The sequence below is a fragment of the Cherax quadricarinatus genome, chromosome 83 (genome assembly GCF_038502225.1).
Source record: "Cherax quadricarinatus isolate ZL_2023a chromosome 83, ASM3850222v1, whole genome shotgun sequence".
Lineage (NCBI taxonomy): Eukaryota > Metazoa > Arthropoda > Malacostraca > Decapoda > Parastacidae > Cherax > Cherax quadricarinatus.
This window is the reverse complement of record NC_091374.1, coordinates 1,256,875-1,401,053: the sequence shown is the minus strand read 5'-3', so window position 1 is coordinate 1,401,053 and position 144,179 is coordinate 1,256,875. Positions and strand designations below refer to the sequence as shown.

The following is a 144,179-nucleotide window of genomic DNA, read 5'->3' as shown; positions in this document are numbered from 1 at the left end:
TTAGGTGCCTGTCCAGCACCTTCTTGAAGACAGCCAGGGGCCTATTGCCAATCCCCCTTATGTATGCTGGGAGGCAGTTGAACAGTCTTGGGCCCCTGACACATATTGTATTGTTTCTTAGTATACTCATGGTGCCCCTGCTTTTCTTCGAGGGAATGTTGCACCACCTGCCGAGTCTTTCCCTTTTTTAAGGAGCATTTTCTGTGTGCAGATTTGGACTAGTCCCTCTAGCATTTTCCTAGTACATATATTATCATGTATTTTTTTGCCTGCATTTCAAGGAGTACAGATCAAGGGACTACAACCATTCCCAATAATTTAGGTTCTTTATTGTATTTATATGTGCAGTGAAAGTTCTATGTATATTCTCAAGGTCTGCACTTTCACCTGCCTTGAAAGGGGCCATTAGTGTACAGATATACAGTGGACCCCCGGTTAACGATTTTAATCCGTGCAAGAGGGGTAATTGTTATGTGAAATAATCGTTATGTGAATGAATTTTCCCCATAAGAAATAATGGAAATAAAATTAATCCGTGCAAGACACCCAAAAGTATGAAAAAAAAATTTTTTTACCACATGAAATGTTAATTTTAATACACACAAACTGAAAAAGGCATGCACAATTACATGACACTTACTTTTATTGAAGATCTGGTGATGATTGATGGGATGGGAGGAGGGGAGAGAGAGTGTTAGTGTTTAGAAGGGGAATCCCCTTCCATTAGGACTTGAGGTAGCAAGTCCTTTTCTGGGGTTACTTCCCTTCTTCTTTTAATGCCACTAGGGCCAGCTTCAGAGTCACTGGACTTCTTTCACACAAGATATCTGTCCATAGTGGCCTGTACCTCTCGTTCCTTTATGACTTGCCTAAAGTGTTTCACAACATTGTCAGTGTAATAATCACCAGCACGGCTTGCAATAGCTGTGTGAGGGTGATTTTCATCCATGAAGGTTTGCACTTCAAGCCACTTTGCACAGATTTCCTTTATCTTTGTAGTAGGCAACTTCTTCAATTTCTCTCTCCCCTCCTCTGAACCAGTTTCCCCAGGTCTGGCCTCTTGCTCTTGAAGTTGATCTATCAGCTCATCAGTGGTTAGTTCTTCATTGTCCTCCTCCACCAACTCTTCCACATCCTCCCCACTAACCTCCAACCCCAAGGACTTTCCCAATGCCACAATGGATTCCTCAACTGGCACAGGATTCTCAGGGTTAGCCTCAAACCCTTCAAAATCCCTTTTGTCTACACATTCTGGCCACAGTTTCTTCAAAGCAGAGTTCAAGGTCTTCTTAGTCACTCCCTCCCAAGCCTTACCTATAAGGTTTACACAATTGAGGATATTAAAGTGCTCTCTCCAAAACTCTCTTAGAGTCAGTTGAGTTTCTGAGGTCACTACAAAGCACCTTTCAAACAGAGCTTTTGTGTACAGTTTTTTGAAGTTTGCAATAACCTGCTGGTCCATGGGCTGCAGGAGAGGAGTGGTATTAGGAGGCAAAAACTTCACCTTAATGAAGCTCATGTCCCCATAAAGTCGCTCTGCCACGTCTGTAGGATGACCAGGGGCATTGTCTAACACCAGGAGGCACTTAAGGTCTAATTTCTTTTCAGTTAGGTAATCTTTCACATTGGGGGCAAATGCATGGTGTAACCAGTTATAGAAAAAGTCCCTAGTGACCCATGCCTTACTGTTTGCCCTCCACAGCACACACAAATTATCCTTGAGGACATTCTTTTGCCTGAACGCTCTGGGAGTTTCAGAGTGATACACTAATAAAGGCTTAACTTTGCAATCACCACTAGCATTGGCACACATCAACAAAGTAAGCCTGTCTTTCATAGGCTTATGTCCTGGGAGTGCCTTTTCCTCCTGAGTAATGTAGGTCCTGCTTGGCATTTTCTTCCAGAACAGGCCTGTTTCATCACAATTAAACACTTGTTCAGGTTTCAGTCCTTCACTGTCTATGTACTCCTTGAATTCCTGCACATATTTTTCAGCCGCTTTGTGGTCCGAACTGGCAGCCTCACCATGCCTTATCACACTATGGATGCCACTACGCTTCTTAAATCTCTCAAACCAACCTTTGCTGGCCTTAAATTCACTCACATCATCACTAGTTGCAGGCATTTTTTTAATTAAATCCTCATGCAACTTCCTAGCCTTTTCACATATGATTGCTTGAGAGACGCTATCTCCTGCTAGCTGTTTTTCATTTATCCACACCAATAAGAGTCTCTCAACATCTTCCATCACTTGCGATCTTTGTTTCGAAAACACAGTTAAACCTTTGGCAAGAACAGCTTCCTTGATTGTCTTTCTGGTGCCCACAATAGTAGCGATGGTTGATTGGGGTTTCTTGTACAACTTGACTAGGTCGGCGATACGCACTCCACTTTCATACTTATCAATGATCTCTTTCTTCATTTCAATGGGAATTCTCACCCTTATTGGTGTACGGTTGGCACTAGAAGCTTTCTTGGGGCCCATGGTCACTTATTTTCCAGAAACAGCACCGAAAACACTGTAATAATACGAAATATTCCGAGTGTATGCTTGGATGTTACCGCGGAGGCTGGCTGGTAAACAATGGCACGGGCGGCACATGTGAGGCTGGCTGAGGGTGCATTGGACGCGTCTCGGACGAAAATCGGTGAGCGGGTTTTTAATCGGTATGCGTGGCAAAATTTTTGCGATTAAAGTAAGCGGTATGCGGATTAATCGCTATGTGATGCCATCGTTATGCGGGGGTCCACTGTATTTCAGCCTAGAGATGAAACGTTTTCCCAATAAAATGCCATAAACTGCATATTATGTATTATTAACAGTGGAATTCTTATTGCACCTATCCTTATTTTTCTGTAATTGCTGTCGTGAACCATTATGAGCTCAGCATGTTTTGGTATCAATATGATTGGTATGCATTTAGTGAACTCATTTTTTCCCCAATCGGTAGTGAACTTTTTGTCATACTGCATTACTGTTCGGTCAAAATACAGTATTTTATTTCTTGTATTTATGGATTTTAATGTTTTATTTTTAACATTATCATTTTGTTTACCATGTAATTACTGGAAAATGAAAATAGCTTTCTTGATGTACAGTACTCAGAATTTTCTTGGCCTATTGTTTCTAGATGCCACACTGGTGTTTGACGTTGAACTGATCTCCATTGGTGATGCTCCACCTGTGGTCAATGTCTTCAAACAGATTGATGGAGATGCAGATGAACATCTCTCCAAGGAAGAGGTGAGAATTGCTGGTTTTGGGTGACATGTATAGAACCCCAGTGGAAATAAGTCACTCTTGTCTGACTTTTTTGGGTTATCCTAGGTTCTCAACATGTATGCTGCTATGTAACTGTATTTGTGTATACCTGAATAAACATACTTACATTCTTATTTTTGCACTTTTTATTTTATGTTTTAGCTTAAAATAATGAAAATAAACAGTATCATATACGTAATGTACTACAGTACTGTATATGGTTAATGTACACACATTATAACTGCTTCAATTTAAGATGTTCCAACTTATTGTGTTCTACACTTATGATATTTTCACTTGGAAATCAATTAATGACTCATGAACGCTGATATGCAGTCATTGCAAATATTCAAGAAAATTTTTTCAGTAACTAGTTTTTCTCAGCTAATTTTTCAGCAAATGACAACATATTTTGTGCATGTTCGTTTTATGCATGTGTGAAATAGAATGCATTACATTTATACAGCTGTGCATAGATCCCTACTGTAAAGCTAGAGTCAGTTATGTGCAGTCTTATAGCCCTGCTAATTTTCAAAACTGAATAACATAAGAAAGAAGGAAGACTGCAGCAAGCAGTACGCTAACACTTAGGAAGTCAAAAACATAGCAACCATTTATTAAAAATGGCATTTTGCTCATTAAGATCTTAAGCAATTTGTTTAAGTTCTCACTGAGAGAAACATCGCTTTTAATAAAGGCTTACTCTGTTTGCGGTTTTTAAAATTAACTTGTAGGATGAATTCACAGCAGTGCAGTATTGTACTATCATGAAATACTATTTATAATGCTTGCTTAATTTCTATCCCTTTATCTTTAATTAATTTACATTATACAGTATTTCACTATACGTATGTGCTTCTGATAATAATCTACATTTTTCAGACAATACCAATTAATCACACCAGCTGTCACGACAATCAACTATTGTTCACATTGCTTTTAGTATTCACAGTAGCAATTCATTATAAAATAATGATGCCTTAGAGTTTAGCTGCTGATGAGGGTAATACCTGTACCATCAATTTTAACAATACTGTAGTGTACTAGCTCAGAATTTTGTTAATCTATACATCAGGTGTACATAAATATGGATTTTTTTTTTTTAGCATGGTTTAAAGTTCCATCTATGGTAAGTTCAGGAATCACCCAAGACATTGTGACAATTACAATAAAACTGCTACATCCGTCTCTATAGAAAGAACCTCCCGTAACCGAATTACACCATTTTTGGAAATAATGGTTCAAAGCTTCAGCCGTCATAAGGGTAGATATGCAGCACTTGTTTTCATTTAGTATCATTTATAATTAATAACATTTTGCTAAATATTTTTTTATATTTCAAGAAGAAATACGTTTTATAACAGTTTTCTGCAACTTTACACATTTATAATACGTATAATTCTTAGTACAAATGCACTGTGCTGGACACCAACCATTGCTGGCAACAGTACAAACAGTGTTTAATACAGTATAACCACCTTCACCTAACATCCTCACTGTCATTTACAATGCTAATGATACTTTTTTTTTTTTTTTTTTTATTATCACACCGGCCGATTCCCACCAAGGCAGGGTGGCCCGAAAAAGAAAAACTTTCACCATCATTCACTCCATCACTGTCTTGCCAGAAGGGTGCTTTACACTACAGTTTTTAAACTGCAACATTAACACCCCTCCTTCAGAGTGCAGGCACTGTACTTCCCATCTCCAGGACTCAAGTCCGGCCTGCCGGTTTCCCTGAATCCCTTCATAAATGTTACTTTGCTCACACTCCAACAGCACGTCAAGTATTAAAAACCATTTGTCTCCATTCACTCCTATCAAACACGCTCACGCATGCCTGCTGGAAGTCCAAGCCCCTCGCACACAAAACCTCCTTTACCCCCTCCCTCCAACCCTTCCTAGGCCGACCCCTACCCCGCCTTCCTTCCACTACAGACTGATACACTCTTGAAGTCATTCTGTTTCGCTCCATTCTCTCTACATGTCCGAACCACCTCAACAACCCTTCCTCAGCCCTCTGGACAACAGTTTTGGTAATCCCGCACCTCCTCCTAACTTCCAAACTACGAATTCTCTGCATTATATTCACACCACACATTGCCCTCAGACATGACATCTCCACTGCCTCCAGCCTTCTCCTCGCTGCAACATTCATCACCCACGCTTCACACCCATATAAGAGCGTTGGTAAAACTATACTCTCATACATTCCCCTCTTTGCCTCCAAGGACAAAGTTCTTTGTCTCCACAGACTCCTAAGTGCACCACTCACTCTTTTTCCCTCATCAATTCTATGATTCACCTCATCTTTCATAGACCCATCCGCTGACACGTCCACTCCCAAATATCTGAATACGTTCACCTCCTCCATACTCTCTCCCTCCAATCTGATATTCAATCTTTCATCACCTAATCTTTTTGTTATCCTCATAACCTTACTCTTTCCTGTATTCACCTTTAATTTTCTTCTTTTGCACACCCTACCAAATTCATCCACCAATCTCTGCAACTTCTCTTCAGAATCTCCCAAGAGCACAGTGTCATCAGCAAAGAGCAGCTGTGACAACTCCCACTTTGTGTGTGATTCTTTATCTTTTAACTCCACGCCTCTTGCCAAGACCCTCGCATTTACTTCTCTTACAACCCCATCTATAAATATATTAAACAACCACGGTGACATCACACATCCTTGTCTAAGGCCTACTTTTACTGGGAAAAAATTCCCCTCTTTCCTACATACTCTAACTTGAGCCTCACTATCCTCGTAAAAACTCTTCACTGCTTTCAGTAACCTACCTCCTACACCATACACTTGCAACATCTGCCACATTGCCCCCCTATCCACCCTGTCATACGCCTTTTCCAAATCCATAAATGCCACAAAGACCTCTTTAGCCTTATCTAAATACTGTTCACTTATATGTTTCACTGTAAACACCTGGTCCACACACCCCCTACCTTTCCTAAAGCCTCCTTGTTCATCTGCTATCCTATTCTCCGTCTTACTCTTAATTCTTTCAATTATAACTCTACCATACACTTTACCAGGTACACTCAACAGACTTATCCCCCTATAATTTTTGCACTCTCTTTTATCCCCTTTGCCTTTATACAAAGGAACTATGCATGCTCTCTGCCAATCCCTAGGTACCTTACCCTCTTCCATACATTTATTAAATAATTGCACCAACCACTCCAAAACTATATCCCCACCTGCTTTTAACATTTCTATCTTTATCCCATCAATCCCGGCTGCCTTACCCCCTTTCATTTTACCTACTGCCTCACGAACTTCCCCCACACTCACAACTGACTCTTCCTCACTCCTACAAGATGTTATTCCTCCTTGCCCTATACACGAAATCACAGCTTCCCTATCTTCATCAACATTTAACAATTCCTCAAAATATTCCTTCCATCTTCCCAATACCTCTAACTCTCCATTTAATAACTCTCCTCTCCTATTTTTAACTGACAAATCCATTTGTTCTCTAGGCTTTCTTAACTTGTTAATCTCACTCCAAAACTTTTTCTTATTTTCAACAAAATTTGTTGATAACATCTCACCCACTCTCTCATTTGCTCTCTTTTTACATTGCTTCACCACTCTCTTAACTTCTCTCTTTTTCTCCATATACTCTTCCCTCCTTGCATCACTTCTACTTTGTAAAAACTTCTCATATGCTAACTTTTTCTCCCTTACTACTCTCTTTACATCATCATTCCACCAATCGCTCCTCTTCCCTCCTGCACCCACTTTCCTGTAACCACAAACTTCTGCTGAACACTCTAACACTACATTTTTAAACCTACCCCATACCTCTTCGACCCCATTGCCTATGCTCTCATTAGCCCATCTATCCTCCAATAGCTGTTTATATCTTACCCTAACTGCCTCCTCTTTTAGTTTATAAACCTTTACCTCTCTCTTCCCTGATGCTTCTATTCTCCTTGTATCCCATCTACCTTTTACTCTCAGTGTAGCTACAACTAGAAAGTGATCTGATATATCTGTGGCCCCTCTATAAACATGTACATCCTGAAGTCTACTCAACAGTCTTTTATCTACCAATACATAATCCAACAAACTACTGTCATTTCGCCCTACATCATATCGTGTATACTTATTTATCCTCTTTTTCTTAAAATATGTATTACCTATAACTAAACCCCTTTCTATACAAAGTTCAATCAAAGGGCTCCCATTATCATTTACACCTGGCACCCCAAACTTACCTACCACACCCTCTCTAAAAGTTTCTCCTACTTTAGCATTCAAGTCCCCTACCACAATTACTCTCTCACTTGGTTCAAAGGCTCCTATACATTCACTTAACATCTCCCAAAATCTCTCTCTCTCCTCTGCATTCCTCTCTTCTCCAGGTGCATACACGCTTATTATGACCCACTTCTCGCATCCAACCTTTACTTTAATCCACATAATTCTTGAATTTACACATTCATATTCTCTTTTCTCCTTCCATAACTGATCATTTAACATTACTGCTACCCCTTCCTTTGCTCTAACTCTCTCAGATACTCCAGATTTAATCCCATTTATTTCCCCCCACTGAAACTCTCCTACCCCCTTCAGCTAATGATACTATGATAAGAATTTCAGGAAGCAGTAGATGGAAGACAATAAGTATTGAGCAGAAAACAACACTTATTAAACCTAAAAGAATAAGTAAGAAGATTATCTTGAGCAAGAACTGTTGGATTATATCATATAATATTTTATTAAATGACTTTTCATTGAACAAATAAGCTTAAAGATTAATACATGAACATTAACTTAGAAAATTCTTTCATTCATTATTTGAACAGAGTTCAGTAATTGTATGGATTTATAATTACTATACCAGCATAATAAATTTTCACTATTTTTCTTATAGTATTTACACTTATGCACCCACAAAATTTTTTAAACAAACACTTGTAAACCTATCATATCCTCATCTAACTTCCTTTTTCACATTAACATTTCCTAGCTTTGTTATCCTACAATATTTTGTAGCTATTGGTCTTAGATCACTTTGACCACACTAGCAGCGTACTGTATCATACTGCGACACATTCTTTTTTTTCTCCATGTGCAAAATCCAACGAAAAGTGCCAAATTTTTTATGCTTTGCTGGTATACAATATACTCGGGTAAAAATTACCATGGCAGATGTACAGAGAACAGTTTTATATAATATCAACCACTGTTTAAACAATTACAGATAATTCAAGATATGTATGTATAATTTAAATAAAATTCCATGTAGAGTACAAATGTCTACAGTAGTACAAAGCCTATCCACTAGGACATCAGTTACAATATGCAGTACTGTGGAGTATTTCAAGATAACAGTTTTTACTGTAGCTGTAACATATGTTTTATGACCAGTATGTGATCTTACGTACATGTAACTAGAGGGGGTCACCATTACCTAGCTAGATAGCACTTGTCAAACATTAGCCAGCATGATGTTAATAGCCAACATTCTTAAATCAGCTGCTTGTACAAGTAGAATGAAACATTAATGGTCTGTATAACTGCACATACTGCTAGATCGTTTCAAGCCATAGTATAAATAAATGCTCTATAAAAATTTCCTCCATGCTTTGAATTTTTATGAACCATATACTATAACAAAATGACAGGTTCATACTGCATGCCACACCACATTCTACCACTGTTGCTAATCAGGCATCTAGTCTGACATTAGTATGTGTTGTGATGTAGATTTTCCCCTCATCCTCTGATTTTATAGTTTTCTAAAAGAAAATCATTGGCATTGGCAGACATATATTTATACTAATTGGTAAAGCACTTTAGTAGACAGTTTCTTAAGGCTGCAACTTTCTTATAAACACTGGACTTTTAGTTTGAATACTGGTAGCAAGTATGGTGGCAAATACTGGTAGCAAGTATGGTGGCAAATACTGGTAGCAAGTATGGTGGAGACATTTATGCAGACAAGCCTTTATGAAGATCAATGGTATAAAATACCAACACAATGGAAAAATAGACACAAATGCAGTATAATGCGATTGTTTATTGACTGTTTCGCCTACACAGTGGGCTTTATGAAGTCACAAACAGATTGTTTGTGACTTGATAAAGGCCACTGTGTGGGCAAAACATGGTCGATAAAGACTGTATTATACCGCATCTGTGTCTATTTTTCCAAGTCTTTATTAAAACAACATTTTGCGCAGTGGCAAATCTCAACACTTAGTGAAATGTTATGAAAATAAATACTTGCTCTGCAAACTGTTGTGTTGTCACTAAGTTATACTGACTTTTCTGTTTTTTTACATTCAAGTTGCCAACAACTTAACACATTATAGAAATCAACTGCCAGACATGCAGGAATATTTATTTGTTGGTACAATGATTGTTATTACTGAGGCTCCTCACTGAAGGAATTAAATTTAAGTTTTAGACCAAATAGATCATAGTCTAGTGAATGTACTGGAGATTATTCTTTCTTGTGAAGCTAAATGTAAGATATAGGGTAGTATTGTATCAGACATTCAAACTACATTAGAGGGTGTTCAAAATTAGCCATTTTTCTGGCATTCGAAATTTGATCCCCATTTTTTACTCCTGAAATCTCTACAGATGATTCGAATTTCTTGCACTTCATTCTACCTGCTCTTTGTTTATTAAAAATGTCTACTTTTCACATTGCAGTGTAATGGCTTATAAGAAGTATTATGTCAAGAAGCAATTAAAAACCTCAAGGCTTATGTCTTCCTCATTCTTCACAAAACTAGATTTCATACTCTCAGTCCATTCTTAACTGCTCCTCATATATTTTTGAATGAAGTCAAGGAAATATATGATCATATTTCAATAATTGTAGAGTACTGTGAACAGAGAATATGTTAAGTATTCATAAGTAATAAATAAAGTAGATCACAAAAAGAGTACAGTCCTATATATTTCGGTCTGCTTAAGAAGGCCTCAGTTGTAGACCAAAATTCATAGAACTTTTTTCTTTATCTTCTGTTTTATTTTCCCTATGTAGGTTAATGTTAGCAAATGATTAGTGTCTATTTATTGTACTTTTGTGTTTGTATATGTACAAAATATAAAGATGAATGTATTTGATACCAATAAGTTGTGGAAAAAGATATGAAATGCAATAACTTAGGACATGTTTATTGGAAACATTTTGGTCCTGGGACCAAATGTACTTAAAAGTGAGAAAATACGAGCATATATAATTAGGACGGCACCTTAGAAGTGAGGTTTGGTGACATGTCATCTGACTGCAGCATCTTGAGGTGAGAGAGAGATCATATGTGCCAGGGTTTTGGCATTATTACAAGTTCCTGTTCTTTGTATAACTGTGTTTGTTGTTAAAATAAGGCAAGCTTCTAAACAGTAGCATTTGTGGAGATTAAGTTCAGTGACATTCATTTGTGCTTTGATGAAGTCCACCAAATGTCTCTCTATGTTCCTGTGAAGCATGTAAGAATAGTTGAGATCCTCCCCTTTACAAACATTTTTGTGTTCATTAATGAAAGATGTAGGAAAAACAGGCAGGAATTTATCTACTAAAATCAATAAACACAAAAATGCTTGCAACAAGGACAATCTCAACAATGCTTCAGTGCTTCACAGGAGCACAGAGGGACACATAACAGACTTCGCCCACACACAAATGATCTTCACTGAACCTAATATCCACAGATGCCATTGTTTGAAAGCCTGTCTTATTTGCAACAATAAACACAGCCATACGTGCCTAAAATTTTAGATTTGTCGAGACCCTGGCACATACCATACGATTATCAAACGAGCTCACCCCTGCACACCACTAGATACTGCAGTCAGAAAACATGCCACTGAACCACACTTCCCAGGTGCTTCCCTGATTATATAAGCCCACATTTTCCAACTCTTATGTACATCTGGAATAGCCAAGGTTCCAATACTGAAATATTTCCAATAAACATCTTCTCAGTTATTGAATTTTATCTTTCTTCCACTAACATAATGATGAAACTATATTGTAAGTGTTTTTGTAAGTAAAAGTGTAGCTGGAGAAAGTTTCCCACTTAGTAACTACCATAAATTACTGTGTAAAATTAAAATATACTGGCATTTAAAATGTGTTAAAGACAAATTATTTCACTTTTGTACAATTTCAACTTAAGCTGAACAGTGTACATGCCAGTCAATTCATCTCCTGAAGATAGAAGTGAAATGACGATAACAGCATTAAGAGTATGAGGGGGGTCAGGTAATGCAAATTGTGATAATCCAGGCATTTTCACCCACAGTACAGTACTTGATAAAGACCCACTTTGGGCAAAACATTGTAAATTAAAGGTTTTTCCTGCTTAAAGTACAGACATTTCTAAATTACCACTTGTCAGCTTATGCCATTGTCTACCTACAGAAATCATGTACTGTATTTGACTTTGTATGAAAGTCACATGAATCTAAAATCAATATAGTACTGATTTTTTTTTTTTTTTTTTAAGTTTGTGATGATCATTAATCTTGAAGTTGTGTAGTTAACTGTAAGGCAAACCAATTCTGTAAAAACTTCTTGCTCAGTGTTTGAATGTTTGACTCACAACCACAAGACCTGGGTTTGATCCCTGAACAACTGAGACGTATGGAAAAACCTTCATACAGCTGTTTCCCATGCTCACTTAGCAGTAAACCGGTACCTAAGTGTTTATTGAGGTATTAATAGGATTAAATACAGAAGCTTAAAACAAGCCAAACATATATTAATGAACTCTTATATAAGCCATCTGCTTAACATGAAGCACTTTATTAATAAGAAATTGTCAATGGCAAGTAGTTAGTGTCATATATATGGTCAGTTACTTCCGGTATAACTATCTGTATTCATATACAGTGGACCCCCGGTTAACGAACTTTTTTCATTCCAGTAGTATGTTCAGGTGCCAGTACTGACCGAATTTTTTCCCATAAGGAATATTGTGAAGTAGATTAGTCCATTTCAGACCCCCAAACATACACGTACAAACGCACTTACATAAATACACTTACATAATTGGTCGTATTTGGAGGTGATCGTTAAGCGGGGGTCCACTGTACTCACCTACTTGTGTTCATGGGAATAATTATTATTAAGCGTTACAGAAATTCAAGTATAGCACTAAAATTAGTAGGGATCGAGCTCATTATTGGGTCCTGCCTCGTAATCATTAATTGACTAATGTATGACTGTAATGTATGAGTGTAACTTAATGCTTTGATTCATGTAATAATAGTGAGTGCATCAGTGTTTGCTTTGCAAAAAATAATCAATATTTATAACTAACTAACAATTCCATTATTCATGTTTTCTGTGAAAAACACTTCATAGCACACAATTTATTATCTTTGCTATCATTTCTTAAATTAATAATATTGACAGAATTATAAATATTTTTAGTATTTAGCTATGTTAAAATTAATTATTACAGTACAGACAACTATGTTACTGATAATGAGTTTGAAAAAGATAGAAAATTATTTAGGGAGCCGTTAATTTGCAAACTCACATTTTTACAGCATGTTGGCAATTACAGATGCTTTAGTTTTGTAAAGTTAAAATTTACTGGCTCCAGCATTATTCTGTTTCTGAACACATCAATATAGGCATATATAATGATTAAAGTAAACTATTTTTAACAGTATTCAACAGTACTATAGCATGTATTTGGGCATAGGTTTTATGGATTCTTAATTTTCACCTGATAAACGAAGTTTCCAGCATTATAAATGGGTTTATGAAATGTCATCCAAAATGCAGTTTCAGCCAAGGTCATCCTAAGTGTGAAATACTAGAAATGCTTTCCAAAAAAAATGAGACAATGAGAATATTTTTCCTCCTGTAACTACAAATAGGTAAACTCGTGTCTCCCTCTGTAACTACCATACAAGCAGAATCTCTAGTCTCTCGCTCTCCTCAGAGTGCATGCAGAAGTAATGTCTTTACTGAATGGCTCCTATGATATGCAGACATATGCTTCATGGCCATAAACATTTCCCACCATTTCTCAGCAATACAGTACTACACATACCTGGAGTTTACCTGGAGAGAGTTCCGGGGGTCAACGCCCCCGCGGCCCAGTTTGTATAGTACAATATTTACTAGTAATAACGTAATGAGCATTCAAATACACTTTGAATCTCAGCTCGTATTAATTTTGTCATTTAAATCTTACCCTCTAGTCACTTGAATAAACACTGTTACCACTGCATTAATTAGTAAAGTATTAATTATAAATATAGCCAATAATTTTAAGTTACAATTTTTTATAACTGGCCATTTCCCTTAAAGTTCTCGCATATATAAGCACATAGAGAACATCAATGCTAGTGCAAAAATGCAACAAAACACTTGTATATTGGTAACTATTGCTATATTTCCATTCTATACCATTTCATTCAATGAAAGAATTTTTTTCCCTTCTTCATGTTAGAGCTGCTAGTGTGCAAACATAGTGAGTGTACCTCTGATGTGATATATATCAGCGCTTAGCAGAAATTTTTTGTAGTAAAATTTTATTAAATGTACAAATGTCGTTTCATTGAATGACCCCAAGCATGCATAATATCTCTGAGAGACAGGTAGAGTACCTGATTACTACAGTAACAGTGCAGTATGCCAGTCTCTTGTTACTCATCTTCCAATAATAGATATGTAAACAGATATCATAATTTCCCACCTATGGTATCACTGGGTTTGTAGATACAGTATTTTATTAGTTTTTGACTGATGAAAAGTAATGTATTTTCAAAATATCCAAAATACAAGGCATGATATGGTTAGAACCCATTTGTTGTTCAAACCTTGGACTTTGTAATAAGAAAAATTAAAAACTACCCTTTCATGCAGGATTCACCACTTGATTACATTTTAAAATTATTCTAACTCTTACTGTGTGATACGCATGAATTCCATAACACTGAACTCATGTACGGCTCATTTTTCAATATAAATTTCTGCATTCTTAATTATTCATGAATACTTTCAAAGTAAGTAGAATGTTTTTGTTAAACATGTGTTATATTCATCTTAATGTTTTCCATTACTGAGGAGGGTGGCCTGCACATGCTTTCTACCACACATTAAGGCCTCTATAGAAAGGCACACATTTTTATTTCGGCTTAAATTTCACATATTTCTACACTTGATCATTTACTTGCCAGCTGACCTTAAGTGAGCACATTTACTTCCCTCATCTTGTGTCTTTTAATACCCCCAATTCAAAATGTCAGTCCCACTCCATAATATTCCACTTTTTTTTGTCTTAGTTCAGTTTTCAATAATTTGGTTCGTCTTTTTTTTTTCTTCTTTCTGTATTTTTGGCTTTGTGTCTCTAATTTTCTTACAAGCACATGCTGAATTAACATTTAATATAACCTACTTATCTATGATTACCCTTTGTTCACTTGATTCAATTATATCTTAATGTTTACTAATTTTTCTTTTTTTTTTCAGTTCCAAATATAAAAAATATTAAGTAGCTTTAAATATGGTGCTGTATATTTGTTTCAGCAGCCATCTGTTTACTAATTCTTAACCTTTTAGCTTCCTTCCAGAGCAGTGCCTTGATTCTGACGAGTTCCTGATTCAGGAATAGGCGCTCCTCTCTATCTTTTTTTCAAACTTGATTGCCTTCTGTTTCCCTGCCATTGTATGACCCTTATGGGTTCATCATTGCACCACGAATATAAAAATTAACTTTAAATAGACTTCAATATTTGCATTCGTGACATAACTAAGCCATATTCTTTATAATATTTTGAAGATCTTTTAATACTTAACCTACTATTACATCATACTTTTCTCAGGAATACTATTTTTATATTATCCATGGGGAAGCACTGAATACATAGTCATTACGGTACCTAGGAAATCCAAGAAACTTTTCAATTTATTAATATCCTTTGACTCCCTTCACTTTTTGTTCATATTTGTCTAACCATACTGCCACACTCAGCCACTAGAATGCTTTGTTTCTCTATCATCAGCCTTGCTCCAATCTGCCACACTGATATTGCTAATACCTGGTTGCTCAAGCTTTCTCTTACTATTATTGAATGTGATGTCTTTTGCAGAGACTTAATTAATTTTTTCTTCACCCTATTTAAGTTTTCCTATTTATTGTGTTTGTAAACCGTTTTTACATTCTCAATATAATTTAATATTGTATTTGATTTACTATGCTGAGCTTTTCCTTTTATTTTATATCTTCACGTTGTCTTCTCGCTGTTTTCCCTCAGGTACTAGAGTATATCAAGGCACAACTCCCTGCTGAAGAAGTTGAAAAAGGACAAGATCCTCATAAGATCACTGAAGAGATATTCCACCATGAAGACAAAGATAGGGATGGCTTCATCTCCCATGAAGAGTTCTCAGGACCTAAACATGATGAGCTCTGAGTACCTACATTTCATCTTTGACCACATCCATCAACCCAAACAGAAGGATTTAATGTGGGATTGTTAACTCTTTATTTTTTAAGGTTTTCCATATAGGGGTGCTAATAATTATACTTTTTTGTGGATTCACCAAAGTAATATATTTTTTTAATTCACTTAATAGAGGTTAAAACAAGACTGCTTCAAGACTCCTCCTAACGACCCTTAAGCCCAAATTATACGTAAAATTTCTTGGGTTTCCCCATTTGTCCTTTACAACATTTATTGCCTTGAATGTGGTGTCTTATCAGAAAGCAATGATTCCCTAAAACCTTCCCTTCATTCATAAACAGAGTCAGTTCGGCTTGCATAGTGCATTTCCAGTCCGTTAATACCTATACAGTAAATATATTTCCACTAGTCTACAAGCATGACGGTGGACTCAAATCATTGTGATATAACGGTGTTTGCCCGAGCCGCCTTAACTGTAATTTTTATGAGGTGCAATCAGTTAGTTGTATATAGTTACATTATCCAGTTTAGCTTTGCATACGAGTGAAACTGATGTGAAACTTACCTCGTCCACAATATTTTTATTCACAACTTTTTAAATTTTTTGCATAAATTAATATAATAATTTAAAAATATAATTTTATAAAGATAATTCTATGAGCTGTTATTATGTATATTTTTGGCTACAAAAAAGTTATCTAATGTCTCCAACTTTCATTTACACAAATTTCGTATCATTTACTCCTTGTTTTGTTGCTACTCTAGTGTTAAAATTGGGTAAAAAAATTCATTCAGTATCAGAAGTGAATAGTCTTCTACCTCTAGTGAAATTTCATACTTTTAGCATCGCGTTTTGGGAGGTGTTAGATCTAATCTGTATAACTTATACTTTTAGATACATTGTACTGTATATAAGCTTTATCCATTGCAACAAAACCAGAGAATATTCACAGATATACTCTATGATCTCTCTTAATAAGTCTCAAAGTATTATAAACATTTTATTAATGTTAGAAACAGCCTGTGCAGTAAACTGATTTTTTTAAGTTCAGTTGACATATTTATGAACCTTAATTACTGTAATTTGTTTTGGTAATATCAACAAATTATCTCTACCTTCAGGATGAGATCGTGTTTTTCCATGTAGTTGTACATTTTTAAATGCAGTATCGAATTTAGTTTAGTTCGAAGAAACTAATCCTTGAATCTTTAAATACAATCAAGTTAAAATAATTAATGAAACTATTCTACAAATGTCCTATGGTATTCATTTTTATAACCATATAATAATAAAATGGCTTCCAAGATATACTATACAGTACACATGAAAGACATTGAGAGGTATTTGTGGTGTGATTGTTATCTATTTCTAGTACAATACCCAATACAATTTGCATGGACAACTAAAGCAAACAGCGGCTTTAGTTTAAATGTCGAAATGTCATCATCCAACATGCAGTACTTGCCTTTGTTATTACCTTACATAAAAAATATGCTGAAAACTGTGATAGACTGAACAGAGACCGGACCACAATTAGTGGCTGGAGGACTGAGCCTCCACAACTCCATGTGCTGAATGATCCCTACACTTCTTGAAACATTATAATATCAGACTTATGAATGAAAGCTGGTCTATGAATGTTGTGCAATATTTTATGCTATTATTAAATTGTTATGGTGAAACTGTATGCTACACAGGGATTGGCTGTCAGAATTTGAAAGACTGTGTTGCTCTAGTTTAATTGTTTGTTCTATATTTTCCCTAAATTTGCCATGTCTGTTAAATATATGTTATTACTCACCTAGCAAATTTATAAAAATTCTGACTGGCATTTCCTGACAAAACATGACTGGTGTGCTGTGTGAGCGGTACCTAGCACATAGACATTCCTAGTGCATTAATCTAGCTCTTACTGAAGAGCTGATATTGTATCATAGAAATTTTGACATATAGATTTGTATTTATATTTTCTTGTTGGATTTTATTACTAACTTTGTACTCTGATCGATCAGTAAATTTTATGAAATGTATATTGGTGGTTTTATTGTAACTGATTAAAAAGGGCACCTACTTGTCACAGCCAACAGAGAAATTTCACTTCATTAAAAGTACGGTGGACCCCCGACTTACAAACAACTCCCAACTCGAACAATTATGTAAGTGTATTTTTGTAAGTGCTTCTGTAAGTGTATTTTTGGGGGTCTGAAACGGAATAATCTAATTTACAATATTCCTTATGGGAGCAAATTCATTCGGTAACGGCACCCTAACAGCCTTCTGGAACGAATTAATATCATAAGTCGGGGGTCCACTGTATACATAAACTTTTGGGTTTGAACATTTTTTTTTTTAAATTCAATATGTTCATGGTTCCTGCTTCTGGACATTCATCCATTGTGATTCCTTATGTGCAACTTTGTTGAAATTTTTTTTACCCATCAACCATACAGAGTATGTACAGTATTTGACATTATAAATTTACAGATATAAGGCCATAAGATTTTCTCAAGATTACAAAACTTAAGAGGCTTACTAACCCAGGTGAACCCAAGAAAGCCAAGGAGTGCGACTTATTTTCATTAGGGTTCTTTATGTCCTCTTCGCTAGCATGAAGCCTACTACACCTAGGTATACCAGAGGTAGCAAAAGTTCTGAAGCCAACATGCTCTACCTCACCTAGAAATGAACTTGGCATCCTTTCAGTTGTGAGATAAATGCTCTACTACTGAACTTGTTCTTTCATAATAGCATGTTTGAAAACTATCATATATTCAGAATAATGCACATTTTTTAACACACCTGCCAATTCCAACCAAGGTAAGATGGTCCCTCAAAAAAGAAAAAGGAAACATTCACCATCTTTCACTCAACAGCAGTCTTGCCAAAATTATGCACACATCATAAATCAAATAATTCTCTAAACTGTAGCATCCCCACCCCTCCAACAGAGTGCAGGCACTGTACTTCCCCACCTCCAGGACTCATGTCTAGCTAACTGGTTTCCCTGAATCCCTTCATTATACCATGCTCACACTATTTATTTTGTTACTCTTATGTACATATTTGTTATTAGTGAATATTAACATTAAAGATATTCTTAACATTAACAGTTTTGTAAAATAAAGTAGAGCACTCTTATCTTCAATATGAATGTCTACTGAAGCCTTGTTAGCAATATGCTAACAGGACAAAAGAAACTACTACCATTGCTACTGATACAACTATGTACTAACATTACTACTTTTACTATTATTACTACTACTACTACCACTACTGTTAATACAAATACCAGTATTACTACTACTACTATCACCATTATTTCTGGTGCATGCACTGTTGCTACTCAACAACGATTGCATACATCTTAAATATTTCAACTGCATGATATTTAGTTCTGACACTGATGAAGCGAACCCTTGATGCTCGTAAAGAATTCTTGATCCGAGGAACTGGACCTGTCCTCCCTATCCTGTGTTCAAATCTGATTGCTTCCTGGGTGCTGTATTACTCCTACAGGTTTAAAACTCCCACTCCCATAAATACAATGTAAAATGGTGCTAGTGCTTATCTCTATGGTATACGGATTGAGTGCTTATTTTGTAATACAGTATAATAATAGAGTTGAGCCGACCCCTCACGCAATTGAAAATCCATGCATAACTTTTGACCCCTTGAAAACCTAACTATTAATGGCCTACTGTTGACCAGAAGCCTTACCAATAGCATACACAGATGATTAACAAATGTTTTGTTAGGTAAGACACATATGCAACAGTTAGGTATCTTTATTTCGAAACGTTTTGCCTACACAGTAGGCTTCTTCAGTCGAGTACAGAAAAGTATATGTATTATATACATTATTCTTACAGTAAAGTAAGCTAGAGAAAAGAAAATACATTTGAAGATGAAGTCAAATTTCTAATTTTGGAATCATGAAATGAACCAAATACAGTAATGCAGGTGAACAAATTGACCTCAAAAAATAAGCTTTTAATTCAGTGCATAAAATGCAAATATAAATTGAGCAATTAGGAAAGTTTTTGGTAAAATAAATGGAACTGGGCTTTTCATTAGCACTCTTTGTCACACTCCCTAGAATGCCATCTTGCACCCCCAGGTTAGAGTAGGTAAGGTTCATCGGTAAACAGTACAAGTGATTCCTGACATGGGGCTTTAGTCATATAATGACCTGCAGTTGGGAATCTATCTTATCTGATACAAAACACTGTAGACATTATATGTATTACTAACTCTAGACAAAAAATGAAAAAATAATGTGAAATAGAAATTCATTTTTATTTATAGTTTAATACATATTGCACTGCACCTTTATGTATGTTTACATTTCTCTTGACTGTGAATGGAACATGAACGATCTGTAATAATAAATTATTATTATTATATTATATTACTGCATCTTTATGTTTCTTTACATTTCTCTCAACTGTGAATGGAACATGTACAATCTGTAATATTATCATTATATTGACCCTTGTGGGTTTAGTACTTAGTTATGATTATAACAATAATATTATACAGTGGTACCTGGAGGTTACCTGGAGGTTATTCCGGGGATCAACGCCCCCGCGGCCCGGTCCATGACCAGGCCTCCCGATGGATCAGGGCCTGATCAACTAGGCTGTTACTGCTGGCCACACGCAGTCCGACGTACGAGCCACAGCCCGGCTGATCCGGCACTGACTTTAGGTATCTGTCCAGCTCTCTCTTGAAGGCAGCCAGGGGTTTATTGGCAATTCCCCTAATGCTTGATGGGAGGCTGTTGAACAGTTTTGGGCCCCGGACACTTATGGTGTTTTCTCTTAGTGTACCAATGGCGCCCCTACTTTTTATTGGCGGATACGAATTTATTTTGTTCCAGAAGGCTGTTCGAGTGCCGATACTGAACGAATTTGTTCCCATAAGGAATAATCTAAATTAGATTAATCCATTTCAGAACTTCAAAAATACACTTACAAAAGCACTTACGTAAATACACTTACAGTGGATCCTCAAAATTCGAACGTATCACATATCGAACGTTTAAAAAACAGAGCCCTTTTTTCGAACCAACTTTGTCCCTATTTTCGGACCGCCGGGTACCGGACCTGTCCACCAGCCCACTCTGTCTGCGTCCCCGCACAGGCGCTGTGAGCCAGTCTGGCTTTGTTTACTGCTTGAGTGAACACTAACCTGCGCTCTCGTTCAAACATTTTATGATTATTTCATTGTGTTTAGTGCTTGTGGGACTGTGAAATAAGCTACCATGGGCCCAAAGATACTTGCTAGTGGTACCCCTGTGGTAAAGAAATTGAGAAACACCATGGATGTGAAGAAGGAAATAACACAGAAGTGGAATGATGTCCAAATGTTTGTGGAGAAGTACCACCCTGAGCAAGCTGAAACAAGCCATCTTTGCAACAAGTTCAGTGACAGAACCATGTCCCATTTTAGGGAAATCTTAAAGAGGCACCAGAAACAGAGGACTGTGGACAGTTATTTTGTGAGACAGGAGTTCAGTGACTCAAGCTGGTCCTAGTGGCATTAAAAGACAGAGAAGGGAAGTAACCCCAGAGAGGGCTTTACCTGAAGTCCTCATGGAGGGGGATTCTCCTTCCAAACACTAACCCCAACTCCCTCTCTCCTCCTCCCTATCTTCCAGATGCCATCACCAATCTTCAATAAAGGTAAGTAAAAATGTTATTTTATATTTATATACATAATTGAACACTATACTATTTGTTGTGTGTATGTAAAACTGTAATTAATCTCTATAAAATGTATTTTTTTGTGAATATTTTTGGGTTTCTGGAATGGATTAATTGTATTTCCATTATTTCTTATGGGAAATATTGCTTCGATTTTCAGACTTTTCAAATTTAAAACTGGCTCCTGGAACAGATTAAGTTCGAAATTTGAGGTTCCACTGTACATATAATTATTCAAGTTTTGAGCTGTTTGTATCCCGAGGTACCACTGTATTATTATTATATTATTGCACCTTCACCTTTGTCAACATTTCTCTTGAATGAGAATGGAACATAATCGATCTATAATTGTTTGTGTGCATTAAGTTTTGATAAATTTTAACTTTTCACAATAGATTTGTGTATATTTTATGGTAGTAAATTATAAAATAGACTTGTATCTACATATATTTTATACATTCATGACATACCTAACTTTTTCTTAAATTTTTTGGTCACAAATCTCCGAATAAAATTTTCAATATTATTGAAAAAATCGACGTATATGTGGACCCTAGCATGAGCCAGTGAACTTGCCTTGTGTGAGCCAGTGGACCTGCTTTGCGTGAACCAGTGGACCTGCCTAATGTGAACCAGTGGACCTGCCTAGCATGAGCCAGAGGACCTGCCTAGCATGAGCCAGTGGACCTGCCTAGTGAACCAGGTGACCTGCCTAGCATGAGCCAGAGGACCTGCCTAGCATGAGCCAGTGGACCTGCCTAGTGTGAACCAGTGGACCTAGCATGAGCCAGTGGACCTGCCTAGCATGAGCCAGTGGACCTGCCTAGTGTGAGCCAGAGAACCTGCCTAGCATGAGCCAGTGGACCTGCCTAGCATGAGCCAGAGAACCTGCCTAGCATGAACCAGAGGACCTGGCTAGCATGAGCCAGTGGACCTGCCTAGCATGAGCCAGTTGACCTGCCTAGCGTGAGCCAGTGGATCTGCCTAGTGTGAACCAGTGGACCTGCCTAGTGTGAGTCAGAGGACCTGCCTAGCATGAACCAGTGGACCTGTCTAGCTTGAACCAGTGGACCTGCCTAGTGTGAGCCAAAGGACTTGCTTAGCATGAGCCAGTGGACCTGCCTAGCATGAACCAGTGGACCTGCCTAGCATGAACCAGTGGACCTGCCTAGTGTGAACCAGTGGACCTGTCTAGCATGAACCAGTGGACCTGCCTAGCATGAGCCATGGACCTGCCTAGCGTGAACCAGTGGACCTGCCTAGTTTGAACCAGTGGACCTGCCTAGCGTGAGCTTTTGACCTGCCTATCGTGAATCAGCCTAGCGTGAGCCAGTGGACTTATTAGGGATGATCCGCTATTCTCATGAGACACATGGTGTTCTCGTAGCCAGGCTCGTGGTCACTAATTAATGAACCTCTCCCAGGTGGGACACAGGAAGAACTCTAGCAAAGGTCATCTGGTCGATAGAGAACAACCCACAATACCGTCGTTGCAGCTATCCCCAATCTACAAGTTATATAAGAAACTCCAGACAACGTTTCGGTCCTTCCTGGATCATTATCACTCGCGACTTGATAATGGTCCATGGCGAAACGACATATCTAAATTTTCCTCTCTAAATTGTGGGTTAGTTGATCCCAGGTTCCATTCACTCAAATGTCACACGGCATAGGTACTCCTCAGGAGGGGTACTTTGATGCCGGTGAAGAGCTTTTGATCCGAGGAACTGGAGTTACCTCTCCTTTGGTCAAACCAAGTAACCTTCCATACCATAGTATCCTTGGAAACGTAACCAAAAGACCCCCAAAGGAGATACGCCACGCTGCCTGGCTTTTTTGGATTATTCTGGGTTACTATCCCCTCAAGGAAGGTTCCTTGATGTTGGTGAGGGGCTCTTGATTTAGGGAATTAGATCTGTGCTCCAGTTCCCAGAATTAAGCCTGAATGCCTTCCACATCCCCCCCCCCAGGCGCTGTATAATCCTCCGGGTTTAGCGCTTCCCCCTTGATTATAATAATAATAATAATCTGGGTTACTATTCATCCGGGACAAATAATTCGCATTATTATTATTATTATTATTATTATTATTATTATTATTATTATTACATTCATGGGTAAGCGCTGAGACCGTAAGGGTCATATAGATACTGGGGAATGGTAGGTAGGTCAGGTTCTATTCACGAGGAATGCAGCTCCAGTTCCTTTAATCAAGAGCCCTTAAAAGGTAATAATCCGTAGAAAGTCCTCACCTTCGTCGAAGTGCTGGAGGTGGCAAGAGTGACCTATAGAACTGACGAAGGTAAAAGAGGTGGGTGGCACATCCAGGCGTCTGTGGAGACAGAATTTTATCAGCGGTGGCAAAAAAAAAGAAAAAGAAAAAAAAGTTGGGGAGGGGGTGAGAATGTACCAAACTAAAATGATATCAACCCACCTGTATGTGTTGTAGCGAGAGGAGGCTGCAGACAGTAGAGATGTGTCTGAGGCCAGTGTGTGCCGTGAATATTACGGTGAAAATTCGAAGTTTGGAGATTTGGAAGTGTAGAGTTGGTAAAAATTTTATTCAGAGAGATGAGGAGGAATTGTTGAAATGGTTTGGGCGCTTAGAGGATGGAGAAAAAATGAAATTAGTAGGGCGTATAAATCTGTGATAAAGGACGGAGGGTTAGGGGTTGTCCTAGGAAATGTTGAGGAAGGGGATAATGGAGGTGTTTCAGTGCTAGGCTTGGAATACACCAGAAGTGTGTAAGTGATGGATAGGAATGAGTGGAGGCAAGATTTGAAGTGTGATGAGAGTGTGAGCAAGGTAACATTGATAAAGGGATTCAGGAAACCCCGTTAGTCGGACTTGAGTCCTTGAAGTGTGAAGTAGAGTGCCTGCACTCTGAAGGAGTCAGCTCTTCTGGCAAGATAGTGATCGAGTGAAGATGTTTTTTTCGTCGAGTCACCCTACCTCAGTGACAGACGGCCGGTGTTATTAATTAAAAATTTATTTATTATTATCTTTAGTAGTAGTAGTATTTAATTATCATCAGTTATTCCATTTCTATTGTTTTTGTTATATTCCTTTACAGATGAAGGTTGACGCCCAGTGGTTGGGTCACCATCCTTTGCGGATGATACTAGGATCTGCATGAGGCTGTCATCTGCTGAGGACGCGGTTAACCTCCAAGAAGATATAAACAAAGTTTTCCAGTGGGCAACTGTAAACAATATGATGTTCAATGAGGACAAATTCCAACTACTCCGTTATGGAAAACTGGAGGAGATAATAACTAGAACAGAGTATACTACAGACTCTGGCCATACAATAGAGCGGAAAAATAATGTAAGGGACCTGGGAGTAGTAATGTCTGAGGATCTCACCTTCAAGGATCACAACAGTGCCACGATCGCACGTGCAAAGAAAATGATAGGATGGATAATGAGAACTTTCAAAACGAGAGATACACAAATAACCCGCACATAAAAGAGGTGCCAAGCCTATGATGATCCTTTTCAAATCACTTGTTCTCCCTAGGCTGGAATACTGCTGTACATTAACATCTCCATTCAAAGCAGGTGAAATCGCAGATCTAGAGAGTGTACAGAGATCCTTTACTGCACGTATAAGTTCTGTCAAGCACCTTAACTACTGGGAACGCTTGGAAGCACTTGACTTGTACTCGTTGGAACGCAGGAGGGAGAGATATATCATAATCTACACTTGGAAAATCTTGGAAGGAATGGTCCCAAATCTGCACACAGAAATCACTCCCTACGAAAGTAAAAGACTGGGCAGGCGATGCAAAATGCCCCCAATAAAAAGTAGGGGCGCCATTGGTACACTAAGGGAAAACACCATAAGTGTCCGGGGCCCAAGACTGTTCAACAGCCTCCCATCAAGCATTAGGGGAATTGCCAATAAACCCCTGGCTGCCTTCAAGAGAGACCTGGACAGATACCTGAAGTCAGTGCCGGATCAGCCGGGCTGTGGCTCGTACGTTGGACTGCGTGCGGCCAGCAGTAACAGCCTAGCTGATCAGGCCCTGATCCATCGGGAGGCCTGGTCATGGACCGGGCCGCGGGGGCGTTGATCCCCGGAATAACCTCCAGGTAACCTCCAGGTAGGTACACAAGACCGGCCAGTTATATAAGAGTCGTGGGAGCACTTGGTTTGGGGGATCAACTGTCACCAGGCAATACAACCCTTCATCTGAGGGCGCCTCCCCATCCTATCCTCACACTAAATCTAATTTCTCCCATAGAAATAGGGTGTTCGACTTTTAACCGAAAGGACTAGAGATCAATCCCAGACTGGGTGAGACATTTGGGCTGACCCGTACTGCATGGTTTTCCTAGGCTATTAACCCTCATGTGATTAATAATCCAAATAAAGTCCTCTTCTTTATATTCATTCACATGTTTCAGTGTCAAATTGTATGATGTGATTTTTAATTTTAAACATAGCGAGTCAGTAAGCTAGTGGAAGGCCTTGGTAATATGACCAAAAGTCCTGTTTCCCGACTAACAAAATACTACCACCATCTCAAATCGTAAATTCAAACAAGTAAATACGTTATTGCATATTACAGCAGATATTAGCCAGTGCTAACGGCGAGCACATGGCAACCAGCAGCGTTATAGTGAAACGTCGCTTATATACCTACATCATTTCTTCCCTCACACTGTAAACACCTTAACAGTAATATATAACCACTTAACACTTTTTCCAGTGCTCAAGAAAGCTGGAACATGAAACTGGAAGTTGCAATAGGTCGATGTAATAGAATGATGATGAGGGAAGCGGTTATTATGGGACCTTGACGGCCCAAGCCAGGTATCCAGGGAGGTGCGACTAGTTCTTATGTTCACGGATTTATATTCACACACGTGTTTGCGGGGGTTTAACCTCAGCTCCTGGCCCAATTCTAAACCATCCTTACGTCGCCATTACTGGTTTTAATCACAAAAAAGAATGCTTCAACGGTTCAACCCAGGGACTCGGATCGAATCCCGAGCAGAGACTGGGCAGGTTGTGTAATACTTGTTACTGTTTACCTAGAAGTAAATATATACCCAGGAGATAATTATCTGCTGTGGGTGACATCTTAGAGTAAGGATCTAATGTTCACAATTGAAACAAGCCACGCTGCTTGACTTTCTCGAGTTATCCAGGGTCATTGACCCTCCGGAATGCAGTTTAGTTAGTTTAATATGTTTATTATGCACCCCATACCCATCCTGTGGGCGGTAGTCAAAAGATTACAGAGGTACATAATTGGTCCAGGGACTGGACTCCAAAGTTTTGATAGCTGAGCAAGTTACAGAGGTAATGAACTCACAATTTACAAAGGTAATGAATTCACAATTTACAAAGGTAATGAACTCCAGGTAGGTCTGGTCACAATCATGACAAGTTACAAAGGTATTTACAGATTACAGAGGTACGTAATAGGTCCAAGGACTGGGCCCCCAAAGTTTTGATAGCTGAACTAGGTACAAAGGTAATGAGCTCACAAGTTACAAAGGTAATGAATTCTGTAAGAATGGTTACTTACGTTTATACATGGCTACAATCATGAACAAATTATAGTGTAATGAGCAATTCACACTTCCACACCCGGTCACAACTGTAATGAGTTATTGGTGCAAATATTGATTGTTGAGACACATACACACACACACACACACTCACTGACACTGACACTGACACTGACACTCACACACACTCACACACACACACACACACACACACACACACACACACACACACACACACACACACACACACACACACACACACACACACACACACACACCTAGAAAGGAACGATCTCATCAACAGCAGCCAACATGGTTTCAGGGACGGGAAATCCTGTGTCACAAACCTACTAGAGTTCTATGACATGGTGACAGCAGTAAGACAAGAGAGAGAGGGGTGGGTGGATTGCATTTTCTTGGACTGCAAGAAGGCGTTTGACACAGTTCCACACAAGAGATTGGTGCAAAAACTGGAGGACCAAGCAGGGATAACAGGGAAGGCACTACAATGGATCAGGGAATACTTGACAGGAAGACAGCAGCGAGTCATGGTACGTGGCGAGGTGTCAGAGTGGGCACCTGTGACCAGCGGGGTCCCACAGGGGTCAGTCCTAGGACCAGTGCTGTTTCTGGTATTTGTGAACGACATGACGGAAGGAATAGACTCTGAGGTGTCCCTGTTTGCAGATGACGTGAAGTTGATGAGAAGAATTCACTCGATCGAAGACCAGGCAGAACTACAAAGGGATCTGGACAGGCTGCAGACCTGGTCCAGCAATTGGCTCCTGGAGTTCAATCCCACCAAGTGCAAAGTCATGAAGATTGGGGAAGGGCAAAGAAGACCGCAGACGGAGTACAGTCTAGGGGGCCAGAGACTACAAACCTCACTCAAGGAAAAAGATCTTGGGGTGAGTATAACACCAGGCACATCTCCTGAAGCGCACATCAACCAAATAACTGCTGCAGCATATGGGCGCCTAGCAAACCTCAGAACAGCATTCCGACATCTTAATAAGGAATCATTCAGGACCCTGTACACCGTGTACGTTAGGCCCATATTGGAGTATGCGGCACCAGTTTGGAACCCACACCTAGCCAAGCACGTAAAGAAACTAGAGAAAGTGCAAAGGTTTGCAACAAGACTAGTCCCAGAGCTAAGAGGTATGTCCTACGAGGAGAGGTTAAGGGAAATCAACCTGACGACACTGGAGGACAGGAGAGATAGGGGGGACATGATAAAAACATACAAAATACTGAGAGGAATTGACAAGGTGGACAAAGACAGGATGTTCCAGAGATTGGACACAGTAACAAAGGGACACAGTTGGAAGCTGAAGACACAGATGAATCACAGGGATGTTAGGAAGTATTTCTTCAGCCACAGAGTAGTCAGTAAGTGGAATAGTTTGGGAAGTGATGTAGTGGAGGCAGGATCCATACATAGCTTTAAGCAGAGGTATGATAAAGCTCACGGCTCAGGGAGAGTGACCTAGTAGCGATCAGTGAAGAGGCGGGGCCAGGAGCTCGGACTCGACCCCCGCAACCTCAACTAGGTGAGTACACACACACACACACACACACACACACACACACACACACACACACACACACACACACACACACACACACACACACACACACACACTCACGCACACACACACACACGCAACCACAAATAGGTGAGTACACACACACACACACACACACACAGAGTTTAGTTTAATATCTTTATTATGCACCCCATACCCATCCTGTGGGCGGTAGTCAAAAGATTACAAAGGTACATAATGGGTCCAGTGACTGGACCCCAAAGTTATGATAGCTGAACTAGTTACAAAGGTAATGAACTCCAGGTAGATCTGGTCACAATCATGGCAAATTACAGAGGTAATGAATCAGCCTCACTCCTATACATGGTTACAGTCATGAACAAATTACAAAGTAATGAACCACTGATACGTCCACACCTGGTCACAATTGTAATGAGTTATAAATACAAATATTAAGGCATCATGTTTGGCTTCAAGACGAAGCTTTGGTTGTGATTTAAGAAGAGTTTTGGGGGGAAATGGAGGAATGGTAGTTTGGAATGGGGTAATATCCCATGGAGCAGGGAAATGTCTCTGTTGTCTAACTTGATATAGATCATGTAGCTGGTTTATGCGGAGGTCGGTTCCAGTTTTTTCGATCCATCTGGAAGGATGTTCACCAGTGCTGAGGAAAGTTTGGAGGGCTTCTGTGCAGGGGTTTGAATGGGCTAGCCTAAGCATATTGACCCCAATAAGGATATTTCTTTCAGTAACACGATCTCTAATGCTTGGAATATTAAGTTCTTTCCGCATATTTAAAATTTTGGCAGTACGAGGGCATCTTAGGATGATCCTCATTGCTTCGTTTTGCAGTTTTTCCAGCCCTGCAAGCTTCCAGTCAGACACGAGTGCAAGTAGTGGCGCCGCATAATCAACCAATGATCTTATATAAGCAAGATACATCATTTTCACAATTTTAACATTAGCACCATACCTGGGGTGAAACCCAGCCACAACTCTAAGTGCTCTCAGCCTTTCTTTGTATTGGCGACAGTCTCGTTACAACAGGTCCAAGTAGTGTAACCTCAAAGCCTAGATACCTGTATCTGCTTACATATTCTAGAAGAGACCCATCATGCAACTGGATCTGACGAACTGTGCCTCTCTGCCGAGGAGGACGTCTGTTGAGTATCTTTGTTTTATCCCCTGAGATTATTAACCCCAGGTCCTGACACGAGGCTAGTACATGATTAAGAATGTTTTGGCTGTTGGTAAGGAGAAGAAGAAAAGAAATGTAAAAATATTACCATCACACAGGTATTTAGCATTTCCTTAGATAATAATAATAATAATGTTTTTGGAATTCCAAATTAACTATATTTCTGGTATTTGTGATAAAAATATTACCTCATCAGTATCACTCAGTAATATTGTTATCTCTCTAACATTTAATACTTCCATATAAGTATATTAATAATAATACTCTTTGAGAGATATTTTGTTTGGAATTCCAAATTAACTATATTTCTGGCGTTTGTGATATAATCACCACTTTATTAGCTTTGATATTATAATATATTGTAGATTAACAGTTCTTGTAAAGCAAGTACTTAAGTCTAGTAATATTTATAAGAAATAGAAAAATACACTTCAAAAATGTACAAGGGCTTTGAGGATTTAGTTTTCACGTATGATGAAATGTTCATCTTGTGTGAACTAGAATGCAGATCCCGGCTGGGTTCTGGTGTTAGCGGGACCGTGTATAAAGTTGCTTTTGACGGTGAGTACGCCTGCTTGAAACTGGGCAGGTGCCTAGAGGATGCACGAGCCTATGAAGAGGAGGCGAAGATTCTGAGTGTTTTGAAAGGAGCTGGCGGAGCTCCTCTATTAGAATGCTTCTGTAGCAACTTCCCCGCAATGGTAATTTCCTTCAGGGGAGGCACTACCCTACACGACTTTCTAAAACACAGTCAAAATCTTTCCCTACATGTGTTAATTTTGATATTTATCCAAGTGGCCAAAGATCTCCAGGAGATCCATGCACATGGATACATCCATAATGATTTAAAGGGTGATAACATACTCATCAATGAGCCTGAAGAGGGCCTCCTCCAGGTAAATATCATAGATTTGGGTCACGCCAAAAGGAAAGGATGTCGCATGGGATGGGTTCACACTGAGGACGACCATGCCAGGTTTCCACACTATGCTCCAGAAGTTTTTTTTGGTGACCCTTGCACACCACAAGGTGATGTTTATTCCTTGGGCCATCTCATGGCTAAACAAATTGGACATTACCTGTGCAAGAAGAAAATAGACTGGCCTCCAGTCTTACTAAACCTGATAGATAAAATGATGCACTCTCAGTGGTTCAGAAGGCCAACTATACAGGAGGTTATTGAATGGTTAGAATTTGTTATAAATCCTTTCAAATCAATGAAAAGCCAACCAGTTGCTGACAGCCTCAACCAGACTTCAGGAAGGACCTGTGACAATGTTTCTGTGTATGACTCTCCAGAAACAGACGCCAAGACCCCACCTTCCACTCCCTCTCTTCCTTCCCCTCCATATCTTCCTTCCCCTCCCTCAATTCCTTCCCCTCCCTCTCTTCTTTCCCCTCCCTCTCTTCCTTCCCCTCCCTCTCTTCCTTCCCCTCCCTCTATTCCTTCCCCTCCATCTCTTCCTTCCTCTCCCTCTATTCCTTCCCCACCCTCTCTTACTTTCCCTCCCTCTCTTACTTTCCCTCCCTCTCTTTCTTCCCCTCCCTCTATTCCTTCCCCTCCCTCTCTTCCTTTCCCTCCCTCTCTTCCTTCCCCTCCCTCTCTTTCTTCCCCTCCCTCTCTTCCTTTCCCTCCCTCTCTTCCTTCCCCTCCCTCTATTCCTTCCCCTCCATCTATTCCTTCCTCTTCCTCTATTCCTTCCCATCCCTCTTTTCCTTTCTCTCATTCTCTTCCTTCCCCTCCCTCTCTTCCTCCCCCCTCTTCTCTTCCTTCGCCTCCTTCTCTTCCTTCCTTCATTCCTTCAAATACAGCACAGGCCGAAACCTCACCACAGACCAAGACTCCACCACAGGTCACGACCCCGTCACAGGCCAAGACCGCAACATTGACCAACGCTGCAACAGTGACCGACGCCGCAACAGTGACCGACGCCGCAACAATGACCGACGCTGCAACAGTGACCGACGCCGCAATAATGACCGACGCCGCAACAGTGACTGACGCCGCAACAATGACCGACGCTGCAACAGTGACCGACGCCGCAACAATGACCGACGCCGCAACAGTGACTGACGCCGCAACAATGACCGACGCTGCAACAATGACCGACGCCGCAACAGTGACTGACGCCGCAACAGTGACCGACGCTGCAACAGTGACCGACGCCGCAACAGTGACCGACGCCGCAACAATGACCGACGCTGCAACAGTGACCGACGCTGCAACAGTGACTGACGCCGCAACAGTGACCGACGCCGCAACAGTGACCGACGCCGCAACAGTGACTGACGCCGCAACAGTGACTGACGCCGCAACAGTGACTGACGCCGCAACAGTGACCGACGCCGCAACAGTGACTGACGCCGCAAAAGTGACCGACGCCGCAACAGTGACTGACGCCGCAACAGTGACCGATGTCCCACAACGGGGTGACGCATTAGCTGGGTCTTGTTCGAGATATTTATTCTTGTACTACGCCTTGTACACCGCACTGGCTTGTACATATGGTAACATAAATGAACCAGAACCTAACATAATGGAGTGAGACCTTGGCTCACTTTCTCACCAAAGGAAACTACAAGTTCTTTTTATGAGTTTTATTTTAATTTAAGCATAAGAACATCTATTTTGTAATTAAAAAATCTTATTTTCTTTTATTTGAAAACAAGGAACTTTATTTATTTATTATATATATATATATATATATATATATATATATATATATATATTAAATAAATGGAGCTCGTCGAGCAGCCCCCTCCACGTGGTGAGTTCTGGGTATTTTGTGACATAAAAACCTCTTACAAAATAGCTGAGAGCTGCTCATAATCTTCTGTGTATATATGTTGAAACTATACATATATACACATACAGGGAAATTGTTGAGAATTTTGGCCTTACCAGCTATGTGTAATAAAGTGGGAGCAGGATTTTCCTTAATTGTCCTGCTAAGTAAGAGATGTACTGTCTCTTATAAAAATACACTTTGCAACACCGCTGCAAGGAGCAGAGGTCACTTGACTACGTGGCATAGCATCTGTGATCAATTACTCACTCTAGCAGTAAACAAGACGCTCGCCCCTTCTGAGGGCTTGGCCACTCAGGGAGAAGGCTGGGTAAGAAGTTATGACGATATCGATCCTGCAACTATAAATAGGTGAGTACATACATGACTCACTTTTACACAGGGTTTGGACAAGGTTACGGATCCCTAGCTTTATTGACAAACTATTTACAGGTTAAGGATTCCTAACTTTATTGACAAGCTAAGAGCTGTTACCTACATCAGCTCATTTGAAAGCATTTTTATTGTTGAGACATACAAGTATTTTTATTGTTATGAAACATACAAATATTTTTATTGTTATGAAACATACAAGTATTTGTATTGTTATGAGACATACAAGTAAGGAACAGGATGAAGTTGGAGCCATCTGTGGGTCAGCATTTCCATCTGGTCAACTGACTTTATCTCGTTGACATCATTATGCTGTACGAATGTGTTCCATACTCGAGTCATCCTGGGTATATATGATCTCAGATGGAGTGATGTTCTGGAGAAGGGTACAGCCAGAGTGAAGTTGCTGCTGGCTGCCCGTCTTGTGGCATAAAAGCTTGTTTCACGCTGTCCTCGAAGTGGATCCAAGTGTGGTACTTTGCCAATGTACATAACAGTAAGGCCACCCACATCCCTCCTGTGTTGAAGGCTTTGCTGAAATGACAGATCTATCCAGGATGGGTCCAAACGAGAGATGTGACGTCTTGCTCTGTTCTCTACTCTGTCAAGCAGTCGCAGATGAGAGGGCGGGCAGGCAAACCAAGAAAGTGGAGCATACTCTCTCTCTCTCTCTCTCTCTCTCTATATATATATATATATATATATATATATATATATATATATATATATATATATATATATATATATATATATATATATATATATATATATATATATATATATATATATATATATGTAGGTAGTAGGTTGGTAGACAGCAACCACCCAGGGAAGTACTACCGTCCTGCCAGATGACTGTGAAACAGAAACCTGTAACTGTTTTGCATGATGGTAGGATTGCTGGTTTCTTTTTCTGTCTCATAAACACGCTAGATAACGTGGATATCTTGCTACTCCTACTTACACTTTGGTCACACTTCACAGACACGCACATGCATATATATATACATACATCTAGGTTTTTCTCCTTTTTCTAAATAGCTCTTGTTCTTCTTTATTTCTTCTATTGTCCATGGGGAAGTGGAAAAGAATCTTTCCTCCGTAAGCCATGCGTGTCGTATGAGGCGACTAAAATGCCGGGAGCAATGGGCTAGTAACCCCTTCTCCTGTAAACACTTACTAAAAAAGAGAAGAAGAAAAACTTTATAAAACTGGGATGCTTAAATGTGCGTGGATGTAGTGCGGATGACAAGAAACAGATGATTGCTGATGTTATGAATGAAAAGAAGTTGGATGTCCTGGCCCTAAGCGAAACAAAGCTGAAGGGGGTAGGAGAGTTTCAGTGGGGGGAAATAAATGGGATTAAATCTGGAGTATCTGAGAGAGTTAGACCAAAGGAAGGGGTAGCAGTAATTTTAAATGATCAGTTATGGAAGGAGAAAAGAGAATATGAATGTGTAAATTCAAGAATTATGTGGATTAAAGTAAAGGTTGGATGCGAGAAGTGGGTCATAATAAGCGTGTATGCACCTGGAGAAGAGAGGAATGCAGAGGAGAGAGAGAGATTTTGGGAGATGTTAAGTGAATGTATAGGAGCCTTTGAACCAAGTGAGAGAGTAATTGTGGTAGGGGACCTGAATGCTAAAGTAGGAGAAACTTTTAGAGAGGGTGTGGTAGGTAAGTTTGGGGTGCCAGGTGTAAATGATAATGGGAGCCCTTTGATTGAACTTTGTATAGAAAGGGGTTTAGTTATAGGTAATACATATTTTAAGAAAAAGAGGATAAATAAGTATACAATATATGATGTAGGGCGAAATGACAGTAGTTTGTTGGATTATGTATTGGTAGATAAAAGACTGTTGAGTAGACTTCAGGATGTATATGTTTATAGAGGGGCCACAGATATATCAGATCACTTTCTAGTTGTAGCTACACTGAGAGTAAAAGGTAGATGGGATACAAGGAGAATAGAAGCATCAGGGAAGAGAGAGGTGAAGGTTTATAAACTAAAAGAGGAGGCAGTTAGGGTAAGATATAAACAGCTATTGGAGGATAGATGGGCTAATGAGAGCATAGGCAATGGGGTCGAAGAGGTATGGGGTAGGTTTAAAAATGTAGTGTTAGAGTGTTCAGCAGAAGTTTGTGGTTACAGGAAAGTGGGTGCGGGAGGGAAGAGGAGCGATTGGTGGAATGATGATGTAAAGAGAGTAGTAAGGGAGAAAAAGTTAGCATATGAGAAGTTTTTACAAAGTAGAAGTGATGCAAGGAGGGAAGAGTATATGGAGAAAAAGAGAGAGGTTAAGAGAGTGGTGAAGCAATGTAAAAAGAGAGCAAATGAGAGAGTGGGTGAGATGTTATCAACAAATTTTGTTGAAAATAAGAAAAAGTTTTGGAGTGAGATTAACAAGTTAAGAAAGCCTAGAGAACAAATGGATTTGTCAGTTAAAAATAGGAGAGGAGAGTTATTAAATGGAGAGTTAGAGGTATTGGGAAGATGGAGGGAATATTTTGAGGAATTGTTAAATGTTGATGAAGATAGGGAAGCTGTGATTTCGTGTATAGGGCAAGGAGGAATAACATCTTGTAGGAGTGAGGAAGAGCCAGTTGTGAGTGTGGGGGAAGTTCGTGAGGCAGTAGGTAAAATGAAAGGGGGTAAGGCAGCCGGGATTGATGGGATAAAGATAGAAATGTTAAAAGCAGGTGGGGATATAGTTTTGGAGTGGTTGGTGCAATTATTTAATAAATGTATGGAAGAGGGTAAGGTACCTAGGGATTGGCAGAGAGCATGCATAGTTCCTTTGTATAAAGGCAAAGGGGATAAAAGAGAGTGCAAAAATTATAGGGGGATAAGTCTGCTGAGTATACCTGGTAAAGTGTATGGTAGAGTTATTATTGAAAGAATTAAGAGTAAGACGGAGAATAGGATAGCAGATGAACAAGGAGGCTTTAGGAAAGGTAGGGGGTGTGTGGACCAGGTGTTTACAGTGAAATATATAAGTGAACAGTATTTAGATAAGGCTAAAGAGGTCTTTGTGGCATTTATGGATTTGGAAAAGGCGTATGACAGGGTGGATAGGGGGGCAATGTGGCAGATGTTGCAAGTATATGGTGTAGGAGGTAGGTTACTGAAAGCAGTGAAGAGTTTTTACGAGGATAGTGAGGCTCAAGTTAGAGTATGTAGGAAAGAGGGAAATTTTTTCCCAGTAAAAGTAGGCCTTAGCCAAGGATGTGTGATGTCACCGTGGTTGTTTAATATATTTATAGATGGGGTTGTAAGAGAAGTAAATGCGAGGGTCTTGGCAAGAGGCGTGGAGTTAAAAGATAAAGAATCACACACAAAGTGGGAGTTGTCACAGCTGCTCTTTGCTGATGACACTGTGCTCTTGGGAGATTCTGAAGAGAAGCTGCAGAGATTGGTGGATGAATTTGGTAGGGTGTGCAAAAGAAGAAAATTAAAGGTGAATACAGGAAAGAGTAAGGTTATGAGGATAACAAAAAGATTAGGTGATGAAAGATTGAATATCAGATTGGAGGGAGAGAGTATGGAGGAGGTGAATGTATTCAGATATTTGGGAGTGGACGTGTCAGCGGATGGGTCTATGAAAGATGAGGTGAATCATATAATTGATGAGGGAAAAAGAGTGAGTGGTGCACTTAGGAGTCTGTGGAGACAAAGAACTTTGTCCTTGGAGGCAAAGAGGGGAATGTATGAGAGTATAGTTTTACCAACGCTCTTATATGGGTGTGAAGCGTGGGTGATGAATGTTGCAGCGAGGAGAAGGCTGGAGGCAGTGGAGATGTCATGTCTGAGGGCAATGTGTGGTGTGAATATAATGCAGAGAATTCGTAGTTTGGAAGTTAGGAGGAGGTGCGGGATTACCAAAACTGTTGTCCAGAGGGCTGAGGAAGGGTTGTTGAGGTGGTTCGGACATGTAGAGAGAATGGAGCGAAACAGAATGACTTCAAGAGTGTATCAGTCTGTAGTGGAAGGAAGGCGGGGTAGGGGTCGGCCTAGGAAGGGTTGGAGGGAAGGGGTAAAGGAGGTTTTGTGTGCGAGGGGCTTGGACTTCCAGCAGGCATGCGTGAGCGTGTTTGATAGGAGTGAATGGAGACAAATGGTTTTTAATACTTGACGTGCTGTTGGAGTGTGAGCAAAGTAACATTTATGAAGGGATTCAGGGAAACCGGCAGGCCGGACTTGAGTCCTGGAGATGGGAAGTACAGTGCCTGCACTCTGAAGGAGGGGTGTTAATGTTGCAGTTTAAAAACTGTAGTGTAAAGCACCCTTCTGGCAAGACAGTGATGGAGTGAATGATGGTGAAAGTTTTTCTTTTTCGGGCCACCCTGCCTTGGTGGGAATCGGCCAGTGTGATAATAATAAAAATAATAAATATATATATATATATATATATAATGTAGAATTGCGGATGAACGAGGAGGTTTTAGAGTGGATAGTGGATGTGTAGATCAAGTGTTTACATTGAAGCATATATGTGAACAGTATTAAGATGGACTTCTGCACTAACCTTCGTCGGGTGTGGACGTCTCTCTCGCCTGAGTATTAGTGACAAATTTCCACCGTTCTCACTGGGACGTTTGTCCTCATCTATTTAGCCCGCCGGGCACTCAACAGGAGGGACACCTGGCACTACAGGAGGGGCACCTGGCACTACAGGAGGGGCACCTGTTCATCGGCTTACTTTAGCCAGCTCCATAAGCATATTGACCCCAATAAGGATATTTCTTTCAGTAACACGATCTCTAATGCTTGGAATATTAAGTTCTTTCCGCATATTTAAAATTTTGGCAGTACGAGGGCATCTTAGGATGATCCTCATTGCTTCGTTTTGCAGTTTTTCCAGCCCTCCAAGCTTCCAGTCAGACACGAGTGCAAGTAGTGGCGCCGCATAATCAACCAATGATCTTATATAAGCAAGATACATCATTTTCACAATTTTAACATTAGCACCATACCTGGGGTGAAACCCAGCCACAACTCTAAGTGCTCTCAGCCTTTCTTTGTATTGGCGACAGTCTCGTTACAACAGGTCCAAGTAGTGGAACCTCAAAGCCTAGATACCTGTATCTGCTTACATATTCTAGAAGAGACCCATCATGCAACTGGATCTGACGAACTGTGCCTCTCTGCCGAGGAGGACGTCTGTTGAGTATCTTTGTTTTATCCCCTGAGATTATTAACCCCAGGTCCTGACACGAGGCTAGTACATGATTAAGAATGTTTTGGCTGTTGGTAAGGAGAAGAAGAAAAGAAATGTAAAAATATTACCATCACACAGGTATTTAGCATTTCCTTAGATAATAATAATAATAATGTTTTTGGAATTCCAAATTAACTATATTTCTGGTATTTGTGATAAAAATATTACCTCATCAGTATCACTCAGTAATATTGTTATCTCTAACATTTAATACTTCCATATAAGTATATTAATAATAATACTCTTTGAGAGATATTTTGTTTGGAATTCCAAATTAACTATATTTCTGGCGTTTGTGATATAATCACCACTTTATTAGCTTTGATATTATAATATATTGTAGATTAACAGTTCTTGTAAAGCAAGTACTTAAGTCTAGTAATATTTATAAGAAATAGAAAAATACACTTCAAAAATGTACAAGGGCTTTGAGGATTTAGTTTTCACGTATGATGAAATGTTCATCTTGTGTGAACTAGAATGCAGATCCCGGCTGGGTTCTGGTGTTAGCGGGACCGTGTATAAAGTTGCTTTTGACGGTGAGTACGCCTGCTTGAAACTGGGCAGGTGCCTAGAGGATGCACGAGCCTATGAAGAGGAGGCGAAGATTCTGAGTGTTTTGAAAGGAGCTGGCGGAGCTCCTCTATTAGAATGCTTCTGCAGCAACTTCCCCGCAATGGTAATTTCCTTCAGGGGAGGCACTACCCTACACGACTTTCTAAAACACAGTCAAAATCTTTCCCTACATGTGTTAATTTTGATATTTATCCAAGTGGCCAAAGATCTCCAGGAGATCCATGCACATGGATACATCCATAATGATTTAAAGGGTGATAACATACTCATCAATGAGCCTGAAGAGGGCCTCCTCCAGGTAAATATCATAGATTTGGGTCACGCCAAAAGGAAAGGATGTCGCATGGGATGGGTTCACACTGAGGACGACCATGCCAGGTTTCCACACTATGCTCCAGAAGTTTTTTTTGGTGACCCTTGCACACCACAAGGTGATGTTTATTCCTTGGGCCATCTCATGGCTAAACAAATTGGACATTACCTGTGCAAGAAGAAAATAGACTGGCCTCCAGTCTTACTAAACCTGATAGATAAAATGATGCACTCTCAGTGGTTCAGAAGGCCAACTATACAGGAGGTTATTGAATGGTTAGAATTTGTTATAAATCCTTTCAAATCAATGAAAAGCCAACCAGTTGCTGACAGCCTCAACCAGACTTCAGGAAGGACCTGTGACAATGTTTCTGTGTATGACTCTCCAGAAACAGACGCCAAGACCCCACCTTCCACTCCCTCTCTTCCTTCCCCTCCATATCTTCCTTCCCCTCCCTCAATTCCTTCCCCTCCCTCTCTTCTTTCCCCTCCCTCTCTTCCTTCCCCTCCCTCTCTTCCTTCCCCTCCCTCTATTCCTTCCCCTCCATCTCTTCCTTCCTCTCCCTCTATTCCTTCCCCTCCCTCTCTTACTTTCCCTCCCTCTCTTTCTTCCCCTCCCTCTATTCCTTCCCCTCCCTCTCTTCCTTTCCCTCCCTCTCTTCCTTCCCCTCCCTCTCTTCCTTCCCCTCCCTCTCTTTCTTCCCCTCCCTCTCTTCCTTTCCCTCCCTCTCTTCCTTCCCCTCCATCTATTCCTTCCTCTTCCTCTATTCCTTCCCATCCCTCTTTTCCTTTCTCTCATTCTCTTCCTTCCCCTCCCTCTCTTCCTCCCCCCTCTTCTCTTCCTTCGCCTCCTTCTCTTCCTTCCTTCATTCCTTCAAATACAGCACAGGCCGAAACCTCACCACAGACCAAGACTCCACCACAGGTCACGACCCCGTCACAGGCCAAGACCGCAACATTGACCAACGCTGCAACAGTGACCGACGCCGCAACAGTGACCGACGCCGCAACAATGACCGACGCTGCAACAGTGACCGACGCCGCAATAATGACCGACGCCGCAACAGTGACTGACGCCGCAACAATGACCGACGCTGCAACAGTGACCGACGCCGCAACAATGACCGACGCCGCAACAGTGACTGACGCCGCAACAATGACCGACGCTGCAACAATGACCGACGCCGCAACAGTGACTGACGCCGCAACAGTGACCGACGCTGCAACAGTGACCGACGCCGCAACAGTGACCGACGCCGCAACAATGACCGACGCTGCAACAGTGACCGACGCTGCAACAGTGACTGACGCCGCAACAGTGACCGACGCCGCAACAGTGACCGACGCCGCAACAGTGACTGACGCCGCAACAGTGACTGACGCCGCAACAGTGACTGACGCCGCAACAGTGACCGACGCCGCAACAGTGACTGACGCCGCAAAAGTGACCGACGCCGCAACAGTGACTGACGCCGCAACAGTGACCGATGTCCCACAACGGGGTGACGCATTAGCTGGGTCTTGTTCGAGATATTTATTCTTGTACTACGCCTTGTACACCGCACTGGCTTGTACATATGGTAACATAAATGAACCAGAACCTAACATAATGGAGTGAGACCTTGGCTCACTTTCTCACCAAAGGAAACTACAAGTTCTTTTTATGAGTTTTATTTTAATTTAAGCATAAGAACATCTATTTTGTAATTAAAAAATCTTATTTTCTTTTATTTGAAAACAAGGAACTTTATTTATTTATTATATATATATATATATATATATATATATATATATATATATATATATATATATATATATATATATATATATATATATATATATTAAAAAAATATATATATTAAAAAAAAGGAGCTCGACGAGCAGCCACCTCCACGTGGTGAGTTCTGGGTATTTTGTGACATAAAAACCTCTTACAAAATAGCTGAGAGCTGCTCATAATCTTCTGTGTATATATGTTGAAACTATACATATATACACATACAGGGAAATTGTTGAGAATTTTGGCCTTACCAGCTATGTGTAATAAAGTGGGAGCAGGATTTTCCTTAATTGTCCTGCTAAGTAAGAGATGTACTGTCTCTTATAAAAGTACACTTTGCAACACCGCTGCAAGGAGCAGAGGTCACTTGACTACGTGGCATAGCATCTGTGATCAATTACTCACTCTAGCAGTAAACAAGACGCTCGCCCCTTCTGAGGGCTTGGCCACTCAGGGCTGAAAGGGGCTGAAGGGGCTGAAAGGGCTGAAGGGGGCTGATACCCCCCTCCTGGAGAAAATTTCTCCACAGAAATAGTGGACCTAGTAGTGACCAGGGAGAAGGCTGGGTAAGAAGTTATGACGATATCGATCCTGCAACTATAAATAGGTGAGTACATACATGACTCACTTTTACACAGGGTTTGACAAGGTTATGGATCCCTAGCTTTATTGACAAACTATTTACAGGTTAAGGATTCCTAACTTTATTGACAAGCTAAGAGCTGTTACCTACATCAGCTCATTTGAAAGCATTTTTATTGTTATGAGACATACAAGTATTTTTATTGTTATGAAACATACAAATATTTTTATTGTTATGAAACATACAAGTATTTGTATTGTTATGAGACATACAAGTAAGGAACAGGATGAAGTTGGAGCCATCTGTGGGTCAGCATTTCCATCTGGTCAACTGACTTTATCTCGTTGACATCATTATGCTGTACGAATGTGTTCCATACTCGAGTCATCCTGGGTATATATGATCTCAGATGGAGTGATGTTCTGGAGAAGGGTACAGCCAGAGTGAAGTTGCTGCTGGCTGCCCGTCTTGTGGCATAAAAGCTTGTTTCACGCCGTCCTCGAAGTGGATCCAAGTGTGGTACTTTGCCAATGTACATAACAGTAAGGCCACCCACATCCCTCCTGTGTTGAAGGCTTTGCTGAAATGACAGATCTATCCAGGATGGGTCCAGGCGAGAGATGTGACGTCTTGCTCTGTTCTCTACTCTGTCAAGCAGTCGCAGATGAGAGGGCGGGCAGGCAAACCAAGAAAGTGGAGCATACTCTCTCTCTCTCTCTCTCTCTCTCTCTCTATATCTCTATATATATATATATATATATATATATATATATATATATATATATATATATATATATATATATATATATATATATATTATATATATATATATATATATATATATATATATATATATATATATATATATATATATATATATATATATATATATATATATATAGTAGTCACGAAAGCGCTTGGAATTTCTCTATTCTTTCAGAGTGGTTGTTTTGCATATATATATATATATATATATATATATATATATATATATATATATATATATATATATATATATTTATATATATATATATATATATATATATATATATATATATATATATATATATATATATATATATATATATATATATATATATATATATATATATATATATATATATATATATATATATATATATACAAAGTTTACTGAGTATACTAGGAAAAGTGTACGGTAGGGTTATTATTGAAAGAATTAGAGGCAAGACAGAATGTAGAATTGCGGATGAACGAGGAGGTTTTAGAGTGGATAGTGGATGTGTAGATCAAGTGTTTACATTGAAGCATATATGTGAACAGTATTAAGATGGACTTCTGCACTAACCTTCGTCGGGTGTGGACGTCTCTCTCGCCTGAGTATTAGTGACAAATTTCCACCGTTCTCACTGGGACGTTTGTCCTCATCTATTTAGCCCGCCGGGCACTCTACAGGAGGGACACCTGGCACTACAGGAGGGGCACCTGGCACTACAGGAGGGGCACCTGTTCATCGGCTTACTTTAGCCAGCTCCATTTTTTCCGCTCTGCGGATAATTCTTGATCGGTCTTTGGTGTGAAGTTAGTTACTGAACTCAGGTGTGAGTGTGGGCGTCCCTCTGTGCTGGGGCTTGACAAGGGCGTCCACCGGATGAGTGTGGGCGTCCCTCTGTGCTGGGGCTTGACAAGGGCGTCCACCGGATGAGTGTGGGCGTCCTTCTGTGCTGGGGCTTGACAAGGGCGTCCACCGGATGAGTGTGGGCGTCCCTCTGTGCTGGGGCTTGACAAGGACGTCCACCGGATGAGTGTGGGCGTCCCTCTGTGCTGGGGCTTGACAAGGGCGTCCACCGGATGAGTGTGGGCGTCCCTCTGTGCTGGGGCTTGACAAGGGCGTCCACCGGATGAGTGTGGGCGTCCTTCTGTGCTGGGGCTTGACAAGGGCGTCCACCGGATGAGTGTGGGCGTCCCTCTCTGCTGGGGCTTGACAAGGGCGTCTGAGTGTGGGCATGTGCTGAGGCTTGACTTGATGAGTGTGGGCGTCCCTCTCTGCTGGGGCTTGACAAGGGCGTCCACCGGATGAGTGTGGGCATCCCTCTGTGCTGAGGCTTGACAAGGACGTCCACCGGATGAGTGTGGGCGTCCCTCTCTGCTGGGGCTTGACAAGGACGTCCACCGGATGAGTGTGGGCATCCCTCTGTGCTGAGGCTTGACAAGGGCGTCCACCGGATGAGTGTGGGCGTCCCTCTGTGCCAGGGCTTGACAAGGGCGTCCACCGGATGAGTGTGGGCATCCCACTGTGCTGAGGCTTGACAAGGGCGTCCACCGGATGAGTGTGGGCGTCCCTCTGTGCTGGGGCTTGACAAGGGCATCCACCGGATGAGTGTGGGCATCCCTCTGTGCTGAGGCTTGACAAGAACGTCCACCGGATGAGTGTAGGCGTCCCTCTGTGCCAGGGCTTGACAAGGGCGTCCACCGGATGAGAGTGGGCGTCCCTCTGTGCTGGGGCTTGACAAGGACGTCCACCGGATGAGAGTGGGCGTCCCTCTGTGCCGGGGCTTGACAAGGACGTCCACCGGATCTAATTGGAAACTAAAAGTTTCTATATTTACAAAGGAACTTTTGTTCCTTTTCTGTCATCGCTCAGCCTTCGGCAACAATTTTTCCTCGTACCATCGAGAAGCCCATACGGCTTATGCTGTCAGTGGCTCTCATAAACCTAACAAAGCAAAGAAGAAAACAGTATTTAGATAAAGGTAGGGAAGTTTTTATTGCATTTATGGATTTAGAAAAGGCATATGATAGAGTGGATAGAGGAGCAATGTGGCAGATGTTGCAAGTATATGGAATAGGTGGTAAGTTACTAAATGCTGTTAAGAGTTTTTATGAGGATAGTGAGGCTCAGGTTAGGGTTTGTAGAAGAGAGGGAGAATACTTCCCGGTAAAAGTAGGTCTTAGACAGGGATGTGTAATGTCACCATGGTTGTTTAATATATTTATAGATGGGGTTGTAAAAGAAGTAAATGCTAGGGTGTTCGGGAGAGGGGTGGGATTAAATTATATGAAATTAAATACAAAATGGGAAGTGACAGTTACTTTTTGCTAATGATACTGTGCTTATGGGAGATTCTAAAGTTGCAAAGGTTGGTGGACGAATTTGGGAATGTGTGTAAAGGTAGAAAGTTGAAAGTGAACATAAAAAAGAATAAGGTGATGAGGGTAGCTCCAGTTCCTTGGACTGCGAGTTTTTCACCAGAAAGAATTCCCCTTCCCCTGCCGTCCATTGAAGGAGAGGTTCTGGGTTTATCAGCTGCCTGAGACACTACTGTAACTGCAAGTGAAGGTTGCACAACTAATTGGCGTAGATTAAACACGTAACCTGTCAGCAAAATTATTCTTGCACCCTCCGCCAAGTTGTTCCAAGTTTCTCAAATGTATATTCGTGCGACCAGCAGTAAGAACCTGGTTGATCAGGCCCTGATCCACCACGAGGCCTGGTCATGGACCGGGCCGCAGGGGCGTTGACCCCCGGAACACCCTCCAGGTGCACTCCCAACAGCATATAAAATTTCTCAAGATTTCTAAGTTCCCTCACAAAGGTTCAGATATTTTCATATATTTCATCCATAATGACTTATTAAAAATCTAAAATTCCGAAGCATGTTATAAATGACTACGACCCAGAGGCTGGGACAGTAGCCAGTAACCTAGTACATTAATAACTGTGGTACATTAATTAATAACCTATATGCTACATTGTAAATGTTCCAACTTTTGATTGAATAATGCTGAAATTGTTAGCATTCCACTCTGAATTATGTGACTAATTACTCTGATAGACAGTTCATAAGTAATTTAACTTTGTAAGTCGACAGCACATCAGGAGTCCAATCCTAATATTATACCAGTTTAATTTTTTCACCACTACTCACATAATTGGTAATGGAGTTCATAATAGAACTGCTAACCTAAGCAAGTCCTTTTTGAGCCCGGGGAGAATTGTATATTTTAATTTAAAAATCGACTAAAAAAGTATCCGAAGCAAACTATATTTAGATTTATTTTATTCTAATTTTAGCATCATTCGATCTATTTTATCAAGCGCTAAACCTGTGTGGGTTATTCAACGCAAGACGTGGCTGATTTATTATATTTATGGGAAATGATAAACCATTTTATTAAGGGTCGTTAAGCGCCTGGGGAATGAAAGATAGGTTTGATCCAATTAAATGAAAGATAGCTTAATTCCGTGAATTAAGAACCCTCCATTGAAGGGAAGGACTGGAGAATCAATTCTCCTTCCACTATTCACCAGGCAGACACGCTACTGTTAGGCTTCCAGTTAGGTTAGGTAAGGTTCGCCAGGAAATAGGACAAGTGTTTCCTGACGTGGGTCTTAGTCATTTGATTACCTGCCTTTTGAGCTTTTGGTCATCTGACCGAGGCCTTCCGCTGGCTTACAGGCCCACCCTTTAAAAATTATGGTCAGTTATAACCATTTATTTTTTAGGCTTCCAGCGTTGGGTCTCGCATATATATGGACCACGGTTCGAGCTCCACCGAGTATTTTGTTTATTCATTTATATTCGTTCATTACGACTTATCCTGGGTTAATGGATTATCTGGTTTTAAAGGATATGAGAGCAGATGTACCATGACAGCTTCTGGGGCTGTGGAATGAGACACTATGGTCACAGTTGGTGTCCTTTATAGTTTTGACAACAGTTGCAGATGAGTGAAACAAAATGAAGCAAATACTTCGGAAAGCTATAAAAACAGGTTGAACAGATACGTAGTGGAACTGGTGTAGCGTAAGTAGGACCTGTCTTGCAAGGACCAGTAGTGGGCCTGCTATCCTTTCATTGTCCAGAAACCTATATTATTATTATTATTATTATTATTATTATTATTATTATTATTATTATTATTATTATTATTATGGGGAAGCGCTAAACCCGTAGGATTATACAGCACCTGTGGGGGGATGGAAGATATTCATGCTTAATTCTGGGAACTGGAGCACAGATCCAATTCCCTAGATCAAAAGCCCCTCACCACGTCAAGGAACCTCCCTTGAGGGGTGCAGAAAGCTATATTATTATTACTATTATTATTATTATTATTATATTTAAGCGCTAGGCTTGTGAAGATCATACGTTGCCTGGGAAATGGGAGGTAATCAGATTTGATACTAGGAAGGGGTAAGGTAGTTCCAGTTCCTTGAATCAGGAGCCTTTCACCAGGATGCACACGAAAGAAAGGGTGGGAAGGAGGCAAGAAGATACCTACCTTTGTTACAATCCAACGGGCACTACCAAACAAGGGTTATAAAAAATGCATTAACAATGGTATATATAATAATGGTTCCAGAGATCATTGTCCGGTCTCAGACCAACATTCCTAAACTAGAAAGGGCCATACAACACCCTCCTGGAGTAATACAATAATGACCTCGTTCTTACCCTGGGTACACACCATCCACATTATTTCTTGACTTACCTGTAGTAGTCAACCACATTCCTGTATCTGGTTGGATTCAGTGTCCTACTACAACTACTACCTGAAGCCATAGTATCTTAAGAAGTAAAATTTGATATTTTTGCTGTTTTATATTTGAAATTAAGCTTACAAATCACAAGTTTCACAATAAAACCACTCAAACGTATAATTTCAAGCTTCTGTTTATGCATCAGCATAATCCTCCTCTTCATTGCTACCTACATATACTTAGACTAGATCCACACATCTGTTTTATCAGAAATAAATTAAATTTAAAAGAGAAAATGTATAGAGACCTTTAGTGGAGGTGACGACGCTTGACTCTTAACACTTAAGAGTAACAACTGAACTTCATCTCTCTTCCCTAACAATACTTTTAAAATGACGAAAAATGTAATTAGTTTTTAATTATTAGTAGTTTGTTGCTATTTATTGAAGTATAGACGCTTTATTTGGTCAATTTCGATTCTTTTTATATTTACGATTCACGTACTTGGGAAAGGGAAATGATGTGAAGGTGAGGGTGAAGGTGAAGGTGAAGGTGAGGTGAACATCACTTCACTATTGGTGATCACAAAAATAACTTCACACTTGTAGGACTTTACCCGTGCGGGTAATCCTGTAGTGCTTTACATTATTATCCAGTAAATCTGCCTCCCTCCAACCTCTGAGGCTTCACTTCCCTTATTTGTTTACTATTTCCTGTAGTAACATTACCAAACATGTAACAGTTTTTGAGTATCAAGTTATTTTCAATATCCATTAATGTACAAATTCACAATGAACACCTCCATTAAAAAAAATGTGCTGATAGGCTAAGAATTAATATGATCAAGCAGTAACGAAGATTAAACAGGCTACTTATTACTAATTAAAATCCATTGTTAAGTACAATATCATTAGATTATTTGTTATTGCCTAAATGTAAATTGTATGTTAGCCTATATAATGTCCATGGATTATTGAGACTGGATTTCAGATGTGAATTTACATCAAGAATAATCCCTCAGAGATGAAAATAAACACTCACTGTATATTCATTTACAAATATACACCTCAAATCAAAAAAAAATATAAATAAAAATCTTTATTTTACAAAGAGGGCCACTAGCATGCCTGGGTATTTCGGGCAGAAATGCCTAAGCATTTCTGCCCTGTTCACGGGTATACATATGAAAAGAAATCACAAAAAATACGTGACCAGTGAAAATATTACAAGAAAATGGCCTGAGTACTTTCGTGCATTTACACACGTCTTCGGAGGAAGTAACTATAAGTTAAATATCTTGAATATTTCTTGGGAAGGAGGGAGAGGGGTGCTGGCGAAGGGTTCATGATTCGAGGAATTGGAATCTCTCCTTCCCTTCCCCAGATCAAACCTGATTGTCTCTCATTCCCTAAGCGTTACATAACTCTTCCTGGTTTAGCGCTTCCCCATGAATATAATATTTAACTTACCGGGCAGGTCGAGATATATGGGCCAATCTCCTCATACCCACTGTCCCCATTAACCCTCAGTAAAAAGGTACCTGAGAGTTAGTCGATCGCTGTGGGTCGCATCCTGGGGAATGGTGGTCCTACAAACTACTGAACAATTCGAATATTCCCCAAATGACATAATGATGCACTATTTATGCCCAAAGTACATGACAAACTAATTATGAGAGCCGGAATCTTTGTAATCTTAAAAATCTCATCAGTACTAGTATTACGACATCAGTACTAGTATTATGACATCAGTACTAGTATTATGACATCTTGAAGGTCAAGAGAGACCTGAGCTTGCTACCATCTGCAGCTCATAAGACTGCCATCCCCACGAGCCCCTTTGAGGGGGGGTAGATGGCAGACCAGAGGCCTAGCTTCTCTCTACGAGCCCCGTGAGGGCGGGGAATGTGGCTAGGTCTGGGGACACTTGGTCCCAAAGATGAGGAGGTACTATACCTCCTCCCATGGGAGACTTAAGTCCCGAGACACTCCTCAGATAGGGAGCCAAGGCCGGGTCACCACTACTTGGAAAAGACCCGGGCCGGGAGAATACCGGGAATAACCTTCCAGGGATGTGCTCAAATGGCAGTAAAAGGCCCTCCATCCACAGAATTGGAGTTACCCTCCTCTAGGATCACATTTGATAGCCTCATTTCCAAGGCTGTGTAAAATTCTTAATGAACGAGTTTCCTGGGAATATAATAATAATTGACTATCAAATCATTGCTGCCCTAAAACCTTTTTTAAATCCAAATTATGGGATAGCGTAAATCCATTCTTGAGAGTTCTAATATATGAGCAGTGTATTTATATCCTCTTAATTAATTCCAGAACATGAGAGGAAATTTGAAAAGCTGGTAGTGGCCGTGGTGTAAAATCTCCTAAACTCATAAGTAATTCAATTATAAATTTATTACCTGTGATGGTTTGGATGTTGTCACGAAGATGGTATACATAACTATAGATGTACCTTAAAAAGTATGGTGTATGTGGTACTGGTGTAGGAGATAGTATAAAAAATGTGTATATCTCAGTGTACATACATTTTGATTTCCATTTCAAGGTATTAAATTATTTATAACCTTGATATTAGTGTCTAGTTGAAATGCGGCCTTCTCGACCTTTCTAAGAGTTTTTTTTTTAAATATTAAAAAAGAACTTAGTTAAACGTTTGTTAGTCTGTTTAATCATTCCAGGGAATCACTATGTGCTTAGGAGGCAGTAGTACTTACCTAAGTACAGCCCGGAGAATATCCCACCAAGTAAAAGTGATCCATCTTCGAGGAGTGAGCACAGCTTAAGCTGGTGTTAGTCTTCGTCTCCAGTAGTAAGAAAGTAGGCTAAGCTTACCTGACGGCGATCGTAATTGGTGGCCTTTTTGGGGGGGCAAGGAAGCCTCTGACTTGTGAAGGGTACGTTTAGCATTTTTTGTTTCGCATATATAATAGTTACTCCCTCTTCTGTATCGTCTGATGAAATCGGAAAAATAATGTAAGGGACCTGGGAGTAGTAATGTCTGAGGATCTCACTTTCAAGGATCACAACAGTGCCACGATCGCACGTGCAAAGAAAATGATAGGATGGATAATGAGAACTTTCAAAACGAGAGATGCCAAGCCCATGATGATCCTTTTCAAATCACTTGTTCTCTCTAGGCTGGAATACTGCTGTACATTAACATCTCCATACAAAGCAGGTGAAATCGCAGATCTAGAGAGTGTACAGAGATCCTTTACTGCACGTATAAGTTCTGTCAAGCACCTTAACTACTGGGAACGCTTGAAAGCACTTGACTTGTACTCGTTGGAACGCAGGAGGGAGAGATATATCATAATCTACACTTGGAAAATCTTGGAAGGAATGGTCCCAAATCTGCACACAGAAATCACTCCCTACGAAAGTAAAAGACTGGGCAGGCGATGCAAAATGCCGCCAATAAAAAGTAGGGGCGCCATTGGTACACTAAGAGAAAACACCATAAGTGTCCGGGGCCCAAAACTGTTCAACAGCCTCCCATCAAGCATTAGGGGAATTGCCAATAAACCCCTGGCTGCCTTCAAGAGAGAGCTGGACAGATACCTAAAGTCAGTGCCGGATCAGCCGGGCTGTGGCTCGTACGTCGGACTGCGTGCGGCCAGCAGTAACAGCCTAGTTGATCAGGCCCTGATCCATCGGGAGTCCTGGTCGTGGACCGGGCCGCGGGGGCGTTGATCCCCGGAATAACCTCCAGGTAACCTCCAGGGCCGGAGGTATAACAACGTAACTCACGAAATCGCAGACACAATTGCAAACAAACCATACCACGGGTGGGAATAGAACCCAAGGTCAGAGAGTCTCAAAGCTCCAGACCGTCGCGTTAGCCACTGGGCCAGCTAGCTGGTCATTTATCTATATAAATTATAATAAAAAGGTGAATTTTTTCATACAGAATAACAAATATTGTTAATTTTATTTGGTAATAATTATATATTTTTTAAGTAAAACAGTGTCAGGAGACCAAGACTAACCAACAACCTCCCATCGTAAATAAGGGGAATTACCAATAAACTCAAGAGGTTACTAGTAGGTTCCTAAAGTCAGTTCCTGACCAGCCGGGCTGTATTTCATAGTTTGGACAGCGTACGGCCAGCAGTAACAGCCTAGTTGATCAGGTCCTGATCCACCGGGAGGCCTGGTCATGGACTGGGCCGCGGGGGAATTGACCCTGGAACACCCTCCAGGTAGAATCTGATGCTATAAAATTTGATATTGTCATTAAAGTTTCAGAAACACTAATGAGAAACAACACAGAATAATACAGACAGGAGTCCTCCGAAAACTAGGGAGGCCAAGCCCATGATGACACTCTTCAGGTCACTTGTTCTATCTAGGCTGGAATATTGCTGCACACTAACAGCACCTTTCAAGGCAGGTGAAATTGCTGACCTAGAAAATGCACAGAGAACCTTCACGGCGCGCATAACGGAGATAAAACACCTCAATTACTGGGAGCGCTTGAGGTTCCTAAAACTGTATTCCCTGGAACGCAGGCGGGAGAGATACATTATATACACCTGGAAAATCCTAGAGGGACTAGTACCGAACTTGCACACGAAAATCACTCACTACGAAAGCAAAAGACTTGGCAGACGATGCAACATCCCCCCAATGAAAAGCAGGGGTGTCACTAGCACGTTAAGAGACCATACAATAAGTGTCAGGGGCCCGAGACTGTTCAACTGCCTCCCAGCATACATAAGGGGGATTACCAACAGACCCCTGGCAGTCTTCAAGCTGGCACTGGACAAGCACCTGAAGTCGGTTCCTGACCAGCCGGGCTGTGGCTCGTACGTTGGTTTGCGTTCAGCCAGCAGCAACAGCCTGGTTGATCAGGCTCTGATCCACCAGGAGGCCTGGTCACAGACCGGGCCACGGGGGCGTTGACCCCCGGAACTCTCTCCAGGTAAACTCCAGGTTCCTGGGAACCCAGACCCTTGTGGGTTTAGCGCTTAGTTATGATTATAATAATCCTGGGAGCCCTGGGTCCTCTGGGTTTGTGGAGACTCCTGTGAGCCCGGGGGTTCCTGGGTCCTCTTCAGTTTGTGAGGGCTCCTGGGAACCCGGGAGTCCCTGGATCCCTTTGGTTTGTGGGGGCTCCTGGGAGACCAGGGGTTCCTAGGAGACCAGGGGTTCCTGGGAGTACAGGGGTTCCTGGGAGCACAGGGGTTCCTGGGAGCACAGGGGTTCCTGGGAGCACAGGGGTTCCTGGGAGCTCATGGGTTCCTGGGTCCTCTGGGTATGTGAGGGCTCCTGGGAGCTTGGGGGCCCCTGGGTCTTCTAAATTTGTGGGGGTTTCTGGGGGCCAGGGGGATCCTGGGTCCTCTGGGTATGTGAGGGCTGCTGGGAGCCCGGCGGGGGTCCGCAACCGGTTATATCCTGTTACACCAGGAATGATATGTATAAATTCGCGTAATGTCTCCGAGAAAGTTACAGCTCACTCTTGATAATCACTTTCACTTAGACACAAATCTCTGAGGGTTACGTAAATAATGTTTAACAGCACTGAGTTAAACATTTAGTACAAAAGGCATTCTGCCAATGCAAATAAGGTGATGTGTGGGAGGCGGCTGGACGTTGTAAGTTAAGATCCTGTGAATTATGGATAAATTTGATAGTAAGAGTGACGGAGTCTAATGTTAGCTGGATGTATATTAAGTAATGTTTAAGCACTAGGATTAGTCTGCCCGAAATGCTTCCCTATGCTAGTGGCTTTCTTTTGTACCTAACAATATATTATTACACGCAAACTACATTACCTATATACCGCAGAATAGAAATAAACTTATTAATAATATATTAGTCAGGAGAGGCGGCGTCTTTGCTACAATACTCCAGCTCCAAGTGTCCCCACCTCTGCCACATCAGTAATCCTGCCACTGAATATTTCCGCACTATCTATCCTCCACTTAATTTCACGGGTTAAAACAATGAGAGTATTATAAAGGGTGATAGTATGAGAGGTAAAGATGGGTTTACATCGTGGTATGAGGATATAAGAGAGAAAATTGTGGAAGTGTGTCATGTGTGAGGCTGGATTTGGTGGTGGTGATGGAGGAGGGTCAGTACGACGCTAGACGCCACACACACAACATGCCAACCACACGCAGCAGTGGACGCAGGAAGGCGCCTGAACCAAAGGAAGCTGTGCCTGTTAAGAAGGGAAGAAAGGCTGCCAAGGCTAGAGCACAAGGTATATTGTAGCACATTACCTCCCGAGGATGTTGTTATAATGTTGGGGTGTATTTTAAGATAAAATATGGCGGGCTTGTGGCAGTGTGTTGGTCGTGGCATCGCAAACAACGCACCGTGACTTACCGGTAGCCACATTACCTCGTATTTGTTTAATGCTAAGTTTTTATGAGAATAACTTTAATGGCGGGAGTTCGTTGTACTTCGTCCCGCCGTCTGGTCGTGATTAAATTTTAAAATTAGTGACGGAGGATAACTCGCATCCACATTCTGGCGCCACTCCACACTGCTTCTATTTTAAGCCATATTTTTGAGATATTTCTAATTATAACTTAAGTATGAATAAGAAAACATTTGATATCAAGTCTAACGCCTTATAACAATTTTTATAAGACAAATTTCAGAGTATTTAAAGGATATATCCAAGATGGCTACCTTTGTGAAGGATGATTCCCACCGTCAGGAAGAATTGTTCTCAATGATTAGTTATAACTTACAACAAGTCTTAAAAATAACTTCAACATTGGTTTTTGGAGTCAAGTGTGCAGTAGTGGAGGTGGTATGAGTGTAGAGGCGTGTGCTGGAGCAGTGATAATGGAGGTGCTGAGGTAGAAGGTAGTGCGCAGGATCATCTACAATGTCTACTTTATTTTTTTGAATTTATTCTGAAAGTAAGTTATGACAGGTATTGATATCGAATTGTATGCACGTACCAGTGTTACTATATTTTATAAATTGTGTTGTTTTAATGAAGATTATGTTTGTAAATGCAATATTTTGACTTAAATGGTGGTAAGTGGAGGAGATGGTCCACGTGGGGGGGGATGCTGGCGGCGGCTGTTCCCTCCACCAGTCTCCGCCTCGCTACCTATCTCCACATTTAATACTTAATTCTTATTATATATGCAGAACTATTTAATAGTTTTAGAAGTTATTTGAACGTATGACAAAATTTGGAGATACTTGATGCTGTAAATACATTGCGGAAGGGGAGGAGAGGAACATCGGAGAACTTGCGTTTGGATGGATGAGCTGAAGAGAAATGTTATCCACAGGGTTTAGCTCCGTACCATACTAGGGAAAATATTTAAGAGGAATGTCGAGTTTAGGTTCTGGTCTAAAGTTTATTAAAATTACCAATATCAGGTTGATTTTTTTTTATGGAAGGCGCGTAACCAAACTTCAGGAAATCCATTATTACGCCAGCTGTAGATATGGGATTGACGCGTTTCTCTTACCGCTGTAATATAGTGTTTCAAAAAGATGGACCCGATTTGAAATAGCCGTATCTCTGCAACCACGAACCGCCCATGAATGAAAGTTATACCACTTAAAAGGGCGAGGCATAGAGTTTGAATTGAGCACCACCAGATGCCTCTCCCAGCGCACCATCAGCCTCCTGCACCAGTTAGTCACAAGATGGCTACCCCACAGCACAAGGCATTTTGCGTTCTGCAGTACGGCAGGACTGAATCCGTAATCGCGGTGCAGCGAGCATTTCTACGGCGTTTTGGCATTGATCCGCCGATGCCAAAGAGCATTCGTCGTTGGTACAGACAATTTGAGGAAACAGGCTGTTTATGTAAGGGGAAGAGCACAGGGCGACCACGCACCTCTGAGGAAAATGTGAGAAGAATTCAAGAGAGTTTTCTGCGTAACCCGAACAAGTCCACTCGTCATGCCAGCCGAGAACTTGCTATCCCTCATACGACTGTCTGGCGTTTGTTAAAACGACGGGATTACCGACAAGGTGTAATTGATAAAGGCAAACAGTAATTCAACCTTCAAATGTCAATTGTATACTGTTCTCCATAAAATTTGTTTAGTTTACGTCCACTACTTGCCCAATTTCGGCCATTATAGTTTTAATTGTAAATTAAGTGGTTATTTCAATGGACGCAAATGGTAAAAAACGCAACCAAGTGAAACCATTTAACAAAATAACCAAATTTAATGTAATAACCTTAAAAATTCCTACACAATGATCAGTCTAGTTCAGAAGTAGTAGTCTGTAAGCATTAAAATTAGTCTTCCCGGAAGTGCGCTGCACGCTAGTTTTTTTTTTTTTTTAAGTGCTTAATACATTATTACATTGTAAACCGCTGTATAGCCCTTGTGGCTTAGCTCTTCTTTTTGATTATAATAATAATAATACATTGTAAACCAAATTTTGTATACTGCCAAAAAGAAATAAAGTTGTATAACCTCCGCCATGGACTTGGCGCGTCTTTGTTTGCATTCTGGTGCCACGTGCCACGTGCAAGGCCTCGCACGTGCCACTTATGAAAACAGTTTACTGTTTATCTAACCTGTGGTTAATGGCCCAGCGTATGTAATGTAATTATTGGTGTTGGAATACTTACATTTTTAACCCTTAGGAACGAACATGACAGCTAAAGGAAATTAGGCATACATTTGGCGGGAACATTTTATAGGGTAGAGCTTTCAAAAATGGACCTGTAAGTCAGCATTGTACTAGGTTGAGTTATGCAACGCACAAGAGGCATTAAGACATAGATTAAAAACGAGTCAGGGGAAGTGAACGTTTCTGCAGCCATTTTCCTAATTTTTTTTAAGTAGTTCGAAGTTTTATCGTTTTCCAGCTCCCTTGTAGATTTAGCTCTTCTTTTTTATTATAATATCCTTTTCCAGTTCTTGTGTAAACTTTACTGTGACTGCAGTGGTGTAATGTATAGATGTAGTATAACCTTTGGATTTATACTTGTATAAGTTGTATCATGTACTTGTAGAAATAATTATCATTATTATTATTGATGCGAAGCAAACACAGTAGTAAGTTAGTTTGCAAGAACTTCTAAAATCTTGCTTAGGTTTTACATTTCTGCAAACCAGAAATTGATATTCATTTGGATAGTTATATTATTTAGGTCATGGGTCATGTGGTTAGCTTCCCAGACTTGACTTGCATTTGTACACATTAAACTGCATATGCTACTTTTGTAACTACAGTGTATTTATGGCAGCCTCTCCCAATCCTGAAACTGACGTCCTGATCCTTATCCATTTTTCAGTAAGTGTTGCCTGGTTTATTCCTTCATCTGTCTTATATGTAAATTGCAAATATTTTTGCAAGTATTTGAGTATTTTTTAAATTAGGAGGAAAAAACTAGGCAGAATTGACTAAAGTTTTTCACATTCAGTTATTAATGTGTGGAAATGCTTAATTTCAATGACATCGTGATCATTTTTCATCAGATGTCTGCATAACGTTTCCCTAAGTAGTTTGTCTCACAAGTTTGCTTCATGATCCTTAGTCAAGGCACACAAGCATATGGAACACAGTGTTAAGATAAGATAAGATTTCGTTCGGATTTTTAACCCCGGAGGGTTAGCCACCCAGGATAACCCAAGAAAGTCAGTGCGTCATCGAGGACTGTCTAACTTATTTCCATTGGGGTCCTTAATCTTGTCCCCCAGGATGCGACCCACACCAGTCGACTAACACTCAGGTACCTATTTGCTGCTAGGTGAACAGGACAATAGGTATAAGGAAACGTGTCGGAATTTCCACCCGCCGGGAATCGAACCCGGGCCCTCCGTGTGTGGAGCGGGAGTTTTAGCCACCAGACCACCGGGCCACCAATTAATCTTGGATTGTTTTTCAGAAGCTGAAGGAAAAGAGGAGGAGGTTGCCCCAATAAAGGACAAAGAGACTGCAACAAAAGATTCTGGTAATTATTAGTTACTTTTTATTAATTTTAGCAAATGATTTATCATAGTGCAGAACGTTTTATGGTGCTGGAGATGCTAGTTTTAACACTTAAATTTTGTAGAATAAAATGGTTGAAAATATAGTTTTGGTGTTCTTAGTTTTAATGGGATCATTTTTATTTAGGAAAGAGTGAAAAATGTAGTGATAACAGCAGTGCACTCTAGGAAAGAGGCTGCATTATAGTACATAAGATATAAGACCTAATTTTATTTATAGTTAGTTTATTATGCATTATGAACTAATGCCATCAGATGGTTTAGACAGATAATGGTATGTTTAAATGTGGAAGCATTGGGGGAAATGTCATTAAGAGGGAAGATCGGCCACAATTAGTTGAAAATTTTTGAAAAGTTAAGTGTGAATGGAATAATAGAAGTTAGATGGAGAGTTAGTGGTTGTGTAACTATACCTGCATGTATGTTTCAGGTGATGGTAATACCGGAAATAACACTATTGTTGTCCATGAGTCTGGGTATCTTCTTAAATTTTACAATTGAATAATTTTAATGAATTGACAGCTTGCGTACTGTGAATACTGGTACAGTAGGAACTATTTGACAAACATCCTTTCACTATAAATGGTATGGATATGGATATTTACCCTTGCATCAAAATTACTGTGACTAACAAATTTTTAATATGGCTGTACAATGCAAATAATACTTAGTTTCTGTTACTTTATAAACCTTTCTATAAATGTTAGTTTGTCAAAATAGCAGATATGTAGTAGTAACAGTTTAAGAAATCTGCAACTTAATGTCTACAACAGTAACTTCTAAACTGATTGCGATGTAATTTAAGTGTGCAGTGTCTCAACTTAAATTCATGAACTCACAACAGACTCTTAAGCCCCAAAGGATGTAATTTCTTGGTAGAACATCTCTGCTCTTATGTTACGTGCAAAATTTGTCAAAAAAAATAATGTGCTCTGTATTCAGGAAGTCAAGATGAGGATGCATCATGCCACTAGTATTCCAGATAGCAGTTAAAACATCAGTGGTGCTATAAATAAATGAGTTAAGTTTAGTGGAGAAAGCTGAAATGACTAAATGTGTATTGTGGAGACTGCCAGGAATGGTGTTTTTTTTTTTTTTTTCCCCTTTGTTGAAAAAGGGGCTGGTATTAAATATGGTATTTTGCAATGCTAGGAGTTTACAGGACGTGTGGGATAGCTCTTGATTGTATAAGTACAGAACATTATCTAGTTTAACTTTCTTTGAACAGTGAAACATCAAGTTATAAGCAGATTTTTGTTTTAAATCTCATTGGCCATCTCCCACCAAGATTGAGTGACCCTAAAAAGGAAACTTGTCCACCATCATCAGACAAATATACAAATTAAAACCTAACAAATCCCCAGGTCCTGATGAACTGTTTGTAGGGGTTTTAAAGGAATGCAAGGAGAAACTTAGCAAACCTTTGGCTAGTCTGTTCAGCATATCACTACAAATGTGCATAGTGTCTGATAGGTGGAAAATATCAGATGTGATACCTATCAAAGCAGGAGACAGGTCCTTAGCTTCGAACTATACACCAATAAGCCTAACCTCCATTGTGGGAAAATTAATGGAATCAATAATTGCCAAGACTATTCGAAGTCACCTTGAGAAACAAATTGATTAATGAATCTCAGCTTGGTTTTACCAAGGGATGTTCCTTCCTTACAAATTTACTAACTTTTTTCACTAAGGTATTTGAAGGGGTAGATTATGGTAATGAATATGATAGGATTTCAGCAAGACTTGTGAGTTCCACATTGGAGATTCTCAAGGAAAGTAGGGCCACATGGAATAAGATATTTTTTCCCGGATAGAGGCATGGGTAACAGATGGGCAACAGAGTTTGCATAAACAGAGAGGAATCATTGTGGGGATGTGTCACAAGTGGTGTTCCACAGGGGTCAGTGTTGGGCCCATTGTACACAATTTACGTTAACGACATAGATGAGAGAAGAAATAGTAACATAAGCAAGTTTGCCAATGGCACCTAAATAGGTCATTGAATTAATTCTTGACAAGAACATTCGAGTGCTTCAGGAAGATCTGAATAGACTGATGCAATGGTCAGAGAAGTGGCAGGTGCAGTTTAATATAGACAAATGCAGAGTTCTTAGCGTTGGAAAGAAAAATAACCATGACACTCATAAACTAAATAATGTAGTTCTTAATTTTACTGATCACGAGAAAGATTTAGGAGTTCTGGTTAGAAGTAATCTAAAACCAAGACAGCAGTGCATAAGTGTTCATAATAAAGTGAATAGAACTCTTGGATTCATATCAAGAAGTATGAATCAAATAGAATTCTTGGCTTCATATCAAGAAGCATGAATAACAGGAGTCCTCAGGTTATTTTTCAACTCTGTCATTGGTTAGGCCTCATTTAGATCATACTGCACAGTTCTGGTCACAGTATTACAGAATGGATAGTGGACCCTTGGTTTTTGTCGATCTTGGTTATCGCCAATTTTGGTTTTGGCTGACTTTTTTCGTGACTTTTTGGCTTTAGTTTTCGTTGATTACCTCCGTTGTCGTCAATCGTATGAAACCTGTCCAGTCCCCAGTCACAAGGGAAATTTTCCTGGAATGGTTTAACCCGTAAACAGTCCAAATGTATATATAAGTTCTTACTGCTAGCGCCCCAAACGTATATACGTTTCATTTTTCCTGCCTCCAAATTTGGCACAATTGGCCTGAGATGCCTGGTCAGCATAGAATGGGTCTTAACCCTTTCAGGGTCCAAGGCCAAAATCTGAAGTGGTGCCCCAGTGTCCAAGAATTTAAAAAAAAAATTGTTATTTTTTCTTATGAAATGATAGAGAATCTTTTTGTGAATGTAATAAAACAAAAAGTACAAAATTTGAAGGAAAATTGACGAAATTATGCTCTCGTGAATTTTGATGTGTCAGCGATATTTACGAATCGGCGATTTTGCCGACTTTGACTCCCATTTTAGGTCAATTACATTATTCCAGTCGACCAAGTTCTTAGCTATTTCACTAGTATTACTTCTATTCTATCGATTGAGCACAAGAAATCGCCAAGTCAACTGTTTCAACTACAAAATAAAGTGACCGGAAATTGGTGATTTGGCCAATTTAACACAAAGTTCAAAATATTCCAATTTCAAAATAGGGTCCAGAATAAACAATGTAGGTATTCCTGGCACTAAACTACCATTTCCTCTGTTCATTAGTTATGTTTTGAAGCTTTACAAATGAATTCCATTTTGATTTTTTATTCACATAATGAATTTTTATTCACACCAAAAAATAGAAGATTTATTGTTATGCAATATTGTAATAATTGTATAAATATCATCACCACATTTGTGAATGTATATTAGACCCACCAGCTGGTGTGTATTAGACGTGTGAGGTCGTTTGTTTACTCCTGAACATTGGCAAAAATTTAACATTTCCGCCACTTTGAGCTCAGTTTCAAGCCATTTCCAGTGCTAAAACCAATCAAAATTATCTCTATTTCTGTAATATTTCTTCCATTCTATCAAATGAGACCAAGAAATCACAAATACAACTATAAAAAACATACGAAAAAACACTACAAAGTCGCTGTTTTAATCGAAAATCACGGTCTCAGTTTTTTTTCTCTCATTATACACAGTGTGCTGCAGGATTTGTTTTATGTGGTGCACACATACCACATAGTTGTATTCTCTCATATCTAGGCCCAAATTTACCACTCACAGTTTATCAGAGTGAGCTGAGCTCATGACGTAGATCTACGGTTTGGACACTGAACGTAAAGCCATAGATCTACGGGACGGACCCTGAAAGGGTTAACACTCAGTGTGCACCATATTAAAAAAAAAAATCTGGGACCCCTTAATACCTTGTGGGAGTGCCAGCTAGAGCAAACAGTGTGGCAAACACCAAGGATTCACTGATGTAATGTCATATTAACACTCCCCTTTTAAGAGGAAAGTGATGTTAACCCCAAGTTTAGGGTCTGTCTATCTGTCTCTATCTCTTTTTGTCTGTCTCACAGGTATACACAAATACAATTATACATAGTGTAAATTACCTAGGATAACCTATAAAATCCTAAATGCTATACTGTGCTTGTAAATATAATGCATAAGAATACCAGTTGGTTCACAGTGGCTTTCTCTTAGACAGACAGAGAGACGGAAAGAGACAAGCAGACAGAGATAATCAGAGATACAAGCTCATCAAATGTCACTCCTTATCTCTGCACCCTCGCTGGTGCCCATCAAATGTCATAGCTTATCTTGTCTTATCTCTGCACTATCTCATCTTATCTCTGCACCCTTACTGGCACCCATCAAATGTCATTGCTTATCTCATCTTATCACTGCCATGGATGCTTGTCAAGGACATTTGTCTTACACATTGCTTCAAGGGAACTTCTTCCTTCTTCTATACTCCCTGTAGCCAAAACATTGCTGGGACCTATAAATACTTTGTATACATGTATATTCCTAGACAATAGTAAATGATAAAGGCAGGTGTAAATGTCCAACTGTCAATGTGTTTGTGACAATTTGAGTACAATTTCAGTACCTAATATTAGTGTCAGAACAAAGTTTTTTTTATGAAATGACAAGAACTACAATAAATTGTAATTATCAGAACATAAAAATTATATAAAATAATATAAAAATGAGAAAAAATGGTATATTGGCAACACTTCTACAAGCGGCAGGACTTGATGTTGCTGTCAGGTGAGCATTAAGTGCCAACTTTGTAGCCTCGTATCTCAGTAAGTACTAACCTTTTTTTTTTTTTTCAATCCTATAACACTTAGAAACATGTCCTTTATTTTCATAAAAAAAAAAATAATTTTTTTATTTTTTCAAAATATTTGGGGCACTGGGGTAGTGAACTTATATATATACGTTTGTACGTTTAGGGGTTAATGAAGTGTTTGGCCCCAGTGTGAAAAAAATACCTCCTGGATAAGAAATAGCCATTCCAGTGCCTCCTGTTAATGGACAATGCTCCTGCTCATCCTCCAGACTTGGAAGACCAGTTGTCTAAGGAATTCAGTTTTGTAACAGTGAAGTTTTTGCCTCCTAACACCACTCCTCTCCTCTAGCCCATGGACCAGCAGATCATTGCAAATTTCAAAAAACTGTACACCAAAGTAATGTTTCAAAGGTGCTTTGACATAACCTTGGACTCTGAATTGACCCTAAGAGTGTTCTGGAAGAAACACTTCAGTATCTTCCACTACATATGCCTTATAATTAAGGCTTGGCAGGGAGTAACTTCCAGGACGATGAACTCTGCTTGGAGAAAAATTGTGGCCAGATTGTATCCAAAAGAAGGATTTTGAAGGGTTTGAGGCTGACCCTGTCGACCCTACACCTGTTGTGCAATCAGTTGTGGCATTGGGGAATTCCATGGGGTTGGATGTGAGTTTGGAGGATGTGGAAGAGTTAGTGGAGGACCACAATGAAGAGGTAACCACTGATGAGCTGCAAGAGCTTCATCTGCAACAGCAACAGATCACAGCTGAGGAAATTGCTTCAGAGAAGGAGGAGAGATGGAAGAAGGTGCCATCTTCAAAGATTAAGCAGATTTGTGCAATGTGGACTAAAGTGCATTCATATGTGGAGGAACATCACCCTGAGAAAGCTGTTGCAATCCGTGCTGGTGACTTTTACAAAGACAATGCTATGTCCCATTTTAGGCAAATCTTAGAGATGCCAAAAACAGACCTTTCCGGATAGATATATTGTGCGACGGGTCCTGTGACTCTCAAGCTGGTCCTAGTGATAGTTAAATACAAAGGAGGGAAGTGACCCCAGATAAGGACTTGGTACCTAGAGTCCTTATGGAGGGATATTCTCCTTCCAAACAATAACCTATCTTCCCTCTCCCTTCCTCCCTTCCAGCAACAACAGCCTTCAATAAAGGTAAGTGTCATGTTTAATGTTCATTCTTTTGTGCATGTAAATGTATATTTAAGGTAAAAAAAATTTTTTTTGTTGATACTTCTGGGTATCTGGAACGGATTAATTCCATTTACATTATTTCTTATGGGGAAATTGGTTTCGGTTTTGGCCGATTTTTGGTTTTGGCTGATGGCTCTGGAACGGATTAAACACGAAAACCAAGGGTCCACTGTATTGTAAATGCACTGGAAAATGTACAGTGAAGGATGACAAAGTTGGTCCCTTATTGATACTACAAGGATAGACTGAGTGCCCTGAATCTGCACTCTTGAGGAAGCTGTAGAATTAGGGGGGATATGATTAAGGTGTATAAATGGAAAACAGGAATAAATAAAGGGGATGTAAATAACATGCTGAAACTATCTAACCAAGACAGAACTTGCAGCAATGGGTTCAGTTGGAAAAATTTAGATTTAGAAAGGATATAGGAAAGAAGTGGTTTGGTAGTTGAATTATGGATGAGTAGAACAGATTCTCATGTAATATCATTAAAAATAAGTTAGATGAATACATATCTGAGTGGTGTGAGTTGAACCTGACTGGCTTGGGCTCAGTGGGCAACTAGGACCTGCTTAGCATGGGCCAATAGGCCTACTGCAGTGCTCCTACATTATGTTTTTATCACTCCTTTAATTGCTGTTTTGCCTAAATTTTGTCACATCACATTTAAGATGACTGAACTGCAGCATCCTCATCCCCATCCAGAGTGAAGTTGGTGCCATTCCCACCCTAAGGACCACTGATTTCCTTAAATCTCCTAATAAATATTACCTTGCTCACACTCCAACAGCATGTCCATTAAAAAACTCCTTGTCCTTACTCTGATCTGACACACACACACACACACACACACACACACACACAAGCCTGCTGAATGTGAGGCTTTTGGTTCAGAGAATTGGAGCTCCCTTTCCTTCCGTGGATCGGACGTGATTGCTTCCTATTTTCAAGGCATAATACAACACTTGGGGATAAACACTTCCCAATGCATATAATAATAATGAAAAGTAAACTAAGTTCATCACAAATTAGTTATTTTTAATATTAATATGCTGACTGGTAAATAAAATTGATTTTCAGTCAGGAAATTTCTGTATATCGAATGTATTAAGGTATTATGAGTCACAGATTTTTCCTTAAAAAAAAATAGATGGGCTGATTGTATTTATCTAGGTTTTAAGAAAGTTCCTGATTGTTCCCATGAGAGATAAATCCGGAAACTTAAAAATATGGGGGGAATTAAATATAAACTGTTAGAATAGATGAGAGACTTCTGGGAGAAAATGCAGTTATAAAAGGAAAAATATAATATGGTGTTTCAAGGATTTGTACATGCCACAATAATGCTTTTAATATATATATATGAGTGACTTTCCAGAAGTCATAAATAACCGAATGTTTGCAGATGCAAAATATTTAATGTGCGTTTAGACTACATGGAATATTTTATAATACAATTCACTGGTGGAAGATTTAAACTGTATAGCATGTTATCAATAAATTTTAAAATTTATGAAGTGATATTCATATGAATGGTGCAGTTTCTTATTCTGTTATATGGTAAGTATGGTATGGTACCATCAGCTGGGTTCTGAAAATTAAAAAAATGTTTACTAAAAAATAAATTTCAGACAAACTTAATATTAAGTTTTCCTTGATAATCTTAATTTTTATTTTTAGCAGAGTTAATTGGTAATATTGTTTTATAGTTCACAAAGCAGTGAACAGCCTCCTCAAAAGAAAAAATTAAATGGAAGAGTAAGACCACTGAAGGTATTGGCCTCGCCTGAAGATATTCTAGCCTTAAGATGAGGGGTACACTGTGTCCATATTTTTTGTTTAAATATGGTTAGGTTTATGTTATCATTACTGTGGTTATGTATTGGTGGTTACTTTTAAGTTTTACACTGATTTACTTTTGGTTAAATTCACAAGTCTTACATCAGTTTATTAATTTCTTGTAAATTTAGTTATGTTAAAACAACATGCCAAGATCCCTGGATGAAACATTCTCAGGAAAAGGTTCTAACACTATACCCTGGCTTTCAGTAATCAGCCAGTTAAAGCAGGGTCTTGATGGAGGCTTCACACAAAAGTCCTGAGATCCAAGCTTTAAATCTGAATAGGACATGCCGAAATGCCCAGCTGAAATTGTACACATTTTTAGAAGACAAAGCAGGGACTTGGGGCCCCTAAAGAGAAGACAAAGCAGGGACTTGGAGCCCCTAAAGAGATTTCATACCCAGATCTCAAGCAATAACAAGTACAGCAGCTGCCTTGAAATCTGCAGTGTGAAAAATGCCAAGAATTAATACTGGATGTGAAGAATTATGAGCTTTCCAAGGCCCAAGAGCAAAATTACCTAGTAAGCAGGATCCTAGAATACACCAAGCAATAAGTCCCCTCAAGTATCTAGTCACAGATACAGCAAGACCTCGACAAAACTAGCAAATTTGTGATGACCATTTGTACCTCAGCATAGACCAGCAATAGAAGTGAAGAAGTCTTCAGGAAAGAAAGAGGGCAAAGATACCAGCCATCAGTAATGGTTACCCACAGATTTGATTGGACCAAAAAGAAAAAGTTTTTTACCCCCATTTATCCTGGAAGAGTGTGGTGAACCATCACTATTAACATGGTTTGCCTATTTAGTGCATTTTGTAAAGTGCCATATAACCTCTGAGTTCAGTGCTCGATCATGAATATAATCACATTTTGCAAGCAGAACAGAAGGATATAATGTTCCCATGATGTGTGAAACAGTGAGGGGTCAATTAGGCTGTATGTAAGGCAGAAGAGAACTTTATGTACATGTAATGTAATCATTGAGTGCCAGTATGCTCACTACCATTATTTATTAACATATTGGTACATATTTTGCTTAAATGCATTAATTGGGGTAAATATGTAAGTAAATTTTTTCAATGAAATAACCTGCAATGGAGAACTGACCTTTCAATCCATAAACTGGGAATGGTAGATAGTAGTGACATATTTGCTGTGGGCATTTTTCATAGGATTATGGAGCATGGAAACTGATAATCATGTAACAAGTTATTGAAGTGTAGTGTTGGTGCCCTGTATTAAGCTTTAAGCAAAGGAAATGTTTCATTATTGTAGTCTAAAGCAAATTGAAAGAAAAAATAAGATTGTTGTTGGCAATCTCACAAAAATCTAGTCAATTTAAAACATAATTTTTTATTTCACAGAGTTGTATAAAGCCCAAATAGTGTTAGCCACAAGGAATACTTTTAAATGCAAATCTGTGCCTGAAAAGTCTATTCCTGTGATTACCAAAATGTTACTTAAAGCAGTTGCACCAAGAACTTTTTTTTAGACACTACATAGGAGCACAGATTTTCTACTATAGGCATTATCATAGCTTTAATATGAAAGTGGTATAATTTGTGCATATATATCATGTACAGTTACCTGTGTGAAAGTATATGTTGCCAGTTTGATGCTTAATGCTAGCAATGTGCATAATGTAAATATATTGAAAGGAATATTTTAAGAGAGACCTTTTTTGAGGTATCTATGGATAAGTCGGTAAAGCCATGGACTGAAAAGCTGCCAGCTTGGTTCCCTAACCTCGTCAAGGATCCATTCGTGACCCGATACACAGCACGTGAGGCCCATCTTGGAATACACTGCACCAGTATAGAACCCACATGTAAAGAAGCTAGGAAAAATGCAAAGGTTTATGAGACTAGTTCCAGAACTGAGGGGTATGAGCTATGAGGAGGTGCTAGAGGAGCTAAATCTAACAACATTATAGGACAGAAGGATCCAGGGTAACATGATTCCAATGTATGAGATACTGAGAAGAATTAATAGGGTGGACAGGGTGGCCGTGTTTGAAAGACAGGTCTCAGGTACACGAAGGCAGAGCTGGAAATTAAAAATACCAATGAGACCGAGTCGCAAGGATTTTAGTAATCACTTTTTTTTTAGTTTTAAGAATGGTCAGGAAGTGGAATGACCTTGCAGTGAAATGGTGAAGGCAGGATCCATATACGTACAGTGGTCCCTAAATAATCGTCCGGCCTGAAAGTCGTCCATTTCGGAAATAGTCCTGTTTTTTCGTCAAAATATTGGCTCGCAAATGGTCTGGTAACTCCCTAATAGTCCTTCGTCCCGGACGCGTACTCACGCTCTGAGCCGCCTCGGCCTTTCCTTCCCAGCCAGTGTGCCATTGTTTACCAGTGAGTGACGGTCCCCTCACATGCTCCTACGAAATATTTCATAATATTCCATTGATTTTAGTGCTTGCAAGTGCTAAATAAGCTACCATGGCTCCAAATAAAGCTTCTAGTGCCAGCCCTTTGGTAAAGAATGTGAGAAACACATAGTTTATGAAAAAGTTTGTAGAAAAATACAAAGATGGTGGTGGTAGAGTGGAAGCAGTTGTGATAGTGGTTGATGAACATAAGAAAGGAGGATCACTGCAGCAGGCCTGTTGGCCCATGCTCGGCAGGTCCTTTACAATTCATCCCATTAACGAAACATTTTCCCAACCCAGTCCTCAATGCTACCCAAGAAATAAGCTCTGATAACTCTATCCACTCATTTGCAAGTCCCAGATGAGTAGATAGAGTTATCAGAGCTTATTTCTTGGGTAGCATTGAGGTCTGAGTTGGGAAATGTGTCGTTAGTGGGATGAATTGTAAAGGACCTGGCGAGCATGGGCCAACAGACCTGCTGCAGTGATCCTCCTTTCTTATGTTCTTATGTTCATCAAGACCTGGGAGTGATCATGTCGGAGGATCTCACCTTCAAGGACCATAACACTGTATCAATCGCATCTGCTAGAAAAATGACAGGATGGATAATGAGAACCTTCAAAACTAGGGAGGCCAAGCCCATGATGACACTCTTCAGGTCACTTGTTCTATCTAGGCTGGAATATTGCTGCACACTAACAGCACCTTTCAAGGCAGGTGAAATTGCCGACCTAGAAAATGTACAGAGAACTTTCACGGCGCGCATAACGGAGATAAAACACCTCAATTATTGGGAGCGCTTGAGGTTCCTAAACCTGTATTCCCTGGAACGCAGGAGGGAGAGATACATGATTATATACACCTGGAAAATCCTAGAGGGACTAGTACCGAACTTGCACACGAAAATCACCCACTACGAAAGCAAAAGACTTGGCAGACGATGCACCATCCCCCCAATGAAAAGCAGGGGTGTCACTAGCACGTTAAGAGACCATACAATAAGTGTCAGGGGCCCGAGACTGTTCAACTGCCTCCCAGCACACAAAAGGGGGATTACCAACAGACCCCTGGCAGTCTTCAAGCTGGCACTGGACAAGCACCTAAAGTCAGTTCCGGATCAGCCGGGCTGTGGCTCGTATGTTGGTTTGCGTGCAGCCAGCAGCAACAGCCTGGTTGATCAGGCTCTGATCCACCAGGAGGCCTGGTCTCAGACCGGGCCGCGGGGGCGTTGACCCCCGGAACTCTCTCCAGGTAAACTCCAGGTAACTGCTTCCACTCTACCACCACCATCTTTGTATTTTTCTACAAACTTTTTCATAAATTATGTGTTTCTCACATTCTTTACCAAAGGGCTGGCACTAGAAGCTCTCTTTGGTGGTAGTGATGGTGGTAGAAAGTAGTAGTGATGGTGGTAGAAGGTAGTAGTGATGGTGGTAGAACGTAGTAGTGATGGTGGTAGAGGGTTCCTTCTTTAGTGATTCAGCGATTCTACCAACTCCTCCAATGTTGTTGGAGTTATATAGGGCTACAAAAACCACCACCGCCTCAGCTGCTGTTTCACCACCATTATGGACGGCTTTCACTCAGTGGCCCTTATATACCCAACAACACAACACAACACCTCTCATGACATACGTAATGACTTATTTTATTCATTCTAGAGTATATTCCATGTTTCTATGTTATTAATATTGTTTATTATGTCATATTAGTTGAATTGTGATAGATAAATAAGCCATAGAGTTGATATTATTGTTATATTCTCCAACAATAAACTTGCCATCCCTCCTTCACACAAACAAATAGCCAATAAGAACATAACAATGGAAGAACACTGCAGGTCTACTGGCCCATACAAGGCAGGTCCTTATCAAAATGACCTCCACCCAAAGCTACCCGATAATTTACTCCCGTACCCAATGACACAAATCAAACTCAGCTCCTCCAACTCGTATATTTGTCCAATCTCTTCTTAAAGCTACCCAAGGTCCTAGCCTCGATCACCCTACTGGTAAGTGTGATGTTAAATAAGAACTTAAGAAAGTAGGAACACTGGAACAGGCCTGCTGGCCCATACTAGGCCAGTCCTTCACAAATCCAACCCACTAACAGAACAAATGCTACCCAAGCAATAAGCTCAGGTGCAAGTCCGACTCAAATCCAACCCCTCTCACTCGTGTATTTATCCAACCTAAATTTGAAACTACCCATTGTTTTAGCTTCGATCACCCTACTAGGCAGACCGTTCCACTCATCAACTACCCCTATTACCAATGTTCATTTATACATTTTATTAGTGCCCTAGAGTCCTTATGGAGGGGGATTCCCCTTCCAAATAACCTCTCTTCCCTCTCTCCTCCCTGTCTTCCATTCATCAACAACAGCCTTCAATAAAGGTAACTGTCGTGTTGAATGTTCATTCTTTTGTGCATGTAAATCTATCTTTTAGGTAAAAAAAAAATTGTTGTTGATACTTCTGGGTGTCTGGAACTAATTAATTGGGTTTACATTATTTCTTATGGGGAAAATTGATTCGAAAATCGTCCATTTCAATAATAGTCCCACTTCCAGGAACGGATTATGGATGATTATTGAGGGACCACTGTATAGTTTCAAGAATAGGTATGATAAGCACATGCAGCCAGAAGTGTGAACCCAGTGGAAGAAAGTAGAAGTGGGGCCAGGAGCTGAGACTCAACCCCTGCCACCACAGTTAGGCGAATACAGTTTGAATCTCACAGTACAGTGAAATTATGTTTAAAGATTTTATAACAAAAAAAAAAAAACAATTGCTTCCCAAAGTTAAAAAGTATGAACTATTAAAAAGTATGATCCTGTGGACAAGTTTCAGATCCCTGATCTGAAACTCGTCCACAGGATCCAAGAATTTATTTTTCTTATGAAATACTAGTCTTTTTCTAAAAGCAATAAAACAAAAATTAGAAATCTAACAGTAAATTCATGAAATTACGCTATATCAGCGATATTTACATGACTCACGAAATCGTAATGACACGATTGCAAACAAACCATACCCCGGCTGGGATTGAACCCGCGGTCAGAGAGTCTCAAAACTCCAGATCGTCGCGTTAGCCACTAGACTGGTCTAGTGGCTAACGCGACGGTCTGGAGTTTTGAGACTGACCGCGGGTTCAATCCTGGCCGGGGTATGGGATATTTACATATCTGTGATTTTGTCCACTTGACACCTATTTTAGGCCAATTACATTGTTCCAGTTGGCCAATTTCTTAGCTATTTCGCTAGTATGCCTTCTATTTTATCAATTAAGCACAAGAAACTTTCCCAATCAAGTTTTTCAACTATCCATAAAATGGTCAGAAATTGGTAATAAGGGCAATTTTACACAAATTTCAAAATAAGAGTCCAGAATAAACAGTGCAGGCATTCCTGGCACTAAAATAACATTTCCTCTGTTCATTAGATACGTTTCCAGGCTTTACATAGGGTGGACAGAAAAAGAAAAACTTTCATCATTCATTCAGTTGTATACGTAAATAATATTAGCGCATTCATGAATGCATATTAGACCCACCAGTTGACATGTATTGGAACATCAGCAAAAAATCAAACATTTTTGTAATATATCTTTATTCTATCAAATAAGACCAAGAAACAGTGAATACAACATATATAGATATACAAATGCAGTCTCTCCTCACTTAACAATGGAGTTTCGTTCCTAAGAGTAGGTCGGTAAACAAATTGGTTGTTGCAAGGAGCATACTATACTGGTAGTGGGTTTGTGTCAACAATCTTTAGATATTGTTTTAATGTCACATTTGCACCATTTATAACATTTTTAGTATATTTTATGTGTATACAGTAGTGGACTGTATATTGTAATGAACAGAATAGAGGAAAGCAGCTCTAATGTATATGTATTACTTAGGTATGCATTCTGGTCAGAGAGCTGGTCTTAAGTCCGAGCTGTCGTTAAATGAGTACATCGTTAAGTGAGGAGAGACTGTATACATACATATGCATCCAAATTTCTTTAATGAGTTATTATATTTGCTCTGCAGTCTCTTCTGAAAAGTGTCTGGAGTTTGTAAAATTTATCTTTTGGGGCAAAGTTTTTCATGCGCATATGATACACCAGTGTTAAAACATCATGCTAGGCACTCGTCTCTGTGGTCTCTTTCCTGCTTAATAACAGCAGCTCCGTTTCTTACCAATCATTGTGTTATCTTTTTAAGTGATTGGTATAATTTGGTAAATGGCTCAAAAGATGCAATATCTAAATGGCCAACACCGCAAAACAAAAAATGTCTTCTAATTGCCAATGTCATCTTGAAGTCTACATACATGTAACATAGCTATAGTCACTTTCTGAGAGTTGTTCTACTTACAACATAGCCACAGGCTAGATTTCCTTGTTTACTGGTGGTCAACTAGGTTTTTAACTGACTGTGCTATACTTCAGATATTTGCTGGCAACAAATGAGGCTTCCTGGACCATGGATGTTTGAGTACTCACCTAGTTGAGGTTGCAGGGGTCGAGTCCAAGCTCCTGGCCCCGCCTCTTCACTGGTTGCTACTAGGTCACTCTTCCTGAACCGTGAGCTTTATCATACCTCTGCTTAAAGCTATGTATGGATCCTGCCTCCACTACATCGCTTCCCAAACTATTCCACTTCCTGACTACTCTGTGGCTGAAGAAATACTTCCTAACATCCCTGTGATTCATCTGTGTCTTCAATTTCCAACTGTGTCCCCTTGTTGCTGTGTCCCATTTCTGGAACATCCTGTCTTTGTTCACCATATCAATTCCTCAGTATTTTGTATGTCGTTATCATGTCCTCCAGTGTCATCAGGTTGATTTCCCTTAACTTCTCCTCGTAGGACATACCTTTTAGCTCTGGAACTAGTCTTGTTGCAAACCTTTGCACTTTCTCTAGTTTCTTTACGTGCTTGGCTAGGTGTGGATTCCAAACTGGTGCCGCATACTCCAATATGGGCCTTACGTTCACGGTGTACAGGGTCCTGAACGATTCCTTATTAAGATGTTGGAATGCTGTTCTGAGGTTTGCTAGGCGCTCATATGCTGCAGCAGTTTTTTGGTTGATGTGCGCTTCAGGAGATGTGCCTGGTGTTATACTCGCCCCAAGATATTTTTCCTTGAGAGAGGTTTGTAGTCTCTGGCCCCCTAGACTGTACTCCGTCTGCGGTCTTCTTTGCCCTTCCCCAATCTTCATGACTTTGCACTTGGTGGGGTTGAACTCCAGGAGCCAATAGCTGGACCAGGTCTGCAGCCTGTCCAGATCCCTTTGTAGCTCTGCCTGGTCTTCGATCGAATGAATTCTTCTCATCAACTTCACGTCATCTGTAAACAGGGACACTTCGGAGTCTATTCCTTCCGTCATGTCATTCACAAATACCAGAAACAGCACTGGTCCTAGGACTGACCCCTGTGAGACCCTGCTGGTCACAGGTGCCCACTCTGACACCTCGCCACGTACCATGACTCGCTGCTGTCTTCCTGACAAGTATTCCCTGATCCATTGTAGTGCCTTCCCTGTTATCCCTGCTTGGTCCTCCAGTCTTTGCACTAATCTCTTGTGTGGAACAGTGTCAAATACCTTCTTGCAGTCCAAGAAAATGCAATCCACCCACACCCCTCTCTCTCTTGTCTTACTGCTGTCACCATGTCATAGAACTCCAGTAGGCTTGTGACACAGGATTTCCCACCCCTGAAACAATGTTGGCTGCTGTTGATGAGATCATTCCTTTCTAGGTGCTCCACCACTTTTCTCCTGATAATCTTCTCCATGACTTTGCATACTATACATGTCAGTGACACTGGTCTGTAGTTTAGTGCTTCATGTCTGTCTCCTTTTTTAAAGATTGAGACTACATTTGCTGTCTTCCATGCCTCAGGCAATCTCCCTGTTTCGATAGATATATTGTTGTTAGGGGTACACATAGCACCTCTGCTCCCTCTCTCAGGACCCATGGAGAGATGTTATCCAGCCCCATTGCCTTTGAGGTATCTAGCTCACTCAGAAGCCTCGTCACTTCTTCCTCGGTTGTGTGTACTGTGTCCAGCACTTGGTGGTGTGCCCCACCTCTCCGTCTTTCTGGAGCCCCTTCTGTCTCCTCTGTGAACACTTCTTTAAATCTCTTGTTGAGTACCTCACTTACTTCATGCTCATTTCTTGTTGTCTCTCCTCCTTCCTTCCTTCCTTAGCCTGATTACTTGGTCCTTGACTGTTGTTTTCCTCCTGATGTGGCTGTATAACAGCTTCGGGTCAGATTTGGCTTTCACTGCTATGTCATTTTCATATTGTCATTGGGCCTCCCTTCTTATCTGTGCATATTCATTTCTGGCTCTACGACTGCTCTCCTTATTCTCCTGGGTCCTTTGCCTTCTATATTTCTTCCATTCCCTAGCACACTTGGTTTTTGCCTCCCTGCACCTTTGGGTGAACCATGGGCTCATCCTGGCTATTTCATTAATCCTGTTACCCTTGGGTACAAACCTCTCCTCAGCCTCCTTGCACATTGTTGCTACATATTCCATCATCTCATTAACTGGCTTCCCTGCCAGTTCTCTGTCCCACTGAACCCCGTTCAGAAAGTTCCTCATTCCCGTGTAGTCCCCTTTCTTGTAGTTTGGCTTAATTCATCCTGGCCTGCTGTTCTGTGGTGGGTTATACATCACTGCAATTACCACCTTGGGACCTCCAGAGTGAAGTGTTCCCGCAATGTAATCGCTTGCTTCTCCACTGTCGCCTCTCTCCAGCTCATCAAAATTCCATCGGTTTTTGATCAATAGTGCCAGTCCCAATTATGCCTATGGCATCCCTGCTTTTCACTGGATTTACTTTGCACTTCCTGCAGTTTGGGAATTTGCCTCTTGAGTATTTTCTATGTACGTTTATTAGGCATCTGTTCCAGAGGGGAATTTTGAAACATTTTTATAATCTTGGCATCTTGTAAATCTAGAGTTTGGACACTTGGGATCCTGCTTTAATGCAATATCTTTAATGACAACAAATTGGTAATAGTACGTATACTAATAGGAGACATTAGCACCTCTTTTGTCATAAGCTCTGGATGCTGGTATAGATGATTTGAATATGTCATCTTTTCCATGAAGGTGACTCACGGGGGCATCTTACTCACATCGTCATTTTAGGTGTGTTTGAACACTCCTTGGATGCGCTAGTGTATGACAGTTCTGTCACGTGCACTAATGGAGTGTCACTACTGGTAGACTGCTGTGCACTTTTTTAGACTTTCGTACACTCGTAGACGTAGTTCAGTGTCGCCCGACTTGTCACCGTCACTCTTTTGTGAAGAGTCACTTGTAAACAGTTATTTAGTAATGTTTATGGTTAACTAATGTACCACAGTAGAGGTAAATATTATCATTATTCACTATGTGTGGTCAGAGTCACAGTGCTAACATCTCCTCGCAGCATGACCACTATCTCAGTACTCTCCAGTCACTATCTTCAGGTGGTTATTTTTTTACCATTAATCTTAATTTGTTGTCTATGGTTAAATGATACCACAGGCTAGTTACTGGCATAAATTTCCTTACCAAAGCCAGGATTGCATAACCCAGCACTTGTACCCTTTGCAGTACCCTACCTGTTCAGCCTGTTGTGCTAAGGCAGTGCCTAGCAGCATCCTCCCAGACAAAAATGCTGATCCAAGATCATCTTGCAATAGTGCCAACCTTTGTTGTGTACCAGTGTCTAATATAAAGGTTCATCATGAATAGGTGTTAATCATGGAGCGTGTAGGGTTTGAACCCATGGCTCACAGGCTAGTAGTGTGTTAACCACTCAGCCAGCTAGCTGTAATAAGATTACTAGGAATTATTTCTATACACCATAGAGAGGTTAGCACGGGCCACCAGTGTGACCACTAATGCAGGTTTTTACAGACGAATCCCACACCAGCGGGACTATGATGTGGTATTACTGTTTTGTGAGACATTGGATATTCTTTACTTAATTCTTCCTACTGGCTATATCATTAGGCTAAGGACTTATTGACTGTTGTAAATTAGGAGTTTCCTCTTGGCAGATACTTGTATAGGTTTGTTTCCCTGACCTCATTTGGTGGGAAACTAAGAGGTGTACCATAACCTTAAAGGTATGGGATGCATTGCTTGCTCCCCAACTGTGGGGAGAGGGTTACAATTTCTCCTCTCATTGCAGGCTAACTCTTCCATAGTACCCTTCAAGAGAGTTTTCTTGATGCTAGTGAAGGGCTTTTGACCCAAGGAATTAGATCTGCCCTCTTATTACCTCAGACACTGTATAACTCCTATGGGTTAAGTGCCCTGAATATATTGTGATATTTTTTTAAATATCACTGGTATTTATTATCTGAGCCCCTACCTGGGGGTATGAACGGGCTCTGCCTAGGGATTTGGACTTACTTGGGCAGGGTGCCACTGCCCAATGAGCACTTGCTTGACTAAGAACCCAACTTCTCTTTCAACATAAATGGTGGGGCTGAGACAATGGATTATGAATATGGATTGTGAAATGAGAAAAATACATATTCCATACTTGTATTTTATTTGTGATGATTTATGTAATAGTGAATTGGTCAGAACAGTAGCAAAGTTGATAATGGTGTAAAATAAATTGTTAGAAGTGGAATATGTTTAAAACTCTTAAATAACCAAACAGTTCTATTGCTTCATAAATAAGATGAAACCAAAAAAAAAAAAACTGCTATCTGTAATACAAATTATGGTATCCTGTTCCCATAAAATGTTCTGTCATTGTGTCATGACAACAACTTAACGCCTAAATATCCATCCTTATGGGGCATCAAACAATTAAGATAAAAAATAGCACACATAGGCAATGATTGTTTGCCTAATATGAACATCACATTTAAATTTTTGGTGCATTTCAGGATGCAATAGCTTGCATTTGTAGAAGATACCATAAGCTTGTGGATTTAATTTGGCATCGAAGTCAATGGGTAAATCCTGTATTTGGTTGTGAAATTAATAAGGGTGTCTTAATGGACATAAGTGGTTAGGAATAAGTACATGGGAGATGCACTTTACATGTTGGAATTCTGGTGTTGGTGATTGATCAGAGGTTTGTAAGAAAGTACTATTAAGGATGTTTAGACGACAAATCAAGTACGTAAAGGGAAAAGTGGAGGATTTACAGGAGGGCTAGTTGGTATTGATGCACAGGTTTTAGAAGATGCTAAAATAAGTGCTTTGAGATGCTACACTTAGTCATGGCCACCCTCTAGTTCCCAGCAGGAACATGCCTAATCAATTAAAAGTGAAAATTATTTTAGGAAGATTTCCAAAATTTCTTCATAATGCGCCCTTGGCAGTTTCCTGAATCCTCTTGTCTAATAAAAGAATAGTCTGTATTTAGAGCCAGTAAACTGACCTCTAGCATCCTTCATGTTTGAGTTACAGGTAAAAAAAAAATTACATTTATGGTTTTATAATGCAGAGGAGCCTGAGGAAAATGGCAAGGCAAATGGGGAAGCAAATGGTGTAGCTGAAGAGGAAGCAAAGGGACAACCTGTGGAAGAGGAACCAGCCACTGAAGAAGATGCCTCCAAGGAGGGGCAAGTTGCAGAAGAAAAGGAGAATGAACCTGAAACTAATGGAGGTATTGTCTTTCATACGTAAAAATCAGCTATTGTATTAGTATTTTTAGACATTAATTTGATCCACTTGAAGTAGCGTTTACTGGTGGCTGGTTTCGAAGATTTACACTTGTAGCTGGGCATGCAGCCAGGCTTTCGTGAGGGCAAGGTCATCAAAAATCTTTCCTAGTAATTTAATATTTGTGAATATCTTGTAGCAATTTAAGCATACTATTAATTGCATAAAACACGGTTTTGAATTCATGGCTGTCACAAATAATATGAAGGGTAGTAGTTTTTTTTTTTTTCTTTTGTATCTAGAGAACATGAATGGTGTATTGTAGAAAAGTGGTATGTGATCTAGTGAGCATACGTACCCTAGAGGAAGAGCTTGGTATGTGAACAAGGTACCAAAAATTGGGTAATTAGTGGTTCCTTGGTATGCAAGACATTTGTAAAATCTGGTAAATCCATTGTAAATTTCTAATTCTAGAGATTCCCCTCATCTTTTAGTCAGTAAATACATACTGTAGAATTAGAGTATGAGATGTTTTGTATGCCTAATGCTCATTTTATGTCTTTGTAGTTTAAATGCATAATAGATACATTTAAGTACATTGTTTATATGAGTAGTTTTGTAGAGGTGTGAATAATACAGTACAGATGTATACAGTATTTACATTTGAACACAAATGTGTATTATGATATTACTGTTTAATTTGTACCATATACTGTACCTTGTATTTGCAGTGCATGTATAAACACGCTAGCTTGTATAATGTTTTATATGAACTATCTTAAGAACTTGATCATGGGGTCATGAGCGAAGATAGTGACAATTATTAATTTTGATAAATCTTTGGATATAATGTAATTTACTAGTTTGTACCATGGTTTAGTGAGCCTTATCTTGAGGGCAGACTAGAGCTCCTTTTCTGAAGGAAAATCGCTTTCATCAATCAGTGCTATTGTTAATATCAAATATTACCAGAATGTCACCTCACTGAGTGTATTGTATGCATTCCAGGCCTGTGTTGTGTATATCAAAATCACATAAAGGGAACATGATATCATAGACTTTCCACGACTTAGCTTTTGTTAACTTTACTGATTTCCCAAGAGCAAATTTATATTGCACATGGAATTATTGGTAGAGATGGTTTAATTGCTTAACAGTAAACTTGTATAAAGTAAGGGATTACTGTATTACAACTGCCAACATTGAGTAATATCAGGCAAAAATCCCAGCACATGAGATTTACGGAGCCATTTGACGATTTTGCACTTGTATTGTCCAGTTTAACTAATATCTGAGTAATAAAACCCATTTTCCTCAAAGGACATTAATATTTTTTACAATACTGTAATTGCTACTGCGAATAAATTCAGTGTATTTTTTTACAGGGATGTTCAAACTTGAATGCTCATGTATTAGGTAGAGAATGTATGATTTTTAGCTTCCAGAACTACCTTTGACTGGAATGGAAGTTGGTATGTGAGGATAAGTTGTAGCATGGTATACCATGTATAAATATTGAGCCAATCTAGTAAATAATATACCTACATTTTTCCCTTCGTAAGCCTAACAAATTTGGAACTGGTTTGGTTAACTAGAAGGATGGGGGGTGGTAAGCTGGTAAATTTTACTCGTGGAGTTAAAAACTTGACATTTTATATTCCAAGCATGTACTTACCAATACTGATCATACTTAAAATCTGACAGCAATGTATGTTAAGATATCTCAGACTATGTCAGCCTCTAATAAAGAAATCCTCATAATTTAATGAAATTTGAGGGATCACGAACTAGGGGATGGGGGGGGGGGGGAAGAAGAAATGTGTGTACCTTTCATACTGATGTTCCTGAGACAATAGAAATCCTGCTTTAAACTGGCTTTGTTTTACTCTTATGACAATTTAGTAATACCTCCATGGATGAATGCTATATTTGTGTATCCAGTTCTAATGTCCACTTCTGTGATAGCTCAAAATATGTTAGATGGTAATGATTCTGGGGTTCATTGCTCATGTAGCTCGGTCGAAATGGGAATTATTAGATTATGAGCTACAACACAGGAGAGTAAGTGTATATTGAATATGAATTTGTAAGATTAACCTGTTATCATAGGACAGACCATGAAGTAGTTGGATATCATGTCAAAATGAATGTTGTTGAATTAATTTTTATAAAACAATGTTGCAAAAATATATGCACAATCTTCATGATTAGTGTGCATAGGAATTTTAGTTCTGTAATATACCTTCGAAGATTTCTCAGCAAGATGCTGGTTTATTCCCTGTTCAAATTAGGACATTTAAAATTCCTGTTGCATAAGCCTAGCAGCTGTAACAAGCTACGCCGTATCTCTGCCAAGCATAAAGATATTGTTTTTTGTTGGGTCCCTGGTCATGTTGACGTACAGGGCAGTGAACAAGCAGACACTGCTGCGCGGTCAGCAGTACATGACCTACCAATTTCATATAGAGGTGTTCCATTTCTGGACTTTTGCTGTAATAGCTACCCACCTTCACACCTGTTGGCAACAACGTTGGTCAACTCTGCTCGGTAACAAACTTCATTCTATTAAACCGAGCATAGGTTACTGGCCGTCTTCTTGTCATCAGTGCCGAGGTTGGGAGACTACTCTCTCCGTCCTTCGCATTGGCCACACTCGTCTTACTCATGGGTATCTCATGGAGAGGCACCCTGTTCCTCTCTGTGAGCAGTGTCAAGTTCCAGTATCGATTAGCCACATTCTGTTAGACTGCCCTCTCTATCAACAAACACACAGAATTTACCTCCAACGTCGTCTCCGCTCTGCTACTCTCTCTTTACCTTCCCTTCTTGCTGATGGACCCTCCTTTAATCCTGACTCTCTCATTGACTTCTTGACAACGACTGATTTACTCCACAAACTCTGATGATGATACCTTTTGCACTTCCCTCAGCCCTTACTACCTCAATCTCTTGCTGCCCTCTACCCTTTCACCATCCACTGCCCCGCTGTTCTCCATAACCTGTTACTCATCCATCTCCCTTTTGCCACGTGATACCCTTGCTTCCTTCCTGCCCTGCAGCGCTGTATAGCCCTTGTGGCTTAGCACTTCTTTTTTATTATAATAATAATGTAACAAGATAGTTATGGCCAAAAATAATATATCATGTTTGCTATTGACATTTGGAAAATGCTAGGCACTCTCCAATCTATTGAGTATTAGACAGTAGATTGCACTAAAATTTATTGAGGAGATTGTGCATTTAATAAGCAATAAAGCATAGTCTAGTACTGTAAATTTCTTATGGATTGCTAATACGTTATTTGTGCTTAAAAGCTCTAGTTCATGTTATTAGATGGAATAATGTCAATACTGTAAGGAATTCCTAGTGACAACCACCACTGTTTATCATTGGGTACAGGATATCTGACATTTTAATTTGCATTTGCATGGAAACTTCATAGTTTGGGAGCCATGCCTAAATAATATCAGTGTAATGATTTTTAGGATTATCATTTCTAACTTTGATCCAGACATAAATGGGAGAAAACCACAATAAATGCCATAAGAAAAGGGCTATAGACAACAGCCAGGAATAAACTAGCGATAGACAATATTAACCATAGAGATACTGGTTGAACTGGGACTTATAAGACAGCATTGTGTTCAAGGTTTGACAAATTTTGCAATGACTTAGCCAGTGAGGCTGGACCTTGCTTTCATGCAAAAATGAAACTGGTCTTCAGCTGAGAGGGCCTCAGTGCTTGTTTGGCCATCAAGCATAGCATTAGATATACTTATGCATTCACATGCAAGTATGCAGGAGTATTTAACCTAAAATAAAAAAAAAAAAATTTAATGTTTAAGTAGATCTGTGACCTGGGATATTAGAGGTCACTCTGCCTCGGATGGAGATGGCCACTGTGTTGAGAAATGAAAAAAAAGTATTAGAGGTAGGGGCTTGAACATTCATTATGCTCACAACTGATTTAAACAGTGTTTTTTTTTATTATTATTATTATTATTATTGGAAATGATTTATAAACATTTATGATAATTCACCACATAGGTACCTGGAAAAGCTTAAGTGGGAAGTATGATTACTCTGTAAGCTAAGTGAGGATTTTCTGATTGGGTTAGCCAGGTTTCTATGCTATTGAGGTTTTGCATGTAATGGCACACGTTAATATTTGCTGTCTTTTCTGTAACATTGGATATTAACCTGCCTAGACAGCTATATTCACATACTGCTAGAGATTTTGCCTGTATATCGAAACCTTCATGGTGGTCACTTCTTGTGATTTTGTATTGGGTAATTAGCAAAATGAGGCAAATCTGGCATTGCAACGTTTTCTCAAGGATTTTAAAAGACAAAGAATTTCTTTTTGCAATAAGGGAGAATAGTTGGGTGGCACATACAGCATGTTATCTGTACACCATCTATCTGAACTCCAATATTGTATAAATTAAGATATATATACACCTACCATCCGACTTACGACCGAGTTCGGTTCCGAGAAACCGGTCGTAAGTCGAAATGGTCATAAGTCGACCTTTGCTACTGAATATCAACAAAACATTTTTGTAATGACTTTATTTTATTGTTTTATTTTGGTATTTCATGTTTTACTTTACTGTTTATGCTGTTAGTACTGTATTTTATACTGTAAGGTTTAGGATAAACACTGTGTACAACACAAATAGTTGTTTATTTCCCAGAAATTTGGCATAAAAAACACGGTCGTAAGTCGAGTGGTCGTAAGTCGAGCAGGTCGTAAGTCGGATGGTAGGTGTATATGTACATAATAATATCTGATGAAAAATTATAAAAAAAATTCTTAAAGCTGTAACAATTTTTAAGCATTTTTGTATTATAATGCATGATAAAGAACACCATGAATCTGTTACTGACAAAAAGATACATTTCGTCTTTCTTTCAACACACCGGCCGTATCCCACCAAGGCAGGGTGGCTCAAAAGGAAAAACGAAAGTTTCTCCTTTTAAATTTAGTAATATATACAGGAGAAGGGGTTACTAGCCCCTTGCTCCTGGCATTTTTGTCGCCTCTTACAACACGCATGGTTTACGGAGGAAGAATTCTGCTCCACTTTCCCATGGAGGTAAGAGGAAATAAACAAGAGCAAGAACTAGTAAGAAAATAGAAGAAAACCCAGATGGGTGTGTATATATATGCTTGTGGTATAAACCTTGGTAATAAATACCGACAAGTTGGTTTAGAAAGACACGTAAGCAAACACTATGACATATTAGGTTGTTTTGATAAGGACCTGCCTCGCATGGGCCAGTAGGCCTTCTAGAGTGTTCCTCCATTCTTATGTTCTTATGACATTCCTCAGGTCACGTGCGTCACACCTCACTCTCCGCCTATATATATAATGTCTTTCTACCTCTGTATGTTAGAAGTGATCAAGGTCCCAGGACCGAAACGTTTTCTAATAAATATGTCATAGTGTTTGCTTACGTGTCTTTCTAAACCATATATGCTTGTACATGTATGTGTAGTGTGACCTAAGTATAAGTAGAAGTAGCAAGACATACCTGAAACCTTGCATGTTTGAGACAGAAAAGTGGACACCAGCAATACTACCATCATGTAAAACAATTACAGGCTTTCGTTTTACACTCACTTGGCAGGACAGTAGTACCTCCCAGGGTGGTTGCTGTCTACCAACCTACTACCTATAAAGATACATTTGTTACTATAAAATTAAAGGCCTAAATATGCATTTAGCTGAGTCTAACATGGCTTAGTGGTATGGCCCCAAGATACTTGCCTCTGACATGTTTTCTACCAAGTTTGAAACAGCACTGGTGTGCATCAAGAATTTTATATCTTAGCATTACAAGATATATTTATCATCTATAATATAAAGCATGAAGTCTAGAACATGCCAGCAGGCAACAAGTTCGCATTTTTTTTTATATATATACCTAACTGAGGGTTCTTTACGTATCTCAACAAAATTAACTTTGGACTAAAAAAAAAAAAAAATGCTTAAAATTTAAGAGAGCATGATTTATTACATGGGATTGTTCATGTTTATCACTTGTACTTCTCAATACAAACAAGATTGTGGCTGACAGGCATAGTCCTGTGATTGCAAAACCTCAATAAGTATTGAATATATACTACATGACACTTTTAAGTATGTGTGGAGATTTAAAGCTTTCATAATATAATTGTTTCCTTTTGATATGCACAGAAGAGCCTGAGGCACCAGCACCACCTGCAAAGGGCCGGCGAGGTCGTAAACCAAAAAAGGTCTCAGTTGAGCATTGGTGAGTATATTTCCTTTAAACTTGGTTAATTAAAAATCCCTTACCTCAGTATTACAGTATCATACTTACTAGTTAGTGGTTTGTTACCTAAATCATATTTTTCTTCACAAATTGGAATCAAGCTAGTTAAATTTACACTGTTGAGTGCTGAAAGAACTTAAAGAATACTTTTAGGTATTTTTCTTTCAGCAAATCATGAAGTGTTTTCAAACGGAATGCCGTTCAGGTGACCGACGGTATTCGAGCTGAGTTCCCTGAAATTGAGGTGGAACTCAACCCTCGGAAGCCTCGCAGTAAAACCTTTGAGGTATGTTCCGTTTGATACACGAACAAATACCATCTCACACTAAAAGTGCTTACTGTATTTGATTAAAATTATAAATGCAGTGTACAGTCGTTCCTACAAATTTGCGAGCTTGTTTATTTGCCAGTTTTGACTATCTGACAATTTTATTGAGGAGCAGTATGTGAATAGTTGTGCTCATCCACAAAAAGATTTCATTGAAAGTGTGGTATATAAGTTATATGTTAAATGTGGTCTCTGAAATACAAAATTAGTAATTTTTTTTTTTTACACATCGGCCATTTCCCATCAAGGTAGGGTGGCCCAAAAAAGAAAAGCTTTCACCGTCATTCACTCCATCAGTCTTGCCAGAGGTGCGCTTAGACTACAGTTATAAAACTGCAGCATTAACACCCCTCATTCAGAGTGCAGGCACTGTACTCCTCAAGTCTGGGCTGCTGGTTTCCATGAATCCCTTCATAAATATTATGCTGCTCACACTCCAACAGCACGTCAAGTCCTAAAAACCACTTGTCTCGATTTGCTCCTGTCTAACACTCACATTACCTCCCTATCCACCCTGTTATTACAACCCAGGATTCCAAATGGCCTGTTACCCCGGGTGTAATGGGAGCAAATAAACACAGTAGAAAAAGTTTAAACTTATTTTATCCTTCACCAATTTAGAACAGCAATATGTACACTATGTACAGTGATAAGTATAGTGCACTCCACGGTAAGCAAAGCAGAAATAGAAGCCACAAGATAGCAGACCGTGCTTCAACCAGCTCTAGAATGGGAATGACAAGGGCAGACAGGCGAGCGGTACCCACATAACCTCTGCGATTGCCAAAACCATCTTCTTATTGGCTAGAACCTGGTCACTAGTTGAACGACGGGGCCCCATCATCAACTCTTAGCAACCTGGTTCGCTGGTTGGGGGAGATAGCCTGTAAATGAGGGTGTGTACATGCGCCGAATAAAGGTTACGTACTCTTTGCATGCCACACCCCCACCCCGAAAAGGCTCAGGATTAGGCTGCCACCTCCCAGTGGTAACCGTGCCGCCATGGCACAAAATAATGGGACCGCCTTTCCTCTCCACCATCCAACTCTTAGATAGAGCTCAGCTTTTCTCGTGACCAAAAGCCAAACCCTAAACTTAGAGTGAGACAGCAGTCAGACAGGCTAGCATAGGTCCAAGATACAGGCGGACGGTAGCCCGCATCCCCTCACTAAAAAAAAAACCCCACACCAGGGGATAAAAAAAAAAAAGCATGAAAAGGGGTTACCACAAATAACATCCTAACCTAAATAAATTAAAATTTTAGACTCTAGATAAAGAGTCTGCCAACATATTTTCTTTGCCGGCAATATATTTAATTGAAATATTATATGGCTGCAGCGTCCAGCGCATAAGCCTTGTGTTGTGGTTCTTCATGGCTTGGAGATATACTAGAGGATTGTGATCACTGTAGACTGTGACCACCTGCGATGTCTGGCCCACATAAACATCGAAATGCTCCAAAGCCAGTACCAGCGCGAGGGCTTCTTTTTCAATGGTAGAATAAGCCCTCTGATGTGGCTGGAACTTGGCTGAAAAGTATGCTACAGGCTGCAACTCCTTGTTCCCGATTTGTAATAGTACTGCCCCAACCCCAGACTCACAAGCATCAACCTGTAATGAAAAAGGTTTGGAGAAGTCTGGAGACAAGAGAATGGGTGCAGTACACAATAATCTTTTTGCTTTATTAAAAGCAGTGTTACAGTCTGAGGTCCAATTAAAGGGAACTTTTTGACTGGTAAGAGAGGTAAGAGGGGCTACAATATCTGAGAAATTCTTACAGAATCTTCTGTAAAATCATATCATGCCTAGGAAACGTTGAAGAGATTTCCTATCATGAGGAACTGGATAATCTTTAATAGAAAGAACTTAAGCAAGTTTAGGTGCAACTTTACCACTACCTACTTCATGGCCTAGAAAAGTGACAGTGGCCTGGCCAAAGGAAGATTAGATAAATTAACTGTTAAATGGGAACTCTTAAAGGTCTCAAACAGAGCCTTAAGTCTAAGTAGGTGTTGATCCCAAGTATCAGACACCACAACAATATCATCTAGGTACGCTGCCGTGCCTTCAAGTCCTTTAATAGCCTGATGGATAAGTTTCTGGAATGAAGAGGGGGAATTTTTCATTCCGAAGGGGGTAACTGTGTATTGATAATGACCTCCTGGAATTACGAAGGCAGAGATTTTCTTCGCCTTATCTGTCAAAGGTACCTGATAGTAGCCTTTAAGGAGATCTAATTTGGACTCAAAAGTAGCCTTACCCGATAATGCTGTATGAACCAACGATGCCCAATGCTGTTCCGGCCACCTCAAGGCTCGAGCCTGATTTTCGAAGCTTTCGAAAAATTGCTCTGGTTCGGCCTGATTGAAGCAGGGAACAAACTGTACTGCTTTTTGTAAACTAAAATCATTTACAGAATGCGAAAACTGCCTCCTCTCTCTTTCCCTATCAAATTCTTCCCTTGCGAATGCTCTCTGTTCCCTAGTTTGCTCAAGATTGATTTTTGCCAGCTCAAGTGCCAACGACGCTGATTCACCCTGAGACAACCCAGCTGCACTATACTGACCATTTTGCTCCGTAGGTGTATCATCTTCCTCCTGCGAGAACATAGTAGTTTTTGCCCTAGCTCCCGTAGAGGGAGGAGTCTGATGTGCCATCTCTTCTTCTATAAGTTTGTCAGCAATCAGTGAACGCAGTTGCGCAGCTGTGAGAGTGCGTTTGTATGTAATGCCAATGGAACGAGCAATTTGCCAACAACGCTGTAGGGACAATTTAGGTAGGTTATGCAAAGTATATGCCGACACCAGACGTCTGACTCGTCTAGGTGGCATAAGTTATTCGCTATGCACAGTACGATTGCAGAATACCCCAACGTAACACGTTAATTTGCAGAACACGCTTAGCTATGCACAGTACAATTGCAGAATACGCATACAAGCAAAGCTGACTGCAAAATTCTCCACACCGAACAGGCTAGTAACAACTGACACGCAAAATTTGTAAAGCAATGCCAGACAGCAAGCTGCACAATGTTCTGCTACGAGCTTCACCCTAAGCTCAACCGTTTCTCTAAGTCCAGTTCAACTCTCGGACAGGCTACCCATATTACAACCCAGGATTCCAAATGGCCTGTTACCCCGGGTGTAATGGGAGCAAATAAACACAGTAGAAAAAGTTTAGACTTATTTTATCCTTCACCAATTTAGAACAGCAATATGTACACTATGTACAGTGATAAGTATAGTGCACTCCACGGTAAGCAAAGCAGAAATAGAAGCCACAAGATAGCAGACCGTGCTTCAACCAGCTCTAGAATGGGAATGACAAGGGCAGACAGGAGAGCAGTACCCACATAACCTCTGCGATTGCCAAAACCATCTTCTTATTGGCTAGAACCTGGTCACTAGTTGAACGACGGGGCCCCATCATCAACTCTTAGCAACCTGGTTCGCTGGTTGGGGGAGATAGCCTGTAAATGAGGGTGTGTACATGCGCCGAATAAAGGTTACGTACTCTTTGCATGCCACACCTGTCAAATGCCTTTTTCAAATCCATAAATGCCACAAAAACCTCATTACTCTTATCTAAATGCTGTTCACCTATATGTTTCACTGTAAACAGTTGGTGTACACACCCTCTACCCTTCCTAAAGTTTCCTTGTTCATCTACTATCCTACTCTGTCTTACTCTTAATACTTTCAATAATAACTCTACCATGCACTTTACCAGGTGTACTCAACAGACTTATTATCTTTTAATTTTTGCATTCTCTTTTGTCCCCTTTGCCCTTATACAAAGGAACTATGCATGCTCTCTGCCAATCCCTAGGTACATTACTCTCTTCCATACATTTATTAAATAAAAGCACCAGCCACTCCAAAACTATATCCTCACCTGCTTCTAACATTTCTATCTTTATCCCATCAATCCCAGCTGCTTTACCCCTTTCATTCTACCCACTGCCTCATGAACTTTCCCCACACTCACAACTCACTCCTCACCTCCTACAAGATGTTATTCCTCTTTGCCCTATATACGAAATCACAGCTTCCCTGTCTTCATCAACATTTAACAATTCCTCAGAATATTCCCTCCATCTTCCTGATACTTCTAGCTCTACATTTAATAACTCTCCTCTCCTATTTTTAACAATCAGATACATATATTCCCTAGGCTTCCTCAAAATATTTAATCTCACTCTGAAACTTTTTCTTATTTTCAACAAAATTTGTTGATAACATCTCACCCACTCTCTCATTTGCTCTGTTTACATTGCTTCACCACTCTTCTAATCTCTCTTTTCCTCTCCATATACTCCTTCCTTGCATCACTTCTACTTTGTAAAAACCTCTCAATATGCTAACCTTTTCTCTTTTACTACTCTCTTTACATCATCATTCCACCAATTGCTCTTCTTCCCTCCCGCACGCACTTTCCCGTAACATATTGCTTATTATTTTTTTATTATCACACTGGCCGATTCCCACCAAGGCAGGGTGGCCCGAAAAAGAAAAACTTTCACCATCATTCATTCCATCACTGTCTTGCCAGAAGGGTGCTTTACACTACAGTTTTTAAACTGCAACATTAACACCCGTCCTTCAGAGTGCAGGCACTGTACTTCCCATCTCCAGGACTCAAGTCCGGCCTGCCGGTTTCCCTGAATCCCTTCATAAATGTTACTTTGCTTACACTCCAACAGCACGTCAAGTATTAAAAACCATTTGTCTCCATTCACTCCTATCAAACACGCTCACGCATGCCTGCTGGAAGTCCAAGCCCCTCGCACACAAAACCTCCTTTACCCCCTCCCTCCAACCTTTCCTAGGCCGACCCCTACCCCGCCTTCCTTCCACTACAGACTGATACACTCTTGAAGTCATTCTGTTTCGCTCCATTCTCTACATGTCCGAACCACCTCAACAACCCTTCCTCAGCCCTCTGGACAACAGTTTTGGTAATCCCGCACCTCCTCCTAACTTCCAAACTACGAATTCTCTGCATTATATTCACACCACACATTGCCCTCAGACATGACATCTCCACTGCCTCCAGCCTTCTCCTCGCTGCAACATTCATCACCCACGCTTCACACCCATATAAGAGCGTTGGTAAAACTGTACTCTCATACATTCCCCTCTTTGCCTCCAAGGACAAAGTTCTTTGTCTCCACAGACTCCTAAGTGCACCACTCACTCTTTTTCCTTCATCAATTCTATGATTCACCTCATCTTTCATAGACCCATCCGCTGACACGTCCACTCCCAAATATCTGAATACGTTCACCTCCTCCATACTCTCTCCCTCCAATCTGATATCCAATCTTTCATCACCTAATCTTTTTGTTATCCTCATAACCTTACTCTTTCCTGTATTCACCTTTAATTTTCTTCTTTTGCACACCCTACCAAATTCATCCACCAATCTCTGCAACTTCTCTTCAAAATCTCCCAAGAGCACAGTGTCATCAGCAAAGAGCAGCTGTGACAACTCCCACTTTGTGTGTGATTCTTTATCTTTTAACTCCACGCCTCTTGCCAAGACCCTCGCATTTATTTCTCTTACAACCCCATCTATAAATATATTAAACAACCACGGTGACATCACACATCCTTGTCTAAGGCCTACTTTTACTGGTAAAAAATTTCCCTCTTTCCTACATACTCTAACTTGAGCCTCACTATCCTCGTAAAAACTCTTCACTGCTTTCAGTAACCTACCTCCTACACCATACACTTGCAACATCTGCCACATTGCCCCCCTATCCACCCTGTCATACGCCTTTTCCAAATCCATAAATGCCACAAAGACCTCTTTAGCCTTATCTAAATACTGTTCACTTATATGTTTCACTGTAAACACCTGGTCCACACACCCCCTACCTTTCCTAAAGCCTCCTTGTTCATCTGCTATCCTATTCTCCGTCTTATTCTTAATTCTTTCAATTATAACTCTACCATACACTTTACCAGGTATACTCAACAGACTTATCCTCCTATAATTTTTGCACTCTCTTTTATCCCCTTTGCCTTTATAACATATTGCTTGTGGTTATTAATTGGGCGTGCTTTCTATGAGTACAGTGGACCCCCGGTTAACGATATTTTTTCACTCCAGAAGTATGTTCAGGTGCCAGTACTGACCGAATTTGTTCACATAAGGAATATTGTGAAGTAGATTAGTCCATTTCAGACCCCCAAACATACACGTACAAACGCACTTACATAAATACACTTACATAATTGGTCGCATTCGGAGGTGATCGTTATGCGGGGGTCCACTGTATTGCCTTCTTCCTGGGTTAATTTGTAGGCAAGACTACCTTAAGTTTTGTAATTCTTAGAACATAGGAACAACTGTTGACCAGCATGGTGAATCTGCTAAAAACTTTGGTCTTTTGGATACATAGGGAGGGTAAATAGACTGATTATCCATGATGGAGATTGCCATAGTCAAGCTGCTACACTTGCCCACGAAACACCCAAAGGTTCTCATAGATTGTCGGGCAGTCCTCAGACCCTGTGTCATTACGATTTCATGAGTCATCCTGAACAAAATTGTGTTAGAGTAGGAGGGCTGGGAAGACTTTGTCACACTTTGTGGTAACATAATCCACATCAGGGTCATTTAATTATCAATTAAGCTTAATCTAACATTTCATTTGTATACATAAAAATTGCACAAGCCATCTGCAAAATACTATTTCATAGCCCATCTACTTGTTGCCTTGATCTTGAAGTAGCTGGCCTGTAGCCCCGTCTTGGTTGGTTCCCCTGTAGCTATCTTATTTTGTCCTAGGCTTACTATATACCAGGACTATTCATGCCAGCACCAAGTCGTCTTCATTGTATCTACTTTAATGGAAGTGGGGTTATTAAAATCTGACCTTGCCTAAAACCATTAGGCTTACACTTAGTTATATACCGTGCAGCAGTCCTTAGTAATGTAATATTGATATGCAAAAAATTTATGGCTTAAAACAGCTTACCTGATTGGGTCATTTGAGTAAGATTGGAGCAGAGCTGTCCGGAAGCAGTTTGTGCTAATGAATGAGCCACCACCACTGAAGGAGAGTAGTTATCTTATACTGAAACATGGGATCTTTTGGAGAACATTGTATTTTAGTAACATTTGATTTCATGAGGTGGGGTGGTTTTCTTGTATTGATAGTATGTTGGTGGACATTAACCCTTTCAGGGTCGACAGGCCCTGTCATTGACTTGTTCTCAGCGTTGGCCAAATTTCAAATATATATATATATATATATATATATATATATATATATATATATATATATATTCTTATGAAAAATAAGTTTTTTTTTTTTTTTCTAAACATTATAGGCTAAACAAAAAAAATTTTACCATCAATACTTACCGAGACATGGAGGTGTGAAGTTGACAGAAAATGCGCAGCATGTGGTAACATCGCCGACTGACGTCACCCGGTATTCTTTTATTTATTATTTTATGTACTATTTTCTATTATTTTTTATTTTTTATTTTTCCAAGTAACTTTTATGGCCTGTGAGACCAATATGATCAGTATTTTGTAAGTTATTTCTTTTTCAATACTACACAATAACGGCATAAACACTGTTGTCATTGTTTTGTTTACATAAAATATTTACACAAATGATATGAAATGTTGTTTATTACTATTTTTCTATATTTTATATACACATATACAGTCACAGAGAATGTTTCTAGAAGTTCTACAGCCTGTGGAAGTCTTTGAAACATGGTGTCATGCACAGTGGTGTTTTACACTCCTCACACATAAAACGAGTGTCTCTGCTTTGTTGTGGGCATTTTTTTTTTGTATGTGCACAGATGTAACACCTCTTCTGAGCCTTTTTCTTGAAAGCAGTAGCAGGCAGTTTTACTAGGAAGTGATCACCATGCTTCAAACGAGAAGGAAGTTGTTGAAAATTTGGTGGGCGGTCTATTGCAGGTGTTGTTCCTTGGTACTTGAATACTATTTGTCTGATGACATACAGACAGAATTCGCCGTATGGTGGTTTGTTTCTGGTCCTCATCTTACACATATAAGCATTCAGCATGGAAATGTCCAAAAGATGGAAAAAGAGTTTTATGTACCACTTATAACTCTTGTGAACACAATCAGCAAACCCAATCTGCATGTCACATTTGTCCACTGAATGCATATTGAGGGTGTAGTCCATCACAGCTGCAGGTTTTAGAATGGGTTCATTGCTTTATGCTGCCTGCCAGTGTCTGCCATTTCATTAGGGTGAACTGATGACAACAGTGTGACATCTCGTTTGTCGTGCCATGATGTCATTGGCACCAAACACCTGCATCTCACCTCTACAAGTGCCAGTGTCAAACCTGGGCATATGTTTCCGATTTGCACGCACTGTGCCACACACATCTGTCGTATTCACTCGCAAAAAAATCACTGAGTGTGGGGCTTATGTACCAGTTATCTGTATGTAATATATGCCCCTTACCAAGGTATGGTTCTATCATTGTTCTAACCACATCACCAGAGATGCCCAATAACTTCCAGGTATTTTGCAATGTGTAACTTCCAGTGTACACAATAATATCCAATACCAGACCACTGTAACAATCACAAAGCGCAAACAACTTTATACCAAAGCATTTCCTCTTGCTTGGTATATACTGCTTGAAAGAGAGTCTTCCTTTGAACAGAATCAAAGCCTCATCAATTACAAGCTTCCTGAAGGGATAAAAATACATATTGAATTTCTCTTTGATATACAAACACATGCCTAATCTTATAAAACCTGTCGTTTCTGTCAGGCCTGGTTTTGTCTGAGAAGTGAAGCATACGTAACAGTAACACAAATTGATTCACTGGCATTATATCACTGAAACCTGGGGTTGCAATCAGGCGGTCTGTTGACCAGTATGATTTCACACTGCTTATACACATGTGGCATAAGCATTATTGTGGCAAAGAAAAGATACATCTCGGTCACAGTTGTCTCCTTCCACTGGTGTAGATGTGATTTTGGTGAAAGTATTGTGTTTGCCATGGTGTACTCGTAGTATGTGTTGCTTTCCATGACAATACTTTCCATCAGGGGTTCGTCAAAGAATAACTGGAAACATTCCAGTTCAGTGGCATTGTTTGCCAGTGTACAACATGGCCGTATTCCACGTTGGCTGTCATCAAACTGGTGGAGATTTGGAACAAAATTGACAGCTTCCTGCCAATCCCAGGTGTAGTCTGCTGGTGGGTACTGAACAATGACAGGTGGTTGTGGTTGTGGAGGCTGGTGTGGTGGGTGGGTGGGGGATGGTGGCCTTTGTTGTAGATCAGCTGAGGCAGCGGCGTGGGTGGCAGCATGGGCCACTGCTGGTGCCTCACGGCTGGCACCACCATGCACATTTTCCATCCCAATTGCAACAGTATCATCGTCATTTTCACTGTCAGTTCCTTTTGTACAGCCACAGGATGTACTCCTTCCCCTTGGAATAGCATATGGCACACTACCAGAGCGCATATATTGTCGTATATACTGACGCTTTACTGGGGAATATTGCACTTCACCATCACTACTGGAACTAGTTTGAAGAGCTTGTAGTTCATAATCACTATCACTATCATCACAAATGCTCACATCTGAGTCGGATTTGGGAAAATAGGAGTTTCCTCTTCGATTCTGGTACAACTGAGCGTGAACAAGACGGCCCAGCACCACAGGTGGAAGGCTGAGGGTCGTCTGGGTTTTCCTCACTATTACCGATATTATGGTCATTAGTTTCGGTCAAAGCCTCACCAAACCCTTGAAACTCATCTTCACTGGCACTTCCATCTGTATTAGAACTGTCACTGGGGAACAAAAGAGTCCCAATTCGCCGAGGAGTGAGGAGCTTCTTACCGCGAGGCATGGTGGACAAGGTGTACTAATATGGCGTTCCCACAATGCGCCACTGGGTCCCATATTTTTTCTACTGCGCACACCCACCACATAGACCCATTCTCTCACATCTAGGCCTACCAGCCTTTTCCCGCAAGATTTGAAGGCGCTAGAGTTTATGCGTACTAGTACGTCAAAAACCCTGGCGCGTAAGCCGTACTAGTACGGCCGAAACCCTGAAAGGGTTAGTCTGAGATACATCCTGCCATGTGCAGAACAAGGTAATTTGTTTACATTTACAAAATTATTCTTTTAAATAGGTAAATCTTTAATTTAAATTTGCATCCAGTGTACACCTATCTTTACTTTTTTCCTTATGGACTTTTCATTCCAGTAATATTTATTTTCCATTCAAGACTAGGTTTGAGATTGGGCTGTTGGGGTGATTATCCCATGGAACCACTAGTAGATTGCACATTATTTTGTATGCATACATTAATTGTGGTTGGTTTGGTATGTGAGTATGAAGGGGGATTAAGAGGAAGGTAAGTGGTATACTCTATATTTTTTTCTCCACTAGCTGTGTATAGTTTTCTATTTTTCTTTTTAACAGATAATGGTATCCTTTGATGATGGAAAGTCAGACCTGGTTTGGTCTGGTCTCGATAAGGGACCCCCTCGCAAGTACAAGTTTCCTGATCTTTCAGTTGTGCTCGAGGAAATAAAAAACCGAATGTAAATGGGACACTTTTTATTGCTGTGGTTTAGGGATGCAATCCTTTGCTGACCTGATTATTATACTGGCATTTATGTTAGCTCTTAAATCTCCCTTAAAGTTTATAGAGAGGATTAGTTTTGTATGAGAATTTGCAAGTGGTGTAGTTTTTGTTTTTGTCAGTGTGAATCAAAGGGTGTTTTCTAATCCATATTTTTTCTCTCAGCATAGGGTTGCATCAGAACAGATAATCCCTGGAAATGTTTTAGGAAGAGAATTTCACAGTGATCTTTATATGAAAGTCTGAAGGTAAAAGTTGTATTGCACTTGCTTTAGACTGGATGCTCCAGATCACTAGTGAAAATTTAGTTTCTACTCTAGTTTCCAGAGATGATCTTGATTTATTCATACCAAACTGACTTAAATTTAAGAGTCCCTAATTGTAATTTTACAATATGTACAAAGTTCACTGGTGCTGGCAGGGGTTCTGGATGTAAATATGAACTTTGCACTACCCATATCATGGCTTGAGGGACAAGTAAATTCCCTTGGAGCTGTATATTGTGTGGTATAAAGGACACTCATCCTCTTCCATTCTGCTTTCTCCTGTGGACACTGCATTATTGCCCAGCTACCATTTTCTTTTTTTTTTTTTCTTTTTTGTGGTTTGGAAGATTTAGAATTTCTCGATTATATTTTAGTATAGTACTGAACTAGTACTACAAATTTTATTTTTATTAGAATTTTAAGATACAGTACAGTATTTAGAATTCTTGCATTAATTTTCTCAAAAAAAACGTCTATTCCCACTAAGTGGTGCTAAGTTTCTTTATGTAGCTGGAAACTGATTTTAAAATATTGCTCAGATTTAGTATTATTTAATTTCTATCCACCTGCTTATGTATTTTTAGAAACAATAAAGTACACAAAAAAAGTGATTTCTTTACCTGTCTTTTTTTTCCCATTAATTAATTATACAAGATTATTGAATTACTGATGTATATAGGAAGAGTGATTGTAGTGTTCAAGATGCTTGACCTCTTTAAAAGGGGGAAAGGTATAATGATGTCCAAGAGCTCTGTCTATGGAATATGAGCGACTCTCCTTCAGTTGGATTAAATTTGATATACATCTCAGGTATATGACTCCTGTACGATTAAGGCTTCCAAGTGAATATAGGGCATTTACTATCTTTGGCTAGTATTTTTACTGCTGAATTGTATGCCATTCTTGCAGCACTTATTCGAATCGCATCTATGCCTGTGTCATCATTTGTGGTAGTCTCAGACTCCCTTAGTGCTCTACAGGCTATACGGAAATTTGATACACCTCACCCCCTAGTTCTCCGTATCCAACTTTGGCTCCGCCGTATCTCTACCAGGCATAAAGATATTGTTTTTTGTTGGGTCCCTGGTCATGTTGACGTACTGGGCAATAGGCAGACACTGCTTCGCGTTCAGCAGTACATGACCTACTAATTTCATATAGAGGTGTTCCATTTCTGGACTATTTTGCTGTAATAGCTACCCACCTTCACACCCATTGGCAACAACATTGGTCAACTCTGCTCGGTAACAAACTTCATTCTATTAAACCGAGCATAGGTTACCGGCCGTCTTCTTGTCATCAGTGCCGAGGTTGGGAGACTACTCTCTCCCTCCTTCGCATTGGCCACACTCGTCTTACTCATGGGTATCTCATGGAGAGGCACCCTGTTCCTCTCTGTGAGCAGTGTCAAGTTCCAGTATCGATTAGCCACATTCTGTTAGACTGCCCTCTCTATCAACGAGCACGCAGAATTTAACTCTGTCGTCTCCACTCTACTACTCTCTTTACCTTCCCTCCTTGCTGATGGACCCTCCTTTAATCCTGACTCTCTCATTGACTTCTTGACAAAGACTGATTTACTCCATAAACTCTGATACCTTTCGCACTTCCCTCAGCCCTTACTACCTCAATCTCTTGCTGCCCTCTACCCTTTCACCATCCACTGCCCCGCTGTTCTTCGTAACCTATTACTCATCCATCTCCCTTTTGCCACCTGATACCCTCGCTTCCTTCCTGCCCTGCAGCGCTGTATAGCCCTTGTGGTTTAGTGCTTCTTTTTGATTATAATAATGCTACAACTAGGCCCCAATGTGCCATGTTATGGTTACCTTCCCAGTGTGTAGGTTCTTTAATACTGGTGAAGTCCCTTCAAGGAAGGTGCTTAATGTTGAAGGGCTCCTTTAATCTAGTGATTGTGTTCACTCCATTTCCTTGGATTGAATCTGACAGCGCCCCGTTATACTGGTACTGTATAATGTAAGGGTTGAGCGCTGCCTCGTGAGTATCCCTAAAATTAGGTTCTTTAATGCTGATAAGGCTCTTGATGCAAGGAATATGACCTGCCCTTCACTTGGTTCAAACCTGAATGCTTGCCATTCCCTTAGGCAATGTATGAATACATAAATAACCCGCACATAGAAAAGAGGAGCGTATGACGACGTTTCAGTTCAGTCCGACTTTGTAAATGGTTCAAGTTTGATCAAAACGTTGCCGTTAGTTCCTCTCGTATATGCGGGTTATTTGTGTATTCTAGTCACTGTATTGTGCCTTTTTTTATTAATGTATGAACGTAATAGGATACGTAAATAATTAAAATACAGTGCAAGTTTAGAATAATTAACAGTCAATTAGATTTTGTATTAAGTTCATCTGTCTACGACCCTTGAAGAAAGGTTCCTTGATGCTGGTGTGGTGAGAGGCACTTTATCTTAGGACCTGGACCTGCTCCAATTTCTTGAAATGTTGAGTGAATGTATTCCATTCCCCTAGGTGTTGTATGACCTTTGTGGGTTAAGTGAATCTAATAATCAATCCTCTAGGTGGGTGTCTATATATTGAAGGGCTCATGATCCAAGGAATTTATCTATTCTTTTAAATCAAAATTAATTACCTCATTTCCAGGTGCTGTATAATTCTCACAGGTTTAGCACTTGTTCGTGAGTATGTTTTTTTTTTATTTAATGTGGTCCTCTGTAGGGAGGTTCATTAATGATGGTGGTGGGAGGCTCTGATGCAAGGAATTGATCCAGCCCTCCCTTGATAGCCTCTTATTCCCTAGAGCTGTATAACCATTTTAGTGCTTCCCCTATAAAAATAAATGTAATTCCGGCGGTCGCACTCAGTTCAAGTGAAGTACCTGGACGTTTGTGGAGGGCTTTTTATCCAGGGGAATTTGACAGAATCGTCACTTCCTGATTGTCTCTCATTGGTTAGGCACTGCACGACTCTTGCAAAAGCTACAAGTGCACACAGGAATGATGGAAACCACTATAGTGGATTAAGGAATATTTAACAGGGATTAAAAGCTATTGTCTGGAGAGGAGCAGGGATATCTGAATACAGAGTTACGAGTAGTGCATTCCATAAGCTAAGGAATACTGCTCTTAGTGGTATACCACAAGTAGTGGAATACTACTCGTAGTACTATTCCACAAGTGGAATATACTACTCGTAGTAGTATTCCTCTACTACTGGCCCAACTACTCAGTAGTAGGGCCAGTAGTATCTTTTACATGTAAATGCCATGATAGAAGAAATAAGCGAGAGGTATCACTTCATAGGTGACGAGGTTAAAAATACAAAAGCAAAAAGTCATCACTTTGAAAAGACACTTGTAAGGCTAACCTCTCAAGGGAGGTGCCTAGATGTCTGTGAGAAGCTTGATCCAAGGAATCAGACTTCTTCCCTTGAGTCAAAACTGAATACCTTCCACTGTATGACCCTTGTGGGTTTAGCACTTTTTATTACCTATTCCCTGGGTTTAGCCCCTCTTATAATACCTCCCATTCCCCGGGTGCTATGTGACTCCTCAAGGAAGGTTCCTTGATGTTGGTGAGGGGCTCTTGATTTAGAGAATTGGATCTGTGCTCCGGTTCCCCGAATTAAGCCTGAATGCCTTCCACATCCCCCCCCCCCAGGCGCTGTATAATCCTCCGGGTTTAGCGCTTCCCCCTTGATTATAATAATAATGACCCCTGTGGGTTTAGCACTTTCCCTTAATAAAAGTCAGGCCTTGGATTATGAAGCACCAGTATGGAACCCATGTCTGGTAAAACGAAGTAGAAAATATGAAGACTTGCAACGAGACGTAGGTTGAAGTCAGTTCGAGAGGCAGGTAAAAATCAGATGAATCACAGGGGTTACGAATTGCTTCTTCGGCCTTATCATGGTCAGGAAGTAGAACGACTTAAATAGCTCTTCCCCGTGATTAAAGTTGATTCAAAGAAATGAACCTGCCATTCCTTGGATCAATCCTGATTGCGTCCTTATGACTTAAAGCCCCTCAAGAGAGGTTCCCTGAGGCTGGTGAGGGGTTCTTGATCTAGGGAATTTGATCTGTGCTCCAGTTCCCTGAATGCCCTCCATCTCCGCCACAGGCGCTATATAATCCTACGGGTTTAGCGCTCCCCCATGATTATAATAATGTGCCTTAAAGATTTGACGTTTCCTCATATATGTGTTATATTAAAGAAGTTGGTTTATTATTTACATATAATAAGTATAAATACCTCTCCTGACTTAGTTTCAAATATTCAAAGCTGACATTTAAGCGCATTATTAGCTTTGGCCATACTAATCTTTTTGTGTGCGTTGAATTTAGAGGGCACTGTACGTCTGGACCCCTCAAGGAAGGTTCCTTGATGTTGGTGAGGGGCTCTTGATTTAGGGAATTGGATCTGTGCTCCAGTTCCCCGAATTAAGCCTGAATGCCTTCCACATCCCCTCCCCCCCAGGCGCTGTATAATCCTCCGGGTTTAGCGCTTCCCCCTTGATTATAATAATGTACGTCTGGAATACTGAGACCTCGCGGATCACTGAAATAGAGGGAGCTAAGTGAATAGCACAGGAATACCTTTCTCGGCTCATTGAGGAAGAGGGAGCTGATGTCAGGTGGCTGTATAGCCCTTGTGGTTTAGCGCTTCTTTTTTATTATAATAACCTTCAACTGAGGGGTTGAAGTAACTTGTTGCAATTTAGCACCTACAAAGTCCAATAACAATTCAGAGCTTCTAGGATACAGCAGTACTGAAGGTTTGAAACAGATCGGATGAAGCATTCACAAATTATAGCATGAAAACCAATATTTAAATTTTCCATTTTTTTTTTCAGAAAAATTGGCAATTAGGCACCTACACAGTCGGACAACAATCCAAAAATCTACTAAGATGCATGTGTTTAGGGTTTGAAGCCGATCAGAAGAGGCATTCTCCAGTTAGTGTACGTTAATAAATTTGTTTAATATGATTGACATCTTACAACGTACTTCCCTCAAGGAAGGTTCCTTGACGCTGGTGAGGGGCTCTTGATCTAGGGAATTGGATCTGTACCGCAGTTCCCTAAATTGGGCCTGAATACCTCCCCCCCCCCACAAGCGCTGTATAATCCTGCGGGTTTAGCTCTCCCCATGATTATAATAATAATTACAACGTACTCAACATAAAGTCAATACAGTCATCATTTGCTGAAAGACTGAGGCTTATATGAGCAGCCCTGTATGACCCTTACGGGTTTAGCGCTTAGTTATAATTATAATAAATAATAGAGATTAGATGAGTTCAGTTATTGCTCGGAATCCAACAATTCAGTTTTATAACTATATTAGTAAATGTGACAAATTTGCCTCTACACGTCTGATTTTTTTTTTCACCATTCTTTCCATAAGATGCATAAGTTATTTAACGAAAATAATGAGGAAGGGGGGGGGGAAGTGATGCCTAATAATGACATTGGACCTGCCTCGCATAGGCCAGTAGGCCTGTTGCAGTGCTCCTTCTTATGTTCTTATGAAAACATGCAATATGCAATGGAGAGCTAAGGAAGGCATCATTACAGGATTTTTTGTACACAAAGACCCCTCAAGGAAGGTTCCTTGATGTTGGTGAGGGGCTCTTGATTTAGGGAATTGGATCTGTGCTCCAGTTCCCCGAATTAAGTCTGAATGCCTTCCACCCCCCCCCCCCAGGCGCTGTATAATCCTCCGGGTTTAGCGCTTCCCCCTTGATTAATAATAATTCAATAACCTTGAAGGTCGGGGCGCCTTGATTCTAATGAAGGACTGTTGATTCGAGGAACTGGAGCTACCCTTCCCTTGCATGAAACAAACCTAATTACCTCCCTTTACTGGTTTAATACCTCCCCGTGAATATTATAATGGTAATTATTACACAGTATAAAGCAACCTAATTGAAAATATATAGAGATTCCTTTGTAAACTGAGATACCTTGATGCTAGTGAAGGGCTCTTGATCTTAGTATAGTAGCTGTGAAGGTAGGTAGATACCTTGATGTAAACTGAGATACCTTGATGCTAGTGAAGGGCTCTTGATCTTAGTAGCTGTGAAGGTAGGTAGATACCTTGATGCTAGTGAAGGGCTCTTGATCTTAGTAGTAGCTGTGAAGGTAGGTAGATACCTTGATGCTAGTGAAGGGCTCTTGATCTTAGTAGTAGCTGTGAAGGTAGGTAGATACCTTGATGCTAGTGAAGGGCTCTTGATCTTAGTAGTAGCTGTGAAGGTAGGTAGATACCTTGATGCTAGTGAAGGGCTCTTGATCTTAGTAGTAGCTGTGAGCTGTGAAGGTAGGTAGATACCTTGATGCTAGTGAAGGGCTCTTGATCTTAGTAGTAGCTGTGAAGGTAGGTAGATACCTTGATGCTAGTGAAGGGCTCTTGAAGGTAGGTACATACCTTGATGCTAGTGAAGGGCTCTTGGTCTTAGGTAGTAGATACCTTGATGCTAGTGAAGGGCTCTTGATAGGTAGATACTTGCTAGGGCTAGGTAGCCTTGATGCTAGTGAAGGTAGGTAGATACCTTGATGCTAGTGAAGGGCTCTTGGTCTTAGTAGTAGCTGTGAAGGTAGGTAGATACCTTGATGCTAGTGAAGGGCTCTTGATCTTAGTAGTAGCTGTGAAGGTAGGTAGATACCTTGATGTTAGTGAAGGGCTCTTGATCTTAGTAGTAGCTGTGAAGGTAGGTAGATACCTTGATGCTAATGAAGGGCTCTTGATCTTAGTAGTAGCTGTGAAGGTAGGTAGATACCTTGATGCTAGTGAAGGGCTCTTGATATTAGTAGTATCTGTGAAGGTAGGTAGATACCTTGATGCTAGTGAAGGGCTCTTGATCTTAGTAGGAGCTGTGAAGGTAGGTAGATACCTTGATGCTAGTGAAGGGCTAGTAGTAGATAGCTGTGAAGGTAGGTAGATACCTTGATGCTAGTGAAGGGCTTTGATGCTTGGTAGTAGCTGTGAAGGTAGGTAGATATCTTAGTAGCTCTTGTAGTAGCTGTGAAGGTAGGTAGATACCTTGATGCTAGTGAAGGGCTCTTGATCTTAGTAGCTGTGAAGGTAGGTAGATGCCTTGATGCTAGTGAAGGGCTCTTGATCTTAGTAGTAGCTGTGAAAGTAGGTAGATACCTTGATGCTAGTGCAGGGCTCTTGATCCTAGTAGTAGATGTGAAGGTAGGTAGATACCTTGATGCTAGTGAAGGGCTCTTGATTCTGGAAGTGGTAGTAGTAGATGTTGTAGTGTAACAGAAGTAGTAGTAAGTTTATTTAGACACAGGTACACATAAGTACAATTAGCAGACATAGTGTAAATTATCTAAGATAACTCAAAAATGTCAGCAGTAGTGTAACGGTAGTAGTAGTGTAATGGTAGTAGTAGTATTAGTAGTAGTGTAATGGTAGTATTAGTATTAGTAGTAGTGTAATGGTAGTAGTAGTAGTGTAATGGTAGTAGTAGTATTAGTAGTAGTGTAATGGTAGTATTAGTATTAGTAGTAGTGTAATGGTAGTAGTAGTAGTGTAATGGTAGTAGTAGTATTAGTAGTAGTGTAATGGTAGTAGTAGTGTAATGGTAGTAGTAGTAGTAGTGTAATGGTAGTAGTAGTAGTAGTAGTGTAATGGTAGTAGTGGTAGTGTAATGGTAGTATTAGTATTAGTAGTAGTGTAATGGTAGTAGTGGTAGTGTAATGGTATATTAGTAGTAGTAGTAGTGTAATGGTAGTAGTAGTAGTGTAATGGTCGTAGTAATAGTGTAATGGTAGTAGTGGTAGTGTAATGGTAGTATTAGTATTAGTAGTAGTGTAATGGTAGTAGTAGTAGTAGTAGTGTAATGGTAGTAGTAGTAGTGTAATGGTCGTAGTAGTAGTGTAATGGTCGTAGTAGTAGTGTAATGGTAGTAGTGGTAGTGTAATGGTAGTAGCAGTATTAGTAGTAGTGTAATGGTAGTAGTAGTAGTGTTTACCTGGAGTTTACCTGGAATTTACCTGAAGAGAGTTCCGGGGGTCAACGCCCCCGCGGCCCGGTCTGTGACCAGGCCTCCTGGTGGATCAGAGCCTGATCAACAAGGCTGTTGCTGCTGGCTGCACGCAAACCAACGTACGAGCCACAGCCCGGCTGATCAGGAACTGACTTTAGGTGCTTGTCCAGTGCCAGCTTGAAGACTGCCAGGGGTCTGTTGGTAATCCCCCTTATGTGTGCTGGGAGGCAGTTGAACAGTCTCGGGCCCCTGACACTTATTGTATGGTCTCTTAACGTGCTAGTGACACCCCTGCTTTTCATTGGGGGGATGTTGCATCGTCTGCCAAGTCTTTTGCTTTCGTAGTGAGTGATTTTCGTGTGCAAGTTCGGTACTAGTCCCTCTAGGATTTTCCAGGTGTATATAATCATGTATCTCTCCCTCCTGCGTTCCAGGGAATACAGGTTTAGAAACCTCAAGCGCTTCCAGTAATTTTTTTTTTATATTTTTATTTAAAACAACACAATACATTAAATAGATAAAAGAACACAGTATCAGTTCTTACTCAAAATTATAAATCTCATTGTCTAAATGAACACAGACGATTAACGTTGTGTTGTCACACCTGTCCCTCATCCCATATACATTACATCCAATGTAACTATGTTAAGTAAGATTACACAAGATAACATAACAATATTCATCATTATTATTATAACCAAGGAAAACCCAAACCTACAATCTGCATTATTTTTCCACTTTGTTATTTATATATTATTAATCCACATAATCTTCAAACCCTCCTTTACAATACTCATTATTGCCAGTGCCGACACAGCTGACACTTCTACCCCCCTACCGTATGTACAGTCCCCATTCTAAATAACATACATTAATTTCCCTAATGAATGGTCATTGAAAACAATTTCTACTAAAATAACCCAACCCAGCAGACTTCCAAACAAAAACAGTCAGGGTCATTATAAGACATGTAGGAACGAGTCCTGCAATCATATATGTATACATATACGCATGCATATACACATACGTGTATGTGCACTTATTCAAACTAAATCATACATAGAAATAAATCGCTAAATGACTTGTCTGCAAATAAACTAAATATTACAATCTATGATAGAACTATACATACACAAAGTTAATGTTACTGATTAACTTCCATACAAAATAAGGGGATATATAAACCCCATCAAATACTTATATATTTTCGTACATAGTGCATAATGTACATATTCAATACAATAATAAAAAAAGAGGTGTATGACAAGGCTATCTTCAGATTAAAAATATATAAGACATATAAATATAAACCTCCTTATAACAATAAGGGAATACAACTTTTGACTCAACATACCTCACCAGGCTTCCAATCACACCAAGAGGGCGCACCACTGAAGAGACCAACCCCTTGCCTCTCACCCCATACTCAAACGGAGTAAACGTTCAACAGTAAGTCCACGATATCCCTCCGGAAAACTAATTACCCACCTTCCCCCATATAATTGTTTGTTCCTACATGCTGTCCTATAAAAACTCGCCGCCAACGCTTTTATCCTAATGTTCCCCTCCACCTCCCTCATCCCCCAAGAAACATACAAGTAATCAACTATTACATATCTGATAGCCCTTCCCACCTCTTTGGGTACCCCTTCCATATCTAACATTAACGCCCTAAGGGGTGATATCTTTCCCCCCCCCAATAAAAAGAAAACCCTCTTCAACCACAATCTTACTACCTCCAATGCAGAACAAAAATATACTACATGAAAAACCGTTTCAACTTCCCCACAAAAAGCGCATGACGCCTCTCTCACAAAACCCATTCGTCTTAGCACCTCTTTCGATGCTAACGTCCCCATAAGAAATCTATATACTAATTCCCTCGCTCTTGCCGGTATTCTTAATTTACTAAATTCCACCCATATCACTCTCCAATCATATGTGGGATACACTGCCATCCCTTGCATTAATTCCTGACGACGACCCACACCCACTAACCGTTTTACCTTGAGTTTTTTAACATTGCGTACCTTTAACATAAACCGCAACATGTCTTCACACTCCACTAAGTCCCTGCCACCCCACCATTTGCGGATATCCCCCATCACCTCCCCCACCCGAAGACCCCTTTCCCCCGCTGCCCGAATATACCTCTGCTTCACATATAGCGCCTTCACCCTAGACCCTAATGCAATCAATCCCAGTCCTCCCTGCCTTACCACAGTCATTACTACATCTTTGCCCAACCACGCCCTCCCATAGCCCCACACATACCTTAAGACCCTTCTTTGCATTTCCATAATATCCTGACTTCTTAATGGGTAAATTTCCGCCACTCCCCACACCTTACTATAAATCAGCGTATTTACCACCACAACCCTTTGATGCAAGGTTACATCCCCGGCCCTTAGACCCCTCAGCCTACTCAAAGCTCTGTCCATTACCATTTCTGAATTAACCCTCCTGCTCTCCTGTGCATCTGCCAAAAACAAAATCCCACAAATCTTTAGCCTATCTACAGTTATCCAACCAAACTCCTCCCCCAAGGTCCCTCCTACCCAAGCGCCTACCTCCAACAACCGTGATTTCTGCTTATTAACTCTCATCCCAGTAGCATTCCCAAAAATCTCAATTACCCTTCCCACTTTTCTTAAATCTTCAATCTCATTAAGTAAAACAGTTGTATCATCTACATAACCAACAATATTCCCACAATATCCTCCACTCTCCCCCAACCTTCCCATCCCACCATCAACCAGAACATAGAAAGGATTCTGCATACATGCAAAGAGTATTTGGGAGAGTGGACACCCCTGCCTTAAACCCCTTCCCATGCTTACTGAACTACCCAACCTCCCATTTACCTGTACTCTCATTGATGCATTCTCATACAAAGTCCTCACCCATCCAACCACCCTCCCTCCAAAACCCATTCTCACCATACTCTCAATCAAAAATTCCCTATCCACATAATCATAAGCTTTCTCCCAATCCAGACCTAGAATACCTCCCTTATTACTACCCTCAAGGAAATCCCGAATACGACCATGACCTACCCGCATACTCCTCCCCGGGATACCAAACTGTCCCCCATGTATCACCGACCCCATGACCTTCTTCAGTCTATTACCCAAAATTTTCGCAAAAACCTTGTAATCAGCGCACATCAAAGATATTGCACGGTAAGCACTCAACTCTCTACCCCCCCCTTCTTTGGCACCAAAACTATGACACCCGTACTTTGCGATATGCCCAACTTCCCACTAGTTAACATATGATCCAATAGCCTAACAAAACACTGCCTAATACACCCCCAATGTGCTCTATAAAAATCATTTGGTATACCGTCTATCCCTGGTGTTTTCCCGGTACTCATCCCGAAAACTGCCTCTTCCACCTCAACCTCACTTATACCAACCTCCAACCCCACTCTATCCTGCTCACTTAAAACACTATGGAACCCCCCTTCAAAAATACCCTCCCAGGAACCCCCCTCCCTCCAACTCCATTTCTCTCTAAACCAACTATCAGCATAGAGACTCATACTTTCCATATTGGATAGGACTCGACCCACTGGATACCCTCCCACCCCAGGGCTTGTCTCCAATTGTAGAATGGTGGTTACACTCTGTCGGTCCCGAAATTTACGTAAAACATACCCAGACGGTTTATCACCCCACAAAACATCCTCTAACCCCGCCCTAACCCTAATTGCATCAAACCTATCATTGTGTAATTCAGCTATTCTACTCCGCAGTCTGTCCATATCATCCCTCCTACCACCTCCCCCAACATAACAATCTTGCAACTGTCCCTCCAGATAATTTTGCAACCCAAAACGCCACCTCGCCTCCTCTCGTCCCCTAGCCTTAAAAAAATTCGCTATTCCAGGTTTTGCCTGCATTTCCCACCAATCTAACAGATCTATCTCCCTGTTCCTAGCCTCCCAAAAAGGCAACCACCAATCACTGAAAAAAGGCCCCTCCCCCTCCTCCTTAAGAAGCCTTACATTTAATTTCCAGTACCCAGAATAAATACGCACCACTCCATCCCACATCAAATCTGCTATTACCGCTCTGTGATCAGAAAACCCCACATCGAAGGTTTGCACCCTCACAACATCTATACCCTGCTTAATATAAATTCTGTCTAATCGCGCTTCATATCCCCTACGGACGAACGTATGCTCCACTAGGTAACCCCCCCTCCCCACCACATCAACAACCCCAATATCTCGCAATACATCCCTCAGCACACTCAGCACACAACCCGCCCCTCTCGGTTCGACATCACCACTCCTAATCACACAATTCCAATCACCTCCTATTACTGTTATAGCAGGCAAACCTCTCAAGTGATACAGCAATACCTCTCTGACAAAATCTACTTTTACCCTAATATTACTAGTTGCTGGCATGTAAACTCCCACGAAACTAACTCGACTCTCACCCCAGACGCCATCCACCCTCACGATCCTCCCACCCCCCCCCTCTTCCCAACCGATGACACGCAAGGGGCTGGTCTCCTTTACCGCAACTGCTACCCCACCTTTCAATTGCAAACCACTGGTTACATACATCCGATATCCTTTCACCCTCAACACACTACCAGCCCTGTGATTATGCTCTTGCAAAAAGCATATATCAACATCAAACCGCCTTAAAAACCACTCCAACCAAACTTTCTTGACCTCAGTTTTAAGTCCATTAACATTAAGCGTGACACATCTGAAAATTACAGAAGGGGCGGCTTTCCCCTATGCCTCTGGGATTTACCCACTGCACTTTTCATATTACGTGTTCCTTTGCCACTCGAGTTTTCCTGTGCAGTCACTTCCCCCCTCCCTTTCCCAATTTGCAACTCAGGCACACCTCTACCACTATGTGTCCTCGGCTCCACAACCGCTGCCCATGACTTCTTCCCCGGCCTCTGCCCTGGGGTAATGACCTCATCTATCTCTGATGCCGCAGTTCGTTTCCTAGAACTCACACTTACACACATATCACCCTCAGACAAATCCTCCTGGTGTACCTCCACGGCCACCACATGCTCCCGCCCAATCTTACTCAAGTCTTCCTCAACAATTTGTTGTCCCTCCAAAGTTCCAGCTTCACATGAACTGAGGACATCTTTTGCACAGGGTTCCACCTCATCCAAAAAATCCTTGATCACATCTGCCAATAACCCATCCTGGGTTGAAGCTTCCTGGACGAAAGTCTCCTCAGATGTCACCTTCAACTCCCCCGACGCCCCTGGGAGAGTGACACACGTCTCCGCCGCCGCCACCTCCCGGTCGACCTCTTCGCTCCAGAGGTCATTCCTCCGGCCTCCCGAGGCATCAGAGCCAGGCACCAAATTACACGACTGTTGAATCACAATTGGAGTGTCGAGAATTCGAGAAGCCCGCCTCCTAGGACACTGGGCTGCCATGTGCTCATAAGAGCTACATAGACGACATGTTTTCCGTTGCCCAGCATAGTACACATAAACCTGTGTTCTACAACCGATCATCGTAACATAGGATGGTATAGGCCTTGTTAAGGTCATTTTAAGGGTGTAAGAACCTTCCGGCATTCCTTCATATGGACCATCCCTCCACACCCCCATTGTTGCAGAATGCACTGTCCCATAACTTCGAAAAAACTCCTGCAGGCCATAAGCCGTAGCCTCGAAGGGTACATTCCGTACCTTCACCCATGTGAAGTACTTAGAGACGTCATGTAACACAACATCCATCGTTGAATTCACACTCATGCGTTGTTCCTGGTAATGCTCGACAATTCTTGTGTAGTAATCGACTCGTAGAAATTTCACAAAGATTCTTGTTAAACCATTAAGGGCGACGCCATACAATTCCTCGTTGGGAATACCATATGTATCCCTGATGATGTTAGGGAGAAGGACGTTCATCGTATCTCCACTTAACGTACCACGAACCAGCTCTATGCAGATAGTATTCACTCTCCGTACTGTATGTTCCGCCATGTTGATATCCCAATGAGCAGCGCACGTCCTCACTACTCAATGGTTGTTGCTGAACTAAGGTAGCTCGCCTGAAGACAGCAGAGGGGTGCCGAGACAACCGCACTCCACCGTGGTCAGGCAGCGAAATGACTCCCAGTAATTGAGGTGTTTTATCTCCGTTATGCGCGGCGTGAAAGTTCTCTGTACATTTTCTAGGTCCTCTGACTCCTTCCCAACTGCTAATTTCAATATCCACACACAATAATTACATACCGCAAAAATGCAAGCAGTATAACCCCCCCCTATTTACCCCAGCTCACCAAAATGTACAGCATTTCACCGTTGTTCATGTAACTTATAAACTAACCATACTAAATTAAACTCAAGAACATATTAAATTGAAAACAATAACAACTCTACAGTAGTGAAAACGCCAGCTGCTGTCCTAATATTATTTATATATACATATGTATATATATACATTAGAAACTGACTTAGTTTACAATGGGAGTCAAATCCTAACTTTATTGCTGTCCCATGCAGCATTCTCAGACTTGTACTCTTATACGCTACTACGATAGCCTTCAGCAGAAGGCATTAATTAACAATATTAAATAACTACTAAGAATGCATGAACTCAGCACTCCCATGCACACCCCAATTACACACAATCGTTCTCTCTTGCACTTGTCACTCACCCACGCACATGCACACCAAACCAACATCTTTCGTTTGGCAAGCCCGTTTGGTACCCCCCCGTTTTTTTATCTAATGCTTTACACAACAATCTAAACCCACTTCCCCCCCCCTCACAACTCTAGCAACTCCCCAACAGTTATGGACCTGTAACCCTCAGTGAAAGCTCCCTCCCATCTCCTCCCATAAATTCCCCGATTCCTATTCATTGTCCTACAAAAAATCCTCGCTAAAACTCGTTTCCTCGTCTCCCCATTATCCACCCCTCTCATTCCCCACGATATGTACACGAAATCCACCACGATATAAGCTACTCCCCGTGCCACATTCTCCCCCACCCCCCTATATCAAGACTCAGCACTCTAAACACTGACACCCCAGTTCCTCCTATCCTCCTGACCACTTTCCCCAGCCATTCCCTCACACTCCCCAAATAGTCGCAAAAGTATACCACGTGATAGGCTGTTTCCAACTCCCCACATAACCCACACCAACCCTCCTCTACCACACGTCTGTTTCTGAGGACTGATCCAGTAGGCAGAATCCCATGTAAAAATTTGAACATGATCTCTCGCACCCTGGGCCCTAACTTTAGTTTACCGAACAGACTCCATATAGCTCCCCATGCATACATCGGGAACAGCCCCTCAACTGGGGCCGTCTCCTCTACCCTCAATATTCGATATAAATCCCTCACCTTTAATTTGTCTGGCTCGCGCGCCCACAAAAGTGCCCTCAACAAAATCTCACACTCCCTCCATTCCCCACCCACATACATTCCCCTCAAAATATCATGTAACCTTTGCATGCATGTCCCCCTCTGTCCCCCTAATCTTTTCCACTCCCACCTGACAAAAATACATTTCACCCTCCTTCCCAGGTCCAACAGACCTAAACCTCCCTTCCTCACCGGCAAAGTCACCACCTCCCTCTTCATCCATTCACATCCTGAGCCCCATAAGAACCTAAAAACACTTCTAAGGATACGAGTAATCTCAGCCCTCAGCAATGGAAAAACTGCTGCTACATACCATACCTTACTGTACAGCAATACGTTAATAACAATCGCCCGTTGCAACAATGTCAAGTGATAAGGCCGCAACATCCCCAACCGATGTTCCACGCGTTCCACCATTCTCAACGAATTCGCCTCCCTAGCCTCCCGTATGGTCGCTCTATACGAAATGCCACATATTAATAACTGCCCTTCCTGCCTTCTCACCACATCACAGTCCCAATCAACTCTGTCTCTCCACTCCCCTAGCCCCATGATCTTTGTTTTCTCAACGTTTACCGTCATGCCTGTCGCCCCTCCAAACATGCCAACCACCCCTCCCAACTCTCCCAATCTTGTTCCCTTCCGGACTAGGAGTGTCGTGTCATCCACGTAACCTACCACATGATGCCTAATCAAGCCCTCCCTCGACCCCTCCCCACCACACACTCTGGTCTCAACCAACCTATAAAATGGATCTTGCACACATGCAAATAATAACTGTGATAGCGGGCAGCCCTGCCTCAAGCCCCTATCCATGTTCACCACACCTCCCACACGTCCATTGATCTGAATTCTCGCTTTTGCCCCTTTATACAACGTTTCAACCCACCCCACAATCTCATCCCCAAAACCTTGTTTGTTAAGGATCTGTCTTAAACCCTCCCTTTCCACCTGATCATAAGCACCCTGCCAATCAATCGCCACCATACCCCCTCCTTCCTGCGTCCCCTCAAAACTCTCAACAAACCCCTTTAGAATTCCGTGCCCCATGACCATCGACCGTCCTGGCAACCCTAGTTGACCTTTTGAAACTACACGTCCCACTACACATTTTAACCTATTCCCCAAAATCTTCGCGAACAATTTATAGTCCGCACACATGAGAGTAATCGCCCTGTAATCCTTAAGTGTACTCTGCCCCTTACCCTTGGGCACAAGCACTACGACCCCTGTACTTTGCTTCTCGCCCAATTCTCCCCCATCTTTCATTCTATTGAACAGCGTTACTAAAAAACCCCTTAACAGATCCCAATGTTTTAAGTAAAATTCACTTGGTAGTCCATCAATACCTGGTGCTTTGCCTCTGCACATGTCTACAAGCGCTCTCCATATCTCCCCCTCTTCAATCTCACCACCCAAAGCTTCCCTGTCCTTACTCCCCAGAGCTACGGGCTCTACAGCACACACCCCATCAAGATCCTCCCTATTAACTCCTTTACTTTTCCAATAATGCCCATACCACGCATCCGCGAACATACTCATCACCTCCGTTGTTTTTAACACCTGCCCCTCCCTAAACCCTTTCACCTCAGTGTGCACTTCCAAATCTGCTATTGTGGTCGCTGTCCTCCTCTGCTGTTGTCTCCTCAACACACATGCCGATGGCTTGTCCCCCCAAAGCACTTCCTCCACACCCGCCTGCACCCGCACCGCATGAAATCTCTCCTCCTGCACTTCTCTTATCCTGCTCTTCAGATCATCTATTGCCTCTGTTTGGAATACCCCTCCCACTACTCCTTGTTCATGATAGTATCCTATTCTACTTTCCAAATAATTTGTTAATCCATACTTCAGTCGATTTATCCGCTTCCCCTCACCCACGTAAAACCTACGAATCCTCTCCTTGGCCACACTGTCCCACCAACGTACAACATTATCAACCCTTTTTGCCTCCTCACTTAGCTTCCTCCACAGCGAAGCAAACCCCTCCTCCACTTCCTCATCCTCAAGGAGTCGCGTGTTTAATTTCCAGTAGCTTTCAAACCGTTTCACTAACGAGTCCCATGCTACCCCCACCACCACTGCCCTGTGATCTGAATAAATTGCTTCTATAGTGTTAAAAGACTCCACTGAAACCCCTTGCGTTATATAGATCCTATCCAGTCTAGCTGCGTATTCCCTCCTTACATACGTATGTTGCACTTCACCTATTCCACCCCAAAATGCATCTCGTACCCCAATATCTCTACACAGGTCTCGCAACACGTTTGAAAAATATCCCGCCCCCGCTGGCATCACATCAAATCTCCGTATTATACAATTCCAATCTCCCCCAATCAATGCAACCCTGGGCAGTGCTCTCAAGAAATACACCAGATCATCCCTTACAAATGCCGATTTTACCCTCGCATCGTTCTCCGCCGGAGCATACACTCCAACAAAGGACACGCGTTCACGCATCCACCACCCGTCCACTCTCATTATTCTTCCCTCACCCCCCCCCCTCAAACCTTTGCAAAACAAACGGGCTTGCCTCACGAATTAAAACACCTACTCCACCTTTTAAACGTGTCGTTGGAGTTACAAAAGCCCTATATCCATCCACCTCCAGCAATTTTCCTATTTTCAAGTTATGCTCTTGTATAAAGGCAACATCTACCTTGTAACGATACAGCAGTCCTCGCAACCATACACACTTACCACTCTTACATAAACCGTTAACATTAATTGTCATACACCTTAGGCCTGCTTACGTTTTCCACCCACTTTTCCCCACCACATTTTTCCGCTGTCCAGTAACCTCATACACACCGTCCTTGGCACTCACCCCATCCCCTCCACTCCTAACCCCTTGCTGGCGTTTCTTTTTCTCTGTGCCTCTACACACACCTTCAATCCCCGCCTTTTTCCCTGGTCTTTGTGCTGGAGTGAGGACGTCATCCGAGTCAGACGTGACAGCTGCCCGCTTCCTCGACACTTCCTCTTCCGCCATGCTAGTCTCCTGACCTTCCTCATTGTGCACCTCGACCTCTATCACCTCATTCCCCTTCTCACTACTTGGCCAAGCCGACATTACATTCCTTTCTTCAGACCCGCATGCTTTCCCTTGTCCCTGTACCTGGTCTCCCGTCGTTACCTCTGTCAAGGCTTCCTCCGATTTAGGGAACATCTCCTGCAAAACTGTCTCAAGCACGACGTCAATTTCTACGTCATTTGGTACGTCCTTGTCCGCCTCGTGGATCACATCCTCAGCAGACGCACTCAATTGCTGCACTGCACCCTCATGCTCCACCTCACGTTGCATTTCCTCCACTTCCTCACTCCACAACCGACCACGCCTACGTCCATCCTGGCGGTTCTGATCTGTCACTGTAGGTCCTCGCCTCGTAATGTCACTTCTTGGTATTCCCTGGCCAGTCCTCCGCCGCACACATTCAGCCGCTATGTGATCATAACCATCACACAGTCTACAAGTTCTACGTTGGCCAGCGTAAGTTACGAGTATTTGTGTCCTAAATTCATCTAAGAACACATACGAAGGTATAGGTTGCCTCAGAGTCATCTTTAGGTTAAAACTACCTTCTGGATAACCCACATAAGCCCCTGCCGTCCACTTGCCTTGTTGAGCTACGTGTACGGTTCCAAACTTCCCGAACACACTACGTAGGTCAGCTTCATTTGCCTCGAAAGGCACATTACGTAACTTTACATACGTAAATTGACTCGAAACATCGACCATCTTTACCAGGATGTCCTCGTTAACCTCGATAGCAACATCCTGATATTGAGCAAGTAGATCCTCATACACGTGTGATGACAGCAGTTTCACGAACATTCGGTAGTTTCCATTTAAGGCTACACCGTAAAGGTCGCAATCCTCAATCCCATATGTCTCTCGAATAATCAGAGGCAACAACGTCAACGCCGAATCTTGATTAATTGTACCTCTCAGTAATTCTATGCCGACAGTGTTAATTCTGCGTCGCACCCCAACCACCATTGTGACAGCCTGGCTAGCACTTGCGCCTGTCAGAGAGGAGTAGCAAAACGTCCACCCTCACCGGCAGCTGGGCGAGGAATGGTAGGTAGTAGTAGTAGTATAATGGTAGTAGTAGTATTAGTAGTAGTGTAATGGTAGTAGTAGTGTAATGGTCGTAGTGTAATGGTAGTAGTAGTATAATGGTAGTAGTAGTATTAGTAGTAGTATAATGGTAGTAGTAGTGTAATGGTAGTAGTAGTAGTGTAATGGTCGTAGTAGTAGTGTAATGGTAGTAGTAGTAGTGTAATGGTCGTAGTAGTAGTAGTGTAATGGTAGTAGTAGTAGTATAATGGTAGTAGTAGTATTAGTAGTAGTGTAATGGTAGTATAGTATTGTAATGATCGTAGTAGTGTAATGGTAGTAGTAGTATAATGGTAGTAGTAGTGTAATGGTCGTAGTAGTAGTGTAATGGTAGTAATAGTATAATGGTAGTAGTAGTGTAATGGTAGTAATAGTATAATGGTAGTAGTAGTGTAATGGTAGTAGTAGTAGTGTAATGGTCGTAGTAGTAGTAGTGTAATGGTAGTAGTAGTATTGTAATGATCGTAGTAGTGTAATGGTAGTAGTAGTAGTATAATGGTAGTAGTAGTAGTGTAATGGTAGTAGTAGTGTAATGGTAGTAGTAGTAGTAGTAATTTTTCCAGAGAAAATATACGAAAATATTACAAGTTTGATGCAATGCAGAGCTCTGGAGCAACCCTCCCCTGCCCTGGATCAAACCTGATTACCTCCCACTCCCCAGGTGTTGTGTGGCCCTTTGGGTTTAGCGCCTCCCCATGAATTAAAAAATTAAGTACACCTGCATGGTGCTGCAGCTGCTCGTTGTATAATAATAATAATTAATAATAATAAAAAAAAATAATAATATTAATTTCCAAAGTACCTGTACAAGGTATACAGACCATAACTGACATCAATTACATACTACTATATAGAAAGTCTCTTGTTATGGAGAGCATTTCCCACAAATTAGTAAATTTGTCCCAGGATGCGACCCACACCAGTCCACTACACGATTGATGAGATTAAGACACATGCGCAACATCTGGGTATCTTTATTGTAGACGTTACGCCATCCAGTGGCTTTATCAATACAAATTCTAGGACATAACATGAAGACAGTAGAACTATGTACAGAAGATGAGGTAATCAGTCCCTCAACCTAGGAGTAGGTGCGAAGAGCACCATAGTCGTGGAGATTCTGAAGCAGAAGAAAGGATCCTGGCGCTTATATAGTAACGTCATGTTATGTCTAGAATTTGTATTGATAAAGCCACTGGATGGCGTAACGTCTACAATAAAGATACCCAGATGTTGCACATGTGTCTTAATCTCATCTTTTCGGTATTATATACCATTCGTACACAACTTGTCAGACACTGCAACATCATGGAATCTTAATTCTGAGGACATGTACATAACCTTCACGGCTACGACAACTACTACTACCACTAACCCATCTCTTTGGGAAGGACCTACTTCCACTGGGGAATCCCGCCTACCAGTGAACATGCCCTCGTTTGCTACACCTGACGTTACTATATAAGCGCCAGGATCCTTTCTTCTGCTTCAGAATCTCCACGACTATGGTGCTGTTCACACCTACTCCTAGGTTGAGGGACTGATTACCTCATCTTCTGTACATAGTTCTACTGTCTTCAAGTTATGTCCTAGAATTTGTATTGATAAAGCCACTGGATGGCGAAACGTCTACAATAAAGATACCCAGATGTTGCGCATGTGTCTTAATCTCATCTTGTCGGTATTATATACCATTCGTACACAACCACTACACGATTCCCAGCCGGGGTAGAAACATTGGGCATGTTTCTTTACACTTGTTTTCTATGTTCCCCATCAGTAAAATGGGTAGCTGGGTGTTAGTGGACTGGTATGGGTCACATCCTGGGTGTTAGTGGACTGGTGTGGGTCACATCCTGGGTGTTAGTGGACTGGTGTGGGTCACATCCTGGGTGTTAGTGGACTGGTGTGGGTCACATCCTGGGTGTTAGTGGACTGGTGTGGGTCGCATCCTGGGTGTTAGTGGACTGGTGTGGGTCGCATCCTGGGTGTTAGTGGACTGGTGTGGATCACATCCTGGGTGTTAGTGGACTGGTGTGGGTCACATCCTGGGTGTTAGTGGACTGGTGTGGGTCACATCCTGGGTGTTAGTGGACTGGTGTGGGTCACATCCTGAGTGTTAGTGGACTGGTGTGGGTCACATCCTGGGTGTTAGTGGACTGGTGTGGGTCACATCCTGGGTGTTAGTGGACTGGTGTGGGTCACATCCTGGGTGTTAGTGGACTGGTGTGGGTCACATCCTGAGTGTTAGTGGACTGGTGTGGGTCACATCCTGGGTGTTAGTGGACTGGTGTGGGTCACATCCGGAGTGTTAGTGGACTGGTGTGGGTCACATCCTGAGTGTTAGTGGACTGGTGTGGGTCACATCCTGGGTGTTAGTGGACTGGTGTGGGTCACATCCTGGGTGTTAGTGGACTGGTGTGGGTCACATCCTGGGTGTTAGTGGACTGGTGTGGGTCACATCCTGAGTGTTAGTGGACTGGTGTGGGTCACATCCTGGGTGTTAGTGGACTGGTGTGGGTCACATCCTGGGTGTTAGTGGACTGGTGTGGGTCACATCCTGAGTGTTAGTGGACTGGTGTGGGTCACATCCTGGGTGTTAGTGGACTGGTGTGGGTCACATCCTGGGTGTTAGTGGACTGGTGTGGGTCACATCCTGGGTGTTAGTGGACTGGTGTGGGTCACATCCTGAGTGTTAATGGACTGGTGTGGGTCACATCCTGGGTGTTAGAGGACTGATGAGTATCACATCCTGAGTGTTAGTTTACTGGTTTGGATCACATCCTGAGTGTTAGTGGACTGGTGGATTCACATCTTGGGTGTTAGTGGACTGGTGTGGGTCACATCCTGGGTGTTAGTGGACTGGTGTGGGTCACATCCTGGGTGTTAGTGGACTGGTGTGGGTCACATCCTGAGTGTTAGTGGACTGGTGTGGGTCACATCCTGGGTGTTAGTGGACTGGTGTGGGTCACATCCTGTTAGTGGACTGGTGTGGGTCACATCCTGGGTGTTAGTGGACTGGTGTGGGTCACATCCTGGGTGTTAGTGGACTGGTGTGGGTCACATCCTGGGTGTTAGTGGACTGGTGTGGGTCACATCCTGGGTGTTAGTGGACTGGTGTGGGTCACATCCTGAGTGTTAGTGGACTGGTGTGGGTCACATCCTGGGTGTTAGTGGACTGGTGTGGGTGTTAGTGGACTCGTGTGGGTCACATCCTGAGTGTTAGTGGACTGGTGTGGGTCACATCCTGAGTGTTAGTGGACTGGTGTGGGTCACATCCTGAGTGTTAGTGGACTGGTGTGGGTCACATCTTGGGACAAAACTGACCTAATTTGCCTGATATGCTCAGCATAACAAGCAGTTTTCTATACACCAGTAATATGTCACTGATGTCAGCTATGGACTGTATACCTTTACATGTACTTGAAGTAAATAAAGATATTATTATTATTTTACTGGTAGGTGAACATGGACAGCAGATGTGTCTTAGGGAACACGTAATATTACCACCAGTACCGGGGATTGAACCATGGCACTCAATGTTTGAGCTGACTGCAATATTTCTAGAACGTTAAATACATACTAATACAGTATTTTTTTATTGAGATTTTGCACTCTCGGTGGACTTTGTCGAGTCACTGAGTAAAAACTCCATATAATTACATTTATATATATTATCATCATGGTTCTTGTATCCTAAGTTATCCATATTTCTCGAATATTTCACTATTAATTATTACCACCTGTCTGATCACTCACTGGTATAATTACCCTTACAACAAAGAACAGCTAATAAGTAATGGTTATTTTTTTTGAAGCTTATTAAGAATATAGAGTATTTACATCAGTTTTTATAAGTTTTTCCTAAAAAAGTGAAGTGTAGGAGACGCTCAGTCACTGTGGCGCCTGACACACTGCTGGAGCCTCGCTAATATACGTCTCTCTAGCGTAATTATTATCTCTTTTTATTATATTTTGTAGCAGTTAGAGACACTAATAACTGTAGTATCCTGCCATGGTGGTTGTAGAGTCATGGTAGCTGATGGCAGGTCAGGGAGGGTAAAAGTTTCCCCGTCACAAGATGGTCTGATCAACACGTCATTGTTGGTATATTGTTCAAACGTTGATTTTTTGGTTATAGGGAGAAATATTGTTGAATTATCAGTAATTAAGTGTTCAGGGGTTGATTTTGGGTTAATTTGTTTTAGATGAAGGAAGTTGTCATGTGTTAGAGGGATATTTGTAAGTGTATAAGTAGCAAACTGTTAGTCAGACGAGCATAAAACCATCTCCATGTTAACTATATATGCTCTGCTGCCTTGGATCAAATCTTATTACCTTCCATGTACTGTGTTGTGTGAGTCCTGTCTTTTGCACTTCCTCATTAATATGGATTTAATGAATATTTAGTAACCACAGTTGTAATGTCGGTTTGTCATTCAAGGTTACATCTACATAATGTAATATTAAGTCATTTAGTGATTTAGTTAATATTTTGTTCGTATTTTTTTAACTCTGGGAGGATTAATTACCTAAGATAACCCGAGAAAATCAATGTCATAGAGGACTATTTCTTATTTCTATTGTGGTCCTTTTTATTCTTGTCTCCCAGGATGTAACTCACAAGTGACTAACACCCAGGTACCTACTTACTATTAGGTGAACAAGAACTGCAGGTGTAAGAAAACATTCCTAATGTGGCCCATGGTCTGGTAGGCAACACTAGCTTCGCACATTGGGTGTCCATGGTTCGATCCCCGGCATGGATGGAAACGTTGCTCTAGTTTCCTTACACCTGTTCACCTAGTTCACCTAGCAAGTAAATAGGTACCTGGGTGTTAACTAGCTGGTGTCATTTCCCTTTGTCTCATAATCTAAAAAATACAGGATATTGTAATGCTTATTTTTACATCAAATTGATTCTGATGCAGGTGGGAGTTTTTGTTTGTGACAACCATGGCGGAGAGTATGAATCAGGAAGACCTGAAGAGGCTTCAAGGGTTTATTGATGCATGTCGTGAAAATCCTGGAATTCTACAGCTTCCTCAGCTTTCATTCTTCAAGTAAGTGGTTATTGCTAGTTTTTTAGTGATATTCCTTCCAGGTACTATAACAGAATTTAAAGTGTATGTCAAGATTTTCAGAATTTTTTAATCCACCCAAACCAGATTTTTCAAAGCCAACCTCATTTGAATATTGAAAGCTTTAGCTTTCTTTCTAGAAGGAAAATAGACTAAATATGTGGTAATGGTCTAGAATTGCTTTGATTTCTCTTGTATATATTTAGCATTATTTTTCTTGTTTTATAAATGTTAACTGCTGTCAAAAACTCGTAACTTAATTTATTATAGGGAATATCTGCATAGTCTGGGTGCTAATATCCCTTCTGCTGGCTCAAGTTTCAAAACCTCACCACCACCATTTAACGAACCACCAATGCAAGATAGTACACCTGAGCCTACCGTACAAGAGGAGGATGAAGAAAGTGATGTCGAGCTGAATAATGAAGGCGTGATTGGTTAGTTTTGGTAGCCGTGTTTACATTTCTTGACTCAGAATATTTGAAAATCCATTATATCATATATCTAAGGTTCAAGCATTAAAAAATTTCTATTGATTTCAGTAGTAACGCTGAATATTAAATTTTGACATTTGTTTACTCCTCTGTAGAACCTGAAATAGAAGATCCACCTGAGTTAGCAGATGGTGGTAAAGTACCAACAGAAGAGGATATGGATGCAGCTGATGAAAAACGGTCTGAAGCTATGATGGCTTTGGCTGACAATGATTTGCAAAAAGCAGTTGATCTTTTCACAGAAGCAATAAAATTTAATCCAGGTAAGACAAATTAAAATATTGTTACACATGATGGAATTGCTTATATTTGCTTATCATATTTATAAATGTCATTTCAGACCTAATGAAGGCTCTTGATCATTTTTTGTTGAAAAATAAGACTGGTTTTACCAGTGTGAAAATAAAATTGTAATAAACTATTAATAATAGACCTAACTTCATGGCAAACCTTGTTATAGACAATACTTATTGCCCTTATTTATATCTTTATACTGTCTAAATATTAATGCCATTCATATTACTGTCAAACACACCTTTAGAACACCTGTCTTCTGTTTATTCATTATTATTTTGGTGTTGTATTAACATTTTTTATTCATTCCCTCATAATATTGTGCTGAATGAATAACATAAATGTGGTTGCAGATATAAATGTTCATAATTATTCTGGAACTATGTAGCTCCCAGAGTAGAATGACAGGACTGTTTTGTGTGATGCCATTAATTGCAGGGGGGTGAAAAATATGGGGTACATTAAAATGTAGATCTTCAGAGCATATTGAATAAATAGGTGATTGCAGGTGTTGATAAAAAGTGTACATGAGAAGCCTTCTACAGCCTCCCTTCTTGTCACCACACTATTCACTCATCTTGTTCCAGTGTACATGAGCAGGTACAAGGTTGATGTGTGTACACAAGTATGGGATTAGGGTGGCAAGAAGTGTGTACATGAGAAGGCATAATGTCAGGTGTGTAGATGAGCAGGTATAAGGTTGACTATGTAAGCAGGGATAAGAGGCTGACAGGACAAGATGGATATATAAATGTAAAGTGGGTAGAGTATAGTATTAGAAATATATTTGGATATGTTGTTATTGTTCTGTACTTCAGATTTGATATACAGTACCTTTGCCTCGTATCCTGTGAAGTTTTATGGGGATAAATTTCTGGAATAATGGCAGTAAGTACATACTTTGGAGTATGAGCAAGGTAACTTATGGAGGGGTAACGTGCAGGAGGGGTGTTGATGTTATAGTTTAAGGGTATTCTGAGTTAATCACTACACCTGTGGCAAGAGAGATTGAATGAATGGGTCACCCTGCCTTGACAGGAGACTGCCATTGAGGTAAAAAAAAAAAAAAAAAGTACTGTAGCATATTAAAGGTGATATAATATTCATGGGAGCAGGGAAACAATTGAAGGAAAATTTTCAGATTAAAAAAGAAAAAAAAAAAAAAAAAAAGACTAGCTCATTTCAAAGGAATGTTAGTTTCTCTAATTTTTTAAATAGAAAATACTGAAAGACCTATGCTGTCCATACAAAAATAGTGTGATGGATTTTGAAAGGTGGAGATGTTACAACATTCACAAGATGTCTGCTCAAGGAAGGTTCCTTGATGTTGGTGATGGGCTCTTGATTTAGGGAATTGGATCTGTGCTCCAGTTCCCCAAATTAAGCCTGAATGCCTTCCACATCCCCCCCTTCCCAGGTGCTGTATAATCCTCCGAGTTTAGCGCTTCCCCCTTGATTGTAATAATAATAATAATAATAATCTCACAAGATGTTATGAAATATTAGATTTGCAATGAGAGGTCTGTAGAGTATTGGAATAAGTTAAGGAATTTGTGTGACTTTCATCTTTACTACATGGAACAGTACATGATGCATTTCAAGTTATAAATACAATTATTAGAGCCCTGGAAGGCATTATGACAGTTAGGTACTTTAATATGACAATGAAAAAGATTATGTAACCTTGTAATATTCTTCCAACTCTGACCTACATGAATGAGACAGGCTATTCACTATTTTAAGTTAAAAATTTTAAATTGAAAACTGTCTTTTAGAATCTGCTATGCTGTATGCTAAAAGGGCAAGTGTGCTTCTGAAACAAAAAAGAGTAAATGCAGCCATCAGGGACTGTAATGAGGCACTCAAGCATAATCCAGACTCGGCTGGAGCGTATAAATTTCGAGGACGAGCACAAAGGTAAAAGCTATCAGGTTTTACTATGTTATTTATTTTCTAGAGGAAATTTGTAGAATATAAAATTTTGAGTAAAAATGGAAATGGAATTGGTGAAAATAATTGGCTTTGGACATTTTGCATCCATCATTGCTATATAGAATTAGTAAAACTAATTAGCTTTAAATGCTTTTCACTTGTCAGTAATATAAAGAGGAGACAAAAATAGCATTCTTTTCAACAGGTACAGTATAATTAAAGGAGTAGGGATGTGTTAAGTGTTCTGTCTATAATTAAATTCCAGATTGGTATTGAACACTTTTCTTTTAATACATTCCAGCAATCTACCCTTTTTTGAAAAGAAATATAATTTAACTATTTTTTTCTTTTAGCTAGTTTCAGAAAATCTTTAACATGTGGCATCATATTTGTTTTATAAACTTTAATACGGGTATCATCTTCCCTTTTTCTTATCTACCAAAAAAATTTTGTTTTTACTCTGTAATGCTTTGTCATTCTGGGATCCATTGTTGATTAAGTGTATTATGCGTAATTCTCTGAGGTTCAACATGCTATTCTAAAATGACTTATTTCTCTCGTACTTGTTTTTGAATCGGTATTAAGTTTATCCACTGACATTGCTTAGTTCATTCCACTTTTACCAATATGATATTGAAAATTCTCTTTTCTTTTATACTCTTCTCACACTGAGTAGTTTCATTTGAATGCTTTTGCATTAAGAGGACTTTTTGAATTTTGTTTCATTAATGTTTTACTAGTCAATATTTTTATATCAAATATTTTTTTGTAAGGTTTCTATTTTAATTTTCCAATTAATTTTTTCCTTCCTCCCTTTAACTTCATTTAGGCTTTATGTAGTATATTCAGTAAATTTTTTTTCTGGGTCTTGGTAGCATTTTCATTTCATTATGCTTTGTGTTTGTTAATTATAGCAGTCTGTTCATATCCATATTTTCCAATTTGCCTGCATCCTGCTATGTGCTCTATGAATGAAATCATTTAACATCTTGTTCTAAATTTTAGTACAGGAGGGCCACACTGCATGGCAGTTTGCTAATACAGACATTTCAAATTACAACCAAGAACTTGTTTGTGGCTTCCTGATTAGCTATCATGGCGTCTGTGCACCGCTGTTTACATTCTCCATGAGCTCTGCGGCTTTCAATTGTCTGGAAACTTTTAAAAATTTCAAGTGTTTTAAGTTATTGCATATTTTGTATATACATACTCTGATAATTGTACTTGCCTGTACCTAAAGAAACATACTACATATCTTATAAACATAATACAACCATAGAACAAATTGACATAAATGAGATGTGGTTGCCAGGTGGCTTGCAACAATGATAGCAAGAATTTTCTCTAGTCCAACACCAGAGAAACTGTTTACAGTGAAGTATTATTCGGGGGGTTAATTGTAGAAAAATATTACATTTGTATACTTTCACTCGTAGCATCATTTGATCTAAAAAAGGTGCTGCATGAGAATGGAAGTGTTTGTTTATTCTACTGAACGAACATGAAGACAACTTGTACACAACGTAAGGTGCTCATATTTTGGGGAAAACCTTCACAAATGCATGCATTATGCGAAGTGAATGTATATGAACTGTGTTCGCCTGACTGCCCACCACCTGCTAACTAAGTTTGTTGACATTCTTCGCATTTCTCTTGTTTTCTCTCCTTTATATGGCATTCTAAAGTTAATTGTGATATGAAGAAGAGTGTCAAGTTAGAAATGATTAAACTAGGTGAACAAGGTACGCATGTTGATGGCAGTAAGCATAATAATTAATAATTGCTCTGAGGAGCTTTCAATTTTTTGGTTTTAAATTTTATACGAAATATGCTACATAAAGAAAATATTTGCAGTCATTGTAAAACAAACAATTGTGAGGTGTGGTAGCTGGCCGGGCTACCACACCTGACTTGCTGCAATAAATACTTCTCTCCTCTCACTTTAAGACTACAAATGTTTTAAAGTAATGTGTACTGCATGTGCATTTTACTTTTTTTATGCCTAGTTCTATTGCTAATTTAATATATGATAGTGTAAACATGTTATCAGGCATTTAGACACATGTATACATTTAAAAGTGAAAAAAAAAAGATTCGGTTTACGGCAACTTTTGCTTTACGGCAGAAAGATGGAACCAAACCACCTTGCAAGTGGGGACCCTCCTATGCCTGTATTTTCTCTAATCTTTTACTATTATTGATGTATACATTTCTTTTCTCAGCTTATTCTTTTGATTTTTTTGTAGTTGTTTAAGGTGGCTTTGGTTCAGTAGCCTCTTGCTCATTGGCATGTTCACTGCAAACAACCCATGTATTATTTTATGGGACAAGATAGTCTGTGGAGCAGAAATGGTTCTGTAGATATTAACCCGTAAACGGTCCAAACGTATATATACGTTCACTACCGTACTGCCCCAACTTTTTTGAGAAAAAAAAAAACATTGTTTTTTAATAGGAAAAAAGAGCATATGGTACCTAGGCATCCCCAATTATTTTAATATGGTGCACAGTGAGTGCTCACACTCATTCTCGCATGTCTAGGCGACTCTGGCTTATCGTGGCAATGTTAAATGTAGGACACACAAAACGTATATATACGTTTGGGGCACTAGCGGTAAAAACGTATATATACATTTGGACCGTTTACGGGTTAAAAAAAAATGGTGCAGCTTTTCTTGATACTGGTGATTAAAGAATTATACAAGTGTTCATTACTTTATTATATCAACAAGTCTCTATTTTCATAGATTGTTGGGCAATTGGCTGGAAGCGGCAAAAGATCTTCGACTGGCCTGTAAACTAGACTTTGATGAGCAAACAAATGAGTGGCTGAAAGAAGTACAACCAAATGTAAGTACAAATGAGTAATATTTTCCTAAATCAAATTCAAGAGAGTTAAGGGTCTTCTTAAGGAAGTTTTTGGTTGACAAGAAGGATATTTTAAATTCTTTTTATTAGCTAATTGTGTAGGCTATTCTAGTACTAAACTCCAGTACTATTCACATGTTCCTAAAATAACCTAGAGGTTTTTTTATCAAATAAAAAAAAAGCAATTTGTTCTTAACCCGTAAATGGTCCAAGCAGATCTACGTTCACATGTGTAGTGCTACAAAAGTAGATCTACGTTTTTTTTTTTTACATATTTTCAATTTTTTTTTTTCAAATGTAAAAAAAACAAAAAGATCATCTACTTTTCTTACTTTCAAATGTTGAAAAAACATATATACAGTGGACCCCCGCTTAACGATCACCTCCCAATGCGACCAATTATGTAAGTGTGTGTAAGTGCGTTTGTACGTGTATGTTTGGGGGTCTGAAATGGACTAACCTACTTCACAATATTCCTTATGGGAACAAATTCGGTCAGTACTGGCACCTGAACATACTTTTGGAATGAAAAAATATCGTTAACCGGGGGTCCACTGTATACGTTTGGACCGTTTACGGGTTAAAGGCCATTATCTTAAGTGGAGAACATTGTAAATATGGAATCTGTTCTATATTGGCAGTTTTAGATAAGCATGTGACATGGCCTGTTGTAAACACTTTACATACAACAGTAATATATGGTTGGTCCTGATAGCTTTTCATGAACTGGAAATGTTTGGCTTAGAGACTGGATTGGGAGAAAAGTTCATATTCGTTTTTTTTTTTTTGTTTTATTGTTTGGAGACCATTTTCTGGACAAGCATAAAATTTCTGAAATAAATTTTTATTATTGATTTTGCATAATACTTTAAGGTATCTCAGAAGTTTCATTTAATTTTTGCTTGACTCTTAACATTGACAATGATTCTTTTAGACAACTAAATGGATTGATTGTACAAGACCACTTTTGTGATGAAATAGTTGTATTGGAATGGAAAAAGACATTGGCAGAGACGAGAAAAAGTAAGATACACCGATGAGCACCCCAAAGTATTAAGGTACAGTATTGGAGCTATGAAAAAATAGCATTATCTTGCATGGCACTTGCCTTTATCAACAGTTAATTTTCAACAGTATGCATTTTTCTATCTGGTCAACTCACCAGCACATCAAGGAAGATGCTTCATAATTAAAAGATGAAAGTCTAATACTAATTTTTAATTCTTTGATAGGCTACAAAGTTAGAAGAGCACAACCGCAAGTATGAGCGCCAGAGAAAAGATAAGGAGTTACGAGAGAAGAGAGAGAGGCTGCATAAAGCTCAAGAGGAAGCAAAGAAAGTAAGAATATTCGTACTGCTTTATCAGTCTGCATATTCTGCTAACTTTAAGTACCTGAATTTGAAATTATATATCATACACTATTAAGAGTAAGACGGAGAATAGGATAGCAGATGAACAAGGAGGCTTTAGGAAAGGTAGGGGGTGTGTGGACCAGGTGTTTACAGTGAAACATATAAGTGAACAGTATTTAGATAAGGCTAAAGAGGTCTTTGTGGCATTTATGGATTTGGAAAAGGCATATGACAGGGTGGATAGGGGGGCAATGTGGCAGATGTTGCAAGTGTATGGTGTAGGAGGTAGGTTACTGAAAGCAGTGAAGAGTTTTTACGAGGATAGTGAGGCTCAAGTTAGAGTATGTAGAAAAGAGGGAAATTTTTTCCCAGTAAAAGTAGGCCTTAGACAAGGATGTGTGATGTCACCGTGGTTGTTTAATATATTTATAGATGGGGTTGTAAGAGAAGTAAATGCGAGGGTCTTGGCAAGAGGCGTGGAGTTAAAAGATAAAGAATCACACACAGGGTGGGAGTTGTCACAGCTGCTCTTTGCTGATGACACTGTGCTCTTGGGAGATTCTGAAGAGAAGCTGCAGAGATTGGTGGATGAATTTGGTAGGGTGTGCAAAAGAAGAAAATTAAAGGTGAATACAGGAAAGAGTAAGGTTATGAGGATAACAAAAAGATTAGGTGATGAAAGATTGAATATCAGATTGGAGGGAGAGAGTATGGAGGAGGTGAACGTATTCAGATATTTGGGAGTGGACGTGTCAGCGGATGGGTCTATGAAAGATGAGGTGAATCATAGAATTGATGAGGGAAAGAGTGAGTGGTGCACTTAGGAGTCTGTGGAGACAGAGAACTTTGTCCTTGGAGGCAAAGAGGGGAATGTATGAGAGTATAGTTTTACCAACGCTCTTATATGGGTGTGAAGCATGGGTGATGAATGTTGCAGCGAGGAGAAGGCTGGAGGCAGTGGAGATGTCATGTCTGAGGGCAATGTGTGGTGTGAATATAATGCAGAGAATTCGTAGTTTGGAAGTTAGGAGGAGGTGCGGGATTACCAAAACTGTTGTCCAGAGGGCTGAGGAAGGGTTGTTGAGGTGGTTCGGACATGTAGAGAGAATGGAGCGAAACAGAATAACTTCAAGAGTGTATCAGTCTGTAGTGGAAGGAAGGCGGGGTAGGGGTCGGCCTAGGAAGGGTTGGAGGGAGGGGGTAAAGGAGGTTTTGTGTGCGAGGGGCTTGGACTTCCAGCAGGCATGCGTGAGCGTGTTTGATAGGAGTGAATGGAGACAAATGGTTTTTAATACTTGACGTGCTGTTGGAGTGTGAGCAAAGTAACATTTATGAAGGGATTCAGGGAAACCGGCAGGCCGGACTTGAGTCCTGGAGATGGGAAGTACAGTGCCTGCACTCTGAAGGAGGGGTGTTAATGTTGCAGTTTAAAAACTGTAGTGTAAAGCACCCTTCTGGCAAGACAGTGATGGAGTGAATGATGGTGAAAGTTTTTCTTTTTCGGGCCACCCTGCCTTGGTGGGAATTGGCCAGTGTGATAATAAAAAAATAAAATAACACTATTCTTATTTGACACCTATTGATCAGTATTGAAAGAACTAGACTGTCAGTCTGTCCATTTGCTTTGTGGTATTGTTTCTACCAACAGTTTTGTTTATTACGGTTAAGGCAGTTCAGTTATGCGTTTAAAAATGTGCTGTACCTTTTTTCCATTAATTTGATACTTTCAGGCACAAGCTGAACAGGAGAAATCCGGAACCTCTTTCAATTTCTCGGGAGGAATGCCAGGAGGCAGCGGTCCAAGCGGAATGCCCAATATAGGAAACTTGTTCAAGGATCCTGATATTTTGGCAGCATTGCAAGTAAGACTACTTAGAAGTTTTCAGAGTTTTGCCTGTTTTATGGCTGTTTGTCCCAGCATGAGACATGTTGCAAGAGTAACATGCCTGTCATGCAATGAATGGTTGGGGCAGAAGAAGCCTTCAAACTTTGGATTGAATAGTTATCTACCCTTAAATCTTCCCTGCTCTGCAGTCCTGCCTTCTTAACTTAACCCTTTCACTAATATCACTACCATACACTGCTTGGTATACTCAAAAAGCTTATTGCCCTATAATTCTTACATTCCCTCCTGTACCCTTTTTCCTTATGCAAATGGAACTATGCAAACACCGCCCATCCTTTGGTATCCCCTCTTTCATCTATATTAAACAGATGCCAAACACTCCAGCACTATATCCCCACCTGGTTTTAGCATCTTAGATCTATCCCAGCTACTCTACCTCCCTTCCCTATCATTTTACCCACTGTCTCAGTGCCCACATCTACCCCACTCCTGTATGATGTTATCCTTCCTATCCTAACCCATGAAATCACTTCCTCTTTATTTAACATTCGGTGACTTTTCTCAAGCTATCAACTCTTTCCAGTACTTCTACCTCCCCTTTTTCATTTTTAATTGCTAAGTTCATTTTCTCTAGACTTCCTCACCTTATTGATCTATCTAAAACTGTTGCTTATTCTCAGCAAAATTTACTGATAGGCTTGCCCATTCTCTCATTGGCTTATTTTTCGTTCCCTCACCACTCTTTTTAATCTGCCTCTTCATCTCCTATGTACTCTAACTTTGTATATCATTTTTTACATTGTAAATACCTCTTGTATAATAATTTTCTCTTGCCACCCTCTTGATCTCCTCATTCCACCAGTCATTCCTCTTGTCATCTTCACCTACCTTATTTCCACAAACTTCTATTGCACACACTAGCAATGCATTTGTAAATTTACCTCATTTTCTGTACTTTCTCTAGCCTACCTTTTTTCCTAGCAGTTGCATAGATCTTTTTGAAACTCATCTTTAATTCATTTACTTTCACATCTTGCCTACTGGTGCCAGCCTCTTTGTACTTCATTTACGCGTTACTCTTTACCGTAGCGAACCACTAAATGACTGACTGACATCTATTACTCCTCAAAAAAAAAAAAATTGTCTGTTAGGCATTTGTCTACTAATATGCAAGTTTTTTTTTTTTTTTTTTTTTTTTTTTTTTTTTTATCACACTGGCCGATTCCCACCAAGGCAGGGTGGCCCGAAAAAGAAAAAACTTTCACCATCATTCACTCCATCACTGTCTTGCCAGAAGGGTGCTTTACACTACAGTTTTTAAACTGCAACATTAACACCCCTCCTTCAGAGTGCAGGCACTGTACTTCCCATCTCCAGGACTCAAGTCCGGCCTGCCGGTTTCCCTGAACCCCTTCATAAATGTTACTTTGCTCACACTCCAACAGCACGTCAAGTATTAAAAACCATTTGTCTCCATTCACTCCTATCAAACACGCTCATGCATACCTGCTGGAAGTCCAAGCCCCTCGCACACAAAACCTCCTTTACCCCCTCTCTCCAACCTTTCCTAGGCCGACCCCTACCCCGCCTTCCTTCCACTACAGACTGATACACTCTTGAAGTCATTCTGTTTCGCTCCATTCTCTCTACATGTCCGAACCACCTCAACAACCGTTCCTCAGCCCTCTGGACAACAGTTTTGGTAATCCCGCACCTCCTCCTAACTTCCAAACTACGAATTCTCTGCATTATATTCACACCACACACTGCCCTCAGACATGACATCTCCACTGCCTCCAGCCTTCTCCTTGCTGCAACATTCATCACCCATGCTTCACACCCATATAAGAGCGTTGGTAAAACTATACTCTCATACATTCCCCTCTTTGCCTCCAAGGACAAAGTTCTTTGTCTCCACAGACTCCTAAGTGCACCACTCACTCTTTTTCCCTCATCAATTCTATGATTCACCTCATCTTTCATAGACCCATCCGCTGACACGTCCACTCCCAAATATCTGAATACATTCACCTCCTCCATACTCTCTCCCTCCAATCTAATATTCAATCTTTCATCACCTAATCTTTTTGTTATCCTCATAACCTTACTCTTTCCTGTATTCACCTTTAATTTTCTTCTTTTGCACACCCTACCAAATTCATCCACCAATCTCTGCAACTTCTCTTCAGAATCTCCCAAGAGCACAGTGTCATCAGCAAAGAGCAGCTGTGACAACTCCCACTTTGTGTGTGATTCTTTATCTTTTAACTCCACGCCTCTTGTCAAGACCCTCGCATTTACTTCTCTTACAACCCCATCTATAAATATATTAAACAACCACGGTGACATCACACATCCTTGTCTAAGGCCTACTTTTACTGGGAAATAATTTCCCTCTTTCCTACATACTCTAACTTGAGCCTCACTATCCTCGTAAAAACTCTTCACTGCTTTCAGTAACCTACCTCCTACACCATACACTTGCAACATCTGCCACATTGCCCCCCTATCCACCCTGTCATACGCCTTTTCCAAATCCATAAATGCCACAAAGACCTCTAGCCTTATCTAAATACTGTTCACTTATGTTTCACTGTAAACACCTGGTCCACACACCCCCTACCTTTCCTAAAGCCTCCTTGTTCATCTGCTATCTTATTCTCCGTCTTACTCTTAATTCTTTCAATAATAACTCTACCATACACTTTACCAGGTATACTCAGCAGACTTATCCCCCTATAATTTTTGCACTCTCTTTTATCCCCTTTGCCTTTATACAAAGGAACTATGCATGCTCTCTGCCAATCCCTAGGTACCTTACCCTCTTCCATACAGTTATTAAATAATTGCAAGTTAAGATAATACTGCTATTTCACCTTATGATACAATTTTTACTTTTTCTGTTCTCAAAATATTACCTATTACCAAACTCCTATGTATTTATTTTTCTCTGCACCCATCTCCTTCCCAAGTCAGGGTGATCCCCAAAGAAGAAATAATTCACCATCTTTCATTCAATTTCTGTCTTGCCAGAAGTGTGCTGACATCACATTTTAGATTACTTTCCAACTTCAACTTTATAATTGCCAGTTATTAAAGTCCCTACTTGAAGCAGCAGATAAGGCCAGCTAGATAATTGCTTGTGTTAAATGGCAGTTAAGTTGGTTAATGTCTTTATGAAGTAAAACAACTATGTACAACAATTAATATACCTCTATCTCTTATTAACAGGATCCAGAAGTTGCTGCAGCTTTCCAGGATGTGTCTGCCAATCCATCAAATATTTTCAAGTACCAGTCAAACCCAAAAATAGCATCAGTTATTAACAAACTGATTTCCAAACTTGGAGGTGGCAGTGAAGGTATGCCTGGAATGGGAGGCTTCCCCGAGACAGGTGGCTTTCCTGGAAAAGGTGGTTTCCCTGGGTCAGGTGGCTTCCCAGGAGGTCCTCCCTCTCAGAGTGGCAATGATGATCTTGATTAATGGAAGTTACAAAATGGCTATATTGTTTCTCCTCAACAAATTAGATTAATATTATTTTGAACATGCAAATAGGCAGGGATATATTTACAGATGAGGATACAGTATATGTATTTGTTTAGTTATGTTTACTTATTTCAATATTATTAAAATTAGTGTATAGAGTTCCTTGGATATTGGTCTCCTCTACTAGTGTATATTTTCTTTATTTACTTATAAAAGTTGTAATGTGGATATTGTCAAGGAAAAATTCTCTTAATAAAATTTATGATGTTTAAAATTCTCTTAAATCTTTTGTAATGGGTAGTTGTATTGCCATGTGGATTTTTTTTATTAAGCCAATTAATGAAAGCAACAAGTTCTTGGCTAATGGTAGTCTGCCATTAACAACTATTCACATGCAGTGTATAATCTTGTGTCCATTGAGAAATTTTCACTATCTATTCATTAGTATTCGACTCTAGTATTAGAGATTCTTCCTAATTGTATATGATGTATGGCCATTGTCTTGCCGGGGGAAGGAGGGTGCAATTTTGACTGACGTCTTAGCCCCCACTTGTAATTTTCCTCGTCAGGGTGGTATTGACCTGTAAAGGCAGCTAATAGTGTCCCTTTCATTTACTGTGCTTAGAAACTTTTATGTATTTCCACCCAACTGGAATTTGAGTTTACCAATGATGCTGTTACCTTTGAGTTCCCAAAATGCTTATTTTGAGTGGATAAATGGGAAATGGTTTGGCAGAACAACTTAATAAATTTGTTTGATGTACATTGCTTGTTTGTTGTCTGATGGCAAGTTGCATTCTCATTTATTTGCTAATTAAAAAGATCTTTAAAGGGGGGGTTCCTTTATTAACCCTTAAACTGTCCAAGCAGATCTATGTTCACATACATAGTGCTCCAAAAGTAGATCTACATTTGTTTACACATTTTCAAATGTAAAAAAAAAAAAACTTTTTATTTTTTACATACTTTCAAATGTTGAAAAAACGTAGATCTACGTTTGGACAGTTTAAGGGTTAAGGGCTCCTGCTCTTCGGAATTGAAGCTACCCTTCCCTTCCTCAGATTAAAACTTAATTGTTCCTTTACCTACCTACCTATCTCTCTTGCTCTCTCCCTCATCCCTCCCCCTGCCCCCAGTAATATGCCTTGTATACTTTGCCCCACCCATTGCCAGGAATTTTAATCAGTTTCTTACTTTTGACATTGACAAAATTTTGTATTCTGTGTCATAGCCTGCACAATGCAGAACTTTCCTGGTTTCTTCATAGTTTTGACTTTGTTATAGGTTTTGATGTGGAGCGAATTTTGGATTGTGTTTAAAGTGGCACCATGGGGAACCTCCTTTGCTCTCGTGCAGCTATATATTTTTGGCAGATTTTCGAGTTTTTATGTAGAACCTTTTTGGGATTTTGTACACCTTATGCTCTTATGTGCATGTTTTTTACATGAGCCATACTTGTTTGGCTTTTTTTTTTTCTATGGATGCTGTGCTGCTTTGTAAGACGAATAATTAAAAATAAATGTGAAAGGCAAGAGCTTGAGCCTCCTGCAAGCACATGTGTGTGTGTTGGATCAAAATAACTGGAGGAGAGTAGTATTTAGGAATTGATGTGCCATTGGAGTGTGAGCCTGGGAATATGAGATTGGTGGGATATAATTGGATTGCAGTGTTTGTGCACATCTGGAAAGACAAGGGGGGTGAAGAATGATAACTGTTGTCTTTGGGTCAACCTTAATGGAATTTTTTTTTATGAAAGCTATTTACTCTAAACTTCAAAATAACAAAAATTAATGATATATAAGCTTGGATTCAGGTATAACACACTGATCTATGCAAAGTGAGAAGCCACTTAGAGAAATGTAATTGAGAAGAGATCTGTATACTGTATTTCAGCCTTGGTCAGAGGTCATCTGTTGCAGTAGTTTTGAGGCTAAACACAGATCTCTTAGCTGTTAATAAATCTGTCAGTTATTTCTCACTCTGTACAATCATATTTTATATAGTGTAATATATGTATATAAGTTAGACCAGAATTAGAATACAAAGCAGTAGTGTAGTTTGGTGTCCTTGCCAGGAAAATATTGAATACTGGATAGTGTTCTCAAAGTGGATCTCAGTTTAGACATTACAAATAATGAGAGCATTGGAAATGTTTGTTAAACATGAGGTAAAAGCTAGATATAAAAAGACTGTAGTATGCACTTCAACCACTGGGAACTTTAAAAAAGCAGAGTATTATGTTGAATATGAGGTAATGAAAGTATAATTTTGCTTCTACATATAGGTAATCATGTACTGCTTCGATGGGTAGGCTGGTCTATAGGTGTAGCACTCGAGATGAATTTCCTGCGTTGACTAAGAACATAAATTGATACAAAAAAGTCTAGACAAAACTTTGTATTATTTACCATAAGTTACTTAAAAATCCAAAAAACCCTTTAACTCAGGGTTTAGTATTTTTTGAAAGACATGATAATACTGGTTTTACTTTTATATTCATAGCTATATGACCTATCCCTTCATGGGAAGGTCTGTGATGCTGGAGATGGACCTTTGATCTAATGACCCCTCAATGCAGGTTCCTTAATCCTAGGAACTTGATCTAGTCTTCCCTCTCCCCTTGGATCAGTCCTGAATGCCTGGCATTCACCAAGGACTAATGATTTCCGAGTTAGTGTTTCCACATGAAGTTTTGCACAAGTGAGAAACTCTGGTAACAGAAAAGTGCTGCTTTGCTTAGCCTTGATGCTAGTGAGGGGTTCTTGATTAAAAGGCAGTGCTGTGTGACCCTTGTGGGTTTAGCACTTGGTTTGAATATAATCTTGATTAAAGGATTTGAACCTTTACCCCCCTCTCTTCCATGAATTGAACCTGATTACCTGGAGAGAGAGAGTTTCGGGGGTCAACGCCCCCGCGGCCCGGTCTGTGACCAGGCCTCTCATTCCCCCAGGCATTGTATGACTTCTATGGATTTAGTCCCCTCCCCTTCTCCCATGTCATGAATAGAGTAATTGAAACATCCATTGACCAGTATTTGTGTGATGGGTTTAGCACTTCCTTTTGATTATAATGACCAGTATTTGTAGTTTTAATCTACATGCTTTTGTAGGGCGAGTGTGTGACCCATTTGGGGTCTTAAAGGAGGTTCATTGATGCCAGTGAGGGGCTCCTGATACAAGGACTGAATCTGATTGCCTCCACTTCCCCAGGCGCTCTATGACCTGTGTAGGTTTAGCGCTTCCCCTAAATGTAATGATGTATGACCCATATATAAGTTTAATGGAAGATTCTACAGTCAGCTGTTTAGCACTTGTGAATGTAATAATTCTAACATTGCATGAACTTTGACTTGCCCTTTTGCACTTAGCTTCCCTACACAAACCTTTTCTCTACTTTTAAGCATTGAATGATCCATTCAGGTTTGCTTCCTAAAGGTGATGATGCTGATGAAGGGTTCTTGATCCCAGATGCGCTGTATGACCCTTGTCAGTTTAGCTTTCCTTGATTATAATAATATTGAGCCAGAGAATTTAATTGAACCTGATTAGTCCCTATTTCGTTGGTGATCTGTTCCTTATCTTCGGAGCCCTTCGAGGGAGGTTCCTTGATGCTGGTGAGGGGCTCTTGACCTAGGGAATTGGATCTGTGCTCCAGTTCCCTGAATCAAGCCTAAATACCTTCCATCCTCCCCCCCAAAGCGCTGTACAATCCTGCAGGTTGAGCGCTTCCCATGGCCATAATAATAAAATCATGGTGTGGGTAGTAGTTCCATGATATGGGCAGTAAAAGAAAAAGAATCCAAATTAATCAAAATTGTTAACCCGGAGGGTTCGTAAGTTCATTCAGGTATACACATATACATAGCAACATATGTGTAGGAACTTAGGATAACCCAAAGAAGTCAGAGTGACTTATTTCCATTGGGATTCTTTTGATAATTATTATTTACATTTAGCGGTTAAAAACAGGTAGTAGGTTGGTAGACAGCAACCACCCAGGGAGGTACTACCATCCTGCCAAGTGAGTGTAAAACGAAAGCCTGTAATTGTTTTACATGATGGTAGGATTGCTGGTGTCTTTTGTCTGTCTCATAAATATGCAAGATTACAGGTACGTCTTGCTACTTCTACTTACACTTAGGTCACACTACACATACATGTACACGTTTATTTATACACACTCATCTGAGTTTTCTTTGATTTTATCTTAATAGTTCTTGGTCTTATTACTTTTCCTTTTATATCCATGGGGAAGTGGAATAAGAATCTTTCCTCCGTAAGCCATGCGTGTTGTAAAAGTCAACTAAAATGCCGGGAACAATGGGCTAGTAACCCCTTTTCCTGTAAAGATTACTAAAAAGAATAAGAAGAAGAAAATTGTCAAAGTGGGAAGTCTGAATGTGCGTGGATGTTGTGCAAATGATAAGAAAGAGATGATTGTGGATGTTATGAATGAGAAGAAACTGGATGTCCTGGCTTTAAGTGAAACAAAGCTGAAGGGGGTGGGAGAGTTTCAATGGAGAGGAATAAATGGGATTAGGTCAGGGGTTTCAAATAGAGTTAGAGCTAAAGAAGGAGTAGCAATAATGTTGAAGGATAAGCTATGGCAGGAAAAGAGGGACTACAAATGTATAAATTCAAGGATTATGTGGAGTAAAATAAAGATTGGATGTGAAAAGTGGGTTATAGTAAGCGTGTATGCACCTGGAGAAGAGAGAAGTGTAGAGGAGAGAGAGAGATTCTGGGAAATGTTGAGTGAATGCGTGGGGAGTTTTGAATCAAGTGTGAGAGTAATGGTGGTTGGGGATTTCAATGCTAAAGTGGGTAAAAATGTTATGGAGGGAGTAGTAGGTAATTTTGGGGTGCCAGGGGTAAATGTAAATGGGGAACCTTTAATTGAGCTATGTGTAGAAAGAAATTTGGTAATAAGTAATACATATTTTATGAAAAAGAGGATAAATAAATATACAAGGTATGATGTAGCACGTAATGAAAGTAGTTTGTTAGATTATGTATTGGTGGATAAAAGGTTGATGGGTAGGCTCCAGGATGTACATGTTTATAGAGGGGCAACTGATATATCGGATCATTATTTAGTTGTAGCTACAGTTAGAGTAAGAGGTAGATGGGAAAAGAGGAAGGTGGCAACAACAAGTAAGAGGGAGGTGAAAGTGTATAAACTAAGGGAGGAGGAAGTTCGGGCGAGATATAAGCGACTATTGGCAGAAAGGTGGGCTAGTGCAAAGATGAGTAGTGGGGGGGTTGAAGAGGGTTGGAATAGTTTTAAAAATGCAGTATTAGAATGTGGGGCAGAAGTTTGTGGTTATAGGAGGGTGGGGGCAGGAGGAAAGAGGAGTGATTGGTGGAATGATGAAGTAAAGGGTGTGATAAAAGAGAAAAAGGTAGCTTACGAGAGGTTTTTACAAAGCAGAAGTGTTATAAGAAGAGCAGAGTATATGGAGAGTAAAAGAAAGGTGAAGAGAGTGGTGAGAGAGTGCAAAAGGAGAGCAGATGAAAGAGTGGGAGAGGCACTGTCAAGAAATTTTAATGAAAATAAGAAAAAATTTTGGAGTGAGTTAAACAAGTTAAGAAAGCCTAGGGAAAGTATGGATTTGTCAGTTAAAAACAGAGTAGGGGAGTTAGTAGATGGGGAGAGGGAGGTATTAGGTAGATGGCGAGAATATTTTGAGGAACTTTTAAATGTTAAGGAAGAAAGGGAGGCGGTAATTTCATGCACTGGCCAGGGAGGTATACCATCTTTTAGGAGTGAAGAAGAGCAGACTGTAAGTGTGGTGGAGGTACGTGAGGCATTACGTAGAATGAAAGGGGGTAAAGCAGCTGGAACTGATGGGATCATGACAGAAATGTTAAAAGCAGGGGGGGATATAGTGTTGGAGTGGTTGGTACTTTTGTTTAATAAATGTATGAAAGAGGGGAAGGTACCTAGGGATTGGCGGAGAGCATGTATAGTCCCTTTATATAAAGGGAAAGGGGACAAAAGAGATTGTAAAAATTATAGAGGAATAAGTTTACTGAGTATACCAGGAAAAGTATACGGTAGGGTTATAATTGAAAGAATTAGAGGTAAGACAGAATGTAGAATTGCGGACGAACAAGGAGGTTTCAGAGTGGGTAGGGGATGTGTAGATCAAGTGTTTACATTGAAGCATATATGTGAACAGTATTTAGATAAAGGTAGGGAAGTTTTTATTGCATTTATGGATTTAGAAAAGGCATATGATAGAGTGGATAGAGGAGCAATGTGGCAGATGTTGCAAGTTTATGGAATAGGTGGTAAGTTACTAAATGCTGTAAAGAGCTTTTATGAGGATAGTGAGGCTCAGGTTAGGGTGTGTAGAAGAGAGGGAGAATACTTCCCGGTAAAAGTAGGTCTTAGACAGGGATGTGTAATGTCACCATGGTTGTTTAATATATTTATAGATGGGGTTGTAAAAGAAGTAAATGCTAGGGTGTTCGGGAGAGGGGTGGGATTAAATTATGGGGAATCAAATTCAAAATGGGAATTGACACAGTTACTTTTTGCTGATGATACTGTGCTTATGGGAGATTCTAAAGAAAAATTGCAAAGGTTAGTGGATGAGTTTGAGAATGTGTGTAAAGGTAGAAAGTTGAAAGTGAACATAGAAAAGAGTAAGGTGATGAGGGTATCAAATGATTTAGATAAAGAAAAATTGGATATCAAATTGGGGAGGAGGAGTATGGAAGAAGTGAATGTTTTCAGATACTTGGGAGTTGACGTGTCAGCGGATGGATTTATGAAGGATGAGGTGAATCATAGAATTGATGAGGGAAAAAAGGTGAGTGGTGCGTTGAGGTATATGTGGAGTCAAAAAACGTTATCTATGGAGGCAAAGAAGGGAATGTATGAAAGTATAGTAGTACCAACACTCTTATATGGATGTGAAGCTTGGGTGGTAAATGCAGCAGCGAGGAGACGGTTGGAGGCAGTGGAGATGTCCTGTCTAAGGGCAATGTGTGGTGTAAATATTATGCAGAAAATTCGGAGTGTGGAAATTAGGAGAAGGTGTGGAGTTAATAAAAGCATTAGTCAGAGGGCAGAAGAGGGGTTGTTGAGGTGGTTTGGTCATTTAGAGAGAATGGATCAAAGTAGAATGACATGGAAAGCATATAAATCTATAGGGGAAGGAAAGAGGGGTAGGGGTCGTCCTCGAAAGGGTTGGAAAGAGGGGGTAAAGGAGGTTTTGTGGGTGAGGGGCTTGGACTTCCAGCAAGCGTGCATGAGCGTGTTAGATAGGAGTGAATGGAGACGAATGATACTTGGGACCTGACGATCTGTTGGAGTGTGAGCAGGGTAATATTTAGTGAAGGGATTCAGGGAAACCGGTTATTTTCATATAGTCGGACTTGAGTCCTGGAAATGGGAAGTACAATGCCTGCACTTTAAAGGAGGGGTTTGGGATATTGGCAGTTTGGAGGGATATGTTGTGTATCTCTATACGTATATGCTTCTAAACTGTTATATTCTGAGCACCTCTGCAAAAGCAGTGATAATGTGTGAGTGTGGTGAAAGTGTTGAATGATGATGAAAGTATTTTCTTTTTGGGGATTTTCTTTCTTTTTTGTGGGTCACCCTGCCTCGGTGGGAGACGACCGACTTGTTGAAAAAAAAAAAAAAAAAAAAAAAAAAAAAAAAAAGTATCTTAATTATGTAAAAGCAGTTACAATAAAAGAAGATATACTAGGGGAGAAGTGTGTGTGTGTGTGTAGATATATATATATATTTTTTTTTTTCCAACAAGTCGGCCGTCTCCCACCGAGGCAGGGTGACCCAAAAAAGAAAGAAAATCCCCAAAAAGAAAATACTTTCATCATTCAACACTTTTACCACACTCGCACATTATCAATGTTTTTGCAGAGGTGCTCAGAATACAACAGTTTAGAAGCATACACATATAAAGATACACAACACATCCCTCCAAACTGCCAATATCCCAAACCCCTCCTTTAAAGTGCAGGCATTGTACTTCCCATTTCCAGGACTCAAGTCCGACTATATGAAAATAACCGGTTTCCCTGAATCCCTTCACTAAATATTACCCTGCTCACACTCCAACAGATCGTCAGGTCCCAAGTACCATTCGTCTCCATTCACTCCTATCTAACACGCTCACGCACGCTTGCTGGAAGTCCAAGCCCCTTGCCCACAAAACCTCCTTTACCCCCTCTCTCCAACCCTTTCGAGGACGACCCCTACCCCGCCTTCCTTCCCCTATAGATTTATATGCTTTCCATGTCATTCTACTTTGATCCATTCTCTCTAAATGACCAAACCACCTCAACAACCCCTCTTCTGCCCTCTGACTAATACTTTTATTAACTCCACACCTTTTTCTAATTTCCACACTCCGAATTTTCTGCATAATATTTACACCACACATTGCCCTTAAACAGGACATCTCCACTGCCTCCAACCGTCTCCTTGCTGCTGCATTTACCACCCAAGCTTCACACCCATATAAGAGTGTTGGTACTACTATACTTTCATACATTCCCTTCTTTGCCTCCATAGATAACGTTTTTTGACTCCACATATACCTCAACGCACCACTCACCTTTTTTCCCTCATCAATTCTATGATTAACCTCATCCTTCATAAATCCATCCGCCAACACGTCAACTCCCAAGTATCTGAAAACATTCACTTCTTTCATACTACTCCTCCCCAATTTGATATCCAATTTTTCTTTATCTAAATCATTTGACAAAAAAAAAAAAGGCTTCAAGGAAGAATATTTGGATTTCTTCCTGAAGCCATTTGAATATTCCACTTTCCCTACCACCCCTTCTTTTCATATTTTTTTTTTACCAATAGGAATATTTTATTACATAATATGGTACCGAAGATTTAAGAGATACATTGTTGATACAAAGGGGGCATATATGGTACATGTAGTTACGTGTGTATCACCGATTATAAGGCAAAAAGCTCGTCCAGCTCAGAGCTGGGGCGTGTGCCCAAAATACAGCAGGCATTACCCCTTTGAACAGCCGCACTAAGCTGCTGGAACAGAAAACTAGCTGCCCTGGGATCCCTAGTTACCGTGATGAGTCTTTCCCAGCTCCTTAAGGAATTTAGATGCACTCTTTCCCCATGAGCCAAGGGTCTCTGAGCCTATGGGAACAAACATATAATGATGGGCAAGTTCTCCATATTTTCTAAACTTTTGGGACTCCCTGAAGCTGGCAGCTGCCCCTCCTTCCTCTCTGGTGTATTGGAGATAGGTATCAGCCAAGGTAGATGCACATGTATAGTCCCACACCACCTGCTTCCCGTCTGTCCAGGCTTGAAGGGTGATACCATCTGGACGCTTCTGGCTGCCATCAGATCTGCATAGCTGGGATGGCTCCCTTACTGCTGGGCATCCGGCTGTTGTGAGGCTCCTCTTGATAATGTTATTAACCTCCTCAGGTCTTGCAATCTTTCCCTCGGATTTACGGCACACAAGACCATGGTACCCGAATCGGTCTGCTGCTTCACTGCCACAAATACACCTGTGTTTGGCGAGAATAGGAGCAGCAAGTGGAAGGGCAACAGCAATGCGGATGGTCTGTGGGTCGAGGTGTGTGCCAAGGCTGGAGTTGGGAACAGCCAACAGAAAGTCCCCTGCATGAGGGGCTCTCACTGCCAGGAGGCGACTCTATCCTTCCCTGACACACTCTGAAGCATTGTAGAGGCTATATTTCCCACTACTGGGGCATCCCAGTGCGATTGTTTGTAGTTGTTGGGGGGAGCAGGTCTGGTTTCAGAGCCCGTTAGATTATCCCAGATCATGGCTCCATCAATGAACTTTTGGCCCTGGACTCCAATCTAATCCCTAAGATGTTCAGGGAGAATCGCTGCTACAAGCTCTCTGGATTCAATACATGCAACACACACACAGGAATGAGGAACTTCCTGAATGAGGTTCAGTGGGACAGAGAACTGGCAGGGAAGCCAGTTAATGAGAGGATGGAATATGTAGCAACAATGTGCAAGGAGGCTGAGGAGAGGTTTGTACCCAAGGGTAACAGGAATAATGAAAAAGCCAGGATGAGCCCATGGTTCACCCAAAGATGCAAGGAGGCAAAAACCAAGTGTGCTAGGGAATGGAAGAAATATAGAAGGCAAAGGACCCAGGAGAATAAGGAGAGCAGTTGTAGAGCCAGAAACGAATATGCACAGATAAGAAGGGAGGCCCAGCGTCAATATGAAAATGACATAGCAGCAAAAGCCAAATCTGACCCGAAGCTGTTATACAGCCACATCAGGAAGAAAACAACCGTTAAGGACCAGGTAATCAGGCTAAGGAAGGAAGGAGGAGAGACAACATGAAATGACCGTGAAGTATGTGAGGAACTCAACAAGAGATTCAAAGAAGTGTTCACAGAGGAGACAGAAGGGGCTCCAGAAAGACGGAGAGGTGGGGTACACCACCATGTGCTGGACACAGTACACACAACCGAGGAAGAAGTGAAGAGGCTTCTGGGTGAGCTAGATACCTCAAAGGCAATGGGGCCAGATAACATCTCTCCATGGGTCCTGAGAGAGGGAGCAGAGGCGCTATGTGTACCCCTAACAACAATATTCAATACATCTATCGAAACAGGGAGATTGCCTGAGGCATGGAAGATAGCAAATGTGGTCTCAATCTTTAAAAAAGGAGACAGACATGAAGCATTAAACTACAGACCAGTGTCACTGACATGTATAGCATGGAAAAGATTGTCAGGAGAAGAATGGTGGAACATCTAGAAAGGAATGATCTCATCACCAGCAGCCAACATGGTTTCAGAGATGGGAAATCCTGTGTCACAAACCTACTGGAGTTCTATGACATGGTGACAGCAGTAAGACAAGAGAGAGAGGGGTGGGTGGATTGCATTTTCTTGGACTACAAGAAGGCTTTTGACACAGTACCACACGAGATTAGTGCAAAAACTGGAGGACCAAGCAGGGATAACAGGGAAGGCACTGCAATGGATCAGGGAATACTTGTCAGGAAGACAGCAGCGAGTAATGGTACGTGGCGAGGTGTCAGAGTGGGCACCTGTGACCAGCGGGGTCCCACAGGGGTCAGTCCTAGGACCAGTGCTGTTTCTGGTATTTGTGAACGGCATGACGGAAGGAATAAACTCCGAGGTGTCCCTGTTTGCAGATGACGTGAAGTTGATGAGAAGAATTCATTCGATCGAAGACCAGGCAGAACTACAAAGGGATCTGGACAGGCTGCAGACCTGGTCCAGCAACTGGCTCCTGGAGTTCAATCCCACCAAGTGCAAAGTCATGAGGATTGGGGAAGGGCAAAGAAGACCGCAGACGGAGTACAGTCTAGGGGGCCAGAGACTACAAACATCACTCAAGAAAAAAAAGCTCTTGGGGTGAGTATAACACCAGGCACATCTGAAGCGCACATCAACCAAATAACTGCCGCAGCATATGGGCGCCTAGCAAACCTCAGAACAGCATTCCGACATCTTAATAAGGAACCATTCAGGACCCTGTACACCGTGTACGTTAGGCCCATATTGGAGTATGCGGCACCAGTTTGGAACCCACACCTAGCCAAGCACGTAAAGAAACTAGAGAAAGTGCAAAGGTTTGCAACAAGACTAGTCCCAGAGTTAAGAGGTATGTCCTATGAGGAGAGGTTAAGGGAAATCAACCTGACGACACTGGAGGACAGGAGAGATAGGGGGGACATGATAACGACTTACAAAATACTGAGAGGAATTGACAAGGTGGACAAAGACAGGATGTTCCAGAGAATGGACACAGCAACACGGGGACACAGTTGGAAGCTGAAGACACAGATGAATCAAAGGGATGTTAGGAAGTATTTCTTCAGACACAGAGTAGTCAGGAAGTGGAATAGTTTGGGAAGCGATGTAGTGGAGGCAGGATCCATACATAGCTTTAAGCAGATGTACGATAAAGCTCATGGTTCAGGGAGAGTGACCTAGTGGCGACCAGTGAAGAGGCGGGGCCAGGAGCTTGGACTCGACCCCTGCAACCTCAACTAGGTGAGTACAACTAGGCGAGTGCACACACACACACACACACACACACACACACACACACACACACACACATATATATATATATATATATATATATATATATATATATATATATATATATATCTATATATATATATATATATATATATATATATATATATATATATATATATATATATATATATATATATATATATATATATATGCAATAAGATCAGCGTAAACAGGTGATAATGTGAGTAGTCACGAAAGCGCTTGGAATTTCTCTATTCTTTCAGAGTGGTTGTTTTGCATATATATATATATATATATATATATATATATATATATATATATCTATATATATATATATATATCTATATATATCTATATATATATCTATATATATATATATCTATATATATATCTATATATATATATATATCTATATATATATATATATATATATAGGTAGTAGGTTGGTAGACAGCAACCACCCAGGGAAGTACTACCGTCCTGCCAGATGACTGTGAAACAAAAACCTGTAACTGTTTTGCATGATGGTAGGATTGCTGGTTTTCTTTTTCTGTCTCATAAACACGCTAAGATAACAGGGATATCTTGCTACTCCTACTTACACTTTGGTCACACTTCACAGACACGCACATGCATATATATATATACATACATCTAGGTTTTTCTCCTTTTTCTAAATAGCTCTTGTTCTTTTTTATTTCTTCTATTGTCCATGGGGAAGTGGAAAAGAATCTTTCCTCCGTAAGCCATGCATGTCGTATGAGGCGACTAAAATGCCGGGAGCAATGGGCTAGTAACCCCTTCTCCTGTATACAATTACTAAAAAAGAGAAGAAGAAAAACTTTATAAAACTGGGTTGCTTAAATGTGCGTGGATGTAGTGCGGATGACAAGAAACAGATGATTGCTGATGTTATGAATGAAAAGAAGTTGGATGTCCTGGCCCTAAGCGAAACAAAGCTGAAGGGGGTAGGAGAGTTTCAGTGGGGGGAAATAAATGGGATTAAATCTGGAGTATCTGAGAGAGTTAGAGCAAAGGAAGGGGTAGCAGTAATGTTAAATGATCAGTTATGGAAGGAGAAAAGAGAATATGAATGTGTAAATTCAAGAATTATGTGGATTAAAGTAAAGGTTGGATGCGAGAAGTGGGTCATAATAAGCGTGTATGCACCTGGAGAAGAGAGGAATGCAGAGGAGAGAGAGAGATTTTGGGAGATGTTAAGTGAATGTATAGGAGCCTTTGAACCAAGTGAGAGAGTAAT

General features: G+C 40.5%; 3 protein-coding genes across 10 annotated transcripts in view; all 3 read left to right on the top strand.

The window, feature by feature from the left end:
- Positions 1-17,702, top strand: part of Fkbp14 (peptidyl-prolyl cis-trans isomerase Fkb14) — a 33,894-nt gene extending 16,192 nt beyond the window's left edge. Inside the window, exons 3-4 of the mRNA XM_053796281.2 lie at positions 3,132-3,244; positions 15,522-17,702. Of these exons, the coding sequence (XP_053652256.1) occupies positions 3,132-3,244; positions 15,522-15,680 (272 nt within the window). The 3' untranslated portion in view covers positions 15,681-17,702. The remainder of the gene's footprint in view (positions 1-3,131; positions 3,245-15,521) is intronic.
- Positions 17,703-52,830: 35,128 nt separating this feature from the next.
- On the top strand, positions 52,831-94,644 carry LOC128702181 (uncharacterized). 6 transcript variants are annotated; one of them, XM_070102664.1, is made up of 6 exons: positions 52,831-52,989; positions 56,615-56,680; positions 76,353-76,514; positions 82,714-82,789; positions 82,979-83,096; positions 93,605-94,644. In XM_070102664.1, exons 1-5 carry the CDS (start codon positions 52,848-52,850, stop codon positions 82,986-82,988), a joined length of 456 nt encoding a protein of 151 aa, XP_069958765.1. In that variant the 5' UTR covers positions 52,831-52,847; the 3' UTR covers positions 82,989-83,096; positions 93,605-94,644. The 6 variants fall into 6 exon arrangements, with proteins under 6 accessions (XP_069958765.1, XP_069958766.1, XP_053652254.2 ...); XM_070102665.1 differs by having other exon boundaries at positions 52,833-52,989; positions 56,618-56,680; XM_053796277.2 differs by lacking the exon at positions 52,831-52,989 and adding an exon at positions 54,393-54,738.
- A 22,664-nt stretch (positions 94,645-117,308) lies between these two features.
- Positions 117,309-133,258, top strand: LOC128702178 (hsc70-interacting protein). 3 transcript variants are annotated; one of them, XM_053796272.2, is made up of 9 exons: positions 117,309-117,458; positions 118,442-118,573; positions 118,862-119,028; positions 119,181-119,348; positions 121,155-121,296; positions 124,059-124,161; positions 125,412-125,519; positions 127,264-127,395; positions 130,611-133,258. In XM_053796272.2, the coding sequence occupies exons 2-9, from the start codon at positions 118,467-118,469 to the stop codon at positions 130,860-130,862; spliced, it is 1,179 nt and encodes a 392-aa protein (XP_053652247.1). In that variant the 5' UTR covers positions 117,309-117,458; positions 118,442-118,466; the 3' UTR covers positions 130,863-133,258. The 3 variants fall into 3 exon arrangements, with proteins under 3 accessions (XP_053652247.1, XP_053652246.1, XP_053652248.1); XM_053796271.2 differs by lacking the exon at positions 117,309-117,458 and adding an exon at positions 117,528-117,613; XM_053796273.2 differs by lacking the exon at positions 117,309-117,458 and adding an exon at positions 117,599-117,617.
- The last annotated feature ends 10,921 nt before the right edge of the window (positions 133,259-144,179 follow it).

What these genes read in the sequence shown, in the direction of transcription:
- LOC128702181 (XM_053796277.2), top strand. Translation starts at nt 54,408, where the DNA reads ATGGCTACCCCACAGCACAAGGCATTTTGCGTTCTGCAGTACGGCAGG. An exon ending in ACGACGGGATTACCGACAAG is followed by an intron (nt 54,739 to 56,614) that starts GTGTAATTGATA and finishes ATTGTTTTTCAG; the next exon opens with AAGCTGAAGGAAAAGAGGAG. An exon ending in GACTGCAACAAAAGATTCTG is followed by an intron (nt 56,681 to 76,352) that starts GTAATTATTAGT and finishes TTTATAATGCAG; the next exon opens with AGGAGCCTGAGGAAAATGGC.
- LOC128702178 (XM_053796271.2), top strand. Translation starts at nt 117,543, where the DNA reads ATGGTAGCTGATGGCAGGTCAGGGAGGGTAAAAGTTTCCCCGTCACAA. An exon ending in GAATAATGAAGGCGTGATTG is followed by an intron (nt 119,029 to 119,180) that starts GTTAGTTTTGGT and finishes ACTCCTCTGTAG; the next exon opens with AACCTGAAATAGAAGATCCA. An exon ending in TGAAAGAAGTACAACCAAAT is followed by an intron (nt 124,162 to 125,411) that starts GTAAGTACAAAT and finishes ATTCTTTGATAG; the next exon opens with GCTACAAAGTTAGAAGAGCA.